The following is a 144179-nucleotide window of genomic DNA, read 5'->3' on the forward strand; positions in this document are numbered from 1 at the left end:
AGACAGCGAGTAAACTTAGATGAATCTGCGTGCACGGCAGTCAGTGTGTGCGGGAGAGAAAAAAAAGCTTGAGTGTCTATCTTTTTACACGAGGATCGTTCGATATCAATACCAGCATTGGTATCGATATTAGGATCGATCTGCCCACCTCTAATGCTGGACTGACTGCTAGATGCCAAGCTGATGTTGCAGATGTTTTAAATTCCTGTTTTCTGTTACTTCAGCTCTCTAAAAAAATGGTAAAATCCATTCCCTTTTTCATGATGGCATTCTACATCTTCTAAACCAGTGTGAAGTTTTTTTTTTGTGTGTGTGTGTGTGTGTGTGTGTGTGTGTGTGTGTGTGTGTGTGTGTGTGTGTGTGTGTGTGTGTGTGTGTGTGTGTGTGTGTGTATCTGTAGCCAATTTTCATGTTGCAGCGATGGTCCATTTGCACGTCACTCTCTCATTGTTGTATGTTTATCATCTGGAAAGTATTTCTTCGTTTTCCAGCTGCAGGCTAAATGAAAGGACGCAAGCACTGACTTTGGTGGTTACTGAAGGCCTCTTTACTCCTCCCAGTCTGAAACAAGAGGAAAGAGGGAGGGAATAAAGGTCAAAATAGGAAACGAAGGGGGAGAGAAAAGAAGTGTGTACATTCACACAGGAACCATCAGGAAAACTCCACGTGAAAGGAAGAAAGAGCCAGTTCGAAACCCAGAAAGATAAAAGTTAAATTTAGAGTTCAGACTTTTCCTGGCTGCCCATCAAGGAAACAAAGGCCAGCTGTGAGAGAAAGAGAGAGAGAGCGAGAGAGAAAGAGGACTTTTTGAATTTTAAATCTTCTGCTTCACTGCTAAGCACACATAAGAAAAATCTTCCTTTATTTATTCCGAGAAGGCACAACTGAAGTAAGTACGTGTTTTTTCCTTACATTATAAATAAGTACTGTGTTAATAAGTGTAGTATTAAACATAATAACGTGCGGGAAAGTGACAGAATGGCGCGAGAGCTTTTCAGATTAAGATCTCTCACATACACACACGTGGCATCAACTTTTAGGGTGGACTTCATCCGCACAAAAACCCCATTACACGTGTGAGGAAGATGGAAAAAATGCGTTCCATCCTGTGCGCGCACACACACACACATACACACAGAGTATAAGCAACCCCTTAAAAGAACAAAAGACCCCGAGTGGAGTCAAAGAGGCGGGCTGATTTCGGAAGTGACCGTTCAAACCCCGAATTCTGACGTCAGGTTTTACAAAATTAACTCAACATACACTTAGCTGCGTGTGAAAAGAAAGAAAGAACAAATAAGATAAACTCGAACATGAGTTTTCTGACTTTTTTTTTTTTGAGTCGTCGGCTAATGTAAAGTAATATAAAACGATGCATTCACTGACACCTCGGAAAGTCAGTGCTTTGTCCAGTTTCAAGAAAATTCAAGAAGACCTCAACAAAAAGGAATTTTCTTATATTTTCTTTCTGTTTTGTTCATTTTTGTGTTACTCAACACTCTTAGAAATGAAACATACACTCTTAGGCATAAGAGTGTATAAAAAATGTTGAATTTAATTGATAAAGTTAAGGTAACTTTTTCCACATAACATTGTTAATTAAGTGCAAAACATTGCATTGACATTAATTAAATTAAATGAAACATTATTACTTAAATCCCAATATTGCTTTGCACTTAATTGACAAAGTTATGTGGAAAACATTACCTTAACTTTATCAATTAAATTCAACATTTTATTTCTTAGAGTGAATGAATAGAGTACAAAAAAGGGAAATATTATGCTTTATTTTCAGAAATTCTAAATTCAGCAATAAAATTCTACAATTGAGTTTATAATTATGTAAAATTATGTAAATCGTCACATTTAAGTACCAACTCAGGAGAAAGTGGCATTTATGTTCGATAAATCATTCAAATTGTCAATCATTCATTTAGATTCAGCTTTATTTTCATTGCACACACAGCAGGTACACTAAAAAATGAGTCATTGGATGAACTCAATTTAATTATGTGTAGGCTTTCCATCACTCTATCACTCCCCTTCGGTCTCCAACAGGTGTGAGAGTGTACTGAATTGTTTAAAACAATTGTACAAGTTGTGCGACCAGTTAACAGATACATGGGTCTCATAATCGGTCTTGATAAACTCTCACATCTCAACTCACTCTCAACTTGATCCTGGTTGCAATAGACATTCACTTGACTCTATACAATTATAGACTTTTTTATTTCGGTGTACCCGTGATTATGCGGACCTGGTCAGGATGGGGTTCACCAAGGCCAAGTTGAACCCCATCCTGACCAGGTCCGCATAATCACGTGTACACCAAAATAAAAAAGTCTATAACTGCTTTATTATATGGTAAACAAGAAAACTGGGAGTTTGTCAAACATACTAAAACTGAAAAATCAATCTCAAGTTTCAACTCTTTATTATTACTGTCATACTGCACCAACTGACATCCCATCGATCGACTGGAGATGCCTGTTAAGTCCGTGACGAAGAGTCATCAGGCTTGTTTTCTTATAAAGTTCGCCATTCACCTGTCTAGCTTCCGCGCAAAATTGACCGAGTATTCTGTCAAGCATCCATCTGTCATAAGTTTCAAAGTTTGGCGCATGTTCCTTTTCAGTGACGTACTTGCGAAGCAAGTTGGCTGCTGACTGTATATTTCTGCCGGTGTTCTTCGCATCTTCGCACCCAACATGCAAGTGTCAAGGTGGCTTAAGGAAAGAAGCTGCCCCTTGGTAGGCTGTGTTAAAAAAAAAAATCCCCACTGACCTTGAGAGCATCACACACAGAACATAGACTGGAGCAGAGAAAACAGGAGTACAGATATGGGCTTCTGTGACATAAGAGAGGGAAGCCTAAAACGAGCCCTTTCTGGCCTCTTTTCTTTTCAAAGGGGAATTTCCATAAGCAGAAAATTTGACTTTGACTGCTTCAAAGTTCCAAAACCATCAGTTTTGGAACTTTGAAGCAGTACAACACAAAAATCCAACCACATTGATGGGACCCTTTAATGTGAGAAATGCAACCCTTTAATGGTTGTCTTGTGTTATCTTAACTCACTTATTTACTGTTTGTTTGTTTGTTGTTTTATTCTTTACTTTTGTGTCAGGGTCTGCTGCATTCATTATAGGCTCTGGGACTATTTTTGAGGTCACTTTTGTACGCAGATATTACCATTCCCACCGTTTCAGACTTCACGTGAATGCAGTTGCGGCACAGAGGTGCCTTTAGGTGGCCGCCATACGGTGCCGGTAACCGGACCTGGGCTGAGGTCATGCCTATGGAGAGACAGCTGCTTGCTGTCCAGGCACCACTTGGGGTGTCTTTCTGGACTCGTCGAGGAACAGAGACTCCTGTGGCGTGCGGCTTGTTTTCTTACAAAGATGTAAGCGTAAAGACTCTCTGTCGGGGCGCTTTATGTACTGCTGAGGTCGATAAACACAGACGGATACATTCAGAGAGATCTCTGTGGAGATAAGAGAAGAAGCAGGAAGCATCAACAGAAATACTTAAAGATGAACAGGTGATGAGTTAAAGAAGTCAAGATGGAAACAGCAGTGGTCCCCCCCCCCACACACACACATATATAACGAAATCCAAAATGTGCTGTATTTCCTCTTAAAACTTCAAAGCATCACTTCACCAGACCTCTTCGCAACATTGCATCAGTCTGTGTTCAGGTATTTCAGGAAGTTGCTTCCTTATATGGTGCTGCTCCCAGACTCCATGGCCACTCCTCCTACTCGCACGCCACAGTGTAGTGAGAACAGCTCACAACTACCCCCTAACTCTGGAAGGAGCTGCTCCTTTCTGTGTGAACACATTTTTTCCTCCCGCCACTCTTTGTTGTATTCTGAGGAGTCACGACATCCAGCGGCCTCCTCCTTTAACCCGCCTTCTACCTGTCTGTCCCGTGTCGGCTGAGGTTCAGTGCAGCTGAGATTTGGTGGGAAACCCAGTAGGAAGGCTGCGATATGAGCTGAGCAGGAGGACGACACAGCAGACCAGAGTTGCATGATTTGTGTGTTTTGCATCATTCCACGTGGCCTGAGCACAAGTAGACACAATGGAGTAACTGACGCCATGTCTGTTACTCCATCTTGTTAGTTATGTTCTCTCTGATTCCAGTTGCCACGTGCCGTTTTACTCTTCTGAAATGTTTGACAAAGACATCTGCTGGTCCGATAACTTTGGAAAGAATGGGTGTGTAAAGTACTAATGGACTACAGTACATGTAACTATCAACAGTTTTTATCACTGAAGAATAAAGTCATTTATTAAGGAGCAGCTGCCTTCTTAGCTTAGTTAGTAAAGCGGCTTTATGTTCCAAAGCTCACAGGTTCCAGTCCCGCATTTTGACAGAGAATACTAGGTGTTTGAATTGGTCACTGTAATAGGAGGCAGACAAGAAATGAATAAACTAATTTAAAAAAAGCAACAACACCGATCATTCACTTTCATAATAAGGCTATTCTACGAGGTCTATTAGAAAAGTATCCGACCTTTTTATTTTTTTCAAAAACTATATGGATTTGAATCGTGTGCTTGCATCAGACAAGCTTGAGCCTTCGTGCGCATGCGTGAGTTTTTTCACGCCTGTCGGTTGCGTCATTCGCCTGTGGGCAGGCTTTGAGTGAGTACTGGTCCACCCCCCTCGTCGGATTTTTATTGTTTAGGAATGGCGGAGCGACTGCCGCTTTGTTCCATGAAAAGTTTTTCAGAAACTCTGCCAGACAGCCAGATAGAAACCATTTGGAAGATTCAGATGGCTTTTGGTGAAGATTCTATCGGTATCACACGGATTAAGGACCATTAAAACTGGATTAAAAACGGCCCACAGCAGCGGAGGGCGCACCGCGCCCCGAGCGGCCATCGACAGGCTGGAACGAGCAGATCACTTCCAAATTTAAGGCTCTGTTGATGCAGGACGTTTTGTGACTAGCAGAGAAGTTTCTGAAGAGGTCGGGATCAGCACTTTATCGGCACATTCCACTGTTAAAGGAGATTTTGTAGTGAAAGACGTGCAAACAGATTCGCGTGTCGGGACGCAGCCGCTCATGGTGCGGGACAAACAACACCTCCGTGTTGGAAGTCTCACAGGACAAGTTGGAACATGCCCAGCTGTTAAACAATTTCTCAGATACTCACTCGACTGAAAAGCCACCAACACGGAGGTGGAGGAGCAGCGGCTCGACTCCGAGATCCTCCCAAGTGACCGAGCTCCTCACCCTATCTCTAAGGGGGCACCCAGCCACCCTGCAGAGGAAACTCATCTCGGCTGCTTGTACTCGCAGTCTCGTTCTTTTGGTCATGAGCCAAATCTCATGACCATAGGTGAGGGTCGGAACATAGATCGATCGGTAAATCGAGAGCTTTGCCCCCCTGCTCAGCTCTCTCTTCACCACGACGGTCTGAAACAGCGACCGCATCACTGCAGACGCTGCACCGATCCGTTTGTCGATCTCACGCTCCATCCGTCCCTAACTCGTGAACAAGACCCCAAGATACTTAAACTCCTCCACTTGAGGCAGGGACAGTTCACCGACCTGAAGAGGGCAAGGCACCTTTTTCCGGTCGAGAACCATGACCTCGGATTTGGAGGTGCTGATTTTCATCCCGGATGCTTCACACTCGGCTGCAAACCACCCCAGTGCACGCTGAAGGTCCTGATTTGACGAAGCCAACAGAACCACATTGTCCGCAAACAGCAGAGATGAGATTCTTTGGTTCCCAAACCAGACTCCCTCTACACCCTGGCTGCACCTAGAAATTCTGTTCATAAAGATAATGAACAGAACTAGTTCTGTTCATTATTTAGCATGCAGTTTTGGTGCTATATGTTTTGTGCTATTGCACATCACCACATGCTCACACTAGCGGCGATGGCGCTAAGCTTAGAAACAAATAGCAGCCTGACACAGTGCCCAGACTTGCTGGGTAATGGACAGGAAGGCGGGATGCGCCAAGGGGGCTCGAGCGACTCAGGGGGGGTCCTGAGAAGGCAGTGCTTAATGGAGGCAGAGTCATTCAGGCGGGGTTGGCCTCGCTGCAGCTTGGGGCTTCCCGGGGCCACTGGAGCACAGCAGGCTCCATCAGATAACACCTGGGTGAGACTGGGCATCTGGGTCTGGCTACCAAGCTTTGGCGGATACCGTTAGGACTGGGAAGGGCGTAAGTCCCTTTTCTTGTGTTATAAATTAATAAAATATCAAATGTTGTTGTTGTCGTCCATTCGCCTGCTCCAGTTTTGCTCAGGGTCACCACAGCGGATACAGCCAGATCCGCATTGGTATTTGGCACAAGTTTTACACCCCTTCCAGATGCAACTCCAGTGTCACCTAGAGAAACACACACAGCAGCTGGTGTTCTGTAGCGGTCTCCCATCCAAGTACTAACCAGATCCTACACTGCTTAGCTTCTGAGATCTGATGGGACCAGGCTTAGACAGAGCAGACCGACTGCTAATAAAATATCAAATGATAAGGATCTGTTTTAGTAGTTATACTCAACAAAAATATAAATGCAACACTTTTGGTTTTGCTCCCATTTTGTATGAGATGAACTCAAAGATCTAAAACTTTTTCCACATACACAATATCACCATTTCCCTCAAATATTGTTCACAAACCAGTCTAAATCTGTGATAGTGAGCACTTCTCCTTTGCTGAGATAATCCATCCCACCTCACAGGTGTGCCATATCAAGATGCTGATTAGACACCATGATTAGTGCACAGGTGTGCCTTAGACTGCCCACAATAAAAGGCCACTCTGAAAGGTGCAGTTTTATCGCACAGCACAATGCCACAGATGTCGCAAGATTTGAGGGAGCGTGCAATTGGCATGCTGACAGCAGGAATGTTAATCAGAGCTGTTGCTCGTGTATTGAATGTTCATTACGATAAGCCGTCTCCAAAGGTGTTTCAGAGAATTTGGCAGTACATCCAACCAGCCTCACAACCGCAGACAACGTGTAACCACACCAGCCCAGGACCTCCACATCCAGCATGTTCACCTCCAAGATCGTCTGAGACCAGCCACTCGGACAGCTGCTGAAACAATCGGTTTGCATAACCAAAGAATTTCTGCACAAAGTGTCAGAAACCGTCTCAGGGAAGCTCATCTGCATGCTCGTCGTCCTCATCGGGGTCTCGACCTGACTCCAGTTCATCGTCGCAACTTCGCACAGCCATTGAAGAGGAGTGGACCAACATTTCACACGCCACAATTGACAACCTGATCAACTCTATGCGAAGGAGATGTGTTGCACTGCATGAGGCAAATTGTGGTCACACCAGATACTGACTGGTATCCCCCCCACCCCCAATAAAACAAAACTGCACCTTTCAGAGTGGCCTTTTATTGTGGGCAGTCTAAGGCACACCTGTGCACTAATCATGGTGTCTAATCAGCATCTTGATATGGCACACCTGTGAGGTGGGATCGATTATCTCAGCAAAGGAGAAGTGCTCACTATCACAGATTTAGACTGGTTTGTGAACAATATTTGAGGGAAATGGTGATATTGTGTATGTGGAAAATGTTTTAGGTCTTTGAGTTCATCTCATACAAAATGGGAGCAAAACCAAAAGTGTTGCGTTTATATTTTTGTTGAGTATATATAAAATAAATAATGAATGTTTTTTCATTTGTCGATGGAAAGGATATTTCATAGAGTGAAAGATGGAATGTTCCATTCAACGAGGCAAAGCCGAGACCTGGAGAATGTGTGAATTAACCAGCCCAGTGAACCAACATTTCTGGAGAATGTGTGAATTAACCAACCCAGTGAACCAACATTTCTGGAGAATGTGTGAAGTTTTGGTTCACTTGGTGCAATTTTGAGAAATGTTGGTTTCTTAGAATGCAAAAGATGGAGAACCACGCCCTACTTTTTCTAGATCAGTCTCAAAGCTTCTCAGTTGGCCCTCATACATTTGACATTTTTCATCATCAAAGCTTAACATTTTAATCTCTACCGTATATTCAATCTTCAGGCCTTGTTACTGACATTAGCGTGTGTTTGCTTTATGGTTTTCATTATATGCGGTTTAAGTTGCAAAGAAATCCCTGGTATTTGAACTCTCTCTTCAGCACAAATGGAATTTGCTGAGGTGTTGCTATTCACATTACATACACTCCCCTTAAGAATGTATGCATGTTCGTGTGCACATGCTTAGACAGATCTGTCCCAGGGAATCAGGGCACTCACACTCAATTCACCTAAGGCAATGGCCACTGGCCAGGTTATTCTTTCCTCAGAGAGGAGAGTCATGTATTATTTTAGGAAAGCAAATTTATCCATTCAGATGATTCAAGTGGCCATTTCATGACCCTCACAAATGATTCCTCAATTGTCCATGCCCCAAAACACTGTCATCTCAAAGGACAAAAAAAGTAACTGACTGCATCAAAATTCAAGGATTCAAAAGAATTTTATTGTCATATGCACAAAGGAACATGTTCCCTGCACAATGAAATGTGTTTACTGCATTTAACCCATCCTAATTGCCAGTTAGGAGCAGAAGTCGCCTTTGGGCACCCGGGGACCAGCTCCAGATGTATGTCCTGCCTTAGGTCAACAGCAGAGCTGAGCAAACCATAATGACGACAAACGACACACACAAACAACATAAGCCGGCCCGGTACATGAACACATATAAAAAGCACACACAAGGTAAGACTTGGGAAAGAAAAAAAAAAAGAAAAAAAGATTAATATGTACTCAAAAATTACGAGTTAGATGAACGTAAATCTTTAAAGTTAATGTTACATATATATTGATTACATCTAAAGTAAACCACTTAACTCAAAACTTAAACTGAGCTTTGTCAAAATAGTTAAGCTGAATTAACTTGAATATTTTAAGTTGATTAAAGTTAGTTAAAATAGGAGTTAAATTAATCAGTAATTTTAATTTAGCTGTGATCAAAATATATATGTAACACTAATTTCAAATGTTTACGTTCAATGCGTTTTTTTTTTTAGTACATAAACTTAGAAAACTGATGTAATTAGCTTCTATCGACTTTTTGTTAAGTTACATTAAGTGTTAAACTCATACATTTATGTTGCCCAGTTCCTTAGGTACAGTAGGTGGGTGCTGGTTATGAGGGTGCCATGACAGTGCTCACCAACGTGATTGTTACCCGTTCACTGTAGTTTTAGTGAGAGGCTACTGAGGTATATAGAGTAAAATGGATATAATGGATTCATTGTTGTGGTTGGAACCGCTAAGGCACAGGGAGTGGACCCCAGAAAGCAGGCAGCAGGACACAAAGGGGGGTTAGGTGCAAAAACCCAAGGTGTTTATTTCTCCAGGTGACAATGATATACTAGTGTCAACAACAATTCCAAGTGACAAAATCCAAAAACAAACAAACAAGGTGATAAACAAAAAACAACTGTCAAAACCTGACAGTGAGACGAACACTTACAACTTGATGAAAACACAGGTGCAGGATGACACAGCATGGTTCAGGAGTGACATACAGAAAGCAATCAACCGGCATTGAGGAACCGAACTGGTGTGGCTTAAATACCAAACCTCACTAATGAGTGGCAGGTGAAGCACTTCAAGAGTAGGACAAACACAACACGTGAAGGCAGAATTAATACAACATGACTAAGGGTGAGTAGAAAATAATCAAGCATTGACAAAAATCCATAGAGGGAGTGACAAAAGTAAACAAATGATCTGAGTGTAAACTAATAAACGCAACTGCGGAAAAACCCGAGAAACAAAAAAAACACACGAGGGAGACCAGATCTAGAATCTAACAGAAAAACCTCACAAGTGTAAAACAGACCCTGGGACATATACGAGGTCTGTTAGAAAAGTATCCGACCTTTTTATTTTTTGCAAAAACCTGATGGATTTGAATCACATGTGCTTGCATGAGCCAACCTAGAACCTTCGTGCACATGCGTGAATTTTTTCATGCCTGTCGATTGCGTCATTTGCTGGCAAGCAGCCTTTGTGTGAGGTGGTGTGTTGTGCTCTCGGCGGATTTTCATTGCAAGGAAAATGGCGGAACGACTGGAGCAGTGCTACTGTATCAAATTTTGCCAGAGACTGGGCGACAGCCAGGTGGAAACCATTCGGAAGATTCAGACGGCTTTCGGTGACGATGCTTTGGGCATCACACAGATTAAGGAGCGGTACAACCGGTTTAAAGAAGGCCGCACAGCGGTGGAGAGCGAGCCACGCTCCGGTCGGCCATCAACATGCTAAAATGACCAGATCATTTCCAAAGTGAACGCTGTGGTGATGCGGGACCGTCATGTGAGTGTCCGAGAAATTCCAGAAGAGGTGGACATCAGCACTTTTTTGGCACATTCCACTGTGACAGAAGATTTGGCCATGAAAAGAGTGGCAGTGAAATTCGTGCTGAAGCTGCTGATGGCAGAGCAAAAGCACCTCCGTGTTGAAGTCTCGCAGGACATGCTGGACTCCGAAAAATGATGCCCACCTCTTCCACCATTCAGAAGATTCAGACGGCTTTTGGTGGCTTTTCAGTCATGTGACTATGCGAGAAATTGACAACACATGTCCTCACACAAAGGCTGCTTGCCAGCAAATGACGCAATCGACAGGTGTGAAAAAATTCACGCATGCGCACGGAGGTTCAAGGTTGGCTCATGCAAGCACACATGATTCAAATCCATCAGGTTTTTGCAAAAAATAAAAAGGTCGGATACTTTTCTAACAGACCTTGTACAAAGAATACGTGGTCAAACAAACAATAAGGGAAACAACCACTCTCGGGACGGGACTCTCTGGCACCGGTGAGCTGTCAGACACCGTGCACAGCTGTCAGGTGGAACCATGGCAACTGCACGCGGCCCAACGACCAGAAGGACGAGACAGGGGGGTACAAAGAGAATCGCACCCATTCACGCACATGCATGCGCGCACACACACGCACAGGCCATGGGGGAACCAACACGAACACCCACATGCACCACACACACAGGACTGAAGCATGTAGAGAACAGACGAGACCCACGCGCACAAGTCTCAATTATGACCACCAATTGTTTGTAAGCTGACTTGAGACTTGACTTGGGACTTGCTGATTCAGGACTTGAGAGTGACTTGATGGTGACTTCATCCCACCTCTGGTAGGCAGACTCACAAACTCGACTTTTGCTTTTGTGAATGCAAATATCTGGTTTCTACAATGACAGTTTAGTCAAGTTTTACTGAATTTACGTTTTTGTTGACACAGACAACACGTCTCTAACAAGATTGGCTAAGGGCATCTCCTGGGGTTTTTCTTTTGAGGTCAGCATGAGAAAAAAGTCCCAATAATAAGCATGGATACATGACACATTCAAAGAGAGCTGACATTCGCCAAACATGTAATTCAAGAATGCCTAATCAATTATAGAGTGTTTCAGTAATATTACAGACTGAATCGGGACCAACAACAAAAAAAGAAAGAGCCTATTAAAAACCCAGACACTTGACGCTGCACTTTTTCTTTGTTTTTGATTTTTTTGTTTGTTTGTTTTGTTTTGTTTTGTTTGTTTGCCTTTGGCACAGGTCGCTGTTGCCAAAATTGTTGGACCTCCTTACAAAGCAGAAATCATGTGAACTCAACAAGCACAGGGTGTGGAACACATTCTTTTCATATTTCTCAGCTATTGGTACGCCTGTGTGATCCTTCACATTAAATGTCATGACAAATCAAATTTTATCCTCCATTTTTTTCTTGGCAGAGAAATGTACTCACAAGCCAGATCTGACCAACATGCTGGGAGTTTGTGTCCGATGTGTCTGTAAATGACGCTAACATCATTAGCAACCAAATTAGGTTATTTAAGGATATCAGACTGATAGTTACCCCATCTGTATCTACTTTGTATTAACTATGTATGTCCATAAAAAAGGTTATTTGCCAATGTAGCGAAACGCATTGAAATGATTTTGCTACGTGGCATGTCTCTTAGCATTTTGCTATATGGCTAATGGTAGCACTAGCCTAGCCTGTGTGAGACCTTCCTGCAAACTCTACCTCTTTTTAAATCAAGTGACAGAATAGCAGATCTGTTTCTGCTTTGCAGATAAGTGAGTGTTTGCTTTTAATTGAGTCCCCTCTTGGTTTTGAGGCCTGGATTCTGTACGTTGGTCAGTCGTGTCACAGCACCCTGACTTTAGAGGTGGTCATGACTGACCTGAGCCTGCTGGCATTAGCGTCACTGTAGCACAGGTTATACTATTGTCCTGGTTTTAGTTTACACTTGTTTGCTGCTTAACTCAATTTTGACTCATTCATCCAGTGTTAAATGGACTCTCGACAGTGGATTTTTTTTTTATCACTTTGAGACTTTATATAGCTCCACAGATTTTAGAGTTAAATTGGTACCATCCAAAGAGTTAAACAGTCAACACTCTGCCAGAATCCGGATTTTAATTCCTAACAGTGAATTTTTTAACACTGTTGAAATCATTTTGACACTGTTCTGGGCACTGACTACAGAAATATCAGACAGACACCTGAACCTCCATATGAACTCGTGACTTGTGGTTATGACGTAACGTCACTTTAAAAAGAAAAAAAACTTTTCTTACAAGAGGTCCTTTTTTCTCATTGTTCACACAATTCGTAGTCTGGAAAACAGACCCATAATTCACTTTGTAAATAAATTTGTTTTGCAAAACGTTGTGGTCCCCTTCCCATTCATTCCTGATTCATCTTGGCTGAGAACGCCGGCCAATTGCAGCCGTTTATCTCGTATGAGGTGGGCTTTATGCGATGGTTTATTGATGGGTGCCGAAGGGCTACTGTGTGGTACCCGCTGATATGGTGCAGTTATTTGAAACAGCTCTCGTTTCTCTTCTAAACGACCTGGACAAAATATATAAAAAACAGCAAACGGGTCTAAAAGCCATCCTCTGTAAGAAAGATGTGTTTGCCTGTTGCCCAACTGCATGTTTGTTGCTTGGCACTCGTCTGGTGGGTTGCCGTTCTGCCAACACCACATGCTTCGTTGATCTGATTGGTTGTACATGTACCCAATAGCATCCAGAGGCAGTTGTGTCTGCGTCCGATGGTATTGCCCCCTGGAAATTAAATGTGAATGGAGGAGTGACTGTGCCATGCTGCTCAAATCATGGACACAGTTGACACAACACCTTTAGAGAGTTGATTCAACACTGATAAATTTGGAGAAATAACTCCAACGTGGCTCAGCAGAGTGCATTTGAATCAACTGTGAAAGGTTTCTACATGAAATGTTGACAATCTTGCAATACTCCCTACAATCAAACATTTGTGTGGGGGGGGTGGGGGGGGGTGAGCTTAATAGAGTTCACCCCGTCTGTCTGTTTGTCTTCAGAGTCTTTTTAAATGCACCTCTTCATCCGTAAACAAGTTTTATAGATTTCATTGAAACACCATGCAGTGATAGCACACCATAGCAAAATGTGCAGCAAAATTGTTCTAGTCCTACATCTTCAAGCCAGGGGATGCAGTTTTTGAAATGTGACCAAGGGGAGGTGATGGTCTAGTGCATAGGTGTCAAACTGATTCCAAAAAGGGCCAAGAGGGTGCAGGTTTGATATTCATCAGTGAAATCACCTGCTGGAGTTGGTGGCTACAAAGAAAACCTGCATCCTCTTGGCCCTTTCTGGAATCAGTTTGACACCTATGGTCTAGTGGTTAAGTGTTGGGCTTGAGACCAGAGGATCTTCGGTTCAAACCCAGCCTGACCGGAAAATCACTAAGGGCCCTTGGGCAAAGTCCTTAATCCCCAGGTGGAACAATACCAGAGAAAAGTACCAGGCCATTGGAGTGCTCTGAATTGTATTTTTGGTCAAAATCAAGGGAAAAGTAGCTGATCTGCTGTTGGAACAGCGGGCTCCCATCTGAGGACAAATTGGGTGAGGTGTCAGATGCCTTAACTGTGATTTAGAAAGCAATGGTCACATGTGCTCATTAGGAAATCAGGAAGGAGAGGACACCATGAGGTCTCTCCAGTGAACTGAGCAGAAGAATGCTGGCTGTTCATTTAGTTGGAGCAAAGAGCAAATGTTCATATCTCTTTTCAACTCACATTTTTTAATTAAACAACACCTTTATTTGTATGTGAGCCTTTTCTTTTAATATGCAGGATCTTTTTGTCTGTATAATTCTTTCATGTTTTGCTCTGAATTAACCTGTTGTGGCCCCATTTTCTGCCCCTTGCCAGATAGCGATGGCACCCTCTCTGCTCCAGGCCTACAGGAGGCGCTGGTGGATGGCAGTGACAGCTGTGATTGAGAACCTGTTGTGCTCAGCTGTGCTCTTGGGCTGGGGATCCCTGCTCATCATGCTGAAAAGACAAGGGTTTTACTCCCACTTGTGCTCAGGTATGTAATGTGGAGAGAAGTGGGGTAGACATTAATGGCTTCGTGGTGGGTTTTTTGGGTTGGGGGGTGCTACAAAACCCCACATTTTCCTGGCCCTGTCAACGTAGACATCTATTGCTTATTCCATATCCCGGATTACAAGTTGCCACTGACCTGCTTGCCTGGTTCAGGTATTGTTTACTCTGTTTCCAGCTTGTCTTTATTTGTTGCCCAATTAAAGGACTGAAGGCAATTTTTTTTTGTTTTTTTTTACCAAATGTTTGCTCCTGATGGAATCAGGCTGCTGATAAGCATGGAGCTAGGAGAATATAAAATATACATTTAAAATACAGCAAAGGTTCCCTGTTCTTGAAGAGCCCCTGGCCTGCAAGTTTTCCACATCTACCTACTCAAGTCACACCCGATTTTTTAAAAGCGGTGTCTTCCAGCTCTTGATTGGCTGAGCACACCTGATAGAGTTAATTACCTGGAAGTGGAACAGGGAGAGTTAGAAAACATGCAGGATACCAGTCCTCCAGGAACAGGATTGGGCCCAGCTGCTTTAAGGCAATGCCAGAGTGGAAACAGCAGCAAAAGACCTCAGATATTTTAAAAGTTACAAGTATTTAATTTTTAGCAGCCGGTCTGCTCTGTGTCAGCCTGATCCCGTCAGATCTCAGAAGCTAAGCAGTGTACGACATGGTTAGTACTTGGATGGGAGACCTCTTTGGAACACCAGCAGCTGTGTGTGTTTCTCCAGGTAAAACTGGAGTTGCGTCAGGAAGGTCATCCGGCGTAAAACTTGTGCCAATTACCAATGCGGATCTGGCTGTATCCACTGTGGCAACCCCGAACAATGACGGGATCAGCCGAATAAACAACAACAAGTATTTAATTTTTATTTTTTCAAAAAAGTGCAAATATGGAAGTTTCCACATTTGCATTGTGGCTGAGTGTTGAAGTGTCCCTAAGCAAGACCCCTTGAGGCACATTGGACCAGCACATTAATACAACATGAAAGTTGTGTAGAATGTAGAGGAAGATGAAGAAGGAGGACCAGTGGGATCTTGGGACAGGACCATGAAACCATTACTGGCCCTCTTGCACATAGGACCAACCCCATTAATGGCTACCCCTATATGAGACAAGCTCACTGCATTTTTAGTTTTTACTGCACATGTTCTTACTTCTCGCCTCACACGCCGTCCTACAGAGAATGATTCGGTGGTTGTTTCTTTGGGCAACACCTCGAGTGGAGAGGTGGAGGAGTGGCTCACCTGTGTGGACCAAGAGGAGATGCTAAATCTGGGCTTCACCATTGGCTCTTTCCTTCTCAGCGCCACCACTCTACCGCTGGGTATCCTGATGGACAAATATGGACCACGTCCAATTCGACTAGTGGGCAGGTACTTGGCATAAAAACTATTATTCGTAGAGTACTGTACCTGTCTGACAGTCTGTTTAGTCCTGTGTTCATTGAGCTTTCGCTTTATATTCTGTAAGTATTTTGTTCACATGTCCTCATCAGTCTGAGCTGATATTTTCAGTTCCATAAGTATTGGGTCAATGACACAACTTGTGTGATTTTTTTTTCCCGCTGTATGTCACCACCGTGGAGTTGAAATTAAATAATTAAGATGTGCTTTAAGTGTAGACTTTCAGCTTTAATTCAAGGAGTTTTCAAAAATATAATGTTCAGTAACTCTGGTCTTTTTTATACACAGTACCTCAACGTTCAGAGCATATATGTAATTGGACAAACCAAATATAAGGATTATTATACCCCTGGTATGAAATACAGGGCAATATAGCGATCAGCATGTCCGTCCATCCATCCGTCTATCCGTCCCTTTTTGCTTGTTACCACGATATCTCAAGAGCCAGTTCACCAATTTCATTTATATTTACAGTGGGGCCAAAAGCTATTTAGTCAGTCCCTGATTGTGCACGTTCTCCTACTTAGAAAGATGAGAGGTCTATAATTTTCATCATAGGTACACTTCAACTATGAGAAACAAAATGAGGGAAAAAAAATCCAGGAAAGCACATTGTAGGATTTTTAAAGAATTTATTTGTGAATTGTGGTGTTATAAGTATTTGGTCAATAACAAAAGTTAAACTCAGTACTTTGTAACATAGTCTTTGTTGGCAATGACAGAGGTCAAACGTTTCCTGTAGGTCTTCACCAAGTTTGCACACACTGTAGCTGGTATTTTGGCCCATTCCTCTATGCAGATCTCCTCTAGAGCAGTGATGTTTTTGGGCTGTCGCTGGGCAACATGGACTTTCAACTCCCTCAACAAATTTTCTATGGGGTTGAGGTCTGGAGACTGGCTCGGCCACTCCAGGACCTTGAAATGCTTTTTACGGAGCCACTCCTTTGTTGCCCAAGCGGTGTGTTTAGGATCATTGTCATGCTGGAAGACCCAGCCACATTGCATCTTCAATGCTCTCACTGATGGAAGGAGGTTTTGGCTTAAAATCTCACGATATGGCCACGTTCATTCTTTCCTTAACACAGATCACTCGTCCTATCCCCTTTGCAGAAAAACAACTTGAAATCTTGCTTGTTTGTGGGTGACCAAATACTTATTTTCCACTACAATTTACAAATAAATTCTTTAAAAATCCTACAATGTGATTTCCTGGATTTTTTTTTTTTTCATTTTGTCTCTCACAGTTGAAGTGTACCTATGATGAAAATTACAGACATCTCTCATCTTTCTAAGTAGGGTAACTTGCACAATAAGGGGCTGACTAAATACTTTTTTGCCCCACTGCAGCATAAGGGTGTACTTGGGTGAATCCCCACACTTTTTATTCCTGATTTGTGGGGACCAGGGGGATGTGTCACCTCACGATGACTCTTGTTCTTAATTGCTGGATGGGTCCATGAAAATTTCCAAATGACAAAATATATCTTAGACTTTGTTTACATTAGTCATCAAGAAATACAGTAAAATCAGTATGCTACTGTATTGTAAATCTGTCTGGAGTGGGCAGTAATGTTCCTCACTAGGCTCCTGTACTCCTCTCTGTCATCCCTGATGCAGCCAACAATGGCTGTGTCATCTGCAAATGTCTGGATGTGACACAGCTCAGAGTTGTAGCAGAGGTCTGAGGTGTACAAGGTGAAGAGAAGAGGGGCCAGTACCATGCCCTGTGGTGCTCCTGTGCTGCTGATCACAGTGTCAGCCTGACATACTGCAGCCTGTCGGTGAGGTAGCTGGAGATCCAAGTGACCATGCAGGATCCACTTGCATCCTGTTCAGTATGTCCTGAAGCACAAGGGGCTGGATGGTTTTGAAGGTGCTTGAGAAGTCCAGGAAGAGAATCCTCACTGTGCCACTTTGCATATCCAGGTGCAAGTGGACTCGGTGTAGCAGGTAGAGGATGGCATCCTCCACACCAACACTTGCCCGATATGCAAACTGCAAACAGTCCTGGGCCTGTTGCACCTGGGGTTTGAGGAAGTTGAGGAAGAGCCGCTCCAGTGTCTTCATCAGTTGTGAAGTGAGTGTCACTGGTCGGACGTCATTCAGCTTGCTGGGCCGGTTGTTCTTAGGAACTGGAACGATGCATGAAGTCTTCCAGAGGCTGTGCACTCTTCCTAGCTGCAGGCTAAGGTTGAAGATACGTTGTAGCGGTCCTCCCAGCTCAATTACGCAGGTAGTTGGGGACACACTTTGTCTGGACCTGCCACTTTCTTAGGATGAAGCTTCCTCAGCTGTTCTCTGACCTGGTCCACAGTGATGTATGGAGGAGGTTGCATTGGGGGGGGGTGATGTTTTGGGGGAGGTGTGCTGAGGGGAGACGGAGAGGTGGCTGCAGTGAGGGAGAGGGTGGGGCCATTTACTGGTTGAACCGGTTGAAGAAGTCATTAAGTTCATTCGCCCTCTCTGTTGCCCCCCTCCGACTCTGGTCTGTGTGTTATGTTAAAGCACAGTGGTTTTTGCACTGTACATTTTGTCTTCTGGGTGCCTGCATCTTGGAGTTTCACTTTGAATCTGCCTTCAAAATGTAACAAGATGTGAAATTTCAGCTACACTTTGCCAGAAGGCACATGGGAAAATTGAGCCGAAATCTGATGCGTTTTATTGTTTTAAAATCGTTCTTTGCTCCACTCCAACATGAAGCTGTGACTGGTTGTTCATTAGGTGAACATTGCACTGTTGACATTTTCTTGCGCAGTCACTCTTGAGAAATGCCTAATCTAGACAGATTTACCATACATCACCGTACTGATTGCATTTCTTTATGAGTGATGCAAGTGAAGCACAAGACATATGCAGTGAGGTCAGGTATCCATCCCATGACTTATCACAAGGAAACTGGCTGTACAATTGATGATTTGCATAAAAAAGAAAAACCTTCTTACATGTAGCTTGTCCAGCTGCTTATGCGTGCCGAAAATGGAGACACTGTGTATAAAAATGGCCAGAATTACTAAATTGCTAATGCAATATTTTTGTTTAAAAGAGAAAGAAAAGCTGAAAGTGCATGATAGAAGAACATCTTGATGGCTTCACATCAACCCCACTGTGGTGATGTGCAGAAGTACAATTCTAAAAATGGTCATTGTCCAAATACTTATGGGCCCCACCTGTGGCATTAAAGTGTAAAATCTAACTAGCTTCATGCGGCAAGTGTTGTCTTGTCAGGAGATCTGAGTCAGATCCATTTACATGAAGACTGCAGGTAAAATCTTACTGCTCAGCAACATGAGAAAAAAAAGTTGAATGTTTACATTCCCACAGAGGGAGGAGGGAGCTTTTGTGTGCCATTCAGTGAAAATGAATGAATGTAGGCGAGGCGCTCGTGTTCATTGGTATGGGCGTGTACATATTATAGTAAATTGTGAAATTCCTTGCTGGGCGCGGTATTGTTTTTATTTTTCTGTCAAATCACAAGGCAGCTAAAATTTCTGATGCAACTTTGTGAGCACTTTGAGAAAAGAGAAGCTTTTTGTTTGATACTGAAAATACAGAGATAATAACTTATCTAAACATGCACATGCTTGAGTGTTTCGGCCAAGTCATCACACAACCAGTAACTACCGCCGCTGTGACATTTTACCAACTGCCTTTTGAGTTAAACTTGCTTATGCATGAGACGAATGTTTGACTAAATGTGCAGGTTATGTTGAGCAATATTTGAATTGTACGTTGAGTCAATAGTCTTTTTTTTTCATGCCAGTTCTTAGTCACAGCCACTCAGTGGTTCTTATGGTAACAAAACCCTTTAGGTGTTTCAGTACTGCTCCTCTGCTCCTCCAAACACAAATTAAACATTTTGTCTCCCATTTTTATGCAGCAGCTGCAGTAACATTTCCAAATTAAGACATCATTAACAAAAGCAGAAAACGTGTCTTGCAAATTGGAAGATTTAAAAATAACATAAATATAACCTGCAGCACATGCAAGAATTTAATTGGATAATGTATTTGTTGCAAAGTTGCAGAAAGCATGCAAACACAAATGCTTTGCAAAGCTTCACAATGCAATAGAAGTACATCACGTGGCTTCACTCTTTGGCTGTGTTTCAGTTCAGGGGCTGCGTTCTACGAAGATCTGGCCTTCCAACACCACAGAGGCTGATCCAGCCGTTCTGAAATGACGCAGTCTAACCCATGGAGCATTTTGCGATTGTGTGATTATGTTATCTCTGCCCCAGCCTGCGTTAATGAGCAACCTTGATGGCTGCACATGGCAAACTAGCATAGTGAGTGTAACCAGTTAGTAATCATTTTCAATATTTATTTATACTTTGCTTATTAAAATTACTTTTTATAATTATACATATGGAGCACAAAATTGTCCTTTTGCGTTATAAAATGTATTTTTTAAATTATTTTTATTTACCAACCATTTTGTGTTCAGGGAAAAAACAAAGGTGAGTTGACTAAAGGGATTGTTTGGGCTGCAAAGGAGAAGGATACACATGTTGTGTCCTTTATTTTTGGGAGAAAGAAGGCAGCATTTGTTTGTGTTTCCAAGGAGCCTTCAGAGTGAAACAGCCGAGTTGCACCACGAGGAAGCACGCAGTCCAACAATGTAGTCTTTGAAGGATGTAGCCCCTGACTTGGGACACAGCAGTTATTGCTGCCTGGTTGGCAGAGTTAAGTTTATTTTATTGATGAGTTTACTTTTAAGCTACCTATACTTTCATGTTTTATTTGTAATGTGCTGAACAGTAGAAGTCAGTGAAAATCCTCCGGTTATTACTGTTATTACTCTCATTCTGGAACGTTGCAAAGTTTTTTTGAATACTTCATGTTAATTTGCATCAGACATGTTATGAAATTGTTGAGTTGTTACATGTGCTGTAGGTAATATTTGTGTTCTTTGTCTTTGAAACCTTTTCAACTCAAATTAATTAATTAATGCACCTGCCTGTTGTTGAATTGATGCAGGTGTGACTTGTATTTGTGTTTTCTGCATTTATTAATTACTGTTGTCTTAGGGTGGTGTCCCATTGTGGATTTTTGATACCTGATTGTATAACCTTTTGTTGGGGGTGGGGGTTGAGATTGGCAGCAATGTTCATCGGTAGTAAGCTTTAAACATACTTAAAAAAATTGTGAGGTTGGGATAAATCATGATCCGCACAACATAAATATACACACACACACTCATCTTCAACCGCTTTTCCATGATTCAGTCGCGGGAACGCCAGAGCCTATCCCAGCAGTCATAGGGCGTGAGGCGGGGTACATCTTGGACAGGTTGCCAGTCTGTTCCAGGGCCACATATAGACAAAAAAACAGTCATTTTGATTGGTGCAGATCATCAGAACCCCTGTGGAAAAGGAGGTGAAGGTGGGTAAGTGGGTACAATATGAAGTAATCGGGACCCATCACTGGCCCCGCTTACATGCACGCAAAAATCCGGTCGCTATCTGATTGGCTGTTGTTTGATTATTAAGTGGTCATGTAAACTGTAAATTCTGATACGCTTTATCCGACAATGACTTATTTGATTCTGAGAAATCAGATTAACACACCTAGATTTCTCTTAGATACTTCTTCGGATTCTTCGGTGCATGTAAACCATTAATGTGATACATTTCGTTCTTTTACATTTCTGCACGTGTAACAGCAGTTGCCGCTCACATTTCCACCGGTGCAGCAGGATGACCTGCTTTCTCGTCACACCTCGTAACATCTTTCAGATTACAAAGTTCTGAGAGTCTGATGTGTGTCCAATTTATTTATGTTTTTTTACAGGTTTCACAAGTATGCTTCAACGTCTCTGTGTGTTGTCTTAGAGTTCTAAAGAGCAAATTTCTTGGTGATGCAGACAAATATCAGCTGTGCCCACCACTGCTGATTATTATGATCATGTAAACATGCTCATTCTATGAATCCTCCTCCACAACATGTAACTTATGAAAAGCAGGTTGTGCTCTTCAACACAAGACAGTTTTGAGATGTTAACACAAATAATTTAGCTTTGTGGAAAACTGCGTGAAGAGCACTGGAGTAGCATTTAGTGCATGCACAGAAACCATCGTGTAATTTAGCAGTATTGAATTACACACCTATATACATGGATGTAAAATAGCATAGTACCTTCAGCACATAATGACAATATGCAAGAGTTAATCAAGCTTTCCATTTTTTGTTTTTTCTTTGCAGTTCATGTTTCGGTCTGTCCTGTGTTATAATGGCGGCATCTGCCTATGACCCCGGCAGTAAGTACAAACACAGAGAGGTTAACAAACATACCACTCACAAAATCTAAGGATTCTGTGAAGCTTGAATATTTGTGCAGCCAGTCCAGGCTTTCCCACACGTCTTCATTTACATTCAATCTAACAGATTTCATTTCTTTTCGACCATGTTTTCTCATTATCACAGTACCACAATGCTGTGACGGGTGGAGTTGTTTACTGGTGTATTTACCTTTTTGGGGTTGTTATGAGTGTCACATTGGTATATCTGAACCCTGTGTGCTGTAAAACCTTTATTACTCCCCAACACAGGGTCATTATCCACTTAATGGAAAGTTGTTCACTTTCAGAAGTGTGCAGAAAGTATGAAAGCTGTGAAAAGTTTCTGTTAAACTGAACAGGGAAGGTCTCTTGTGAAATTCACCTTTGCAACATAAAGAATTTAACAGAATGTTTCAGTTGCAGTTAGCAGAACAAAGACGTGCAGATTGTGAAAAGGTCACAACAGGTGGAATAAGTCATTGCTTCAGGCTGTTTTCTTTCTTTTTCTTTTTTTTTACCATTTAAAATCTAAAATAAGATTCCAAACACTCTCCAAATGATTTTCTCAATATTTCTACTTCCACTGCTGTCACTCCCTTGTTAATCAAAGCCATCAGGTCTGGCAACATCACTTCATTACAATCCATCAGTCCATCACCACATGGACTCTTAAATATAGCATAAATTTTGGTTTGATATTGTTTATATTCTCTGCAGGTCTGTCAGCGCTCATCTTCTTAGCTCTCTCTTTCAATGGCTTTGGAGGCATCTGCCTGACCTTCACCTCCATCACAGTAAGTCCAACAACCAGCAGCCACATTCAGTTTGTCAGGAAAATCTGGGTTATGAGCTTCAACACACGTGGTATGTTTGTTATGTTTGTAGATGTCTGGATGACATGGTGATTATTGGTACACACATGTATGTTCAGTCTCCAAACTAAAGACGAGCTCAGATTCACACGTTCTTGGTCCACTGCTTGGTAACATTTTCAGTAACATCCCAGCAAAGTCCTCGAGAGCCTACAAATGAACAGTCCTACAACAGTGTGATGTGCTGCTATCACTTTAATTCATGATATAGGCAACATTCATTTGCTAGTTGGGATGTTCACACCTGGGGGATGGCGTTTTTCTGCTGGTGTTGAGACCGATGCTGGATTCACTATGATATGAGTTCCTGACCATCTCTGACTTGTCATCAGCGTAGCTTCAAGCTTCCATTTTCTGCTTACAGCATATTTAGAGTGGTCTAAAATATGATCAGGATACCCAGTAGAAATTTTACATTAAAATGTTTTTTTTATTTGCAATATCTCACCCAAAATCAATTGACAATGGGGACACCTCCAATAGATAGATACATTATTGTCATTCTCAAAAGTCCACTCCAATATTAGTGATAAAAGTCACACAAAATGTAATAAATAGCCAATAAATTAATTAAATAGCCATAAAAGTAAGAAAAACTCAGTCAGATAAAATGAATAAATGTAATGGTTATTTTGTACTTGTCCTTGAGAGAATGTATTCAAGTGTCAGAGGAGGCTACCATGTTTGTTTTGTCCATGTGTTGAGGGGGTCATGAGTTTGACGTTCAGCAGTATGTCCATAGCTCTTGGGTAAAAACGGCTCTTCATTCAGTTTGTTGTTGCTCACATGCTTCTGGCAGTGTGTCCAAAGTGTGGTAATTAGAAAAAATCAACATGTCAATGATAGAAATGTGTCATGAGCTTAATGCTCGCGTCAGAGTGGGCAAAACTTCACAACAGAGGTCAGCGGCTTTCCACTGGCGGCGTGTAAAGGCATTGCCACCGAGGTGTGGATAACATAGGGGGATGTAAGGTTCGACTAAATTCAGATGAAGCTGATTCATGGTGGCACAACACAACATGCCTGCTCAACTGATGATGATGATGACGACCATGACGCACAACTGATAAGAAGTCTATAAGTAAAGCCCGTGTGACATTGTGACAGAGAGAGCAAACTGATTAGTTGCATATTACAATTTTTTTTGTCTGGTGGCAAAATCAAGTAATCCATTGGTCTCCTGTGGCGTTGGGGCTCTGAGAATCAACAACTCAGTGGCGCCTTCTGATCAGAAGAATCTGCCGGGTACTCTGAGGTCCAGATAAAAAAAGCACACAGCCACACAGTTTTTTTTCTTCAGTCTGACCTCGAACAGCTGTGTCAGGAACTGTCCTCTCTCCACTCATGCAGAATTCACACCCCACACAGGAGCTTTGGCCAATCAGAAGCCCAATCTGAAGCATCGGACAGCTGTAGGATATAAACACGAGTATCGTAAAAGTAAATAACAACTAGAGGACAAAACAGTAAACAAATGTGCAGACGGGAAAGCTCTCCGCTTGATGTTGGCTTGAACTTTTGAGCACGCATAAAACCTTTTGACGGACTGGGTGGAGATTGGCTGATAAAGAACTCATTTTGTGGATGGGAAAGGGCTTTTGTCAGACCAAAATGAACACAAACAGAAATCCAAAATTCGTACTAGCTCCTTATACGTTTCCTTGATCCGTCACAGTGTGACACAGCCTTGAGCCATATGCCTGTTTTACACCAGAGGCATTGTGTGTTCTTCATGGCTGCATCGCTGAACATCAGCAGGTCATGTGCACAAACACATTTACACAACAGCATTTCTGTTCTACAGCGAGCCTGCTCTTTCTGCATTGTATGTTTTTGATAGTGACTATCCACTAGTTATTTAGTGGTATTATGTCAGTATGAAGACCTACAGATCATTTCACTTCACTGTTTGTGTTGAGAAACACTGACAAATACTGACCTCACACATGGTACACGACATGCCGAAATTATACCGACTTACTGCAGTCACTGCTCCAGCTGTAACCTGTTAACCTGAATGAAAGCTTAAGAAACTCTGCAGCCGTCATGCACACACAACACAAATGGTGAGAAATAAGCCTTATTCCACCAAGATGACAGTTGGCATATAAATGCACAGATTCTAAGCATGGGATTTTAAGACAAATATTTAGGTTTATAGTTGTTCAGGTTTTTTTCTTTCCAATCAAATTAATTATAACATTCTCATCGGTTTCATCTTGTGAGACAAAAAAGACAAATAATATGAAATCTTTAAAAATATAAAAGTAGTCACCTGTTTGTTACTACTACATACTCAGAAAACATGGGGACAGCACTCTAATCCAACAGAGACTAATTTAGGCATGAGTAGTTTTATATTCATATTTCTTCACACATATGCACTCAAAATTTACATGGTGTACTCTAAAAAAAAAAATAAAACAGTGAACATCAGAGTAAAAAGGGGGAAGTGGAGTAATATAATTTTACAGATGAATGTCATATATATGGTGGATTCACACGAGATAAGAATTCTTGGTATAAATGGCTACTCAATAAATGGATAGAATACACGACCATCACCCCTAAGAAAGAATGTGTGGCTGTATTATTTAATCTGCATCCTGCAGAAGATGCACAGTGAGAGAATGCACAAAGCTCAAGTGCTGACATGAACATGACCACGTAGAGCCTGTAGCCAGATTATGTGTAAAAAGATTCAGAAATATATTTATGTTCTATACCCGCTTATTGCAATTAAGGTTCATGGGGGTCTGGAGCTGATCCCAGCAGTCACTGGGTGAGAGGTATGGCACACACTGAACAGGCCGCCAGTGTATCACAGGGCTGACACTTACAGTCAGACAAACTCATTCACACCTAACTTTAGTTTAAATTTCCAATTCCAAGTAACCTGCATGTCTTTGAAAGTGGGAGGAAGCCAGATCACCCAGAGAGAACCCACGTAAACATGGTAAGAACATGCAAACTCCATACAGAAAGGACCGGGTTGGAAGCAAACCTGAGACTTTTTAGCTGTGAAGCAACAGTGCTAACCACTAAGCCACCATGCTGCCCGTGTGAACAGAGTGATAAAGAAATTCTACATAGATAAAACCCAAGTGTGAATGTCAAACCTCTGCTGTTGCTGGCCTGATTGTCTTCCAGATATCTCTTTGAGCACCGCCATACTTGATATAAACAGTGGAAAACTCCTTTTTTATTTTAATTTAACCAGCTTAGTCCCATTGAGATCGAGATCTCTTTTGCAAGGTTGACCTGGGCAATTATAAAGTTTCCAATTCACCTAAGCTACATGTCTTTAAGTGTGGGAGGAACCTGGAGCACCCAAAGAAAACCCACGCAAACACTGGGAGAACATGCAAACTCTACACAGAAAGGCCAAAGGTGGGAATCAATCCCATGACCTTCTTGCTGTGAGGCAACCGTGCTAACCACTAATCCATATGATAGCCTTTTCCAAAGGATATCACGGAATATTTACTGACGTGTGTAATCACACAGGAATAGTATCATATGTGGTAAATTCTACGATTTATTGTATAGGATGTAAAAGTCAAAGGATTCTTTGCTGACACAGGAGCACAAAATCCATTAAAAACAATGAAATGGCACATTTGTTTGGGACTGAAATCATTGAGAAACTCAGGTGGTAACGGCATTACCACACCTCACCATTTCAAACTAATCCTGACTGAATAGGGCTTAAGAGTAACAATGAGTGTAAATGTCAATACATATGTGAAGTTTTGCAAAATTACAACCCCCAGCCAGTATGGACAGAAGCATTTTGGGTATTATTCAGAGTTTGGCCTCAGTTTTTTTTCTGTCAGCACATCAATGCACTGTTGTTGTCGATATTTCCAAAATTTAAATGTTTCTACTGTTGCTGAATAGATACGTGGAGACGGAGCTGCTGCAGCACTGTGTCCTTGGAACAATTGAGTAGAACACTTTTGGTAATTAATCAACATTGCTGTGTCCTCTGTTTGTCAGCTGAGGAAAAGGTCCGTGCTGTGACTGATTGTGAGCATTTGCGTCAGCCATGTGTTTATCTGTGTGATGTGTCACCTGGTCAAGTGCATTTTATTGCTGTCACATACCGGCTGTCCTGGCAGGTATTTGGGTTTACTCTTTGTGTTGGTACAGTGTGTCCTCATAGCTGCACCACACATGACTTTTCCCACACAAGGGGAAAAATCTATTTGTGTTTCCACCAATAACGGGCTGTGGTTCGTCACACACCCACCCCACAGCTCTGCCCACGTACCCCCCTACAAACCACTGCGGACCAGTCTCTTTCCTATTCATTTATGGTGACCTTCTGTCCATTTCCTTACTCGCTGTTTCTCTGTTGTGCCCAACAGTCTGCATAAATTTCCACTCATGTATGTGTGCACGCTCATGCTCACACAAGACATGAGCATGCAACACAACACAAGATACCTTAAGGATGGGCAGAGTGTCCTCTGTGACTTCTCTCCTGTCCACCGCATCTTGAGTGCAGCTTAAAGACTGTTAGCTGTGCATGTGTGTCTCACTGTAGCCTGCTGACAGTCCAAAATAAAAGGCTGTTTGACAGGAAGACAAACATTAAAAAGGCAGATTGTTCCAGATGAGATGTGATCCCTCAAAATGGAGCTGAAACGTGTAATAGTCATGTGGCTTCATGCCACATGACTATTACACATATTCCTACACAATTTAAGAATCTGAGGCAAACGTCTTGTCATCACTGAATATGTGAGATTGCAGTTAGAAGTGACTGATAGTGAGTGATGCCCAAATGAAGTCTCGTGGAGCATTTGGTGTTTTTTTCTGAGCCCACTAGATGGCAGTGTCTATCCAAAAAAAGTGAAAAGTTCAATGCCTTTTAGTCTTATTAAAACATTTATTTATTTTCTTCATGTGAAAACCCTTCCAGACAGGACAGGCAGTGGCGTAATGTCATAAGATGTGTGTGTATGCACAATGCCTTTCTGGTGGATTTGATGAACGCTACACAGATGTTCAGTAGTCGGTTGAGTTGGGCACCTGCCATTAACCCCCAAGGCTCACTTTTCATTCAAGGTCACGGGGGGGGGGGGGGGGGGGGGGGGGGCGGTCTGAGTGCATTTTGTAGCATCTGTGGCACTTGTTTACTTTGTTAAGACCTAAACTCGATTGCTATTTTTTGCACAATATTAACTAGTGTAGTAACATTGACCTCCACGCTCTATCTGGCGACTCTTCCCGAAACAATATTTCAGTTACTGTGGAAAATTAATCATTGATTTTTGTAATTATTAATTTTTTTTTTTTTTTTGTAATTTTGGGAAGGCACATTACGGCTGAGTTGTTGAAGATTTTTCAGTGCAATGAATTGTGAAAAAAGTCATTTGCCTCCACTGTTTTTGGATTACGTCAAGGACGCATAAATTAAACATTCTAATAGAAATAAAACCATCTGCGTGTCAGTGTATGTGGTTGTTTTAGGCGGCTCTTTTGTCATGTGAAAGTCAAATGACACTGTAAACATTCATAAATGTTCTGGCGTGTCAGTGAGCTGGCATGCACAATAAGACTGGCATGAAACAGCCACACCTAATTGACTCGTGTTAATAATTTCATCAGTTCTTTAGTTACTGCAATGTGTCAGTAATAAGAAAACTGCAAAGAAACCCGTAAACTATAAAAATCAATCAAGTAACATTCCTTATTAGACTGTATTGAAGGTCATGAACTTTTCCTGGTTTTTTGTGTGCACATTTCTGCGTGTACAGTAATAGGGTGATTCTTAGACTACGGGCACTTATTATGTCCTTTGATCATATTGTATGAAAAACAGAAAAAAAGGGGAAATTTCACACTTTTATAGTTATCTTTACAATGAAAGTGTTTTAAGAAATTTGTTCTAGTAGTCTATGATGACTTTTTCACCTTTTTTCAGCATCATTATATGCAAATATTGCAGTTTTGTGCTTGTCCCACACCCAGACTTTGATCTTCAATGATAAAAATGAATCAATCAATCAATCAATTTTTTTTATATAGCGCCAAATCACAACAAACAGTTGCCCCAAGGCGCTTTATATTGTAAGGCAAGGCCATACAATAATTATGTAAAACCCCAACGGTCAAAACGACCCCCTGTGAGCAAGCACTTGGCTACAGTGGGAAGGAAAAACTCCCTTTTAACAGGAAGAAACCTCCAGCAGAACCAGGCTCAGGGAGGGGCAGTCTTCTGCTGGGACTGGTTGGGGCTGAGGGAGAGAACCAGGAAAAAGACATGCTGTGGAGGGGAGCAGAGATCGATCACTAATGATTAAATGCAGAGTGGTGCATACAGAGCAAAAAGAGAAAGAAACAGTGCATCATGGGAACCCCCAGCAGTCTACGTCTATAGCAGCATAACTAAGGGATGGTTCAGGGTCACCTGATCCAGCCCTAACTATAAGCTTTAGCAAAAAGGAAAGTTTTAAGCCTAATCTTAAAAGTAGAGAGGGTGTCTGTCTCCCTGATCTGAATTGGGAGCTGGTTCCACAGGAGAGGAGCCTGAAAGCTGAAGGCTCTGCCTCCCATTCTACTCTTACAAACCCTAGGAACTACAAGTAAGCCTGCAGTCTGAGAGCGAAGCGCTCTATTGGGGTGATATGGTACTACGAGGTCCCTAAGATAAGATGGGACCTGATTATTCAAGACCTTATAAGTAAGAAGAAGAATTTTAAATTCTGTTCTAGAATTAACAGGAAGCCAATGAAGAGAGGCCAATATGGGTGAGATATGCTCTCTCCTTCTAGTCCCCGTCAGTACTTTAGCTGCAGCATTTTGAATTAACTGAAGGCTTTTTAGGGAACTTTTAGGACAACCTGATAATAATGAATTACAATAGTCCAGCCTAGAGGAAATAAATGCATGAATTAGTTTTTCAGCATCACTCTGAGACAAGACCTTTCTGATTTTAGAGATATTGCGTAAATGCAAAAAAGCAGTCCTACATATTTGTTTAATATGCGCTTTGAATGACATATCCTGATCAAAAATGACTCCAAGATTTCTCACAGTATTACTAGAGGTCAGGGTAATGCCATCCAGAGTAAGGATCTGGTTAGACACCATGTTTCTAAGATTTGTGGGGCCAAGTACAATAACTTCAGTTTTATCTGAGTTTAAAAGCAGGAAATTAGAGGTCATCCATGTCTTTATGTCTGTAAGACAATCCTGCAGTTTAGCTAATTGGTGTGTGTCCTCTGGCTTCATGGATAGATAAAGCTGGGTATCATCTGCGTAACAATGAAAATTTAAGCAATACCGTGTAATAATACTGCCTAAGGGAAGCATGTATAAAGTAAATAAAATTGGTCCTAGCACAGAACCTTGTGGAACTCCATAATTAACTTTAGTCTGTGAAGAAGATTCCCCATTTACATGAACAAATTGTAATCTATTAGACAAATATGATTCAAACCACCGCAGCGCAGTGCCTTTAATACCTATGGCATGGTATTAAAATGGTAAAAAAAACGTTTTTTTCTAATGTTTTAAAATATCTCTGAATAAAATATCAGTAAAATAATCAAAACATAATTGGGGTATTCAATGTCATACAATTGTTGTGATTTTTTTAAACAAAATGTAGTTGTCCCACACTATTGCCGTAATTTCCACCACAACACTGTAATGTCCCTTTAAACAGTTTGTATGAAAGATTGTTTGGGTAGTTTCTATGGAGATAAACAGTGACATCAGAGCACATGTATATAGCGCCAAATCACAACAAACAGTTGCCCCAAGGCGCTTTATATTGTAAGGCAATGGTGTGGTGGAAATTTAATTTACAAGGCCAATAGTGCCCGTAGTTAAAGAATCACCCATTTATTGATGATGTAATGACAGCCATCTCCCCAGTGCCTTTACCTGACATGCAGCCCCATATCATCAATAACTGTGGAAATTTACATGTTCTCTTCAGGCAGTCATCTTTATCAATCTCATTGGAACGGCACCAAACAAAAGTTCCAGCATCATCACCTTGCCCAATGCAGATTCGAGATTCATCACTGAATATGACTTTCATCCAGTCATCCACAGTCCACGATTGCTTTTCCTTAGCCCATTGTAACCTTGCTTTTTTTCTGTTTAAGTGTTAATGATGGCTTTCCTTTAGCTTTTCTGTATGTAAATCCCATTTCCTTTAGGCGGTTTCTTACAGTTCGGTCACAGACGTTGACTCCAGTTTCCTCCCATTCGTTCCTCATTTGTTTTGTTGTGCATTTTCGATTTTTGAGACATATTGCTTTAAGTTTTCTGTCTTGACGCTTTGATGTCTTCCTTGATCTACCAGTATGTTTGCCTTTAACAACCTTCCCATGTTGTTTGTATTTGGTCCAGAGTTTAGACACAGCTGACTGTGAACAACCAACATCTTTTGCAACATTGTGTAATGATTTACCCTCTTTTAAGAGTTTGATAATCCTCTCCTTTGTTTCAATTGACATCTCTCGTGTTGGAGCCATGATTCATGTCAGTCCACTTGGTGCAACAGCTCTCCAAGGTGTGATCACTCCTTTTTAGATGCAGACTAATGAGCAGATCTGATTTGATGCAGGTGTTAGTTTTGGGGATGAAAATTTACAGGGTGATTCCATAATTTATTCCTCACAATTGAGTGAGTCCATATTTTTTTCCCTCTTCTTGGTCTAAAAAAGTAACCGTTACTGACTGCCACAATTTTTTTTCCTGATTTCTTATAGTGTTTCTTAAAGCCAGAAAGTTGCCATTTGAAATGACTTTAGTTTTTTGTCATGTCTGTGATCTGCTTTTTTTTCTACAAAATTAAACAACTGAATGAACATCCTCCGAGGCCGGTGATTCCATAATTTTTGCCGGTGATTCCATAATTTTCACACCTTGGAGAGCTGTTGCACCAAGTGGACTGACATGAATCATGGCTCCAACACGAGAGATGTCAGTTGAAACAAAGGAGAAGATTATCAAACTCTTAAAAGAGGGTAAATTCCATAATTTTTGCCAGGGGTTGTATATATATGTGTGTGTGTGTGTGTGTGTGTGTGTGTATATATATATATATATATATATATATATATATATATATATATATATATATATATATATATACTCAACAAAAATATAAACGCAACACTTTTGGTTTTGCTCCCAGTTTGTATGAGATGAACTCAAAGATCTAAAACTTTTTCCACATACACAATATCACCATTTCCCTCAAATATTGTTCACAAACCAGTCTAAATCTGTGATAGTGAGCACTTCTCCTTTGCTGAGATAATCCATCCCACCTCACAGGTGTGCCATATCAAGATGCTGATTAGACACCATGATTAGTGCACAGGTGTGCCTTAGACTGTCCACAATAAAAGGCCACTCTGAAAGGTGCAGTTTTGTTTTGTTGGGGGGGGATACCAGTCAGTATCTGGTGTGACCACCATTTGCCTCATGCAGTGCAACACATCTCCTTCGCATAGAGTTGATCAGGTTGTCAATTGTGGCCTGTGGAATGTTGGTCCACTCCTCTTCAATGGCTGTGCCAAGTTGCTGGATATTGGCAGGAACTGGTACACGCTGTCGTATACACCGGTCCAGAGCATCCCAAACATGCTCAATGGGTGACATGTCCGGTGAGTATGCTGGCCATGCAAGAACAGGGACATTTTCAGCTTCCAAGAATTGTGTACAGATCCTTGCAACATGGGGCCGTGCATTATCCTGCTGCAACATGAGGTGATGTTCTTGGATGTATGGCACAACAATGGGCCTCAGGATCTCGTCACGGTATCTCTGTGCATTCAAAATGCCATCAATAAAACGCACCTGTGTTCTTCGTCCATAACAGATGCCTGCCCATACCATAACCCCACCGCCACCATGGGCCACTCGATCCACAACACTGACATCAGAAAACCGTTCACCCACACGACGCCACACACGCTGTCTGCCATCTGCCCTGGACAGTGTGAACCGGGATTCATCCGTGAAGAGAACACCTCTCCAACGTGCCAAACGCCAGCGAATGTGAGCATTTGCCCACTCAAGTCGGTTACGACGACGAACTGGAGTCAGGTCGAGACCCCGATGAGGACGACGAGCATGCAGATGAGCTTCTCTGAGACGGTTTCTGACAGTTTGTGCAGAAATTCTTTGGTTATGCAAACCGATTGTTTCAGCAGCTGTCCGAGTGGCTGGTCTCAGACGATCTTGGAGGTGAACATGCTGGATGTGGAGGTCCTGGGCTGGTGTGGTTACACGTGGTCTGCGGTTGTGAGGCTGGTTGGATGTACTGCCAAATTCTCTGACACGCCTTTGGAGACGGCTTATGGTAGAGAAATGAACATTCAATACACGAGCAACAGCTCTGGTTGATATTCCTGCTGTCAGCATGCCAATTGCACCCTCCCTCAAATCTTGCGACATCTGTGGCATTGTGCTGTGTGATAAAACTGCACCTTTCAGAGTGGCCTTTTATTGTGGGCAGTCTAAGGCACACCTGTGCACTAATCAATGGTGTCTAATCAGCATCTTGATATGGCACACCTGTGAGGTGGGATGGATTATCTCAGCAAAGGACAAGTGCTCACTATCACAGATTTAGACTGGTTTGTGAACAATATTTGAGGGAAATGCTGATATTGTGTATGTGTAAAAAGATCTTTGAGTTCATCTCATACAAAATGGGAGCAAAACCAAAAGTGTTGCGTTTATATTTTGTTGTATATATATATATATATATATATATATATATATATATATATATATATATATATATATACACACACACGTATACGAGGTCTGTCCATAAAGTATCGTACCTTTTTTTTTTTTTTTTTTTAACTATATGGATTTGATTCATATGTTTTCACATCAGACAAGCTTGAACCCTTGTGCGCATGCGTGAGTTTTTCCACGCCTGTCGGTGACGTCATTCGCCTGTGAGCACGCCTTGTGGAAGGAGTGGTCCCGCCCCGTCGTCGGATTTTCATTGTCTGGAAATGGCGGAATGATTTGGGGTTTTTTTCCATCAGAGTTTTTTCAGAAGCTGTTAGAGACTGGCACCTGGAAACCATTCGAAAAATTTATCTGGCTTTCAGTGAAAATTTTACGGGCTTCACAGAGAATAAGGTCTGTTAGTACAGCTTTATGGACCCCTTTAAGGATGCTCAGCGCACCGTGCTCCAAGCTGCGACGACACAGCACAAGCCACTGGACCATTTCCGAGCTGATGGCTCTGTGGATACGAGACCGTCGTGTGCTCTTTCTCTGGTTATCACAAGAGCTGGACATCAGCCATTTTCTGGCAGATTTCACTTTTAACAAGAGATTTTGTCATGGAAAGCCGCGCGGAGGCTTCGTGCGTCACGACCGATTCACTTTGGAAGTGAGACAAAGGAACACCTCCGTTTCGGCGTGTCAGAGGACAAGTTTGGACATGTCCAGCTCTCCACAATTTCACTGATACTTACTGGACTGGTAAGCATTGAAAGCTGAGATAGACATGCCTAGTTGCTCACTGCATTGTAGAGGATCCATGCCTAGGCCTTATCCAAGCCTGTGGATTAGTTGGCATAATGTGTAGCCAACATAACTCACCTCACCTTAGTGTTGATTACTAGGTTCATGTAAGGACACTGCTGCCTTACAGTAGTCAAGCTGGTGTCAGGATATCCTGTTCATGTTGAAATAACAGCTCTGATGCATGTTTACTGTAGATAATATTGGTCTGTCCAAATTTACATCTCACTCATTTGGACTTGGCATTAATGGAAAGATAACAGGCCACAACTGTTAAGTGTTGCACATGTGGAATTTGCCTTCCATCAGTGTTTGCTGAGCGTAGCGGCCTGTTTGGTTAGTGAGCTTATTGTCAATTGCCAATTATTGTCAGAACTCGCTGCTGGAAATTAGTGACCGGAAGAAAGAAACTAGATAGCGACATTCTAGCGAGTGGAAAGAACGCCACTATAGAAATACTGTATCAATGGGGAAAGTCGCCATTCTATTCTGTATTGTAAACCTTTTTGTAGAATGGCCCAAGCAGTGGGTCATCCCTTTGGGTCTGGTCTGCTTGCGGTTTCTTCCTCAATATCATCAGAGGGAGTTTTTCCTTACCACTGTCGCCTGTGTACTTGCTCTGGGGGTTGGTAAGGTTAGATCTTACTTGTGTGAAGCACCTTGAAGCAGCTTTGTTGTGATTTGGTGCTACATAAACTAAATAAATTGAAACTGAAGTACATTCTGGCTCATTATAGCAACCTGGGTCTGCCCTTAGATATGTTCATGGTAAAAAAAAGAAGTGACTTTTGATTAATTTCTAATAGTAACCATGTCACCATTTAGCTACTATAAACTTGGGAGTTACAAGCCTTCAAACCCAAATCCCCAATGCCCATCTATTTGCATTGGGCAAAAAATTTGAACTTGCACCGTGACCTTGACCATTGTGCCCTGATCCTCAAACCCTAATGCATTCATGCTTGGGAAGAACTAACTAATTGTGTTAAAAATTTCTGAGTTTGTTTTTGTGAAATAGACACTCTCCAAGGAAGAGGTTCTTCAGGAGCTGAAGGAGTGAAGTCTTACAGTTAGCTCTTGGTTGCTTCATGCAACTTTACTCCAGTGTGTGTGTGTGTGTGTGTGTGTGTGTGTGTGTGTGTGTGTGTGTGTGTGTGTGTGAGTGATAAAGAAGAGAGAGGTGATGAGGAGAAGCTGCAGCTTTGTGATTCTTGCTGAAAACTCTGCTGCAGTTGTGCTTCGGTCAGATCAGTGTCTCCGTCGTTGTCCACTATTTGTTTCGTCTCCCCCCATATTCCACTTCTCTAAACTCCAGCACTCATTAGGCTGTGTTTTGGCCCCCCACCCCCACCCCCATAAAACTTTAATTAAACTCGAGGTCAGTCAGCACCCTTATGAGCGAGCACACCGGGAGTCGAGATTAAACTGATTATCCGTGACAAGCGAGCACTACCCAAAATCCCATTTGTGCACGTCACTGTGACACCAGTTGACCTTCATGTGCCTTCGGAAATTCACGTGATCTGTCCACCCCACTGGACATTTAATGGAACTGCCAGGACACGGCAGTGAGAATCGCGCCTGCTGCTCACACATGCACGCTCATTCGTCACACACGTTGTGACAAATTTGACATACTCAGGTTTCTGTTGCAACGCAAACAGCTACAATGGCAGTAAGGGGCACAAACTCCCAAAATCACCACAGACAGCATGCAAGCTGCAGGTCAGAGGGGTCGTGACCTTGGAATCAGTGAAGCAGTTTTTCCATATCTTAGAGTCTGTAGCACAAAATCTCCTGTTTACATGCCGTCCCTGTTTCAGTCCTCAAGGTGACCCACGCTCCCCTCCAAACATTTGGCCTGCTAGTCTCCACCCACCCACACATTATTTTCACTGGCATGTGCACACAAAGTCACACACACCTTCACAGCTTGTTCTGTACAGAGGAGTCAAAAAAGCAGCTCTAAGAATGTCAACATGAAATAATGTTCCTGGAAATCAGAACTGAGAAGTTATTTCAGTGTTACATGAGGAGGGAAGCGTGCACCACATGCCAACCTGTTTTGTTGTCAGAGCGCTCCATATGGAGCGAGGTCAAACGTTTCAAAAAGACTCCATGTAGGTTCAAAATAACCGAAGCAAAAGCCCTGAGAATCAACCGGTGATAAACTTGGGTTTTATGACACTCTACAGTGGTGAATTTTATTATCATTATTTGTTCAAAGGGTGTACGAAATGGGCAAAAGTTTGTGCTCTTCCAATGGTCAGTTGTGTCAAGAGCCAAAAGACCACACAAAGAAACAAAACAAAAACAACAGCACTGGTGTTGCTGAAAGTTTTAGTCACACCAGTGCAGGAAGATTTGAATATTTTCTTTCTTTAAACGGAAGGGGTACCAACAATTCCACATGTGTATTGTTTTGTATTTTTTTTTTTATTTGAATGAATTTGGATTTCCATGAATTCACAAATCAATTGTCTGTTTCATGCTATGTCTGTAACACAGGATTGGGGTTATTGAATTTCAGTTAACATTTTTTAAAATTTCATCTCATCTCATCTTCAGTTGCTTATCTGGGATCGGGTCGTGGGGGCAACAGCTCCAGCAGGGGACCCCAACTTCCCTTTTCCCTTCCCACCGCTGACTGGGAGATACTGAGGTGTTTCCAGGCTATTGTGGCGATATAATCCCTCCACCTAGTCCTGGGTCTTCCCCGGGGTCTCCTCCTAGCTGGATGTGCCTGGAACACCTTCATAGGGAGGCACCTAGGGGCCATCCTTACCAGATGTCCGAACCACCTCAGCTGGCTCCTCTCAACACAAAGAAGCTCTGAGCTCCTCATGGGTGACCAAACTTCTCACCTTATCTCTAAGGGAGACAACTGGCCACCCTCCTAAGGAAGCCCATTTCAGCCACTTGTACCCGCGATCTAGAGCTTTTGGTCATGACCCAACCCTCATGACCATAGGTGTGAGTAGGAACGAAGACTGACCATTAGATCGAGAGCTTTGCCTCTTGCCTCAGCTCCCTTTTCGTCACAACAGTACAGTAAAGCGATTCTCCGGCCAATCTCGCGCTCCATTGCCCCCTCACTCGTGAACAAGACCGTGAAGTACTTGAACTCCTTCACTTGGAGCAAGACCGCATTCCCTACCCAGAGTAGGCAATCCATCCGTTTCCTGCTGAGAACCATGGCCTCAGATTTAGAGGTGCTGATCCTCATCCCAGCCACTTCACACTCAGCTGCGAACCGATCCAGTGAGAGTTAGAGGTCACAGGCCGATGACACAAACAGGACCACATCATCTGCAAAAAAGCAGTGATGAGACCCTGAGCCCACCAAACTTAAGACCCCTCTCCCCCTGATCACGTCTCGAGATCCTTTCCCTTGAATATCACAAACAGGACTGGTGACAAGGCACAGCCCTAGTGGAGGCCAAACCCGAACACAGCTCTCGCTTTGTGAGTACAGAGACTGGATGGCCCTGAGAAGGGACCCCCCTCACTCCATACTCCTGCAGCACCTCCCATAGTATCTCCCAGGGTATCAGATCATACGCCTTCTCCAACTCCACAAAACACATGTAGACCGGATGGGCATACTCCCAGGCACCCTCCAGGATCCATGTGAGAGTGAAGAGCTGGTCAGTTGTTCCACGACCAGGACAGAACCCGCATTGTTCCTCTTTAATCAAAGGTTCAACTGTTGGTGGAACCCTCCTTTCCAGCACCCTGGAGTAGACTTTACCAGGGAGGCTGAGTCATGTGATGCCCCTGTAATTGGCACACACTCTCTGGTCCCCTTTGTAAATATGGGGACCCACCACCCAGTTTGCCACTCCTTAGGCACTGTCCCAGGACCATCAATGCAATCTTGAAGAGACGTCTCATCCATGGCTCTTATCAGGCTCCGGGGCCTTGCCCTGACCTGCGGAGTTGTTTGACTTCCGTCAAGGAAATTGATGATAATCCCTCCATCAGCTTCCAGCTCTGCCCCTACTATAAAGGGTGCTCCAGTCTGATGCAGGAGTTCCTCAAAGTCTTTCTTCAAGCACCCAATTAACTCCTAAGTTGAGGTCAACAGAGTCCCATCCTTACTGTAGACAGCTTAGATGGTTACCCGTTTCCTTTCCTGAGGTGCCTCACAGTCAGCCAGAAGTACCTTGGTGCTGACTGAAAGTCCCTTTCTTCAGTTGGACGTGCTTCCTTGACCACCCAGTGTCCACCATGGTGTTTGAGGGTTGATGCCCCTTGAGGCACGTAAGACCTTCAGGCCACAGCTCCCTGCTTGCGCTTCAGCAATGGAAGCTTGAACATTGCCCATTCTGGTTCAATGCCCCAACCTCCGTAGGATGCCAAGAAAACCTCCACCGGAAGTGTGAGTTGAAGAACTGTCAGACAGTGGGATCCTCCAGAAGTCCTAGTTCACCTGCATTATCCGTTTGGGCTTACCAGGTCTGTCCAAAGTCCTCCCCCAACCCCTCGAAGGTGCAGGGGAGGCGACCCTCTCGTCTACCGGTGTAAATTCCAACGTTGCAGCGCTCAGGCGGGGGCTCGTGAGTATCCTCACACCTGACCGGCGCCTCACACCCTGGGCAATTTCAGAGAACAATAAGATCCAACCACTATTAAGGAGAGTGGTTCCGGAGCCGAGGCTGTGTGTGGAGGCGAGGCTCACCAGATCTAACTGGTAGCGCTCCACCTCCTGCACAAGCTCTGGCTCCTTCCCCCACAACGAGGTGACATTCCAAACCCTCAGAGCTAGCCTCTGCTGCCCAGGTCTGCTCGTCGAGGCTCTCGACTTTCACTGTCACCCATGGGACAGCGTACCTGACTCCAGGAGTTCCCCCTGCAGGTGGTGAGCCCACGGGATGGAGATGGAAAGTCCACATTGCTTTTTCGGGCTGTGCCCTACCGGGCTCTGTGGCCACCAGGCGCTCGCTGACGGGCCCTCTGTGCAGGCCTGGTTCCAGACGGGGGCTCGGGCTTCTTTCGGGCCAGGTCACATTTCCTCTGCCTCTTTCTGTCATAGTGTCTTGTGAAGCATTCTTAGTCTGGCCCCTCGCCTGAGACCAATTTGCCATGGGAGGCCCTACCAGGAGCACAAAGGCTCCAGACAGCACAGCTCTCAGGTTCACAGGGACACACAAACCTCTCCAACATGATAAGGTGATGGTTCCCGGAGAAGTTTTTTTTTTTTTCTTGTTTCTCAAAACAAGAAAATGGAAATGGATCATTTTGCATTTAAACAGTTATTCCTAAGCTTTGGAAAATGTTTAGAAAACCGAAGCATGCACCCTGTAAAAGGCAATGAATGAGGAGATAGATAGATAGAAATCAGTTAATAACTCAAAAACAAAAAAATACTCTCATCTTTTAACTCACCATATTAAAACAGCATATCATGAGGATAAAGCTACTAAAATTTAGTGAACTTTTAAGCACCGTATCAATCCAGAAAGCAAATTTGTTTTGCTTATGTAATGTCCTGCATCTCAATGATCTTGAATTTGTTTAAAAAATGTGAATTGATGCCCAAACTGCAGCTGCAACTTTGTTTTTTTTGTTGTTGTTGTTGTCTGCCATTCTGACATGAGGGTGGCGTGCAGTTGTGGAACTTTCACAGCACAGGAAAGTGAGAAACAGAACAGACGTTGTTCTGTGAAATGTGACGCAGTTCAGTTATCAGTGACAGAATAAACCTGTTACACATACCACACACTTAAAACCTGACATGTGATTAGAATCATGACTGACCAATTTTGATTCTGGAAACCTGCACAGTGGATCATTGTCAGCTGAGCTGTGTGAGCTGTGATACCACCCATCGTCGCATATATGCTACAATCTCTGACTCAAATATGCAACTTACCAAATTGACCTGTATGCCTGTTGTCGCAAATTTGCAACATACCATCATTATTATAACATTATAACATAAAGTCATTACCAGAATACCCAATATTACTATCTAGTTTTTGTTCAAAAGTGAAATTAATAATCTCAACATTATTTACCATCTACTTAAAGGCAAAAACACACACAAAACATTTTTTTATATACAGCTATATAAATTCAGGTGTTAAGGGGTTAAAACAGTTGACCTTACATGCGCTGCCCACGCCGACCAATGACTTAGGGCATGCACGGCAGCACACTGGGACCAACAAGCCCAAATCATTAAAACCCCAATCACAATGACAAAGTCTGGTCATGTGAGTAACGAGAGTTTAGACTGTGGTTAATGAATGAATGTGGCGTCCGGATTTAACCGGGGTCATGACTTTGATCTCCATTCTCATGACACATAAACTAATATTTTTTTAATGAGTCTGACTTGCTTTGTGTGTGTGTGTGTGTGTGTGTGTGTGTGTGTGTGTGTGTGTGTGTGTGTGTGTGTGTGTGTGTGTGTGTGTGCGTGTGTGCGTGTGTGGTGTGTGTGTGCATGTGGACCCTGCACTGTGCTTCCATATAGCTGCTGCCTGCCCTCTATTGTTCAGAGTGCTGTACTGCACCTGTACAAAACTGCAGTTTGACTTTTTCTCTCTATTTTTTTCTAATCTCTCTTTTCCTGTGTCGTTGCAGCTCCCAAACATGTTCGGTGCTCTGAGCTCCACCATTATGTCACTGATGATAGGATCCTACGCCTCGTCTGCCGTCACCTTCCCCGGAGTCAAAGTAAGCCACGCAATTCTGAGAAGACCAATAAAAAGGGACATTCAGACATGAACATCATCCATCCATTTTCTTCTGCTTATCCTTGGTCGGGTCGCGGGGGCAGCAGCTCAAGCAAAGCTGCCCAGACTTCCCGATCCCCACACACCTCCCCCAGCTCCTCCGGGGGAACCCCGAGGCGTTCCCAAGCCAGCTGAGAGACGTAGTCCCTCCAGCGTGATCTGGGTCTTCCCCGGGGCCTCCTCCCAATGGGACGTGCCCGGAACACCTCTCCAGCAAGGCATCCAGGGGGCATCCGGAAAAGATGCCCAAGCCACCTCAGCTGGCTCCTTTCGACGTGGAGTAGTGGCTCAACTCCGAGCTCCTCACGAGTGACTGAGCTCCTCACCCTATCTCTAAGGGAGTGCCCAGCCACCCTGCGGAGGAAACTCATCTCGGCCGCTTGTACTCGCGATCTTGTTCTTTCGGTCATGAGCCAAATCTCATGACCATAGGTGAGGGTCGGAACGTAGATCGATCGGTAAATCGAGAGCTTTGCCCCCCTACTCAGCTCTCTCTTCATCATGACTGTCCGAAACAGCAACCGCATCACTGCAGACGCTGCACCGATCCATTTGTCGATCTCACGCTCCATCCGTCCCTCACTCGTGAACAAGACCCCGAGATACTTAAACTCCTCCACCTGAAGCAAGGACACTCCACCAACCTGAAGAGGGCAAAGCACCTTTTTCCGGTCGAGAACCATGGCCTCGGATTTGGAGGTGCTGATTTTCATCCCGGACGCTTCACACTCGGCTAAAAACCGCCCCAGTGCACGCTGAAGGTCCTGATTTGACGAAGCCAACAGAACCACATCATCTGCAAACAGCAGAGATGAGATTCTGTGGTTCCCAAACCAGACCCCCTCTACACCCTGGCTGCGCCTAGAAATTCTGTCCATAAAGGTAATGAACAGAACCGGTGACAAAGGGCAGCCCTGGCGGAGGCCAACGTGCACTGGAAACAGGTTTGACTCCTGCTGCAGTTGTACAGGGACTGGATAGCCCTTAGCAAAGGACCCCGGACCCCGTACTCCCTGAGCACCTCCCACAGGGCGCCTCGAGGGACACGGTCAAACGCCTTGCCCAGATCCACAAAGCACATGTGGACTGGTTGGGCGAACTGGTTGGACATGAACATCACTTTCTGCTAATGAATTCTTGGTGGCTCATTAATAACAGTGAGATGTTGTTCTGCGTGGCCTTGGCATTTGATAATAGTGCAGCAGATAATTGAAACAATCCTTCAAATGGTGATGCAAGCACCAAACATAGAGATCCCAAAAAGGCTATAGTTTGGAATATCTATGACTGAATGTTATGGGGTGAAAATGGAAAGAATGGTGACAAATGTCAATTTCAGTTTGTACAGGGGTCAAACGTTCCTCCAATTTTGGTAAAAAATGATGCAAATTATTGGTTGAGCTAATAGGATCAATAGATGGAATAGTTTTGACTGTATTGAGTGTTTGGACTGCAAAGTCAAGGTCCATTGGATTCTCTGACGTGACATATGTTACCCCGTAACGTGATACCTAAACATAAATAAGTATGACATGCCGATTGAAAATTCAAGTGGACATTTTTTCAAAAGAGTAATATCTAAGGAGTATCTGTGCCAAACTTGGTGCTTTCATCACCATTTGAAGGATTCCTCTGTAAATATTCTGTTTTCTGCTGCACTATAAGCTATGTCCAAAACTGAAGCACCTTATCTTTGACTAACACACAGACCTTCTCCCATGTTTAATCCTAACCCGCCCCAAAATCTTAAACAGTTATGAGGTCACCCAACATCAAAGGTCATGTGACCAACAGAAAGGTCATGTATGACTTCATATTAGTGTTTATTAGTAACCATAGATTTGTCTTTATGTCCCTTCTAAATGTCCCCTATAATCTTTAAGAGTGTTCACTTTGGCCTGTGACTTTGACTTTAACTGACTTTAAATGAAATCATTTGATGGCCGACCATCAAATTTTAAAGCAGCCAAGCTCAAACTTAAAAACCCCACAGGAGGCCCATCAAAACCTTAAATCACAGTTTGAATCGACACATGAGACTAAGATGAAATATTTTCTCATCTGTTTAATCTTGGTTTTATTGCTTCTGCTTGTAATTTTAAAATAATCAGAAATATTTTTGGGTAATTTTAAACTTTAAAATTAAAGACCTTTTTAATTTACTTATTTTTAATGACATCTACCATCATGGTCCACCAGTGGATTGCAGCCCACATTTTGGGAATCGGTACATTAAATCAGGTTTGAGCCAAATTGGATCAAACCTCTTTATTTTGTTTGCACACAGACAGACAGTAATACCACACTAATGCCGCGCACACAGTCTAAAAAACTATAGTGTGCCTTAAAATTAAACATCTGCTCTTCTGTGTCCCTCTCAGCTCATCTACGATGCAGGCGTGTCCTTCCAGGTGATCATGTGGGCGTGGGCAGGACTTGCAGCATTCGTCTTCTGCAACTGTGCCATTAACTGGCCATCGCAAGGGTTTCCCACACCTGATGAGGTGGACTACAGGTCAGCGTGGCTGCCACAGCGTCACTTCATCACTTTGCAATGACATGAACCCCCCCAAAAAATAAAAGGATTTGCTGCTGATGCTGATTAGAATCTCTCTCCTTTCCTGCATGGCCATCATGTCTGTGGTGTAAACAGTAAGATCTTCATGGCGGATGAGCTGCCTGAAGTAGAAGAGAAGCTGGAGGAAGAGAAGCTGATGCAGACGAACGGCGACGTAAAGCACTGCACCGACAAACTGCTCACAGGGTCCAAGGCTGCACCCAGTAAGTCAACGAAGCAAATCCACACATCAGCACTTCGACTGGGATGGCCTTCATTTGTCAGCCAAAAAACAGAAATGTCCATAAAACGTTCATAAACACAGTAGTAGCAAAGGCACAGTGGATCAGCAGGAACTCTTGGAAAACCTGTTGCACATCTCAAGCCCCGGTCACACGGTACTAACAGAGGACAGCGAAGCCAAAACGAAACAAGAAATCTGGACTTATGTTGACTTTCGGAGTCATCGTTTAACCGTCGGCCAGCTTCATTCCTGTTGCTGGCGCTTCGTCAGAAATTTCAAAAAATGGGAACGAATCCCGACGACAACTTCAATTCATCCGTATTCCGTTTTGCTTTCTGTCTTGATGGTTCCTCATCATTTGTGCATTTCTGTACCGTCTGCATTCTGTTTGATTGTCGTCCAACTTCGTCCAACCTCCCAAGTCTGATGTCTTGCACGAATGTTGACAATATCTGAATGGATCAATAAGTAAAGATCCGACGAGCTGAACGTGACTAGCTTTTGTCAGTATCATAAAAAAGCAATTTAAACAAAGCAGAGCAGAGCGATGTTTGTAGGTCTGCAAAGTTTTCTGTAAAATAAGCTTTTGATGCTGATAGGTAGTATATAAATACAAGACAAACAATGATTACCAGATAAATGATTATGTTCAGTTTTAAAATAATATTTTTCAGCAGCATCACCAGGACTTTTTTAACTGTTATAATGGCGTGTTTAATCACTACATGTACAAAGGGGGCAGGCCTTTATGCCAGCCAGCACTAACCCACTGAGCAAACATTGATAAGCTCACCATTGACAAGTGATGCTTTTGTGCAAGAGGCTTTCACAAAGTACAGTTCAGTGATTTTGACCCCAAAATCAATAGGCTTCTTGGGGTCACCATGCCCAACAATCTGGTGGCAATCAGGCAATTAGGAAAGAAATTAACTGCGCTCATGAGATTTTTGAAAAGTAATGCTCTAGGTGAACTTGACCTTTGACCCCAAAATGAATAGGCTTCTTGGGGTCACTATGCCCAATGCACAAAGTTGGGTGACAGTTGGGGCAGTACAACTGAAGTAATCTTGCTTACACTACAAATGTCGCTGGCTGACTGACATCCACACCGCTGGCTGCATTGTGGTATTAAAAATAAATCGATGAAAGTCAGAGAGAAACCTCTCCTCCTCCTCTTTCAGATGGCATTCCCTTCCGTCGTTCTGTGTTCTCTCCCATCTTCCTGTGGAGTCTGATTACAATGGGAATGTCCCAGTTAAGGATCATCTTCTTTATGGGAGCAATGAACAAAATGCTGGAGTTCATGGTCACCCACGGTGACCCGCACCGTGAGTCTCGACCCTCAGCTGAAGCGCCAAACATCACACTGTGTTGATTTGTGCTCATACATGTTTTTTTTTTCTTTCTTTTCAGCTTCTGAGGATGTGGTGATTGAGGCAGAACAAAAAGGTGAGCAGCACCGTGGATTTTAATCAGCAGTGCGTCACGTGTTACAATACGTGCTGTGTTTTTGTTGCTGTCCCTCATTTCATTTTATGTTCTCCCTCAGTGAGTTTCTACTCGTCCATCTTCGGTACGCTGCAGCTGCTGTGCCTGGTTACCTGTCCTCTGATTGGCTACATTATGGACTGGAAGATGAAGGAGTGTGAGGAGAAGTGCAGCTCACCCAACACCGAGCAGACGTATGTTCAGAAAGTCACACTTACAGTCCCAAGCTGAGGCTTCTGGAGTCTGTGTTGTGGACCTGCAACGGTGTAACAAACACAGGTGTAAACATCACGTCTGCATGTGTCCCAGCAGGCAGAACAACGGATCCAAGAGAGACCGTAAAATCCAAAAGCTGACCAACGCCATGAGGGCCTTCATCCTCACCAACATGCTGCTGCTTGCTTTTGGAGTCTGCTGCCTCATAGACAACCTGCCTCTACAGGTAGCAAGTGAAAACACAAAGGGCCCTATCTTGACCACCTATAGCAATCTAGGCTCATTGCACAGGAGCATTTGCGGGCACATCCAAAGAGCAGTGTGCGTTTGTAACTGCCGCATTCCTGTTTAGATGGCGAATTTAAAAGGATCTGAAGATGAGAGACCATCTTGTTGCTCCCAAGGAGGAAGAAAACCACAAAAATATGCATAAAAACTGTAAAAAAAAACAAACAAAAAAACACCTTATGTTTATACTTTCATAATTTTTTGCTTTTATTTCAATTTTGTTGTAGTTTGATGTACTAATGCAAAGTTTCACTGTGTGGCGTGGTTTTTGCACTGTATCAGTAGCAAAAAAAAAAAAACCTGCACACAGCTTTAGATCAGCTTTTCTGTTAGTTTATGGCACAATCACAACAGAAACACACACTGCACCTGATCGCAGTTCATTACAAGACAAACACACACATAAGCTCACAGTTAAACCGAAATACATTTGGTAGCTAAGCGGTGTGTGAGTGTTGGATGTGAAAATGACCATCATAATCCAACTGTGCCGTCACATAATTAATGCGCTGCTTTGTTTTTTCTCTGTTACCTGTCAGATCTTGACCTTTGTCCTCCACACCATGGTCCGAGGCTTCATCCATTCCTGCTGCGGAGGCCTTTATGCTGCTGTGTGAGTGTGCACAAACATCAACACAATCTGGATGATTTACACAAAACACACAGAATCTTGTCATGTGAAACAGGCACGTGGCTGCAACATCAGGCAGTATTTATGGTGGTGAAAACAGCTCCATCACTCCCCACAGCACCAGCACACAAAGAAGCACAACAGCGGTTTTCTCTGTGAAGAGCACAGATCATGTTGTTGTTTCTCGTTTCTGGGGGTCATTCTCACTTTTGTTTCAAAGCCTTTGGTAACCCGCACTGTCTCCTACTCACAGCTATCCGTCGAACCACTTCGGCACCCTGACAGGCCTGCAGTCCATGATCAGCGCTGTGGTGGCACTCCTGCAGCAGCCTCTCTTCATCGCCATGGTCGGACACCTGCATGGAGATGCCTACTGGGTGAGGATGTTAAACCGGTTCAGCATAAGTGGCAGAGACGGAGCTGGACAAAGTTACAGCGTCAGTCATGTCAAAGTTTAGCCACAAAAGCAGGCCGAGTGCTCCACTCCTGAGCTGGTTTGGGTCCGTCTGGGCCAGGCTCTCTTCCGTTTCCTGTCAGACAAACCCCCACCTTCCACAAGGCTAAATACCAACTCCTAAATAGAATAAATGCTCATGGGAATGTAGTCAGCTGACGCTGCATCACAGCTGTGTCATCACCCCACAGACAGCATTAAGCAACGCCCCCTCTGCAGACACATAGCTGTGCATGCACACTCTAGACACACACACACACACAAGGGTGATTTTTGTTTGTGCTGTTCACCCAAAGCATTTCCTTGCACACGTGGGATTTCACAAAAACCCAGATCATGTGTGCATCCAATCAAAATACAGCAACTTAAAGGACAAGTCGCATGTTACTTAACGTGCCGTTCAGCAACACAGCATCAAAGTATTTGTGATTAAGTCTATCCGCACACACATGGTCAGGATCAGTGGTCGCTGACGTATTTTACTGCTAATTAAACATCTCACTTGGCGAGTCAGCATGTGCATTTCTGGAAAATGCTTTACTCTGCATTTCTTGACAGGTGACGTCAGGCCAAGCAAACAGAAACTGCACAACAGACGGACTGAAACAAATGTTGCAACATCAGATCATGACCATTCATACGAAAGTGACGGTTCGGTATGACGTCAGATCAGTGGACCTGTGAGCAGATGCTTGCACGTCGGGAATACGTTATTTTCAGGATATGTACTTTGTACCAGCTTGCATGAAAGTTGCATGAGCACTGAACTGCGCAATGCCTAGTTTTGTGCTCCATGCAGAGAAGAGATGACACACTCCATCCCTGACTCTCCATTTATTTATTGTTTAGCATGACTGCATCAAAATAAGGTTATCACTTTAAAAACAAGTCAACATGACCTGACATCAAACTTATGTAAACTTTCAATTAATCTGCGACTCCGTTCTTAATGTTAGCAGGAGTTTGTCTACATTCCACCCAAAATCACGCTGGGATGTTTACTCAGTGACGTAAATACTGTCGGAAAAATGAGTACTTTGTTTTTGGCAGTCTCCGTAGCTCTTTTGATTGGCCTATGCTTACAGGCTGTACACAGAAGTGCACAAATTAATACAGGTACATTATCACATGGCGTCTAACAGGGCAGCGCAGTCTCGTTTGAACCCCTGCCTGATATCACAGGAGTTGACGACTTCTAGGGACAACCTGCCAGCATCACTTCACACAGAAAGATGGTGTACTGTTTTGTTTTTGGCTACGATCACTGAACTAGATGCGAAAAGTGCAGGTTTTTTTGGTTCCCAGTGGAGAAGGGAAGACAAGTGGGAGAAGTTATGTATATTTTAGCAAGATTTAATATGCAACATGTCCTTTAATGTCCCATCTGTTGTCTCTCAGATCAACCTGGGCCTGCTGATCTTCTCGTTGACCGGCTTTTTGTTGCCGGGCTACCTGTTCTACCATCGGAGATGTCTGCTACAGGAAAAGGAGAGCAGAGTCAAGTGTACAACTCATCAGGAGATGCAGGCGCTCAACCACATGGAGTCCAACGGCTACAAACCCCTCAGCAACATCAGCCCCGTGGAGGCGTAGAGCGCCGTCACAGAACTGAGTACTGTCGCAAGATTTGGATTTGTTTTTCTCCGTCAAGTCAATATGATCACTAAAAATAGTTTTGCTGGGACAAAATCATGCTTACCACAGACCTCATCACACATAGGATGACACGTGTTTTGTTGCGCTGTGGTGGGATTTCCAGAGGTGCTGCACCATCACAATTTGTTGACATTTTATTTATTTTGATTTCAAATTAGCATGAAAGCCATAGATTTCAGTCACAAGTACACCAAAGACATGAACATAGATCCTGTATGGCCTTCGTGGGAGATTGTGACTATCACAGTACTTGAAATACTATAACAGTCCTGCTAACACCAAAGAACTCTAGTTATTAGCTGTATGTCCTTATTGTTTCGAAAGGACGCAGAGAGAAGTTTAACTTACTGTGCTGTTGCTGCTAAATTAAAATGATAAATTTCTATCGAAACTCATTCTATGAAACACACAAACACTATTACAGAAGCTTCTGAAAATATAAATTAGACTTAAAGATAGTGTGGATTTGGTGCCATCTAGTGGTAAGGCTGCAGATTGTATTATGCCATCCCCACAAGTTTGTTTCCCTTCAAATATTTGCTTCTTTAGCAACAGGGATTCCTGCTCCCTTGTATTTTCTTGTGATATGCATCCATCATTTCACAAAAATGAGGGTTCTCAAACTTGTTTGCCTGCAGTAGTGACGAACGGGTGTGTCGGGGGCGAACACTGAATCCTCTTTTCCTCCATGAGGGCTTGTTCTAAAGCAAACATTGATTTATTGTTGCAAGTACTTGCACAGTAATGAACAGTTGGTTATGAATACTACGTATATTCCATTTCCGCTAATATCCTTAATTTCTACAACCTGTACCTTTAAAGGTCTTCACAAAGATGTTTGTGGGCCATTTTCAGAGCTCAACTCTGATCATCCATTTGTTTTAATCCACTTTTATTATTGTGCCCCCACAGCCGCGTTCTCAGACACAGATTGGATGTTTAGAGAGACTGTAACTACCTCCTCGGTTTCCTTTTTTTATATGTCTCTGACACCGACAGATTCCTGCAGCTGTGCACCGACTACCTCTGCCGAGGAAATGAGTTTGTTTTTTAAAAACAGAACGGCTGTTTGTGTCAGGATAATCCAAACTCAAACGAACCAGTTACTGGTAACTCAGTGTTAACTGTGTTTGTAAAGGAGGTGTTTCCAATTTGTGTGGAGCGCAAAAAAACAAAAAGCTTTAATTATCAAATGTTTTTGTCTTTATATCAAATGTAAAGGAAGCATTAACCAGAGGGTCACAACTGCAATTTTATCTGGGTCCAGGTAATGTTCTCAATTTGGTAATTATTGGCCTGTATCAGACATATGAACTCTGAGTGCTGCTCTATTTTTTTCCACCAGAGTAGGAAATATAAAACTGTCAAATATGCATCATAAGAAACTTGATCAGTGCTGGAAATTCTTGTGCTTCTTTGATCTGTAGCATGAAGTCTTCCATCCTGCATTTCTATAAATTTTACATACAACTCTTACTATTGAAAGAAATATTGAATGGGCAAAATGACTGATTTTAACATAGTTATTCAACACTTTGTACTATATGCACAGAAATTAACGTGCAGATAAAATATGTATGAGTTTTTATATTTGCGCTGCAATAGCATCGAAAAGGGAAACCAATTTTTCCTCTGTTGCTGTTATTTTGTAGTATATGTTTTATGAATGCAGTTATAATTTACTGTCTGTTCTGCTTGTCATGAATTCTTTAATACTAAAATAACAGCCAAATTGTTTTTGTAAATAGAACTGAGGTGTATTGCTTATATATATATATACACACATGCACACATTTCATTCTTTGCTTTATTATGTGTGGGACTATGCAGTGTTCATACACAAAATGAACTATAGGTAGTTTTTTGTGGTGATTGCTGTTACACTGAGCATATGGGTGTACTGTCTTACAGCCTGCTGCATATACTCCCCCTCCCCCCAATTCTTCCCAAATGAAGATGCAGACTACAATAATGTATGAATTTATTTCTTCACTTTGCAAGTTAATTTTAAAGATGGGCTTCCAACTTTTAGTGTCAACAGTGTACTTTTACACAGTGCATTTTTATGTCAGCTGCTTTGTTGCTTTTAGCACTTTTTTTTTTTAGTCTTGCATTAAGTTTTGTGTTTTCTCTGAACTCTGTGTACCCCCCCCTTTCATTCCAAGTGTTTTTTAGGCTGTAGTTGGTGGTTCCGTTAAGTAAAAATCATCTTTTTGTACCCATTTCATTGTATATTTTGTTTCCGTTAATAGCAGGAGGTGGTAATGGTAGAAAATATATATATATATATATATATATAATTTTTTTTTCCCCCCAAATATGCTTACATCCACTTCAGAGATTGTGCATTGTGTAATTTGGGAGATATTTCATATAGGAAGCGGGTGTCTACCATGACAAAAAACCACCCCATGCAAAAAAGAAAACTGCAATATATACTGTAATTTTAACATCTTTCGAAATATTAGAATGTAATTGTTTTGACTTCATGATTAGTTTTGATGAACCTTGCATTGAACACAACATTCAAGTTTATGATATATAATGCTCCTGACTTGGTAGTACTTGTTTTAGAGAAGTCACAAAAGCTACATAAGTACTGATATTATTAGTGATCATGCAATTACACATGTAATTTCAAGTCACAGCATGACAAGTTGTAGTAAATCAAGTGTCATGGCCAAGCCAAAAACAAGATCTCAGGCTAAAGAATTTGATAAAACCCTCGACAATGGTTTATGTTTTTAAAGTTTTTGAAGAGCATGGCCTCCTCCTAAGTTCTGTTATTCACACAGTGTTACTGAAGTAAAACCTTTGTGAAAGAATTGTGTTTAGAAAGTTTTTGAAGAGCATGGACAAACTTTACACATAGCGGAATAGCCAGATAATTGAAAATAGACCATACTGTTACATTAAAGGGGTGGGGGGTTATTTTCAAGATATAGGATTAATTTGGATGCCAAAATGCTGGTATTAATATTGTGAATCATTTCCCAAGTGGATGTATTGAAATTCTGACTTGTGATTTTACCACCTCCTGCTACTGTTAAGTAAAAATTAATGACTGTCAGTTTTGGCTTTTTGTACCCATTTTATTGTATAGTTTTTTGTTTGTTTTTTCCATTTCCTCCTCGACTACATTATTTTGCAGCTTGCATCGGCTTCACAAATAACTTGGGCCTCTGCTGCTCTCCAAGTTGCCTTAAATAAGCGTAAAATAACTTGAGTGCTGATTCACATGAGTCTGGCTCCTTTTTGCATCCTTCATATGGTCATGAACTTCACCAAAGCAGTAAGTCAACACTGTTTTGTCTTATCTGCTTACTCTTGGAATTTAAGTGCAGGTTTTGTTGGGGTTTTGATTTCCCCACTTAAAAATCATCACAAACAGGTTGTGCATTTGATAAATAAACATATGAGTTGGATTTTGTCTCAGGCATATTTTTCTCATTGGCGTTACAGGTCTCTTTCAGCAACAACATGGCACAATGTCATTAAATGATGGTAAGTCTAAAATGAAACTACAAAAAAGTCATAACAAAAAAAAATTTAATATGAATTTGGCACGATGGTCAAGGAATATAACAAGAAAAAGGGACTTAAGTACAGTATTTGCTCAGTCACTGTGAAACCACAAAGATCAATAGTGACATTTTGCCTTTTACACACTGATCTGTAATACTTCCACTGTGTCGCTGCACCTTTCGCACATCACACAGTCACGTGAATCACTTCAGCTTTCAAAATGATGTGTGCTCAGTAACACAATTATACTCAACATACACACATCTCTTACAAAACACACATGCAGGCAGGCATGCGCACAGTGGACTGCAGTCTATCTGAGGCTGTTGCTGTTGGGTTGCGAGCCTGTCAGGCCGGGGTGGTCGGGACTGTGGCGGTTCTGGAAGGAAGGAATCAACAAAACATCTCAATATACATTTGCATGGAACTTAACACATTTTCATCAAAGAGCTGTTGAGGCAGTGTAGCTTCAGAGACACACTGCACATCAGGCAAACACAGGCACATCAGAAGCAACAGGATCTGCAATTTCTTCATTAACCACTATCAAAGCCATTTAAAGATGTCAATCATGAGTCACAGTTGTGTGGATTAAAGTCACTAAGTGGGACTCGTTGCGGGCAAGAAACGAGAATCGTCCTCCATTCTTGTTTTGTGTGACTAACCGCACAGCTCCAAATGCTAAAGCTGGATAGATTTCAGTTGGAATTAATAACTTCAAAACAAATTGCTGTTTTAAATCAAATGACACCTCCTTCCAAAAGCTGTACAGACAACAAACTACAACTGACCTAAACTGTTATGTTTTTTTTTTTCCCTCCCAAAATGAGACGTCCTCTGTTCTTTATGAATTACATTCTGACATGCAGCACAGCCGGCTGAACTCAGCTCAGAGGTATGGAGTTACAGTAGTGTTCAGAATAATAGTAGTGCTATGTGACTAAAAAGATTAATCCAGGTTTTGAGTATGGGAAACAAGGTACCAGTAGATTCAGTAGATTCTCACAAATCCAACAAGACCAAGCATTCATGATATGCACACTCTTAAGGCTATGAAATTGGGCTATTAGTAAAAAAAAGTAGAAAAGGGGGTGTTCACAATAATAATAGCATCTGCTGTTGATGCTACAAACTCAAAACTATTATGTTCAAACTGCTTTTTTAGCAATCCTGTGAATCACTAAACTAGTATTTAGTTATATAACCAGTTTTTCATGATTTCTTCACATCTGTGAGGCATTAATTTTGTTGGTTTGGAACCAAGATTTTGCTCGTTTACTGGTGTGCTTGGGGTCACTGTCTTGTTGAAACACCCATTTCAAGGGCATGTCCTCTTCAGCATAAGGCAACATGACCTCTTCAAGTATTTTGACATATCCAAACTGATCCATGATACCTGGTATGCGATATATAGGCCCAACACCATAGTAGGAGAAACATGCCCATATTATGATGCTTGCACCACCATGCTTCAAAGTCTTCACTGTGAACTGTGGCTCGAATTCAGAGTTTGGGGGTCGTCTCACAAACTGTCTGCAGCCCTTGGACCCAAAAACAACAATTTTACAAATTTACCAGTTTTGTCCATTTTAAAGCATTGGAGATCATTGTAGATGAACAGCCTATAATTTTTTACACCTGCGTATAAGTTTTCCCCTCTCCAATCAACTTTTTAATCAAACTACACTGTTCTTCCGAACAATGTCTTGAATGTCCCATTTTCCTCAGGCTTTCAAAGAGAAAAGCATGTTCAACAGGTGCTGGCTTCATCCTTAAATAGGGGACACCTGATTCACACCTGTTTGTTCCACAAAATTGACAAACTCACTGACTGAATGCCACACTACTATTATTGTGAACACCCCCTTTTTTACTTTTTTTTTTACTAATAGCCCAATTTCATAGCCTTAAGAGTGTGCATATCATGAATGCTTGGTCTTGTCGGATTTGTGAGAATCTACTGAATCTACTGGTACCTTGTTTCCCATGTAACAATAAGAAATATACTCAAAACCTGGATTAATCTTTTTAGTCACATGGCACTACTATTATTCTGAACACTGCTGTACATTTGTCTCATTAATATCTGAAAGGAAATGCTTTTGACAAAAACTACAGATTTGTGTATTCCTATTTCTGTCCACAGATCTAGGATCCATCATGTACAGATTTTATATACGTCCAGAGATCAAGGATCCAGTGACCAATTTTATATTTACTTTAAGACTCAATAAAATGTTCTTGACATAGAAAACCCGTAAAGCTACATAGAAAATTCCCAAGAGGTATTGAGAAGGGAATCGATAAGGAATCAGACTGATAATGGCATTGATAGATAAAATCTACCCATCCCTAGTCGAGGTGCATTTGAAAACGTTAGACAGCATTCAGAGAGCAGTCAGGCAGTCGTACAGTCAGCCCGAATATAGAGCAGATGCACTCAACTGTTGAGGTGCGTTCCACGTGGAAAAATACTGACCAACGGTCAAAGTGCAATCTGACCGCATTCTAAATATTTGTACAATGCATTCTCATCACGTTCTAGGGGCAGTTAGAAATGATCCGCCATGTCGATTCCTGGCTGAATGTTGCAACTGTGCCTGAACGCACCACGAGTGCACCTCAAGTGCTGCTGGAATATATTTCTTCGACTCACAATTGGACCTCACTCGTACAGCATTGTAAATGCATTTGTCATATTCTCACTGCATTCTGACAGCTGTCTAGGCGATCCTAATGTCTTCCACCTACATTTGTACTGCTTTCGAGGCTAATGCGCACAGATCATTCAGGGTGGGTCGAAGCGGAGTCTGAGTATTCGGTCAGCTCTCTTCTTATTCCCTCCCAGATGTGGCACGAGTTTTTTTGTTTTTTTTTGGCATACCACCAGATTCGACTTGATTTGTGCTCCTTCTTGTTAAGTGTGATGGGGCCTTAACCAAAATTACCTGCCAAATATTTTTTGTTTTGCTTAAAACAGAGGGTTTTTTTTTTTTCCTTCTTTTCACTTTTGTGTTGCTACTTTTATTTAAATCTTTCTGCTGGTGGATACAAACATCACAGGATCCTGAGTTTTTGCTACCTTTTTCTTTTTCTTGTCTTTCTTCTTCTTCTTGCGATCAGGATCATCATCCCTCTTCTTCTTCTTCTTTTTAGGGTCAGAATCTGATGGAGTTTCTGTGATGGCAAAAGAAATCGGATCATTGGTGTGGAGAAAACAAAATAAGAAGTCTCATGCCTCCCATTGTGAGCATCTACACTGAGTGTGGTACCTTGTGGTAATGGATCCTGTGGCCGATGGTGTTTGTGCTTATGTTTGCTTTTCTTCTTCGGAGGCTGAATGTGCATTAATCTGTACTGTTCTGGAAGCTGAGACAGAAACACATATGCAAAAGGTTAAATTCAAGCATTAAATCTGTAGATAGAGAAAACAAATTGGAGCTCAAACTATCAGTGTGCTCTGTTGTTACCGGTCCTGAGTGCAGTCTGAAGCCCGTGAGCAGCGCACCAGTCAGAGGGCTGAACGAGTTCCCACAAACAGGAGGTTTATCAATCAACGAGCGAAGGGAGCTGCCGTCCTGAGTGCCGGGACAATCGATCATACCTGGAATGCAGAGGACATGTGATGGTAAAGAATAACACAAAGAGGGAGATAATGAATAAAACACAGTGATTGACGTTTTCCAGGTAGTCTGGGAATTTACTTCCGCGATAAACATTTCCGTGTTATTTTGGTTTTCCTGCCCTGCGTTGGATTTAGTCTGTGGGCTGATGTCATGATGTTAATATTTGTAAAATCATTTGAAAGCATCTCTGAGACCGGACTCTATCCATCTCTATCTTAATTTCACTTCCAGGTAGCAACTGAAGAGTTACTGGAGGAACTGATCTGCCATTTCCATGGTAGGCCTTTGATACACCATCAAGATGGTTTGTCATTTTGAATCTCAAAAACATCACAGATCACTTTTGCTGGGGGGTTGTTCAGGCTACACACATACACACACCAGCCAATGCTTCCATATTTAATGTGGCCACCACAGCTGTCATCTTTAATTTGCATTTTATGCATCAAGTCAAAATCAGCCATTCCAACTTCACACACACCTTTGTGTGAAACCTGACAGCATCATCATCCCACTACACCACATAGTACAACCCCTCGGAGGATGTTCATTCAGTTGTTTAGTTTTGTAGAAAAAAAGAAGATCACAGACATGACACAAAACTAAAGTCATTTCAAATGGCAACGTTCTGGCTTTAAGAAACACTATAAGAAATCAGGAAAAAAAATTGTGGCAGTCAGTAACGGTTACTTTTTTAGACCAAGCAGAGGGAAAAAATATGGAATCACTCAATTCTGAGGAAAAAATTATGGAATCATGAAAAACAAAAGAACGCTCCAACACATCACTAGTATTTTTGTTGCACCACCTCTGGCTTTTATAACAGCTTGCAGTCTCTGAGGCATGGACTTAATGAGTGACAAACAATACTTTTCATCAATCTGGCTCCAACTTTCTCTGATTGCTGTTGCCAGATCAGCTTTGTAGGTTGGAGCCTTGTCATGGACCACTTTCTTCAACTTCCACCAAAAATTTTCAATTGGATTAAGATCCGGACTATTTGCAGGCCATGACATTGACCCTATGTGTCTTTTTGCAAGGAATGTTTTCACAGTTTTTGCTCTATGGCAAGATGCATTATCATCTTGAAAAATGATTTCATTATCCCCAAACATCCTTACAATTGATGGGATAAGAAAAGTGTCCAAAATATCAACGTAAACTTGTGCATTTATTGATGATGTAATGACAGCCATCTCCCCAGTGCCTTTACCTGACATGCAGCCCCATATCGTCAATGACTGTAGAAATTTACATGTTCTCTTCAGGCAGTCATCTTTATAAATTTCATTGGAACGGCACCAAACAAAAGTTCCAGCATCATCACCTTGCCCAATGCAGATTCGAGATTCATCACTGAATATGACTTTCATCCAGTCATCCACAGCCCACGACTGCTTTTCCTTAGCCCATTGTAACCTTGCTTTTTTCTGTTTAAGTGTTAATGATGGCTTTCCTTTAGCTTTTCTGTATGTAAATCCCATTTCCTTTAGGCGGTTTCTTACAGTTCAGTCACAGACGTTGACTCCAGTTTCCTCCCATTTGTTCATTTGTTTTATTGTGCATTTGCGATTTTTGAGACATATTGCTTTAAGTTTTCTGTTTTGACGCTTTGATGTCTTCCTTGATCTACCAGTATGTTTGCCTTTAACAACCTTCCCATGTTTGTATTTGGTCCAGAGTTTAGACACAGCTGACTGTGAACAACCAACATCTTTTACAACATTGCGTAATGATTTACCCTCTTTTAAGAGTTTGATAATCCTCTCCTTTGTTTCAATTGACATCTCTCGTGTTGGAGCCATGATTCATGTTAGTCCACTTGGTGCAACAGCTCTCCAAGGTGTGATCACTCCTTTTTAGATGCAGAATAACGAGCAGATCTGATTTGATGCAGGTGTTAGTTTTGGGGATGAAAATTTACATGGTGATTCCATAATTTATTCCTCAGAATTGAGTGAGTCCATATTTTTTTCCCTATGCTTGGTCTAAAAAAGTAACAGTTACTGACTGCCACAATTATTTTTCCTGATTTCTTATAGTGTTTCTTAAAGCCAGAAAGTTGCCATTTGAAATTACTTTAGTTTTGTGTCATGTCTGTGATCTGCTTTTTTTTCTACAAAATTAAACAACTGAATGAACATCCTCCGAGGCCGGTGATTCCATAATTATTGCCAGGGGTTGTATATGACATGCTTTAAACCTATTCAAGGCAGAGGTCAACAACACCGGTCAAATGTATCAACACAGTTCAAGAAGCATCAGACATTTTCTTCCATCTTCAAACATGCCACTTTTACCAGAACATTGAGCATCATGTGTCAAATTTTCCTCACTCAGGTGCGCAGCTAAAAAAAATGCCTAGTATTGCGGTGTCCGTAACGGGTCCTTTTAAAGCTTCTCACACACACACACCTACCTTCAAATAAAGGAGGGTTGAGGGATACTTTTTGCCAAAGTCAGGCTTTTTAAAAATTTTCATTTCATCCACTCTTTTCAGGTTTCAAGTCCTGCAAAACCTCAGAGAGGTCGCTGCGCTACGAGATTTCAGTAACATTGAGAACTGCATTGAGACGCTCTGATCAGGCTGCACTTTAACCGTTGCACATGGACAACACCATTAACATCGCAACATAAAACTATTTTTTATATTGTGCCTAAAACTCTCACGAATATATTCTCTGAGTTTATAGACGTTGTTATTGCATTTATTTTATGTAAATATGCGAGAATCACAGGCTCGCTGTTATTTTCAATGGGAGCTGCTGTGAGCTACACTCTCTTCCTGATCATGTCGTTCTGGGAGAAAGTGAAGTTTGCTCTCGAACGTCTTATTGTTCTTTACAGCACTGTTTGTCCTTTTTGTTCCAGACTAATATATATACTATGTCTGAAATTCGATTTGCTTTTGTTAAATTCCATGCAGATTAAATGTAGCAGACATGGTTATAATTGTTTTAGTAAGTTTTCAGGGCATCATGCATGCAGTCTCTTATTAACGTGACGAAAAGCATAAAAAAAAAATTACATTTTTGTAGTAAATATTCATTTACAATTATCATGTGGATTCTCTATGTTGTTTTGACTGCAGCGTCTCTCTGGCATGCAAGGGATTATGGGATACATGAAAACCCTGAATTTGCAATTGTCAAGCGATCCTTCATTAGCATCAACAAATGCACCGAAAAGTAAACATTATACCTTAGTAAGGAAAAAGTACCTCGGAAACTCTTAAGACAAACGTTGTTACCCTTTCAAACTTGTGACCATGTTTGTGTGTAGTGTTCCAATCGGGTACAAACCTGGTAACTCTGGCAGAAAGTTGCTGAGTTTCTCCTTCACCTTCTTGCCACAGAATTTGTTGTAAGAGTGTTCCAGATTGTAGTGAGTGATGAGGTTAGTGTTGCCTGTTAACTCGTTTCCCACTAAAAAAAAAATAAATAAAAAATAAGTTTCAGAGCAATATTTTTGTTAGCCAGCATGGCACAATTACAACAAACCAAATTCGAATAAAAAAATACAAGATTAGCCAAGGCTACCATGGCTAATTGTAGCTAGCCGTTAGCATTGTTTACAAGCTCTTTGACGAGTCCTACTAATATATTATATTGTACACACGCCTGTTGGCTTTGGCAATTCTTCCATATTTATTGTAGCCAAAACAGCTGTCATCTTGAATTTACATTTTATGGCTAACTATAGCTAGCTAGCCGTTAGCATTGCTTACAAACTCTTTGACAACTCCTAGCTTACAACGATCTACGATTAAGGCTTTAAAGTCACAGACACGTTACACGAAACACACAGCTGGCATTACCCGGCAATTCTCGCAATAAATAGAAAGGTTCATTCATGGCTCCAGGTTTCCGCAGAGCAGGCCCTTCATCCCCGAGCTGCGGTGGCATCTGACCCGCCATCGTAACTTGATTTTGCGGCAGAGGCGGCGGAGGTTTCCCTGGTCCGAAACCCAGCGACGAAGAACCAGGCGGTCCCTGAGCTTCATTTTGCCCAAAGAGCGATGAAAACATTTCCGTCATATTTAAGTCGTCGAATGAAGATTAAATAGTTTTCTCCGTTATAATCAAACAAACACCTTCCGACTACACCGCTAACTAGTGATGTTAAGCATTGAGCTTTGTGAAGCAGCGTTTCGAGCACGCCCCCATCACGTGACCACTGCGAGCGAGGCTTTGTGACGTCACACCACGTGTCGAGCTTCGCGGGAAAGTCGAATAATCTGGGCGTGTCAATACGAGCCGCCAAGTATTTAAATGAGATCTGAATCGCGGCACAAACTGTGGGTTTGTGAGAGGAGGAGACTGCTAGCGACAGTGTTATTGCCAATTACTACGTGACAGGGACAGCATTAGTTTATATTTAGGTCTAGTTTAGAGTTCATTTAGTATAGTTAGCTAAATACACATAGGACCTAACCACACACAACAGGCATCCATTCATATACATTTATCCACACAGTACATCAACACAAGTTATAGGTTAGACTATATATTCATAGGTAGATCAGAGACTGAGCTGAGTGACTGAAGAGCTGTGATTTTGGCGAGCGGGTCTTCTCCAAAGCTGGAGAGGTGGTGAGGCAGAAGAGGAGCCGATTAAAGCCCAGCACTGTTGAAATGATTCTTTTTTTGAATAAAAATTGTTGATAGTTGCACAATCACCATCTCCTATCCCCTCTATTCTAATTTACAAATTACAGTATCATAAGCACAAGTTGCAGAAGCACATGCCTTTCTCACTTTTCCCGTCACAGTCCATCCAAATATTATTTGAGGACTGATGAATCTACATATAGTCTACAATAAAGGCTTTCATAACCAGTATGTGTGCATCTGTAGGGACTATTTATTACATTAAGAAAGACACAATAATGAAGATGACATTTTTTATTAGTATTTTTCAAGGACAAACCACATCAGTCATGAATTACTGCAAGCATTTGTCACAGCACTCGCTCAGGGTAATTCTCAAAACAATCCAGCAGATGTCACCCTTCAAACTGTATCAAACGCCTCGAAGCAGTGTGACAATTTTCAGCCAGTTGTGTTGAAGTGGCTCACTGGTTCATGAGGCCTCGAAATTGCCATCACTACCGCTAACGACTCACCCTTATGACGTCACCAAACAATCCAAACCTAAGTACGCCAAGATCAAAGGAAGGTAGGCACAACAAAAAAAGACAATTAATACACAAACTGCTCTTTTATTACATTTATTTAAAATTTAACAAACATAGCAGGCAAAATATGTACAATAAGACGACTAAACATACGTGCAAAGTACAACATGAACATTAAATTTTGAAGACATCATTTGAGAAGAGAGAAGATGCCAGCCTTTCAAAGTCTGTGACTGACGCCTGAAAATAAGACACACACATACATACATGACATTAAAAATCCAAACAAAAACAGACAGGCAAACACACACACATAATGTATACAGTATTCTACAAAAGCTTTATGCAGATTTAATGTGCCCAAATTGCATTTAAGAAACACCCGTGTTGTGTTGGAAAATGCGAATTGCAATGCGAAAATAATTACAATAAATTAAATCCTCGGATTTGTAGGTGCTGATTTTCATTCTGGATGCTTCACACTCAGCTGCAAATCGCTCCAGTGCACGCTGAAGGTCCTGATTTGAAGAGGCCAACAGAACCACATCGTCCGCAAACAGCAGAGACGAGATTCTGTGGTTCCCAAACCGGACCCCCTCTACACCCTGACTGCACCTAGAAATTCTGTCCATAAAGGTAATGAACAGAACCGGTGACAAAGGGCAGCCCTGGTGGAGGCCGACGTGCACTGGAAACAGGCTTGACTTACTACCGGCAATGCAAACCAAGCTACTGCTGCGGTCGTACAGGGACCAGATAGCCCTTAACTCAGGACCCCGGACCCTGTACTCCCGGAACACCCCCCACAGGGCACCTCGAGGGTCATGGTGAACACCTTCTCCAGATCCACAAAACACACGTGGACTGTTTGGGCAAACTCCCATGAACCCTCGAGCACCCGATGGAGGGTGTAGAGCTGGTCCATTGTGCCGTGACCAGGACGAAAACCACACTGCTCCTCCTGAATTCGAAGTTTGACTATTGGTCAAATTCTCCTCTCCAGTACTCTGGAATAGACCTTACCGGGGAGGATGAGGAGTGTGGTCCCCCTGTAGATGGAACACACCCTCTGGTCCCCCTTCTTAAACAGAGGGACCACCACCCTAGTTTGCCAATCCAGAGGCACTGTCCCCGACCGCCATGCAATGTTGCAGAAACGTGTCAACCAAGACAGTCCCACAACATCCAGAGACTTAAGGTACTCCGGACGGATTTCATCCACCCCAGGAGCCTTGCCACCAAGGAGCTTTCTGATCACCTCAGTGACTTCGGCCTGGGTGATGGACGAGTCCACTTCTGAGTCCCCAGTCTCTGCTTCCTCTTCGGAAGACGTGACGATGGGATTGAGGAGATCCTCAAGTATTCCTTCCACCGCCCGACAACATCCCCAGTCAGGGTCAACAGCTCCCCACCCGCACTGTAGACAGTGTTGGCGGAGAGCTGCTTCTGCCTCCAGAGGCGTCGGACGGTTTGCCAGAATTTCTTCAAGGCCGACCATTAGTCCTCCTCCATGACATCCCCGAACTCCTCCCAGACCTGAGTTTTTGCCTCTGAAACCGCACAGGCTGCAGCACGCTTGGCCTGCCGGTACCTGTCAGCTGCCTCAGGAGTCCCACCTGCCAACAAAGACAAGTAGGACTCCTTCTTCAGCTTGACGGCATCCCTTACTTCCGGCGTCCACCACCGGGTTCGGGGATTGCCGCCGCGACAAGCACCAGAGACCCTGTGACCACAACTGCGAGCGGTCGCATCGACAATGGAGGTGGAGAACATGGTCCACTCGGACTCCATGTCTCCAACCTCCCCCAGGATCTGGGAGAAGCTCTCCCGGAGGTGGGAGTCGAAGACCTCGCTGAGAGAGGGTTCGCCAGTCCTTCCCAGCAGACCCTCACGATACGTTTGGGCCTGCCAGGTCTGACCAGTGACCTCCCCTCCCAGCGGATCCAACTCACCACCAGGTGAGTTGGATCCGCTGGACCAACTCACCATCGGTCGACAGCTCAGCCCCTCTCTTCACCCGAGTGTCCAAGAGACGTGGCCGAAGGTCAGATGATACGACTACAAAGTCGATCATCGACCTACACATCCAGTAACTGGATTTGTTGGTTTTCATGTCATTTCATCCCACATTCATGTGGTTTCAATTTTAAACATAGACTTGTGTGATCGCCCAATATTCAGAGGTCAGTCCGTTCAACAAATGGAATGAACTGCAAGGACTGGAAATATTAAAGGATCATTAACCAAGCGAGGTTAATATTGCTGACCAGGCAGTAAAATGGAGATTACAAACCTGTCAATTATTACATATTAGAGGAAAGAGTAGAATGTAAGTTTACACTTGCTCAAGTATTCATCATCTTCATAAATGTGAAAAGCAATGTTGCCTCAGGTTTTGTCCAACTCTAGTCTCTTTTATCATGTTTTTTAGCTCTCACTCACCTTCCACTCATCAACAGCAGATAAAATGCTTTGTTCTGTCTGATCAACACACTCTCTGCCAGTCTGAACCTTCTGTGCCAAGGCAGCATTCTCTGCTTTTATGTTTTTCAGCTCCCGTCGCAGGTAGGCCTCCTGTTTTTGATAATATGGGAGAAAAAAGCTGCAAAAGTCTTCCTCAGGAACTCCACTGGGCCGCCTAAGACAAAAACATCAGATGTAAAAATACTTCAATAAATTATAATAATCAATACCATCCAAGAACTGACCCAAAAGCTGCCTTGACTCTCCCACTCTCTAAATTTTCATGATCAACAGGTTTTAGATTTTCAAATACGCTTAAATTTGATCAGCTCTTACCGGCTTCCACATAAAACTACTATCATTTGAGTAATTTATTGAGATGTGTGGAGAAAATCTCATTAACATTCAGAAACAGAAAAAGTCTATATATTAAAAGCCAAGTGGCGTCTGTGTATGTGTATGCATATGGCTGTGATCACAGAGAAACTGGGGAGAGTTGACATTTTGGGTCAAGGATGAACGCCACGAAAATGGAACGCTGATAGGATTGATATTTTTTGATAAAGTAGGGATATTATGTAACAGTGAACAATGTATATTGCTAAATTAAATTCTGGACTCTCACACCATTCCAGCAGGAGGCAGTAAATCATCTATATATTAAAAGCCAAGCGACCTGTGTACATATGTGCACACGTGTACCTTTGAACATGGAGAAACTGGGGAGAGCTGACATTTTCCGTTTGGTATGCTTATGTATTTTGGGTCAAGGATGAACACTGCCAAAATGGAAAGTTGATAAATGACAGCTGTATAGACCAAGTTATTTTTTTTCTGGACACACCCCTCATATGCAAATCTTCAGTATGAGCAGACTTATAAAGACCAATACAGTAGTTTTAATTGAAATCTTTACATGAACATATATTTCTCACAGACAAGAAAATTTAGCATAGCAAAGTCTCCTCTGTTCATGCTGTTGCAGGGCTGTGGGAGACGCTGTCTGCACTCTAAATGGACCTAATGACTTTCTAAAGACATTCTTTTGTCTATCCTCAAGTGCTATGAACAGTAAATTAAAAGGAAATATCTCAATGTTGCCAGTTGTAAAAGATGACCAACTAAATGTGCCACGTGTGAATCCCCACGGGCAACGCGCTAGTATACATTTATTTAGGCGTTGCTAATCATGTTTTTGGAAGGTAACAAGGACATTATACTATAGGAAAGAGACATTAAATCTAGACTGCCATCCACATTTCACTAAACTGGCAAAATTTAGTTTCTTCTGGATGCGTGATGCTGACATCTGTGAAATGTCTTGTAAATCACTTCAGAGGTGTTATCTGGTTACAAAAACAGCATTTTTTGTTTTACAATTGTTTATTTCTTGCTAGCTTTTACATAACATAGGAGAAACATCTTCATTTTACACATGAACCCAGTGGTTTCAGAGCATTTTCTGCAATGTTGGAGGAGGAGCTAGAGTGAGATGAGCCAGCATACATCACTGTATGTCTCTACTCTGATTTGCTGCCACTGTGTTCTTCCCATAATGCTTTGTGCAAGTCTGTGGAAGCCCCCACGTGATCTGTGAGGTCACTGTTGCTCTCAACCATTGCGGCTACCAGTAGTTCAAGGTCGTCTGTTCTTTTGAAAATTTACCCTTCAGGGGAAAGTTTTAGTTTTTTTTCTCTCTACACAATGCAAACTTTGATCATATTCATAATGTCATATTATGAATCTTCTACTTAAAGGCTAATAAATAAAATTATAGTGGCGCCAGTGAAAATTATTTTTATGCTTTAAGTCTTAAAAAGCTCAGTGGCCCTATACCTTTAAGGCCATTTACTGACCATGCAGGGTCGGGGTTGTTCGTAGCAGCGCTGTCAAGTTTGTCCAGCTCATTGAGTTTGTCCTTTAACCTGGCTTCTTCAATCAATCTGCTGATGTCCTCCTTCACTCACAGAAAGAAAGAGACAAGCATTCACATGAACAAATACATCTCATACACTAATCTGAAAATATACACAATCTGGTGCATATGTGTAAAGCCACAACTAAACATGCAGAGGACCTAATAACTGTTGATTCTTTGCATGTGTACTGTTGCAAACCTGTATTGTGTTCCTCAGTACTTCTATAAATTGCTTGTGAATGCTCTCCATCCTCTGGGGATTCTTGTTGTACAGCGGGCGAAATGTGCTTGCAAATCTGTTAAAACTGTGAGTAAAAGCAGTGTCAACCGAACGTGCACCAAAATCTGGTCAATACCAAAACTGTGAATTCTTTTTCAGTTAACTAATTTTTCTGGGCTTCATAATACGAGGTCCCATCTGACAAACACATAGGGATCAAAAATTGCATAATGCCTGGGGGGGGGCAGTACTTTGTTATGGAGTGTTATGGCCAGATGTTACATTAAAAAAACAAGCGCAATCAGAGATTTCTGGCCAATATGGATCCAGATCACCACCAAAATTCAGTGGAGTCTTCCATGTCCTAATATCTATCTGTGGTTCAAATTTGGTGAGAAGCCGTGAAGTAGTTTTGAAGTAATCCTTCAAAGCTTATGAAGTGAAATCGATAGAGAATATGGATCTGGATCCAGATCACCTCCAAAATTGAGTGGCGTCTTCCATGCCCCAATATCTATCTGTGGTGCAAATTTGGTGAAAACCCACGAAGTAGTTTGACGTAATACTTCAAAGCATATAAAAAGTGAAATCTTGATCCAGAATCTGGATTGGGATCCGGATCACCTCCAAAATTTAATGGAGTCTTCATTGCCTTGATATGTATCCGTCATGAAAATTTGGTCAGAATCTGTGAAGTAGTTTTCTATTGATTCTATAGTTCTATTGATTCTATTCTATTGATGACCTCAAGCTGGCCAACGACCTGAACGTCTTCTATTCACGCTTTAAAGACAAGGACTCACACCTCCCCACCCCCCACACAACTGGATATTCAAACACTCTGGACCTCCCCCCTCTCACGGCTGCTCTCCCCACTCCCCTGTTGCCCTCTCGGTCCAAGAGGAGGACGTGAGGAGACATCTCAAAAGACTGTGTCTCGCCTGCCACCCTGAGACACTGCGCTGATGAGCTGGCCCCAGTCTTCACGGGGATCTTCAACACCTCCCTGGAGTCATGCCATGTTCCAGTCTGTTTCAAGTCCTCAATCATAGTTCCAGTCCCCAAGAAACCACGCGTCACTGGACTTAATGACTACAGGCCTGTGGCTCTCACGTCTGTAGTCATGAAGACCTTCGAACGCCTGGTTTTATCCCACCTGAAGTCCATCACCGACCCCCTCCTGGACCCCCTGCAGTTTGCCTACAGAGCCAACAGGTCTGTAGATGACACCATAAACCTGGCTCTGCACTCCATCCTGCAGCACCTGGACTCCCCAGGAACCTACGCTAGGATCCTGTTTGTGGACTTCAGCTCTGCATTCAACACCATCCTTCCAGCTTTGCTCCAGGACAAGCTTTCTCTGCTCCACGTGCCCAACTCCACCTGCAGGTGGATCACAGACTTCCTGACGGACCGGAGTCAGTGTGTGAGGCTGGGAAAAAATGTCTCGAACACTCGGGCTCTCAGCACAGGATCTCCACAGGGCTGTGTCCTTTCCCCTCTGCTCTTCTCCCTCTACACTAACTGCTGCACCTCCAGCCACGACTCTGTAAAGCTCATCAAGTTTGCGGACGACACCACCCTCATTTTGGATGGGGATAAGTCTGCCTACAGGAGGGAGGTGGACCGGCTGGTGACCTGGTGCAGCAGCAACAACTTGGAGCTCAACACCAAGAAAACAGTGGAGATGATCGTGGACTTCAGGAAAGCCACAGCCCCCCCGCCTTCACCAACAGCCCCATCACCACTGTGGACTGTCACCGCTTCCTCGGCACCACCATCACCCAGGACCTCAAGTGGGAGTCAACCATCAGCTCCCTCATCAAGAAGGCCCAGCAGAGGATGTACTTCCTGCGGCAGCTGAAGAAGGCCAAGCTGCCTGTCCAGCTGATGGTGCAGTTCTACACGGCCATTATCGAGTCCATCCTCTGCTCCTCCATCACGGTGTGGTACGCCGGGGCCACAGCCAGGGACAGACACAGACTGCAGCGCATTGTGGCCTCTGCTGAGAAGGTGATCGGCTGTAGCCTTCCATCTCTCCACGACCTGCACGTCTCCAGGACTCTGGGCCGAGCAGGTCGGATCACAGCTGACCCTTCTCACCCTGCACACGGTCTGTTCAAACCACTCCCCTCGGGCAGGAGGCTACGGTCCATCCGGACCAGAACCTCCCGCCATAAGAACAGTTTCTTCCCCTCTGCCGTTAGACTCATGAACACCTCATAACTAAGTCACCTTAAGCTTAACTCTGTCACTTTATCATTTTATCACGGGTCACTTTAGACAATGTACTTTGGTTTTTAATTGCACTCCTCCCACTGCACTGTTTTTTCTGTTTCTCTGTTGCATACAGCCTTTCATATTTCTTTTTTTTTATATCTTATATTTTATCTTATTTTGACACATATGTTATATTTTATCTTAGCATTTTATCTCTTCTTAATGTTGCACCATTGTACCGAAGCAAATTCCTAGTCTGTGAATCCTGTTCACTGGCAACGGCAATAAACTTCTTTTGATTCTAGTTTTTACGTAACCTCCAACATTCAATGGAGTCTTCTAGGGCTGCAACAAACGATTATTTGGATCATTGATGAATCTGATGGGGTTTCGAACGATTAATCGGATTAGCGGTGAATTTTTGAAAAATGTGCCAGGGAAACAATTTTTCTCTCCTTCCATCACTTTATTTAACAACAAAACATTATTTGAAAACTTAAAATACTTGAAAATCAACAAATAGTCAAATGTCCCTTGGCTGTTGAAATATAAAATAAGAATAAAACAGTTTCTAATAAAGAACAAAAATAATGATTTCAAATGACATTCCTTTATCAAAGTGCTGAGTTGCCATAAAACAACATTGAAACATGTAGATGTTATAAAATATATGGTGAAAAAAGAGGTATTTTTGTTGCTGCAAATGAGGAATTAGCATAACCAGTTAACCATAAAACCTAAATCAAAAACTGTAGCCTGACTCATATGTGCAACATTCTCTGTATAACTTGTAAACTATGTGGTCATTTCACAATGACACATGCTAGAGACATGAGTGTGTCTTTCTCTAAAATTGTATTGTAGCATTAGTAGTTATTATTATACTATTATTAGTTATATTTTTATTGTATAGGTATTAAAGGCACTGCGCTGCAGTGGTTTGAATCATATTTATCTAAGATTACAATTTGTTCATGTAAATGAGGAATCTTCTTCACAGACTAAGGTTAATTATGGAGTTCCACAAGGTTCTGTGCTAGGACCAATTTTATTCACTTTATACATGTTTCCCTTAGGCAGTATTATTAGACAGCATGGCTTAAATTTTCATTCTTACGCAGATGATACCCAGCTTTATCTATCCATGAAGCCAGAGGACACACACCAATTAGCTAAACTGCAGGATTGTCTTACAGACATAAAGACATGGATGACCTCTAATTTCCTGCTTTTAAACTCAGATAAAACTGAAGTTATTGTACTTGGCCCCACAAATCTTAGAAACATGGTGTCTAACCAGATCCTTACTCTGGATGGCATTACCCTGACCTCTAGTAATACTGTGAGAAATCTTGGAGTCATTTTTGATCAGGATATGTCATTCAATGCACATATTAAACAAATATGTAGGACTGCTTTTTTTTTGCATTTGCGCAATATCTCTAAAATTAGAAAGGTCTTGTCTCAGAGTGATGCTGAAAAACTAATTCATGCATTTATTTCCTCTAGGCTGGACTATTGTAATTCATTATTATCAGGTTGTCTTAAAAGTTCCCTGAAAAGCCTTCAGTGAATTCAAAATGCTGCAGCTAGAGTATTGACAGGGACTAGAAGGAGAGAGCGTATCTCACCCATATTGGCCTCTCTTCATTGGCTTCCTGTTAATTCTAGCATAGAATTTAAAATTCTTCTTCTTAGTTATAAGGTTTTGAATAATCAGGTCCCATCTTATCTTAGGGACCTCATAGTACCATATCACCCCAATAGAGCGCTTCGCTCTCAGACTGCAGGCTTACTTGTAGTTCCTAGGGTTTGTAAGAGTAGAATGGGAGCCAGAGCCTTCAGCTTTCAGGCTCCTCTCCTCTGGAACCAGCTCCCAATTCAGATCAGGGAGACAGACACCCTCTCTACTTTTAAGATTAGGCTTAAAACTTTCCTTTTTTGCTAAAGCTTATAGTTAGGGCTGGATCAGGTGACCCTGAACCATCCCTTAGTTATGCTGCTATAGACTTAGACTGCTGGGGGGTTCCCATGATGTACTGAGTGTTTCTTTCTCTTTTTGCTCTGTATGCACCACTCTGCATTTAATCATTAGTGATTGATCTCTGCTCTCTTCCACAGCATGTCTTTTTCCTGGTTCTCTCCCTCAGCCCCAACCAGTCCCAGCAGAAGACTGCCCCTCCCTGAGCCTGGTTCTGCTGGAGGTTTCTTCCTGTTAAAAGGGAGTTTTTCCTTCCCACTGTCGCCAAGTGCTTGCTCACAGGGGGTCGTTTTGACCGTTGGGGTTTTTCCGTAATTATTGTATGGCCTTGCCTTACAATATAAAGCACCTTGGGGCAGCTGTTTGTTGTGATTTGGCGCTATATAAATAAAATTGATTTGATTGTTGTTGCTATTATTATTAATATAAAAATAAATTTAAAAAATATTATAATTTGTAATACATTTGACTCTTTTACGACAACAAACGCTGAGCCATTAATTATTATACAGAAAACAAATGCACAAACATGCTGAAATTCCAGCAGCTTAATACACTGAAAACGCGTTAGCATCGGCATTAGCATAAAATACATCTATCAACTGTTTCAAAAGACCGTAACAGGTCAGTTTAACATAAAAAAAGGTAAATATTCCTTACAGACATATGGTCTTTAGGGTTTTAGTGGGGGAAAATTAAGATAAAGCAAAATAAAACAAATGAAACCAACGAAGCAGCAGCTCGAAGCACTCCTTCATGGGTTCAAGATTCAAAGCAAAGCTCGGTTGATTATATGGAAGAAACGAAACATTTGCGGTAAAACAAAGTTATTTAGCAACTAATCGATGACTAAATTAGTTAACTATTTTAATAATTGATTTTAATTGATTAACTTGATTAGTTGTTTCAGTTCTAGAGTCTTCCATGGGCTAATATGTATCCGTGGTGAAAATTTGGTGAGAATCTGTGAAGTAGTTTTGACGTAATCCTTCAAAGTGTATATAAAGTGAATCTTGATCCAGAACAATCAGAACAGATACAGCAAAACCATAATTTGAGTTGAGTAATTAACTTCAGGCCTCCCAGGGCAGACAGCGCACCAACAAAACCTTTATTGTGCATCAGCAACACCTGTTGTTGATGTTACATCCTCCTACACAGGAGAGTAGGCACTAAATGCTCCACCTGGTGTATTCAGAAAAATACACTACAGGGCGCATGAAGAGGGAGGGTTTCTGTAGAATTTGCACTCTGGTAAAATTAGGAAGATTTTCACAGATTCAAAGTTCACAACTCAATAAATCTTAAGAGAAACTTTGTAGAAAAGCAAACAACACTAGTTTCTAAAGTCAGGAAGGTAGACAACAAGCTACAATGTTATTTTTATCCATATGAGCCATAATCTGAGCTGGAAAAATAACACTGATCTGAAGGAGCAGGCGGCAGAGAAACAGAAGCTTAGGGACCGTCTACAAAGCGTAAACAAGAAAAAAAGGCACCAGAAAAAAATATTCAATAAATTCATTGGATAAAGTTAAGATCAGACTCTAAATTATGGAAAAATAAGTGAAGGGGGGCAAGATCAGGTCTTATGTAACAAGGAGGAGGTATGTGCCTGTGTTACAAGGTGCTATGGGGAGAGGGGGTGTAAAAAATGGCCTATTTGTGTGTTATGTAATTTTTGAATGTCCCCCTAGTATAAGTCAGCATCAAAGACTAGATGCTCACCTATGAAGGCATCCATAATCATTCACATACTAGAAAAGTACACAAGAAGACACCAACTTTATCTGTGTATGTGTAAAAAACAAAAACGGGTAGATTCTTTTGTACCCAGTTTACCAGAGGTAGGACGAAGTCACTGTCAAGTCATTCTCAAGTCATGAATTGGCAAGTCTCAAGTCCCAAGTCTCAATTCAACTTGCATACAATTGGTGGTCATTTTGACTTGAGACTTGTGACCTGCTGATTCATGACTTGAGAGTGACTTCATCCCACCTCTGCAGTTTACCCTTTCTGTGTGTGAACCAAAATAAAGTTTACAGGCAGGTTACTTTTCTCCATAAATTGAAACCAGCTCTTAGTCCTTTCCGCACACAGAAAAGGTCAAATCAGTACAGAACAAACTTTCCATTTTTTGCACATTCACAGGGTTTTCATGTATCCCACAATCCCTTTTATCAGAGTCACTGCAGTCAAAACAACATAGATAATCCACATGATGACAATTGTAAATGAATATTATACTACAAAAATGTAATTTTTTTTTATGCTTTTCATCACGTTAATAAGACACTGTATGCATGATACCCTGAAAACTTTCTAAAATAATTATAACAAATAATCCGTGTCTGCTCTCTCTCAGTGGTGAAGAGAGAGCTGAGTAGGGGGGCAAAGCTCTCGATTTACCGATCGATCTACGTTCCGATCCTCACCTATGGTCATGAGATTTGGCTCATGACCGAAAGAACGAGATCGCGAGTACAAGCGGCCGAGATGAGTTTCCTCCGCAGGGTGGCTGGGCGCTCCCTTAGAGATAGGGTGAGGAGCTCAGTCACTCGGGAGGAGCTCGGAGTCGAGCCGCTACTCCTCCACGTCGAAAGGAGCCAGTTGAAGTGGCTCGGGCATCTTTTCCGGATGCCCCCTGGACGCCTTGCTGGAGAGGTGTTCCGGGCACGTCCCATCGGGAGGAGGCCCCGGGGAAGACTCAGGACACGCTGGAGGGACTACGTCTCTCGGCCGGCTTGGGAACGCCTTGGGGTTCCCCCGGAGAAGCTGTGTGTGGATCGGGAGGTCTGGGCGGCTTCGCTTGAGCTGCTGCCCCAGCGACCCGACTCCGGATAAAGCGGTAGAAAATGGATGAATGGAATCCGTGCCTGCTACGTTTAATCTGCGTGGAATTTAATAAACGGAAACCGAATTTCAGACATATTATTTCCCCCAGAACGACATGATCAGGAAGCGAGCGTAGCTCACAGTCAGTGAACCCTTTAAAAGCCCTCACTGACATACATTTATAAAATACAATAGGAATACGTCACCTGGCATAGCCAATGAACTTATCCAGGCTCTTCTGTATCGCCTTTTCGAACAGTTTGATTCTACTCCACCGAACTTCGTTTTCCTCACACGGCTTATTACCTGCTCCGCCTGAGGAACAAAGGTCTCCTGCAGCATCGCTCACCACACTTTGAGTGGATTCTTTGTCACATGTGCCGTCTGGAGCCTCTTCTGTTTTCTCCATGTTAGCTTCCCTCCGTTAGCAGCGTCTGTTGTGCTTTTGCACAACCCGCCAATTCTACGGTGCGCCGTCTGGTCCAAAACACTCCGAGCGCCTTCGGTTCGCGCAGGCGCAGTAGCTCGCGCACGGTCAGCTGTCGCTGCTCCTCTCGGCTGTCAGCATGGGTTTAATCACAGGGCTCATTTCTTTCCTCTACCATCTGCCACAAATTTATAAATGGCTGCTGAAGCCGTATTATATCGCCTCCTTCTTCATGACAGTCGCTTTTGTCGTCGTGCGGAAGGCTCCCGGTGTTTGTGAGCACCTGGCGACCCAGCGTGAGGACCGCAACTCCTGCGACTTCGACTGGGTGAGCGGCGCACGGCTCCACCGCTGACGCCACACCTGCCACTCAGGGAAAATAAATAAATAAACAATGGTGTTTATTTTCTGTTTTTGTCAGAGAGAACTAGAGATTTTCATGTTTCTCGCTGCGATAGTGATGATGAAGAACAGGAGAGCCAGTAAGTAAAACGTTATCCACGCGTGACCAAATGTGGAGCTGGTCCGAAGGAGAGGTGCTGCCCACCAGAAGTTCCCAAAGCAGTGGCGGCGCCAGGAAATTTTTGTCGGGGGGGCTGAGGGGAGCTGGGGTAAAAGTTGGAGGGGCTCCACAAAATGTCATCGAAATGAACAATATATAGTAAATTGCTTTATAAATACCAAGGTATATGTTTTAGTCACCCGTGCTCCTCTAAAATGTGGTATCAATGCACACACATCACTTAGAATGATTGCAAGTTCAGTAAACTTGCACATAGGTATACAAACTGAATTCATTGAAATGGTGCTAAAGACACTGCATGGAATCAACCTTACACAAATCATCTATATCAAAGATTTATTGCCAATTCACATTATTGGCAGAATTATTGGGGGGCTGACAGGAGCTTGGCTCATTATTGGGGGGCTTAAGCTCCCCCAAGCCCCCCCTTGGCACCGCCACTGTCTCAAAGACCTTATATGAGAAATGAACCCTTATTATTAATATGTATATGTCGCGGACATGAACGAGCGAAGCTCTTCAGCATCTCACCATCATTTAGGTCCTTCAGACTTTTTTTCAGTAAATGCTTCTGAGGAGCATATGCATGGCTAAAAATCTTCTGCTTCAACCCCCCCCCCCCCCCCCCAACGCTTTGCCACTTTAAGCATGTTTTTTTTTATGTTGATGTAACTTCAGATTCTAACTTTTCAAGCTACTTCACAGTAGGGCTGCACAATATGGCCAAATTAGCTGAACTTTCAGGTACTTTTTTGAAGAAAAACCTCCTCTTACACCACTCCATGAGGAAGCTGTATTTTATATTTTTAATTAAATTTATACCAAGTTGTAGAGATTTACTATCAGTTTGAGCTTAAGGAAGATAATTTTAGACATTAGAAAATGGCTGTTTACTCACCAACGTAACTAGGAGTCTGTGGTTCAGAAGATGTGTTCAAATTCAAAACTGGCTCAAACTAGAGGTGGGCAGATCAATCCGATAATATCAACACCAACGCTGGTATTGATATTGAACGATCCTCGTGTAAAAAGATCGATGCTCAAGCTTTTTTTCTCTCCCGCACGCACTGACTGCTGCGCACACAGATTCATCACAGTCTACTGTCTGTAAGAGCAGCGCTGCGCTCTGTCACACAACATGGAGCAGCGCACCCTTGTATTGTGGTTTGTCTGCCCTCTACCTCAAGAGATTTTAAGTTGTGTTGAGTGATATTTTTAAAAAACAAAAATATTGATTGTGATAAAGTATTTTGTTGTCACGTACATTGTTTGGCGAAATTCTATCCTAGGTCTTTTGGATCCTTTGGCTCTATGAAGCTTAAATATGAAAAAGTATCTGTATTGGCGATACTAAGCCTGTATTTACTTGGTATTGGATCAATACCAAAATTCCCAGTATCGCCCACCTCCAGCTCAAACATTTTTTTCTTCTTCTACCACGGTGCTTAGAACTTTTTTGTAGAACACAGCACCAACTACTGTACAGGAGGGACCTAGCAGTCAATATGTGTCACCAATTTCAAAATGACTATTTTCAACCACGTGTGGTGCTGTGACATGTCAATCATCTGGGTGGCAGCTGGGGTGTCCAATCAGATTTCAGGGAAGTCCAGCGCAATTCAGCTACACCCATGCCAGGAAGTGTTCAACAGTTGACATTTCCTGTTTCACTGTAGACTCAAAATTTAGCACTTCCTGTTTCAGTCTCAACCTCCCACTGAATTCCCGCAAGATCTTGTTTATTGTCAAACTAGGAAGTGTTCGACAAAAAGTTACACAGAAGCCTTACAGAGGATTAAATACAGCAGCAAAAAAACAAAAACAGATTAAAACCAGACGGGAATTATTTAAAAAAAAAAAAACGACTTTCCAAAGTTAAACCCAACTGACATTTTCACTGTGAACTCTAAATTTGGTACTTCCTGTTTTAGTCTCAAACCTCCCACTGGATTCCTGTGAGATCCCATGAGATCGCCTTTCTTGTCAATCCAAGAAGTGGTCAACATTTGACATTTCCTGTTTCACTGTGGGCTCAAAATTTGGCACTTCCTGTTTCAGTCAACTTCCCACTGAATTCCCACAAGATTCCACGAGATCCTGTCTGCTGTCAATCCAGGAAGTGTTTGACATTTGACATTTCCTGTTTCACCGGGCTCAAAATTTGGCACTTCCTGTTTGGGACTACCTGTACCATGAGCACGCTTCACGCCAAAGAGGACTGTTGCCTGAACACCTGCTTGTATTCTTTCACAAATAGAGAAATTAACACATGGAATAGTTTACCTGAGGATGCTGTATCAGTTGGGAGCATATCAGTTGGCTGGCAAAGGACACTCTAATTTAAACAAATAGACACAGGATTTTGTTAGAAATTGCAAGAGACCACCTGAAATAAACAATAGTTTTCCACCTAAAATTAGACTTTTTTTAAGTTTAAGTTTGTTTTTTTTACATATGCTTATATTTTCGGTATTTATATTGCATGCTATTAGTACTTCCTGCTAGTTTGAACAGTCCTCCTCATCCTAAGCATTTCATTGCACTGTTGACTCTGTTAACCTGCATATGATCAATAAATTATCTTGTATCTTGTAAGTTGACAATTGGTCAAAAGTTTAAGGTAATATTAACAATAATATCACACCAACCATATGAAAAACAATGACCCGATAGTTATAGACCTGATAGTACACATTTGGTCCAATTGTGTAATACTTCACTCTGATTCACAAAACATCACAGAACTGAATCAACAAGTCAACCTGAAACCTGGTGAGAACTAATATTTAGAAAGTGCTTTACTGAAAAGGTGACTTTGTTGTGTCAACATTACAACAACCTTCATCTGACCTTGTATCAACAATGTTTGTTCCCTCTTACACCTTCATGGTTCCTGATCTTTCCTCTGTCTCTCAGTAACCCTGGAGCAGCACATAGGCAACCTGTTCATGTTTAGCAAAGTGGCCAACGCCGTCCTCTTCTTCAGGCTTGACATTCGGTTTGGGATCCTGTACCTTATTCTGTGTGCTGGTAAGTGGCCTCATCCATGTCACGGCAAATATTCCCCCCTGCCATTCTTTTCTGAATCCTTTATGTGGCATCTGGAATGTATTCACAGCACTTCACGTTTTCCACATTTTATGTTATGTTACAGCCTTATTCCAAAATGGAGTAAATTAATTTTTCCCCTCAAAATTCTACTCAACACCCTATCACTTTTTTTTTTTTTTTTTTTTTGCAAATTTATTAAAAATTAAAACCTAAGAATAACTTGTGCATAAGTATTCACACCCTTTGCTCAATACTTTGTTGGTGCACCTTTGGCAGTAATTACAGCCTCAAGTCTTCTTGAATATGATGCCACAAGCTTGATGCACTTATCTTTGGGCAGTTTTGTCCATTCCTTTTTGCAGCACCTCTCAAGTTCCATCAGATTGGATGGGGAGCGTCGGTGTACAGCCATTTTCAGATCTCTCCAGAGATGTTCGGTCAGATTCAGGTCTGTGCTCTGGCTGGACCACTCAAGGACATTCGCAGAGTTGTCCTGAAGCCACTCCTTTGGTATCTTGGCTGTGTTTAGGGTCATTGTCCTGCTGAAAGATGAACCTTCACCCCAGTCTGAGGTCAAGTGCGCTCTGGAGCAGGGTTTCATCCAGGATGTCTCTGTACATTGGTGCATTCATCTTTCCCTCAATCCTGACAAGTCTCCCAGTTCCTGCAGCTGAAAAACATTCCCACAGCATGATGCTGCCACCACGTTTTACTGTAGGGATGGTGCCTGGTTTCCTCCAAACATGATGCCTGGCATTCACAACAAAGAGCTCAATCATTGTCTCATCAGAATTTTATTTCTCATGGTCAGAGTCCTTCGGGTGCCTTTTGGCAAACTCCAGGTGGGCTGCCATGTGCCTTTTACTAAGGAGTGGCTTCCATCTGGCCACTCTACCATACAGGCCAGTTTGGTGGATTGCTACAGAGATGGTTGTCCTTCTGGAAGGTTCTCCTCTCTCCACAGAGGAATCTGGAGCTCTGACAGTGACCATTTGGCTATTGGTCACCTCCCTGACTAAGGTCCTTCTCCCCCGATTGCTCAGATTAGACGGGCAGCCAACTCTAGGAAGAGTCCTGGTCAGATCCAAACTTCTTCCTTTTACGGATGATGGAGGCCACTGTGCTCATTGGGACCTTTAAAGCAGCAGAAATGTTTCCCTTCCCCAGATTTGTGCCTCAAGACAATTCCTTTGACTTCATGCTTGGTTTGTGCTCTGACATGCACTGTCAACTGTGGGATCTTATATGGAGACAGGTGTCTTTACAAATCATGTCCAATCAACTGAATTTACCCCAGGTGGACTACAATTAAGCTGTAGAATCATGTGAAGGATAATCAGTGGAAACAGGATGCACCAGAGCTCAATTTTGATCTTCACAGCAACAGCTGTGTTTGTGTATATCAAAGGAGTGGCTTCAGGACAACTCTGCAAATGTCCTTGAGTGGCCCAGCAATGGACAGAGACATCCTGGATGAAAACCTGCTCCAGAGCACTGTTGACCTCAGACTGGGGCGACAGTTAGTCTTTCAGCAAGACAATGACCCTAAGCACACGGCCAAGATATCAAAGGAGTGGCTTCAGGACAACTATGTGAATGTCCTTTAGTGGCCCAGCCAGAGCCCAGACCTGAATCCGATTGATCATCTCTGGAGAGATCTGAAAATGGCTGTGCATCGATGCTCCCCATCCAACCGGATGGAGCTTGAAAGGTGCTGCAAAGAGGAATGGGCAAAACTGCCCAAAGATAGGTGCACCAAGCTTGGGGCATGATATTCAAGAATACTTGAAGGGTAATTGCTGCCAAAGATGCATCAACAAAGAACTGAGCAAAGGGTGTGAATACTTATGTACACGTGATTTCTTAGGGTTTTTTTTTTTTTGCCTTTTTTTTAATAAATTTGGAAAATAAAAAAAATAAAAAACTATTATGGGGTGTTGTGAGTAGAATTTTGAGGGGAAAAATTAATTTACTCCATTTTGGAATAAGGCTGTAACATAAAATGTGGAAAAAGCGAAGCGCTGTGAATACTTTCTGGACGCACCGTATGATTACTGAGAAAAGTTGTGACATGTTCAGTACTTATCATACTTATCTTACCAGCTATATCTTCATGTGTCTCCATTTTTCTGGAATGAAATGTTAACTTGTTGCCTATAGCCCACCGGGTGCCATTGTAACAGGAAAATAAATGTTATTTACTTCACCTGTCAGTAGGCACAGTGTTATGGCTGTTTAATATGTTCACATGCAAAAAAAAAAAAGAAAAAAGAAAAAAAAATCCAAAAACAAAGCTGCATAATTATTCCCCTTTAAACAGTTTTTTTTTCGGGGGGTGGGGGGGTTTAGTCCATAGTCACCTAATGCAGAATTTTTTTTGTCGACAGAAAATAAAAATGTAAATGATTTTGCCATGTTTTCCATTCATCAGGTATCTCTCGAATATTTAATCTCACCATTTATTCTGTGTATTTTTCCCAGCATTTGTCATGACCTGTAAGCCACCTGTCTATATGGGCCCAGAGTACATCAAATACTTCAGTGCTGAGACCATTGATGTGAGTCCAACTGGAGGCGTACTTTCTTATGAATCCTGTATAACTTTTGAAGACTTTGTGTGTGGCTGAGTTTCACTGACTTTTGATACATTCAATAACATCAGAACAATGTAAGTATGAGGACTCACTTTCAAGCTTGTTGGAAGCTAGTATTTAAAAATGCATGCTTTTACTCTATTTATATACCACAAAAATGATATGGTGTAAGATTACTTATTTTCTTTTTACTCCCACTTCTAGCAGAAACATATGTTGGCATATAGGCAGTAAATATTGTAATATTGTCACAAAAAATGAGTGACATTAATTGACGTGTAACACCAGCTACTGCCATCTCATGAGTCTGTAGGAGGAGCTACAGCGCGACGGTCGTGTTAGCTGGATCGTTGAATTTTATGCCAACTGGTCCTCTGATTGCCAGTCCTTTGCTCCAGTCTTTGCCGACCTTTCCGTCAAGTAAGAGATTATTTCTTAGTCTATGTAAATATCTGGCATTCATACAGTGCATTCACACCCATTTCCAGTTACTTATATACATGTGATTTCTTAGTTTTTTTATTTTTAATAAATTTGCAAAAAAAGAAAAAAAAACCCTCACCCATTTTTCATGTTGTAATTATGGGATGCTGCGAGTAGAATTTTGAGGGAAGAAATTTATTTACTCTATTTTGGATTAAGGCTGTAACATAAAATGTGGAAGAAGTGAAGCGCTGTGAATACTTTCTGATGCACAGTAAATGCAGTCCATTTACTTTCTTGCAATGCAATTTTTTTTAATTTTTTTTAATCCCTTGACCAGACTCTTATTTCTGGATGTGTGTGTCTCAGGTCAAAACATTTCACCTAGTTTCATGAATTCATCAATATAACTTGAAGCATGTTTGGACAAGCAGGTTGTTCTGAAGGTTTATTCACACCCCCGCCAAAAAAATTTGCATAACAGCAGCTGACAGGTTCTGACAGGGTAAAGATGTTGGATGAGGTCAGACAACAGAAGGCCACAGACTTTTGTAATTGTCTCAAAGAAATTCTTCTTTCTCTCTAAAAGTGACAAATGTAAACAACAGTATCTAGATTTTGTTGCTGTTATTGCAATGTTTTTTTGTGGTGTAAAAAGTATATTTTCAGTCTTCTAGCCTCACCAGATTGCTCATTGTCAGCAGGAATATTTGAATTTATTGCTGGGGATTTTATTGTTGTTCTTATGTTTCCTTACTCCCTGTACAAGGAACAGTTGAAGCTGTCTTTGAATTCAGCGTGGTAGCAGTCAGGAGAAAAGTTCACTTTGACATGGGAACTGGAGCAGGGAGGCGTGCACCAGGGAGAATTTCAAATAATTATAATCTACATTATTTATTCTACTGTAGTCTATCACAAACTCATTTTTGAAAACTTACTAAAGCCAGCAAAAATATTTCCCAGTTGCAAGTGTTTGTGACTATTACATCAAATCTGTTTAAATTTTTTAGGATAAACCACATGAAATGCCCTCTTACATGAACTCCATGGTTTCTGAAAGGCTAAACTTTTGTCTTGTCCACGTGCTCCGTGCGTTGCAGGTACAGTGGTCCCGGTCTCAGGTTCGGGAAGGTGGACATAGGACGTTACGGAGAAGTTTCACAGCGGTCAGTAATTTTCTCTGCAATTTTCATCAAAAACTATCATAGAATATTGTTTGTGTCCATAAAACATCTGACAGATTCTTCAAGCACATTCATTAACTGTCAAATGCTGTCTGGTTTGCCTCAATAGCTACAGAATTAGCACATCCCCTCTCACTAAGCAGCTGCCCTCACTGCTGCTTTTCCAAGGAGGGCGTGAAATTGCGAGACGTCCTATGGTGGACAGTAAAGGGAGAGCTGTATCTTGGGCTTTCAGTGAGGTATGCTTAATTTGTCCAGATTAAACACTTAATAGAATCTGTTTGTTGCAACAAGCTAATTCCCTGATTAGCAGGGCAGTCTAAGCAGGTCCCCGAACGTCTGTAACCCTCTCTATTAAAACAACTACATATTTAGCTCTGAAATTTAAGGTGAATCCATTTTGGGCTGTGATGGCATCAAATGCAGAAAGACAGTCTAGTTGCTTGTGAAGCCGTATTGCTAATGCAGGGTCATAGACGATACAGTAACTTGTATGTCACCTCTCCCCCTCATTTACAGGAGAACATTATTCGAGAGTTCAATCTAAATGAGCTCTTTGAGAAATCCAAGAAGCTCAGCAAGAGCAGTCGTGGCTTGAAGGGAGAGCAAAGCAGCTCCCAGCCAGAGGAGGGCAGCTCTGAGCTGCAACCTGAAACCAACCACTCAGATCAATTCACAGAGACCATGAAAGACCAGTGACATGGAGGAGGAGCTGCAGTAGTTTGGTTTTCCTTTCACTATGCCTTACATTTGCGTTCAACAGGTATTTACCCCAAAAAGGGAAACTGGACCACACATCAGCAGTCTGTCTGAAATCAGTTATATACAACAAATGATTGACAGATGTTTGAAAAACTAAGTTATTTCACAAAAAAGGTATTTCCTAATGTCTATTTAAATACTACACTGAAACAGTTTTTTTTATAATAAAATTTGACACAATGTTTTTCTTTGGTTTGACCTTTTTATTTTGAAATCTGAAAAAAATTCTGTAAGGCCATTTTGGATTTTTTTCCTTAATGAAATCAGTACAGATATTTGTGAAACTTGCTCCATTCAGCACAGCGAACAATTGGGACATTTAATTCTCATGTACAAGTACACTTACAGCTTCAAATTGTTCAATGGCCAGCATCACTGTCATGAGCAGGAAGTAATAACGAGTTCTTACTAAACGTACACCTGCCGCGGGCACCACTGATGCCTTTTTGATGATTACCAATATTCTCACAATTACATTAATGAAGCATTCAGCACAACAAAAAATGGCAAGCACACCAAATACAGACTGGGGGAACCTCTAAAGTTGAAACAAGTCAATTGCATTGGGCACTGATGATATTCATTGGTGTGCTATGCACTTTTTATTGTATTTTTTTTACCCTAACGTGCACTACATTCAGCCATCTTTAACAATCTATTCTTGAAATTGCTGTGGAGATTTGGGGTAATCCCCAATCCTTATAACACACGCATACACACCTCCCTTTCTCTGAACAGTTTCTTTCGCAACATGGCTGTGAATGTCAACTATACCTTTAAAGACATATTTATATATGTATATATATTTTAAAAAGTGTGCCTATGAAATTCTTTAAGTAATTCATTAGAATTAACAAAAAATATAACCGTCTCAAGGCAAAAACCAATCTGTTTGTAAACCACTCTCTAATTAAATATATGTTTAGTGGTATGATACAGCATCTGAACTTTCATTTGTGAGTATTTCTCAAAAAATATCCATCTGCTTGTTCTCGAAATTAAGCCTGACCATATTTTAATGGAGTGACTGGTACAGACTGCTTTGATATGTCCAGAACTACAAGGTTGTGTTGTCTGCTGGAAATAAATAAGCCCTTCTGTTGCTGCCCCCCACCCCCCTTGTTTTTTCTTTTTTGGCTGGCCATCCGTTAAAGGTGCTGCTAGCTTCTAGACTGACAAAATATAAAAGAAAAACGAAATAATCAAAATGATATCCAATGAGCTTAAAGCTATGAACAGATTTTGCATAATGTCGAGCTTAAGCATTAAAAGCGTTCATTCCACAAAGATGCTTGTGTTGTAACCATGTTTTTTTTTTTAATTCTTTGTGGCTTTCACACTTTAGCTCAATTCTTCCACCACCTCCCACACCCGAAGAGTCATCACTCTCCCTGGACGCTGATCCCAGTGAGAGCTTGAGAGTGGCTGATGCAGCCATCAATTATAAACAAGCAACTGACTTGGAATAAGTTCCATGAAAAATATACACAGTACATCTGCCACCCTTACCCAAGGTCACCTACAATACCTGACAGTTTGACCAAATCTGTAAGATCTTATACATTTATATAAAACAATATTTAAAAAAATGTTTATAAAAGTAAAATGATACTGTGTCTGTGACAGTTCCCCATTCTCTTAACTGATACAGTCTCTATGGTACAAGCAGAAGAGTGACATTTCTCCACTGATCAACAGTCCTGGAACGTTTGAAGCATCACGCCCACTGGATAAAATGCCGTCCATTCTTTAACCGCTGGACACCACTGTCAATACCGTGTGTGCTCATATACCAAAGTCAAACAGCAAACCATTACGCACACTATAAACATTTCTGTACCCGGCTGTTGTCGGCCTATGGCTTCCAAAAGTAGGTAAATGGAGATAAAAAAAAAAAATGATCCTGTGAAACAGTGAACCAGTGTCCCCAGTTAGTCTTTGAGACTTAAAAGGCTGGCAGAAGAATGACCAATTGAATCATGATGATAAAGTGAGTACCAGACAGTCCTGTTCCAACGGTTTGGTGCAGCAGAGGAGTCATCAGAGAAGTCATCGTCCAGGAGCACAGAGACATGAATGATTACCAGCTTAGGAGACAAGTGGAAGTCCTCCAGTGATTTCATCATTAACTTTCCCAGTCAAAGTCCATGAAGGTTGTCTGACACACTCAAACAGATATCTCATAAGTGGTCCCTCCAACACCTGTCACCTTCTTCACACCGCCCCCTGGTTTGGATGTACTGTTATTGGCGAAGATGGGGCGAGCGTTGGATCTGAGTGGGCAGCCACCAGGAAGGTAGATAAAAGGATAGGGACAGAAGACAAAGGGACATGGAGGTGAGTGGTACTGTTTACAAACAAAATCAACAACAACAAAAAACCTAATCACCAAATGTTTCTCCACCATGGAGCTTGTAAGGCATTTGTAAACTCTAAAGGTTTCCAGGACAGAGGTGAACAGTTGCATGCATAGGCAGGCTTTTACAGCTAAACACCAGCTGGCATGCTTTTAACACTTAAACCACACCACAAAGTCAGCAGAGTAAAACAGTAATCAAGCAAATTCAACAAAAGCATCCAAATGTTAAAGACTACAAAGCAAAGACTGACAAAAAAAAAAGCTGTTAGAAGGAAAAATGAAGACTCACACAAATCAGGAAGAGGAGGATTAACAGGAAAAGAAGAAGGAGCAGGCTGACGGACCTGGAGACCGATCACTACTCACTGTGGAGCCTGTTGCCCTCCTCCAGCTTCTCCCCCTCCCAGCACAGTACCAACCCCTGTGGCTCGAAGCTTGTGCTGGGACCCTGCCTCCCCGGTCAAAGTTTGGAATTTCCCGAGCGAGAGGCCACGAGGTGGCGGGGAGACAGGGGGCTCTGGTAAATGAGCCCTGGGGGAACAGGATGATGAGGAAAGGGCACGAGGGGCTCGGGAAGAAGAGTCCTGCTTTTGCTGGAACAAGTGATGAGTCTCAGGAAGCCCAGGGGGGGAGGAAGGTGGACTGACCGCACGCAGGTATGCCCTATGGGGGGAGGAGAAAGTGGTAGAGCCCTGAAGCAGCTTCCCCTCCCTCTGCTGAGCGATTTGAGCTGAGAGGAAGGGTGACGTGTAGCCCTGCAGGGGGGCAGTGGGCGAGAGCGCCTCAGGCTGACCTCTCAGAGGCAATGCCGTCCCTGAGGGAAACGGAACGCGAGGCTTCTGTGGCGACAGCTCATGAGTGGCTGACTCAAAGTCTGGGCTCTCAGATGGCGTCAACAGACTGTCGTAAGACAGGCTGCCGTTTTGAGGGGTCTGATTGGCTAGGCTTTTGTAACTGGTGTCTGTTGTGCCTTCTGATTGAAGCGTGGCCAGCGGGTTATGTGCTGTGTGCGCAGAGCGCATGCTGGAGGAGTGGGACCCACCAGTGGACAGAACCAGGGAGGAGGGGTAGGAGGTATAGGAGCGCCCAGATAGGGAATATCCCGACATGCCCCCCGAGAGTAAACCAGCAGTCCCACCAGGGCCTCCAGGGCCCTCACCCCTCTCCCCTCCCCCTCTGCGCACCCCTACACCTCCCCCCACCATGGTAGCCCCATCCAGGCTGCTGGGCTCGGAGCGGTAGCTATGCTGTCGGCTGGACTGGAGAATGGAGGGTGATGGAGAGTCAAGGCTCTCTCCGCGGATCATCTGAGGAGAGCAGGAACAGACAAAAAGCAGAGGAGGCGTAGACAGAGAGGTGAATGGGAGAGGTGCGACAAAAACAGACAAGAGCGAAGAGAAGAAAACGGAAAAGCACCTTGTTACCTCAGAAATACAAACCAGAGATAAACTTTCAACAGAATGGAACCAACACAAAACTGGTGAGGAAAAAGTGGATGCTTGATCAGTGCTCTACATCATCATTGCACTATTGGATTGGAAACACTGACTGGCTTCAACAAGCACTGACACTGGATGTCGAAGACTGTCTATTAAAAAGAACAAAAAGAAGGAAGGAAACAAAAGGAAATTTGTGCAAAAACAGACATGAAACATTGCAGTCAATGTAGTCTCAGGGGAAAGGAAAGTTTCACTCAAGCACACCAAAGACAGCCAAAGAGATGCACAAACATATAACACCAGCTGAGACTTACTGATCAACCGATGGCCACTGAATGATCAATTTCAAGTAAGAACAAAAGAGGGGCACGATATTAACCACAAAGAAATTAAGAGTTGGAAGGCATAAGTGATACTCTGCAAAACATTCAAGGGAACATAAAACTAACCAATTTCAAGTTATCCCCAAGTTTTGTTTTTTTTTTTTATTGCATGTGTTAGTGGGGAAAAAACCCCATGTAAAAATCAACATCTCCAGAGGGTGTGTCAATATTAAAAAGAAACTAATATATTTACATGCCCCAGTTTACTGCTGTGATCATTTTGAATGGTCCAATCACGTAAAACATGAGTCTGAATCCCTATTCAGAGAGGAATAGTTTAACATGGAGAGATAGGGTAAGACAATTATTGTTTTTTAGTCATTTTTATCCAGTTCAAATGCACATTTTCAGTAATTTTTACTGACTGCACTTTCCCGTGATGGTAAAGATTCCTGAGCCTTTAACCTTCTGTAAAACGATCTGTAGAAATGGCCTCAGAATACATTAATCCTAACCAAATAAGATCAGTAATACTTTCGGGAAAAGGAGTTTTCTGCTGTTCATCTCAAGTGTGGAAGTGTTTTAAGAGGCATTCTGAATACTATCATAGTGCCAGCAGCAGAAATTTTAGATTCATGCTTGAGTTTTTCTTTATATAGGATTTCTATATTAATCTATTCACATATCACAGCTACAAAGTCATATGGTCAGGGCCTCACCTCTACATTCCTTCAATGTGTGTCTTTGGACCAACTGCTCTGCTTATGGGGCAGAGTGCACTGTTAATAGGCTGCGAGCCTCTGCATGCACATTAAAAATTAAGCCACAAAGTCAGAGGGATAGGACACGCATGATTTGTATGGTAAGTGCTGGGCCCACCAGCTTTGTGGCAGGTGGGCCCAACATGGTCTGTGCCCATTTGGCAATGAACACAGACCTCTCCATACAGCCACCACAGAGAAAAATAAAATTTAAGTCAACAGATAAGACAGAAGCTGGATGATAGAAAGTGAAAATAGAAATAACTCCAATATAGTAATTTACTTCCTTTCTTTTAATTAAGGGTGACGGCGGTGCATCAGGCAGTTATTGAGCGGTCACTCCCATCTCCGTCATTTATGCTAAGCTGTCTTCCTGTGAGAAAAAAAATCAGACAGAAATACTACGGATGTCCTGTGGTGAAGTTACATTTCTCCACCTCCTCATATAAATTTCATCCCATCTGAATAGGACTAAATCTACGCTAAACTGAAAAATGTCGATGACGTTAAAACCCATCCTCAGTCACAGATTCAATTTTGGGAAAATATACTCAACAAAAATATAAACGCAACACTTTTGATTTTGAACTCAAAGATCTAAAACTTTTTCCACATACACAATATCACCATTTCCCTCAAATATTGTTCACAAACCAGTCTAAATCTGTGATAGTGAGCACTTCTCCTTTGCTGAGATAATCCATCCCACCTCACAGGTGTGCCATATCAAGATGCTGATTAGACACCATGATTAGTGCACAGGTGTGCCTTAGACTGCCCACAATAAAAGGCCACTCTGAAAGGTGCAGTTTTATCACACAGCACAATGCCACAGATGTCGCAAGATTTGAGGGAGCGTGCAATTGGCATGCTGACAGCAGGAATGTCAACCAGAGCTGTTGCTCGTGTATTGAATGTTCATGTCTCTACCATAAGCCATCTCCAAAGGCGTTTCAGACAATTTGGCAGTACATCCAACCAGCCTCACAACCGCAGACCACGTGTAACCACACCAGCCCAGGACCTCCACATCCAGCATGTTCACCTCCAAGATTGTCTGAGACCAGCCACTCGGACAGCTGCTGAAACAATCGGTTTGCATAACCAAAGAATTTCTGCACAAACTGTCAGAAACCGTCTCAGGGAAGCTCATCTGCATGCTCATCGTCCTCATCGGGGTCTCGACCTGACTCCAGTTCATCGTCGTAACCGACTTGAGTGGGCAAATGCTCACATTCGCTGGCGTTTGGCACGTTGGAGAGGTGTTCTCTTCAACTCTATGCGAAGGAGATGTGTTGCACTGCATGAGGCAAATGGTGGTCACACCAGATACTGACTGGTATCCCCCCCCCAATAAAACAAAACTGCACCTTTCAGAGTGGCCTTTTATTGTGGACAGTCTAAGGCACACCTGTGCACTAATCATGGTGTCTAATCAGCATCTTGGTATGGCACATCTGTGAGGTGGGATGGATTATCTCAGCAAAGGAGAAGTGCTCACTATCACAGATTTAGACTGGTTTGTGAACAATATTTGAGGGAAATGGTGATATTGTGTAAGTGGAATAAGTTTTAGATTGTTGAGTTCATCTCATACAAAATGGGAGCAAAACCAAAAGTGATGCGTTTATATTTTTGTTGAGTGTATGTATCCGCAAAAAATGTAAACAGAAATCAGGCAAATCTCTTCTGTCAGCTGACAGATTCACAAAGGTTCAGAAAGATTCACAAAGCTTTTAGAGAGTGTCCAATTCATCTGTCAATTGTTTTTTTCCCCTGCAAATTTATATATATATATATATATATATATATATATATATATATATATATAAAAACAACAACAGCGACTAAGAAATCACATGTACGTAAGTATTCACAGCCTTTGCCATGAAGCTCAAAATTGAGCTCAGGTGCATCATGTTTCCACTGATCATGCTTGTCATGACTCTACAGCTGGATTGGACTCCACTTGTGGTGAATTCAGTTGATTGGTCATGATTTTGAAAGGCGCACATCTGTCTACATATAAAGCCCAGCCAGAGCCCAGACCTGAATCTAATTGAACATCTCTGAAGTGATCTGAAAATGGCTGTGCACCGACACTCCCCATATAACCTGATGGAGCTTGAGAGGTGCTGCAAAGAGGAATGGGCAAAACTGCCCAAAGATAGGTGCACCAAGCTTGTGGCATCATATTCAAGGAGATTTGAGGCTGTAATTGCTGCCAAAGGTGCAACAACAAAGTACTGAGCAAAGGGTATGAATACCTATGTACATGTGATTTCTTCGTTTTTAATAAAGTCCCCCCCAAAAAACTCACATTCACCCCGATGTCAGGGTGCTGCCATACAAGGCGCTCACTACACACCGGGAGCAATAGGGGATTAAAGGCCTTGCCCAAGGGCCCTTAGTGATTTTCCAGTCAGGCGGGGATTTGAACCCATGATCTTCTGGTCTCAAGCCCTATTGTAATTCATTATTATCAGGTTGTCCTAAAAGTTCCCTGAAAAGCCTTCAGTTAATTCAAAATGCTGCAGCTAGAGTACTGACGGGGACTAGAAGGAGAGAGCATATCTCACCCATATTGGCCTCTCTTCATTGGCTTCCTGTTAATTCTAGAATAGAATTTAAAATTCTTCTTCTTACTTATAAGGTTTTGAATAATCAGGTCCCATCTTATCTTAGGGACCTCATAGTACCATATCACCCCAATAGAGCGCTTCGCTCTCAGACTGCAGGCTTACTTGTAGTTCCTAGGGTTTGTAAGAGTAGAATGGGAGGCAGAGCCTTCAGCTTTCAGGCTCCTCTCCTGTGGAACCAGCTCCCAGTTCGGATCAGGGAGACAGACACCCTCTCTACTTTTAAGATTAGGCTTAAAACTTTCCTTTTTGCTAAAGCTTATAGTTAGGGCTGGATCAGGTGACCCTGAACCATCCCTTAGTTATGCTGCTATAGACTTAGACTGTTTCTTTCTCTTTTTGCTCTGTATGCACCGCTCTGCATTTAATCATTAGTGATTGATCTCTGCTCCCCTCCACAGCATGTCTTTTTCCTGGTTCTCTCCCTCAGCCCCAACCAGTCCCAGCAGAAGAATGCCCCTCCCTGAGCCTGGTTCTGCTGGAGGTTTCTTCCTGTTAAAAGGGAGTTTTTTCCTTCCCACTGTCGCCAAGTGCTTGCTCACAGGGGGTCGTTTTGACCTTTGGGGTTTTTACGTAATTATTGTATGGCCTTGCCTTACAATATAAAGCGCCTTGGGGCAACTGTTTGTTGTGATTTGGTGCTATATAAATAAAATTGAATTGAATTGAATGACAGCCAATCACAGTAGAGCTGTACCTTAACGTCAGTGGTTGGTCTCTCCAAGATCGCTTCGTTTGCATGTTTATATACATGTTTCACGTATATTATGTAAAAGCTAGCGAGAAATAAAAACTGAAAATGCAGTTTTTGTAACCTCATAATACCTCTGGAGTCATTTACAAGACAATTTGCAGGCGTTAGCGTGCACGCTAACTTTCACTAACTCAAAGCTAACTTCCTATGGTTAAATTTGTCTCATTAATACCTACAAATGCACAGAGGGTGATCTACAAATATTCCTTGATTTGCACAATCTACAAATATTCCTTGATTTGCACAACTTCCACTCTTAAAACGTAAATATTGTTCATGATTGATTGATTGAGGGCAGGGGTGGTGGCCAAGTGGTTAATGCGTTTGGTTTTAGTTCGGAAGGTTCTGGGTTCAAATCCCACCCCTGCCACATTTCTCCATGTAATGTGGAGTTGCGTCAGGAAGGGCATCCGGCGTAAAACCTGTGCCAAATCAACATGCAGATCCACCTTGGATTTGCTGTGGCGACCCCGAGTGCAAACAAGGGAGCAGCCGAAGGGACTTACTATTGATTGATTGAGGGGCTTTATTGAACATGTACAAACTGTAAGTAAAACAATAGCATCTCAATAACTAAACAACTGCCAATTATAAAGAACACAATGCGCATAAGGCCGAGGATAATTTAGCATTGCATTATTTATTTTAAGTTTGATAATTACAGTCCATAGGTTGAAAAACAGATATCTCAAAGTATTGGAATATTTAATTTCAAATTTGTGTAAAGTACCATGAATCTATGGGGTATTGTCAAGAGGAAGAAGAGAAACACCAGACCCAACAATGCAGATGAGCTCAAGGGTCCTATCAAAGCCACCGGGGCATCCACAAAGACCCCAGCAATGCCACACCGCACTGATGCAATAATTCATGCAAAAGGAGCCACAACAAAGTACTGAGTGCATAACTGAACGTACTTTGCAGAAGTTCAACATTTCTGTATTATAAATCCTTTTTTAAATGACCTTATGAAATATTCTAATATTCCAAGACACATATTTTCTACTTTTTACAGCTGTACACATAATTATCAATGTGCAGGGATGGTGTCCAAGCGGTTAGCGAGCCTGTTTCCCAAACACCACTTTTGCCTATTCTCCATGTAATGTCGAGTTGTGTTAGGAAGGGCATCCGGCGTAAAACGTGTCAATTCAGCATGCAAATCAACCTTGGATTTGCTACAGCGACCTTGAGTTAACAACAAGGGACAAGCCGAAGGGACTTACTTACTAGGCCTAATTACACACATTATCAAAATTGAAAATAAAACAACACTTGAAACATTTTAGTTTATATGTAATGAGTCTAGAATATATAAAATTTTTACTTTCTGAAATACTGAACAAAAAGTACTGAGCTTTTTCACGGTATTCAAATTTTTTCAGATGCAAATGTTGTGTCTTTGTGTTGTGTCAATTCATGTATTTATGGTTTAAGTGAAAAAAATCTGCATCATCTCCTTAGTGTTTCAGAATTTAATAGAGCAACGCCACAGAAAGTGAGACTGTACTGTGAAGTTTTAGGGTAACTTTTCAGTCCAGCACAACAATTCAGCCTCTCAGTATTTATTTATTTTTTTGGGATCTTGATGCAATCCTGAAAACTGGACCCTGCTGTCTGAATAATCCCCCTTCTCCCTTATTTAAGCAGACATTTCTTATATCCTGGCAGGTAAAAAAAAAGAAAAAGAAAAGAAAAAGAAGAAACAAGAGTGCTCTGAGAGCACAATATCACTCACTGGAAAATGCTGCTCTGGTACAAGTGCTACATTCTGATAACATTTCAAGATATGTGATAGTTGATTTCAGAATGCAGATACCAACACAAGAAACTGGTAGTGTCTAGATTTGTAAATTAAGGGTCATAACTCTGCCAAACTCTGTCAATCTTGTACAATATTACAATATGCATATTACCAACCTATAACAAGGAATTGTATCAAGTTTCCTAAAATTCTTACTAAAAATGTGAGAGGAGTTTATTTCAGAATGTAGGCACCCACTGATGAAACTGACAAGAGTCCAGATTTGTTAATCAAGGGCCATCACTCTGGTAAATCAGGCCCAACTTGAACGATGTGATAATATGCATATTACCAGCCTATAACGAGGACTTGTACTGGGTTTCATGAAATTCCTCCTACAAATGTGAGAAGAGTTGATTTCAGAAAGCTTATACCCTTTTTGGGAAGGAGGGATGGACAGGAATTGCCACATTATCCGCCTTCGTGCCTTTGGCCAGCGGGAGATTAAAAACAAAACCAGGATGGGACAAGTTTTCTTTCTTGCTCATTTAGTCATTAAAATATAATGCAGTAACTTGACTGGACTATTCTGGTATATCTCATTTTGGATTCGAGTAAAACAGAAACTCTACAAGTGGAAATATAAAATCTCAGCTATTGCTGGGTAACGTTTGTGGCAAATGAAACAAGTTCATTGTGGGATCAAGGCTAAAATGTTTGTTTAATAGCCAGTTATACTGTGACCTCTGTGAATTCACATGCACCTTGTTAGGATGTGCGACGCCAGTGTGATTCCTTCCTGGACTGCTGTAGGTCGGTCGATACTTGTACATTGATGGAGTGGGAGGAGCTTCAGTCAACAAGCCGCTCTCTAATGGGTAAGAAACCAAAACTCACATTTGAATGATGCATGTGTGTGGAGAGAAAATAAACAGTCAGCTACGTACAGATGTAAAATCCTTAAAACACCTGGTCTGCTTGACAGTGCTCAACAATCAAACCAGGTGAAATCTACATCTTGTGTTCAATAGTGCGCATTTCTCACCCTCCGTGTCAGCACGAGGAAAGCCAGGGTAGCGAAGTTCCAGTTTAGGGGGAGGTGGAGGCTCTGCATCTGCTGACTGGCTCTCCATCTGATCTAAACTGCTCTTTGACTGATGTGAGACACACAGAGAAGGAATGCATACAGTTTCACAGTGCTGCATTGCCTCTAATGTGGCTGTGATTTCTGTTGATCTTTTTCAGAGCAAAAAACAATCCAGTCTGTTTTTTCAAAATTCCAAGTGATACACTTGTGCTCTTTTCTTGTAGAAATCATATTTGGCTAAACATATTGTGCAAACTCTGACATGCTTCTTAAACCAATATTATCAACAATAATGGATCAGGACTAAAACCTCAAGACACAAAAACAGCTTCTTTCCGTCCGCAGCTAGACTTATGCCAGACACCCCCACTTACCATGCCCCCCTCCCCCCCAAAAAGCGCAGACTGAAAGGTACTATACATCTATGTGCCTGCACAGCCCCATTCCACTATATTTGACAGTAAACATAGTTTTGCCCATTTGTTTCTTTCTGTTTGACTCCTTTACTTCTTCCAGAAGTATTTTTTTTCCTTTTCTTTTATTGTTGTTTATGGACAAATGACACCAGATCAAATTCCTTGTATGCCAGAACTTACTTGGCAATAAATTTTGACATGAAAATATGGCTCTCACATTTTTGAAAATTGCACTAATCATGTCAGCATTTAAAAAAAAAACAAAAAAACCCTTTCATTATTCTTGTTTTCCTCAGAACATGTTAACCCCTTCCACCACAAAATCCATCACTAATGAGAAGTGTAGATAACAATATCCTCTATAAAATATTCACATAAATATAGTTACATATATTAACATTCACGGTAACTGAACAACATGCTCATATGACATTCCATGAATCAGTGACTGTGCGTGCCCAGATACACCATGACATACTCTGATGCTGTGTCGGTCATTCTGGATGCCGTTGTCCAGGACTTTGGCTTCGAGTTGTGACTCGGTGAGAGGCGGCCTAAGAAACGGTGGCTGTACTTCCATTGCCTGCGGTCTCCGCCACCGGCCCATGTATCTGAACCAGATACACACATGCATTTTCTAACTGGTTCTGATAAGTATGACCAATAATATTTAAAATATTTTTTTTCAAAACCACAAGTGACACACATAAGGCTTGTTATGTTCATTAGACTGAACACACAAAACTGAGAACAATAAAATGACTGGAGCGTAATGGAAATGAGGGTGATGAAAAACTATATTATGAAGCAGAATCTAGATGGGGGCATTAACAGAGGAGTGTAGTGAGAGGAAGGCTCACCTAGGTGCCTGTGAGCTACACAGCACACGTGTAATATTCCTCCAGCAGCCGTTGGTGAAAGGGTTAACGCCACCCCGAAACTTCCCTGTCACCTAGGAGGAAGAGAACAGAAAAATTGACAATAACAATGACAAGGTACTTTTTCCAGCTCACTATAATATTTAAAAGCAACAGAGGAACAGTCTTACAATTCAGTTTTTGATGTGATGTACACAAACTGAAAGGCAATGCTTGAACATTTTAGATATACTACCATGGTTAAAACCATCCCGGCAAAAACACAAAATGTCTAAAATAGGAAAACATTTTTCTAAAAATACATAATCACACAAGAATACTTACATATCTTAACAAAACTGTGACAACCAAGGTAATGTACAACAGCACAGTTAGACCCATATGTATGGGATATATGGGAACTCTATACTTTTCCGATATGTGGCAAAGACATAATATGACAAAATATTATTGCTGAAAATGTATTAAAATGTCCAAAAGTGTAGTGTGTAAAGGTACAACGACACGACCATGTCTTTAATTCACGCACTAGCACGCCCATCGTTTGCGACGATCCCACCTGCTGTGATCCCAGCTGGACGCTGTTCTTTGTTCAACTGCCCCCTGCCACGCACTCTGCGCTGGACGCTGTGTATATAAAATAATTATTTTGTGGCGGATTAATCATTTTCTCTGCAAATTGGCCAGTGAAAACGACTCTAATCACTCCCTGAATCACAGGAGGCTTCAGCTGGTGCCGTTGGTGCGCGCGCGGGCCTAACAAGCTGGATAAAGCATTTTCAGCTGTCTAAAAAGATATTTGTCATGTTTACATTGTTATGGCTTGGTAAAACAGTTGTGTTCTTTCCTTCTTGTGTGCAGCTGTTAACGTATGTTTATGAGAGATTTAACTTCTTGTTATATTTGTTCAGACGAGCTGTGCTCTGATGCGATCCGCTGACGTCACCACTCACTCTGTTCACTTCTTTACTCCACTTGACGAGCTGCACATCATGTTAGTGCTTAGATCATGCCACGTAGCACTACATTTGTGCGCGAAAGATTTTTTTGAACATTTAAAAATTCTCTGTGTGCAATAGCACACACCGGTGCCCCTCTCACGTTCAGTCTGCACCTGTTAAAGACGAGTTTACTCTCCAGCACAACACAGGTCATGCTTGTGCAAGAATCAAAGAAATGCTCGAGTCAATGCACCTTTAGTTTGTCACACCTACTCCACAAGAGGTGTCAAAAGCGATCTCTTTCACTGTATTCAGGGAGGCTACTTTAAAAGGTGTGAAAACTAAAACTGGCTCTGACTGACACCTACTTTAAAAGAGATGTGATCCCTTGATGTAGGTATACGCATGGGCTAGAGTTGACAACAAAAACCACTTGGTTATGCATAACAGACACCAGCTGTTATCATCATTGAGGATTACAATTTTCAGTTTGTGCGTTCTCAGAAACCATAGTTGCAGAAAATCAGATTGGAATGTTTGTAATTGTGATTGCATTACTTCATATATGTATTAGATTAGATAGAACTTCATTAAAACCCTTGGGAAGACTCCCTCTGGGAAATTGAGAATATCATATCATATATATATATATATATATATATATATATATATATATATATATATACACACACATACATACATACACACACACACACACATCATTCTAAAACAAGTGTTACCAATTTTTGCCAGATTTAGATGGACAATTCTGGCTAAAACTGATTTTAGAAAGGTTTTTGCCAGCATAGTGATAAAAACAAGTTTTAGACCATGCAAAACACAACCCTGCCAAAAAAATATGTACCTGTTCATTTGTGGTCCTTCCGCGGGCCACCAGTACAATGTGGAACCCAGTTAGACCAGCTACTGGGACAAAGAACAGACCAGCTACACACATCACAGCCATACTGAGATGACATGGTCAAGAAGCATACAACAACAAAAACTAAACTAAAACAGCAGGATAAACACAATATTTGTAAAAAAAAAAAAAAAAAAAAAAAAATCTCAAAAGAATAACAGGCAAGCTGATCTTCAGGTTCTACATTCTGTGTCCTGCATTTTTTCTGACTGCAGTGTGCCAAACTCCTAAGTGAAGGATACGTAACAGCAGAATGTGGGGTGTCCAGCTGTTGGCGGTGGTGCAGTACATAAACCAAGCCAAAGCCAAACACATTCACAATGTGGGTGGTGAGCGACAGCAGGAAGAGGAAGAAATAGCGATAATTTCTCCGTCCAATGCAGTTGTTCACCCAAGGACAATGGTGGTCAAAATCCTAAAAAGGTTAAAAGGACAAGATCCAAACAGCAGTGAACAATTGTGGGATATTGTTGTTAATGTTAATGCATTAACGAATATAATCAAGTCCACACAATTTTTCTTGCCCGTTCTCATAACACAGCTTAAAGCTAAGGTCACATTAGCTACAAGCGATGGCAAGCAACAGAGGCAAAGCAACAACTTGCCATTTATTTTCAGAGCGGGCATTTTGCAGTGGCAAGAGACAACAGTCACTATGCCACCAGCTAGGCAAGCCAAAATAGACCTGAAGTTTATTTTATGCAAATACAGGGTGACCCAAAAAAAAAAAAAAAACAAAAAAAAAAAAACTCAGAGAAACTGTAATAAATTCTACAAAGGTCGACTGAAACTGCAGTCTGTGTACAATCATTCCCCAAAGTTTTAGTCATGTTCTTTCAAAATTATGCTCCAAATAGTATGATTTGTTGGCGAAATAGGCCTCCAGGAAAAATGTCTTTTCCTTGGTTGACCAAGACATGTTGGGGAAGACCATTGTTCCAATCATCTGGATCTTTGTAAGATTTATTAGTTTTTATGGGTTCTGGGATTTTTTTATTCACCCTGTACTAAGCGACGTGACATAGCGCCTGCCAAACTCAGTAAATAGGCAGCGTTACATCGGCTGGTTGTTGAACAAATTTGTCCAAGATAGCAGAAGACACTTCAAAACAACTGCGTTTCTGTATAAATCTGTCATCTGTTTCTCATATACTGTGTAAAAGGTAGCGAGAAATGAACACCTCTAAATGTAAAAATGCTATTTTTAACGAGATAACACATCTGTAGTAGGCATGTGAATCTCATCACTGACAACGATTCGATACGCACCTTGATACACTACCAACAATATGATACATATGGCGATAAACGACCACACGACGCGATTCACCCCATTCCCAATTTGATGCAATTTGATATTTATTTGATGGCAATTCAATTCCTCACAATGTGATACAATGTGATTTGATGTGATACAATTAGGGATGGGTATCGATAGTGGTGGCCAAGTGGTTAAAGCGCTTGGTTTCAGTGCAGAAGGTTCCGGGTTCAAATCCCACCCCTGCCACACTTCTCCATGTAATGTGGAGTTGCGTCAGGAAGGGCATCTGGCGTAAAACCTGTGCCAATTCAACATGGCAGATCCACCTTGGATTTGCTGTGGCGACCCTGAGTGCAAAACAAGGGAGAAGCCGAAGGGACGTATTATTATTATTGATATTTTATCGATAGATGCCATTATCGATTACGCTTATCGATCCAATTCTTTATCGACTCCCTTATCAATACCTCTTGTGAATTTTCTGTGTACTAAGAGTAGGCTTTACAGGTTTTCTACATCAACAACATTTTATTAAAGTAAATAAATATGAAATTGGTCACTGGATCCTTGATCTCTGGACATAAATAAAAACCAATAGTCTGTACATGGTTACTGGATCCTTGATGTACATGGTGGATCCTAGATTTCTGGACATAAATGGAAATAAAATCTGTAGTTTTTGTCAAAAGAATTTCCTTTCAGATATTGACACAAATTAACCCCATAGACTCTGAGCAGATATCTTACAGCTGGCTGCGCTGCACATCAGGATGTAATTCAAAAAAAAAGAAAAAAAAGAAAAGGAGGACATCTCGTTTTGGGGGGAAAAACCCCGGTTTGGTCGGTTGTAGTTCTATTATTTGTATTATAACATTTGGAAAGAGGTGTCATTTGATTTAAAAGGGTGATTCGCTCTGAAGTTCTTAATTCCGGTCGAAATCTTTGGAACTGCACACTTAGTCCCACAAAACAGAGGATATTATTATTATTATTATTTCCTTTACCCGATGGGCAACTTCAGTTTACACACCAGCTGGTGCTCACACCAGTGGACTTGTCGCATCTGAAAACCAGCAAAGCAGAGAACCAGTGAACAGCGGGTCGAAGCGCTGCTTCAAGCAGACCCGCTGCAGTCTGCAATCAACGTAGAGAAATAATCATTTTCTCGGTAAGTTAATTTTTTATTTCTTTATTAAAACCACCCAAACTGGGGAAAATAACATCTACGCAAACAAGAATAAAATGCAACAATAAAAAACTACAACAATTAAAAGAACTGAGTAAATTGCTGAGTAAACTCAGCAGACCAAGGTTTTACAAAATTATCATGAAATAAAAAATATCTTCAAGAATCAGTGATGCCATTATGCTGAAATTCAATAGATAATTTCCTAAATTTATAAAAACAATCCAATGGCTTATAACCCTGCGACATAAATTTATCTAGTAGTGTGTTCTTAATGATCTCACCGTTTAAAATATGTGAAAGGAATCTAGACTGGATTTGTTACAGAGGATATCTAATAGACAAGGTGCTATAACATCAACCACTGTAGGAATTTGTAATGTGTTTAGCAAATGTGAATGATGGCCCGTTTACTTAGACCCATAACATTTTTAACTGTGCTACCCTAGGCAGATTTTAATAAAGCAATGTCAGACCTACATAGAGGGATGTAGTAGCATACAACTGTGGGACAACAAACACTTTCCCATAGATATGATTTTACAGAAGTATGTAGGCCTGGGTATTGAAATCCAACTGATGCCAACTTATACATACTCCTTTTGATAAACACCCTCAAAAACAACGGCCGCTCAGGTGTCCCGAACAGTCTGTGGTGCATTCATTGTGCCTCGGACAAAAATTGATGCAAGCAGGCAGTGAGCGATGCAACACGATTCAACCCGTCAATTGAATAGATGTACACTGAATGAATCATTGCGCACGTTTGATACCGATTTGTATCGATTAATCTCCACATGCCTAGTCTGTAGTGATTTATAAGACATCTTACGGCGATGTAGCATGCATGCCATAGGAATGCCCATTAAGCTACAAAGCAAACTGTGTGCTGATGTCATTTGTAGCTAATGTGACCGTAGAATAGCAGAGGATGCAACCACAGTAGGTGGAGCACTCAAGTCTCACAAAACAAAGCATGGCCATAACAAGTACAAGTAGACATTTTTTAAATTCCATATTTATTTTGTGTTGAAGTTTGGGCTAGAACCTAGTAGACTCAGAGAAAGCAGTTGGTGGCTACATAATTTTTCCCATCCAGATATAACAGTACAAGCAATATTATGATTTTTCATGTTTCTGTATATATTCTTTTCATTTATTTAAAAATATATAGAGAGATTTTTTTAATCCAATTTATCTTCTCTGTTTTTATAGCCTTAAAAAATGAAAGTGAAAGCTATGGATGTGAAAGGAAGGGCGTGCTATCTGAAAAGCACATCATGCAGTTACACAGTTAAGATGTGGGTAAATAATTTTAACTCATACTTCAGTAACTCCTTAATATACAATATATCAACGTTCAGATGGCTAACCCATAGGCTCCGATCACAGTCCCCTTTAATTTTATTAAAAATGAACACAACTTCTTAATCTTTGCGTAGTTCTTTGTCACAAAACTAGATAGCAAGCAGGAGCCAAGTCACAAATTCTTTTTTTTTTTCATATGAAGTTAAAGCACCAATTAAGGGTAGCATAAGCTACATTTACCTCCACACAGTTGTCGCAGACTGAGCAGTGTGAACAGCGCGGTGGCCGGTAGAAGCGGCAGGTTGAGCACCATTTCATGCGCACCTGGATGCCTTTGATCTCCACAGTCTTATAAAGAGGAGCACGGAAATCATCCTCTTTATCCTCATCCTCCTCCGCTAAATACAGAAACACACATACCAAAAAAATTGTACTTTCATCAAGATCAGCTCATTCTTCTTCCCTATGCTGTCTTAATTTTAGGTAAACATTTTAAGTTCATGGGTCCTGGATGGCAGCCACCCAGGCAGACAACTGGTCCATCCACACTTCTCGAAAGCAACCATCTATCTACTGTGGCCAGGTGAAATGTGGCTGTCCCCATGACCTTTTCCAACTACTAGAATCGACAACATTCGGGTACCTATGTGCTGGTCCATGCACAGAGAAACGCACCACATGACCAAAATGCTGAAGCAGACACTCCCTCACAGTGCTAGTCAACTTTCTTTTTTATTTTTTTTTATTATAAATTGATGTTTCTTTTATCAACTACTGTCTTATTGTATTCATAAAGTATGGTTAATATATTCTTGTGCGCTTACCTCTGGGGAAGACTCCTGGGTCCATGAACGTGGCCATACAAAAGTTGGCAAGGGTGAAGAGAAAGATCACAGTAATGTAGATGGGAATGACAGACGATAAATACTCTGACAACCATGGACACCTGGAATAACAAAAAAAAAAGCCACCTTTGCATCTTGGGAGGTTTTAATGGTAGGTTTTTTTCCCCCCTACCAATTTAGTAAAGCATTACTAGCAGCATCAGCTGTTTCCACAAGAACCATAGCAAACAACATCTGCGTGTTATCTGAATGCATGTTTAAAAGATTAACACATCAGAAGACACTTACGTGAAGCAGAAGAAGAGGGTGGTTGATCCAACAAGGAAAGTTGTGGCTGCAGCAACAGGCACATAACGGTTGGGACGAAATGCGCGGGGAGGAGCAGAAGCTGGGCCACCCGCTCCTCCCCCAACCCCCCCACCACTGAAGCCCGGCATCAGAGTGCGAGATGGAAGGAAGACAGAGAGGTAGAAATCTACACTCTACCTACTGCAAATGTGCTGTCCAAGTCAAAAAGGTGAATATGGCCTTTGTTTGAGAGGAGAGTCCATGGCAGCAGTCTGAAAAAGAAAAATCAATTCTACACAAAGCAGCAACTGCCGTAGATCAGAGAATGGTGGATTCTCTTTGTATATACTGTTTATCTCACAATGCTCATATAGTCACTGAAAAAAATATATGTATCTATAAACTTTTTAAATACAGCTCTACTTTCATGTGTACAGATTGGTGTAAATATCTGATCACTTGTGCATAATTTTAATAGAAGCCCTAAAGTAAAATGATGCAAGAACACTATGATACAAAAATAAGTGATTGTGTGAAATTTGTAAATATTTCAACATGGCTTTAATGTAAATATTTGGTGCAAAAATTAAACTAAACTTAAACTACTATGTGGCACCAGTGCAACTTTTACATAATTTGCAAATCTGCAAAAGTACAGATGCAAATGGCTAAAATCATTTCAAACTAAAGTTTCTTTTACTTTTCAAACTCTGTGTGTGTCAGTTCAGAATAAAGGTCTCTGACAAAATGACCATTAAATGAAAAAAAGAGAAAAAAAAGAGGTAGTGGCTAGATAACTATCAAGACCAGAAGCACTAGAGTTGAACAGGAAAAGGATTGAAGACAGCGGCAGCAGATAGATGACTTCTATGATTGTCCCAAGAGGGCTTGTTTAGGCACTGGGTGCAAGAGACTTAGGATTGCAACAAGAACTGTTCCAGCGTTTCAAATACAGTCAGCAGGGGAGAACACCGAAACAAACAAAAATCACAAAATCACTTTTACACCAGTGGCTAAAAGCAGCTCATGAAACAAAATTCCTGCCAGAATTTACTTTAAAAAAATGTTGCCGCTACACAAGAAGTATTAAGGCTAACCTTTTGCACAAAAAGTTTAGTTAGCCAAGTAAATCTCCCCTATAATGTTGTGATCCCCTGCTTCAGTCTTTACATCAATATGGGTACAGAATCAGCTCATTCCAAAAATAAGTCCCATGTATGTCACCAATGTGTCACCACACTTGGCCAGGCCAGGATGCAGACACCTCTTCCACCTCCAAATTCTCTGCAGATAGAGCTCCTTTCCCATTCTGCATCTCTCAAGCAAAGCCACGCACAGTGCTGTCAAGTAAAACACACATGTCCTTTGTTGTCCTCTTGGTTATCGTTCCTGCAGTTTCTGTAGATCAAATGTAGAATGTCCCTAGAACGAAAACAAAACACAACAGTTAGGTTGAAAAAATTAAATAAAATAAAAAATGGCATAACACTGACAAAACAAAAACATTTATGATTAATGGTCAGACTAAAAATTAAATTCTTCATGAGTTAATAAATACAAGCGAATGTTTCACAACCATCAGGCTGTCTGTCATAAAAAGTTTGTTATTCTGTATATAATAAAGTAGGTTGCCAGCAAGTCTCACTGACATATTTATGTCTTTTTAGCTTTAAAAATTAAATAAGGATACAAGGGTTATCTGAAATGTATACATACATATTAGAACTGGAGGTCTTGGTGAAATTCTATTGTACCTGCATTAATGGTAAATGTCCGCCATGTGGCAGTATTACTTCTTTTCAATAACCTCGAGTATTCCAAGTGGTTAATGCGCTTGGTTTCAGTTCAGAAGGTTCCGGGTTCAAATCCCACCCCTGCCACATCTCTCCATGTAACGTGGAGTTGCGTCAGGAAGGGCATCCGGCGTAAAACCTGTGCCAATTCAACATGCAGATCCACCTTGGATTTGCTGTGGCGACCCCGAGTGCAAACAAGGGAGCAGCTGAAGGGACTTACTTTTACATTGGCTGCTGCCAGATGACAAACCTGTTGCGTATAGTAGTAGAGGTCCCAATCAAGGTAATTTTTTTTTTTTATTGTGTGTGTTTCTCTGATTAGAGTAATTTAATACTGAGTATCTGCTAATACAGAGTCTCAGTCTGATGCCTTTATTTTCCTAGATCATATACTTGCACAAAGCACTGGAAGAACATTTAAGTAAATCCAATGTATATACTTGATCATTTAACAGCTTTGCAATCCATATACAAGTACTTACATGTTTGATAATTAGAAAAATTTGTTTGTTTGATTTTTAAAAGCTAAAGAGAGACAATAGACTGTTGTTACACTGTTTGATGCATGTGCACTAAGTACGCCGCAAGTCGCTCATGTAGAACGCTGTGGGGTGCAGCGCCTTTTAATGAGGACATGCAGGCTCCATGTAAATACAGAGAAATGACTGAATCTATGGATCACACTGCAACAAATGTCCATAACTTGCCCAAAAAAAGGTGGAAAACGTCCCTTAAATGTGTCCCAGATGTGACAATCAGAACGATAAGATGATATTTAATAGAGACAGCTGTAATCCTGTACACACTGTGTGCACATTCAATCATCCAATATTACAACAATAAAAATAGCTTGTGTGAAACAATAATGTCTTAACTGAAACGTGCTTTGCACAAATGACAGCTGTGTTTGGGAGAAAAGAAAGAAAAAGCGGACTTTTCAATGTTCTGAGGAAGATTGCAGATCATTATAAAAATGCAACGTTCCACTCATTCATCAAAAACATTCAAGCATACTGCTCGCTACAGTCATCATGAGAAAAAAAACAAAAAAAAAAAAAACAACTCAAGCATTGATGCTTTGGTGATGCAATGTGACTCACAAACCATTGAAAAACCCCCCAGCAGTCTAAGTCTATAGCAGCATAACTAAGGGATGGTTCAGGGTCACCTGATCCAGCCCTAACTATAAGCTTTTTCAAATAGGAAAGTTTTAAGCTTAATCTTAAAAGTAGAGAGGGTGTCTGTCTCCCTAATCCAAATTGGGAGCTGGTTCCAGAAAAGAGGAGCCTGAAAGCTGAAGGCTCTGCCTCCCATTCTACTCTTACAAACCCTAGGAACTACAAGTAAGCCTGCAGTCTGAGAGCGAAGTGCTCTATTGGGGTGATATGGTACTATGAGGTCCCTAAGATAAGATGGGACCTGATTATTCAAAACCTTATAAGTAAGAAGAAGAATTTTAAATTCTATTCTGGAATTAACAGGGAGCCAATGAAGAGAAGCCAATATGGGTGAGATATGCTCTCTCCTTCTAGTCCCTGTCAGTACTCTAGCTGCAGCATTTTGAATTAACTGAAGGCTTTTCAGGGAACTTTTAGGACAACCTGATAATAATGAATTACAACAGTCCAGCCTAGAAGAAATAAATGCATGAATTAGCTTTTCAGCATCACTCTGAGACAAGACCTTTCTAATTTTAGAGATATTGCGCAAATGCAAAAAAGCAGTCCTACATATTTGCTTAATATGTGCATTGAAGGACATATCCTGATCAAAAATGACTCCAAGATTTCTCACAGTATTACTGGAGGTCAGAGTAATGCCATCCAGAGTAAGGATATGGTTAGACACCATGTTTCTAAGATTTGTGGGGCCAAGTACAATAACTTCAGTTTTATCTGAATTTAAAAGCAGGAAATTAGAGGTCATCTATGTCTTTATGCCTGAAAGGCATAAAGACAAATCACAACAGAGTTGCCTCAAAGTGCTTCACACAGGTAAGGTTTAACCTTACCAACCCCCAGAGCAACAGTGGTAAGGAAAAACTCCCTCTGAGGAAGAAACCTCAATCAGACCAGACTCAAAGGGGTGACCCTCTGCTTGGGCCATGCTACAAACATAAATTACAGAACAATTCACGGACGAATATACAAGAAATGCTATTGGCGCACAGGACAGGAGGATCGCCAACACGAGTACAACTCCCATCTCTGGATGGAGCTGCACCTTAAACAGAGAGAAAAAACAGAATCAGGCATCAGAAAGACAAAAAAAAAAGATACTGTACAATTTTCCAGCATTAAACAACAAGAAAAACAGAGAAATACTAAGGTGATTGCCGGCCACTAGCCCTAAACATCACTAAAAGACCCAGAATTTAGGTAAAGTTGAGGCCACAGTCCGCTCCAATTAGTAATAAATGAATTAAAAGAGTAAAAAGCATAAAACAAAAGTGTACCAGTATGCTAGCCATATGAAAGGGAAAATAAGTGCATCTTAAGTCTGGACTTGAAAATCTCCACAGAATCTGACTGTTTTATTGACGCAGGGAGATCATTCCACAGAACAGGGGCACGATAAGAGAAAGCTCTGTGACCTGCAGACTTCTTATTCACCTTAGGGACACAAAGTAGTCCTGCACCCTGAGAACGTAAAGCCCGGGCCGGTACGTAAGGTTTGATTAGGTCAGCTAGGTAGGGAGGTGCCAGTCCATGAATAATTTTATAGGTTAGTAGCAGAACCTTAAAATCTGATCTCACTGGGACAGGAAGCCAGTGAAGGGATGCCAAAATGGGTGTAAAGTGGTCGAACTTTCTGCTTCGTGTCAAAAGTCTGGCTGCAGCATTTTGAACCAATTGGAGACCCCTAATGCTAGACTGTGGTAAACCAGAAAATAGAACATTGCAGTAGTCCAATCTAGAAGAGATAAATGCATGGATCAGGGTCTCAGCATCAGCCATAGACAGGATGGGAGGAATCTTCGCTATATTTTGCAGGTGGAAGAAAGCAGTCCTAGTAATATTTCTAATGTGGAGGCCAAAGGACAATGAGGGATCAAAAATTACCCCAAGGTTCCTCACTTTGTCAGTGTGATGTATGACACACGAGCCGAGGCTGAGCGTTAACTGGTCAAATTGATGCCGATGTCTCACTGGACCAAGAACCATCATTTCAGTCTTATCAGAGTTTAAAAGTAGGAAGTTTCTAGACATCCAACTTCTCACTGCTGCAAGGCAATCCTCTAAGGATTTCATGTGAACGAGATTACCAGCAGTTATAGGCATGTATAACTGAGTATCATCTGCATAGCAGTGAAAGGTAATCCCAAAATGCCGCAATATGTGCCCAAGGGGTGCTATATAAAGGGAGAAAAGCAGGGGGCCTAAGACAGACCCCTGTGGAACCCCAAATTTCATGTCACTAAGGTTAGAGGTAGTGTTACTGTACAAAACACAGTGAGAACGACTGGTCAAGTATGACGTCAGCCATGCAAGGGCACTCCCAGTAATCCCAAAATGATTTTCCAGCCTATCAAGTAGAATATGATGATCCACTGTATCAAATGTAGCACTGAGATCTAACAGTAACAGAACCGTAGTGGTGTCCGAATCCACTGTAAGCAGAAGATCATTCACCACTTTAGTGAGAGCCGTCTCTGTGGAATGATATTTTCTAAAAGCAGACTGCAGTGGCTCAAAGAGATTATTCTCAGTAAGATTGTCTACAAGCTGCCGTGACACCACTTTTTCCAGAATTTTAGAGAAAAATTATAGATTTGATATCGGCCGATAGTTTGTCAATACCCTAGGGTCAAGATTAGGTTTCTTAAGTAATGGTTTAATCACTGCAGACTTGAAACATTTAGGAACAGATCCAGAAGCTAAAGAAAGATTAATCATTTCCAGCACAATCGGCCCAAGAGTGGACCACAGTTTTGTTGGTATAGGATCAAATAAACAGGTTGTGCTTTTTGTTGATATTACGAGTTTTGTCAGTATGCCTAATGAATGGTAAATGGTAAATGGACTGCATTTATATAGCGCTTTTCCATCTGCATCAGACGCTCAAAGCGCTTTACAATTATGCCTCACATTCACCTTCATAGTGAGATACTATCAAATTCTGTAAATCTAGGTAATACCTCAGTAGTGGCGCCCACCTCAATAGCTGGGTGTAGTGGCTGGGTTAAGGCATGCCAGGATATGTTTAACCTGAGGTCTTCTATTTTCTTCACAAAGTAATCGAGGAAATGTTGTGCTGTAAAAGGAGAGCGAACTACAGGTGGTTGTCCATGCATTAGTGTTGCCACCGTGACGAACAAGAACTTTGAGTTATGCTTGTTTTTGTTGATCAAATTAGAGTAGTAAGTCTGCTTTGTAGCCAGTAATGCATGCTTATAGTTTAAGATAGCATCACGCCACGCAAGATGAAATACTTCTAATTTTGAACGACGCAATTTCCGTTCTAGAACTCTTGCTTTATGTTTGAGGTCATGCAGATAATCACTGAACCAAGGTGACTGTGATTTGGGGGAGCGCGGTTTTAACACAGGTGGTGAAATCATGTCGAGTGTAGTTTTGAGCACTGAGTTTAAACTATCCACAAGTCTGTCTACTGACTGGGTATATGTCAAATGTGAAGCTAAGACATCAAGCAGTTTAGCTTCGAGTTCAGTCTTAGTTGAGGAGTTGATGCATCGCCGTGATGATATATAAGGTTGTTGTTCCACTAAACACGGCAGTGAAACTGTAAACTTAATAAATGAGTGATCAGACACCACTGATGTAAGAGGCATGATGTCAATATTCGTGACAGCAATACCACGTGTGAGAACCAGATCCACTGTATTTCCACTAATGTGCGTTGAATCCCGAATGCATTGCCGAAATCCTAATGCATCTACAATTTCCATAAATGATTTGCAGAGGGGATCAGAAGGCTTATTTATATGAATGTTAAAGTCACCAACGATCAGAATGTTATCTACACTAGTTGACAAGTTAGAGATGAACGCACCAAATTCATCTAATATTACCAATATAGTAATGGGTATTAAGTTTGGAAAGCAAATCCCTGTATGATTTTTATGGACACGACTACGGAAGCAGGCCACAGTCTCAACTTGTTGAAATTCCCTCCCTGGCAAATAAACTGCACTATCACCATAGTGGATTTTCTGCACTAAATTCTCCGCTAAGCTAATGGATTCCAAACCCACATTTGTCATAAGCCTTGCAGGGTCTCTAATCACCTGCTCCGTGGCCTGCTATAGATTCCTAATGTTACCCTCCCTGTAGAGCACTATCTATGTTCGCAGACAAGATGGCGGAGCCTTCCCCAGTAGGGTGGAGGCCGTCCGGCATCAGTAAGCCACGGCGGCCCCAGAACAAAGGCCAGTTATCAATAAAGCTAAAGCCTTGCTGTCTACAAAACTGCGCCAGCCACCTATTTAATGATGTCAGCCTGCTAAACGCCTCATCAGTACCATGGGAGGGGACCAGAGACTATTAATTGATGCCGACATCTTTCTGGCAAGGTTACAAGTGCTCTCTATGTCCATTTTTGTGACCTCTGAGTACTTCATCCTGATATCATTGGTGCCAACGTGAAAAACTATGTGACTATATCTCATGTCATGTTCCTTCGTCTGTCTTCCCTTCTGCAGCGTCAGCACCCTAAGATGAGATGCAATGTCGGGAGCTCTGGCCTCAGGAATACATTTAACGTCAGCCGGTGTCTGTAACCTAACTTTGCGGGTGATAGAGTCCCCTATCACTAAAGTCCGGTGTTTCGGCCTGGAGACAGGAGTGGAAGTCACTTGTGGGCTCAGAGAATTCACATCTGACAAATCCAAGGGGGAGAACCGATTCACAGTTCACACTGGCGAGTGTGATCAGGGTGCCACAACCGGGCACCAAGCCCTACGGGGCTTCCTCCACCTAGCCACAGTCCGAAAGCTGTCCTCCACAGCCGGCGTTTCTAAGCTGATGCTAATGGGTTCGCTAGCCGGCCCAACACTAACCCTCATCTGGAGTGCCCGTAAGATCTAACTCCACTGAGCTAAGAAGCTGCTCTAACTTACGGACATGGCTCTCTAAGAGAGCCACCCTATCTTCCAACATCACGCAGGATTTACGGAGGGTGTAAAGTAGAATTAGTAGTGTACTTTGTGCACTAAGAAATTCAAGAATGTAGCCAAGCAAACTCGAGCTAACCAATAATGGATAAGCTAACCACTCCTAAGGCTCACACAGACACAAATAATTGTATTAAAATTCACAGCAGTTACACTGAAAAACTAACAGAAGTATTAAACAGGTAAAAAAGCAGCAGCTATAAAATACACTAAACAGTTAATTAACTAACAGGAGCGTAAAAAAATAAAATGAAAAAATGATGACAAGGTATGAAATAGCTAACGCAAGCTAACCACTAGCGAAAATGCTAGCCGCTTCTAAGATTTTACACAGGAGTAAAATAATTACTTAAAATTCACAGCAGTTCGACTGAAAAATGAACAGAAGTATTAAACGGGTAAAAAAGAATAGCTATAAAAAGTAACGACGGAGAGGGGAGGGGTCGACCTAGCTAGCGAATGCTAACCGCTAGCGAATGCTAAATGCTAGCGATTCACAACAGGACTGTTGTTAAATAACATTCAGAGTACATACAATTAATAACCAGAAGAGTGCTAAACAGAAATAAAATGTGAAGTTCAGAGTGGCGTCACAGCAACAAACAATCTGTCAGAAGCAAGTTGCCAGATCTGTCCCCATTGATCCTAGAATTGAAAAGGGTCTACTGATTACTGTATATTCCGGAGTACAAGTCAGGATTGCTTTTTCAATGGTTTGAGATGACCTGTGACTTAATGGTCCGATGTGATTCCGTACATTTTCATGACAGTGAAAATGAGAAACACAACATTAAACTGCCTTTTTATTAGTTTAAATTAATGAGAGAGATAAAGGGAGAAAGAGAGAGAGAGATAAACAGAAGTTCATAATGGGGCTCAATTACTTTCAGCATGCATTTAAAACAGCAGTTTTCCCAAACAGCAGAGTCTGCGCTGTGTTAACTGGCTCAAATCGTCTGAACCTCACGTGATAATCCTTTGTCATTTACTGAATGATGAACCGGAACAGTCCCAAACAACAGACTCAATGCTGTATACAGAGATTCAAATAAAAACCAGTCTCTTGTCTGATCACAAACAGGAGTTGTCCAAAACACAGGCTAATATATTAGCAGAGGCTACCTTCTTCTTCTCCTTTGAAGAATGTTGTGTAGAGCAGGAGGATGACGAAGGCAAATAACATTCTTTGTTTAACTGCACTGCACGTTTACCTCAAATGATCATCCTGTCAGTGGCTTAAAGCAGTTTACTCACATTTTGCACTTGCTGAAAACTGTTCAGCAGTTTGTTTGTAAACATTTGATTGTACTGCATTCACACCAATATGATAATCTGTTCAGCATGGGCGCAATTTGGTGGGGGATAGGGGGGACATGTCCCCCCCACCTTATCAACCAGGGGGGACAGAATATGGTGTGTCCCCCCACCTTCTGACATATATGTGTGCACTGAAGCCTCTACTGGTGGTTGGCTCTCACTGCGGTATTGTATCACTTCCTGTTCCGCACAGCGGTGTTTTGCTGTATCTGTTAGCTGTTTAATCTGCGCAGTTAGATTGATCTAGTTAACTAGATAACAATTTGTTTCACAGTGTAATCTTCACGTGCCTTAACTAAAGCACTCCCTCTGCTGAATCACCTCTAAATTATTTACACATTATTCACTTTGTGTGTTTTTAGGAATCCGCTAGCTTAGAGCAGCTACTAGCTCTTAGCCGGTTTAGCATGGCAGCTTTTCCTGTCTCTCCCGCACTTTTCTGCTCTGGGTGTGAAATGTTTAGTTATTCCTCGGCCTCCTTTCGCAGTAATGGTACTTGTAATAAGTGTAGCTTATTCGTAGCTTTGGAGGCCAGGCTGGGCGAATTGGAGACTCGGCTCCGCACCTTGGAAAATCCTACAGCTAGCCAGGCCCCTGTAGTCGGTGCAGACCAAGGTAGCTTAGCCACCATTAGTTCCCCTCCAGCAGATCCCGAGCAGCCGGGAAAGCAGGCCGACTGGGTGACTGTGAGGAGGAAGCGTAGTCCTAAACAGAAGCCCCGTGTACACCGCCAACCAGTTCACATCTCTAACCGTTTTTCCCCACTCGGCGACACACCCGCCGAGGAACAAACTCTGGTTATTGGCGACTCTGTTTTGAGAAATGTGAAGTTAGCGACACCAGCAACCATAGTCAATTGTCTTCCGGGGGCCAGAGCAGGCGACATTGAAGGAAATTTGAAGCTGCTGGCTAAAGCTAAGTGTAAATTTGGTAAGATTGTAATTCACGTCGGCAGTAATGATACCCGGTTACGCTGATCGGAGGTCACTAAAATTAATATTGAATCGGTGTGTAACTTTGCAAAAACAATGTCGGACTCTGTAGTTTTCTCTGGGCCCCTCCCCAATCATCCCGGGAGTGACATGTTTAGCCGCATGTTCTCCCTGAATTGCTGGCTGTCTGAGTGGTGTCCAAAAAATGAGGTGGGCTTCATAGATAATTGGCAAAGCTTCTGGGGAAAACCTGGTCTTGTTAGGAGAGACGGCATCCATCCCACTTTGGATGGAGCAGCTCTCATTTCTAGAAATCTGGCCAATTTTCTTAAATCCTCCAAACCGTGACTATCCAGGGTTGGGACCAGGAAGCAGAGTTGTAGTCTTACACACCTCTCTGCAGCTTCTCTCCCCCTGCTGAGACGGTGCCTGATCCCAGACCACCAATAACCAGCAAAAATCTATTTAAGCATAAAAATTCAAAAAGAAAAAATAATATAGCACCTTCAACTGCACCACAGACTAAAACAGTTAAATGTGGTCTATTAAACATTAGATCTCTCTTCTAAGTCCCTGTTAGTAAATGATATAATAATTGATCAACATATTGATTTATTCTGCCTTACAGAAACCTGGTTACAGCAGGATGAATATGTTAGTTTAAATGAGTCAACACCCCTGAGTCACACTAACTGCCAGAACGCTCGTAGCACGGGCCGAGGCGGAGGATTAGCAGCAATCTTCCACTCCAGCTTATTAATTAATCAAAAACCCAGACAGAGCTTTAATTCATTTGAAAGCTTGACTCTTAGTCTTGTCGATCCAAATTGGAAGTCCCAAAAACCAGTTTTATTTGTTGTTATCTATCGTCCACCTGGCCGTTACTGTGAGTTTCTCTGTGAATTTTCGGACCTTTTGTCTGACTTAGTGTTTAGCTCAGATAAGATAATTATGATGGTGGGCGATTTTAACATCCACACAGATGCTGAGAATGACAGCCTCAACACTGCATTTAATCTATTGTTAGACTCGATTGGCTTTGCTCAAAATGTAAATGAGTCCACCCACCACTTTAATCATACCTTAGATCTTGTTCTGACTTATGGTATGGAAATTGAAGACTTAACAGTATTCCCTGAAAACCCCCTTCTGTCTGATCATTTCTTAATAACATTTACTCTGATGGACTACCCAGCAGTGGGGAATAAGTTTCATTACAGTAGAAGTCTTTCAGAAAGCGCTGTAACTAGGTTTAAGGATATGATTCCTTCTTTATGTTCTCCAATGCCACATACAATGACAGGGCAGAGTAGCTACCTAAACTCTGTGAGTGAGATAGATTATCTCGTCAATAGTTTTATATCCTCATTGAGGACAACTTTGGATGCTGTAGCGCCTCTGAAAAAGAGAGCTTTAAATCAGAAGTGCCTGACTCCGTGGTATAACTCACAAACTCGCAGCTTAAAGCAGATAACCCATAAGTTGGAGAGGAAATGGCGTCTCACTAATTTAGAAGATCTTCACTTAGCCTGGAAAAAGAGTCTGTTGCTCTATAAAAAAGCCCTCCGTAAAGCTAGGACATTTTACTACTCATCACTAATTGAAGAAAATAAGAACCCCAGGTTTCTTTTTAGCACTGTAGCCAGGCTGACAAAGAGTCAGAGCTCTATTGAGCCGAGTATTCCTTTAACTTTAACTAGTAATGACTTCATGACTTTCTTTGCTAATAAAATTTTAACTATTAGAGAAAAAATTACTCATAACAATCCCAAAGACATATCGCTCTCTTTGGCTGCTTTCAGTGATGCCAGTATTTGGTTAGACTCTTTCTCTCCGATTGTTCTGTCTGAGTTATTTTCATTAGTTACTTCCTCCAAACCATCAACATGTCTATTAGACCCCATTCCTACCAGGCTGCTCAAGGAAGCCCTACCATTAATTAATGCTTCGATCTTAAATATGATCAATCTATCTTTATTAGTTGGCTATGTAGCACAGGCTTTTAAGGTGGCAGCAATTAAACCATTACTTAAAAAGCCATCACTTGACCCAGCTATTTTAGCTAATTATAGGCCAATCTCCAACCTTCCTTTTCTCTCAAAAATTCTTGAAAGGGAAGTTGTAAAACAGCTAACTGATCATCTGCAGAGGAATGGTCTATTTGAAGAGTTTCAGTCAGGGTTTAGAATTCATCATAGTACAGAAACAGCATTAGTGAAGGTTACAAATGATGTTCTTATGGCCTCAGACAGTGGACTCATCTCTGTGCTTGTTCTGTTAGACCTCAGTGCTGCTTTTGATACTGTTGACCATAAAATTTTATTACAGAGATTAGAGCACGCCATAGGTATTAAAGACACTACACTGCGGTGGTTTGAATCATATTTATCTAATAGCTTACAATTTGTTCATGTAAATGGGGAATCTTCTTCACAGACTAAGGTTAATTATGGAGTTCCACAAGGTTCTGTGCTAGGACCAATTTTATTCACTTTATACATGCTTCCCTTAGGCAGTATTATTAGACAGCATTGCTTACATTTTCATTGTTACGCAGATGATACCCAGCTTTATCTATCCATGAAGCCAGAGGACACACACCAATTAGCTAAACTGCAGGATTGTCTTACAGACAAAGACATGGATGACCTCTAATTTCCTGCTTTTAAACTCAGATAAAACTGAAGTTATTGTACTTGGCCCCACAAATCTTAGAAACATGGTGACTAACCAGATCCTTACTCTGGATGGCATTACCCTGACCTCTAGTAATACTGTGAGAAATCTTGGAGTCATTTTTGATCAGGATATGTCATTCAATGCGCATATTAAACAAATATGTAGGACTGCTTTTTTGCATTTACGCAATATCTCTAAAATTAGAAAGGTCTTGTCTCAGAGTGATGCTGAAAAACTAATTCATGCATTTATTTCCTCTAGGCTGGACTATTGTAATTCATTATTATCAGGTTGTCCTAAAAGTTCCCTGAAAAGCCTTCAGTTAATTCAAAATGCTGCAGCTAGAGTACTGACAGGGACTAGAAGGAGAGAGCATATCTCAACCATATTGGCCTCTCTTCATTGGCTTCCTGTTAATTCTAGAATAGAATTTAAAATTCTTCTTCTTACTTATAAGGTTTTGAATAATCAGGTCCAATCTTATCTTAGGGACCTCATAGTTGTTGTGTGGGCCGCTGAAGAGGAGGTACTGCTGGCCCACCACCAGACGGTGCCCTGCCTGAAGTGCGGGCTTCAGGCACAAGAGGGCGCAGCCGCCTCACAGGAGCAGTTGGGAGTGACAGCTGTCACTTATCACCACCCCATTACCAGCTGTCACTCATCACCACCACTTCACCACCCACAATAAAAACCAGGCAGCAACTCCACCTCCCTGCCGAGATATCGTCTACCCATCAGGTAAACACTCAGCCTTTGAACACGAATCGTTCAGCTAAACGTAAGACAGTCACGCACCCACCATCATCTGTCTGTTCTTCCTGCCAGCAGTACCAAGTCTGACAGCTGAAGACGGTGGCCACCTGAGGACTCAGGACTTGGCGGCTCCGGTGTGCTTCAGATCCGCTGGCAGTGGAAATCGTGTGGGATCCGGCTCTTCTCTGGACAGACGTCTTCTATCCTCGAGCCTGCCTGCACGTCACCTTTGTATATTTGGCTGTATTCCAAAATCTGCAATTGTCTGTATTTCATTGTGCACATTTCACAACAGTAAAGTGTTATACTTTTGGCTCATCCATTGTCCGTTCATTTATGCCCCCTGTTGTGGGTCCGTGTCACTACACTTTCCCAACAATAGTACCATATCACCCCAATAGAGCGCTTCGCTCTCAGACTGCAGGCTTACTTGTAGTTCCTAGGGTTTGTAAGAGTAGAATGGGAGGCAGAGCCTTCAGCTTTCAGGCTCCTCTCCTCTGGAACCAGCTCCCAATTCGGATCAGGGAGACAGACACCCTCTCTACTTTTAAGATTAGGCTTAAAACTTTCCTTTTTGCTAAAGCTTATAGTTAAGGCTGGATCAGGTGACCCTGAGTTATGTTGCTATAGACTTAGACTGCTGGGGGGGTTGCTGGGGAAACTGAGTGTTTCTTTCTCTTTTTGCTCTGTATGCACCACTCTGCATTTAATCATTAGTGATTGATCTCTGCTCCCCTCCACAGCATGTCTTTTTCCTGGTTCTCTCCCTCAGCCCCAACCAGTCCCAGCAGAAGACTGCCCCTCCCTGAGCCTGGTTCTGCTGGAGGTTTCTTCCTGTTAAAAGGGAGTTTTTCCTTCCCACTGTCGCCAAGTGCTTGCTCACAGGGGGTCGTTTTGACCGTTGGGGTTTTTCCGTAATTATTGTGTGGCTTTGCCTTACAATATAAAGCGCCTTGGGGCAAATGTTTGTTGTGATTTGGCGCTATATAAATAAAATTGATTTGATTTGATTTGAAACATGCTATGTCAGTCTTATGTGCAAAACCATGTCAGAATAGTATCTTTGTTTCTGCAAGTTTGTATTTTTAGCAGCATTGACTTGTTTACAACACCTGTTTCTTGTTTGTCACATTCGGAATTTTCTGGGACTGCATTTGCCCAGATTTGAAAACAAAAATAGTTGCCTCTAGGAACTAGTGTCTACACATAAGTATTGATGGACCATATGCTAATTTACTAAATTCTGAAAGTTAGAAAAGGAAATCAGAAAAGTTGTCTGGGACCTCAAAAAGCCCATCTGAAATTATTGCTTGATTTTCAAAAATCAATAATCAATAAGTGAAATGGTGTCCGCGTTATGGTCTTCTCAAAACATTAAAATTACTGTTCTGGATGCTCAGAATGCATCTGAGCTTATCTAGAAACCGTTGGCTTCTGGGGGCCTAAAGCGGCCCCCACACCTGCGAGCCTCACACTTTGTCCCCGCAATTTTTAGTTCTAAATTGCGCCCTTGCTGTTCAGTGGCTTAAAAGAAGGATTTACTCATGTTTTGTTCCTAGTACAGTGAGATCAATTAGCTCATGAGCTGTGGTCCTTAACACCGTGTGTACCTTAATGTGGAAGCTGAATTAATTTTGCTTCTAGCTGCATGAAGCGGTAAATGTGAATTATAAGTTTTTTTGTTGCTGTTGTTGTTTTTGGACAAGTGCGACTTATACTCTGGTCCAATGTATACAGTAATTACAATTAATTGTGATACTGATATAGACTGGAGGCCTGTCCAGAGTGCTCCTGTCTATCGACCGCTGGGACATGCTTCACCAACCCCTGTGACCCTTAACTGGAATAAGTGGGTTCAGAAAATGGATGGAACTGTTTAGGTTTTCTTTCTTTTTACTCTGGAGTGTTTTGAATTTTTTTTTAGGGGGGGGGGTACTTGTGGTTTCATCAAATTTGATGGTATTCCTTTCTAGACAGTCTAGAATACAAATGGAAAAGCTTTTTTTTTTTTGTGCTCCTGTGGCTGGTAAGTTGTTTGGATAATTCTGTATTCACCGCCAAAGCTCTGGAATGGGCCTTTGGGGGGGGGGGGGGGGGGTTACCAGGTTATTTCTTGGTAATTTCCTCTTGGAAATATGAAAAGAAAAAAAAAATCAATTAATCAAACTTGGTAGACAACCAACATCATCTTGAGGTGAAAAACAACTGTCACGCAGACCTCGATCACTGACAGTCTGACACACCATCGAGTGATCTGCCTCATATCTGGACGAAACAAGTCCGTGTGGTGTAAACACGTTGAAAACGGATCAGGAATAACAGTGTAATCTGATAGTTTGGACACACCCCTCTCTCCAACAATTCTCGTCGATCCGAACACAGAACTGATGACGAGATGTGTGTGTTAATCATCTCATCTGCCCTCCCCCCGACTATAATGGTTGTTAATCCTAAAATCTCTGTGGCGATCCTGTCATGTCACTAAAGCGCCGACTATCAAGAATATTTAACCCACTTTCTCTTCACGGAAACTAGAGTATATGGTGGCCATCCTTTCATCCCTGAAGACATTAGCAAACAATATTTTAAAATACATCAATCCGAAAAGGCCAGTGTAGTTCTAAATGCTCACAGCACAAGAAACCACTCCAAAATGAATGTTTCCGGTGCTTTAGAGTTGTGTTAACTTTTAAAAGTGGTGTTACTGCTCTACAAACGACTAAAACTAGAAAAAACCCGTGACTCAGTAAGCAGTTCGTTTTTAGCTAAGCTCGAAAGTTTGTTTTGCGGCGCTCCTTCACCACAGCCAAAGCACTTAGCTAACGCTAGCATGCAAGCTTCGCACTCGCGGAATGATGTTTAACTACCGGCAAAGAAAGGGCAATTCTTTCCAGTAAACAGTTATTACAAAGAGCAAGTGAAGCATAGACGACGTACCTAATGTCGAACATGCGTGTCTCGGTCTAAGTTGTGCGGGAGCGCTTTCGTTCCTGCTTAAGATAGCGGCTAACAAACTAGCAAGGCCAACAACTGATTCCCGGAAGTGCTCCGTCGGCGATCGTTCCTCAGGTGGAGATGAACAGCCAATCAGACACAGAGGAGGTATGGCCTTGTGACAACAAGGCTCGGGGCAAAACTTTTAAAAACATTATACAAAAAGGTAAAGTTGGAGTTCACCACGTAACCTCCCAAATGTGACGTTTATTCAGGCAATTTGGATGGCGTTTTAGGGCCACATAGAATTTGTTTGTTTTTTTTAGACTTCGAGAATAAACTCGTAATTTTACGAGAATAAACTAATATTACGAGAATAAATTCGTAATTTTAAGACTTCGATAATAAAGTCGTAATATTACGAGAATAAAGTCGTAATTTTACGAGAAAAAATTCGTAATATTATGAGAATAAAGTCGTAATTTTACGAGAATAAAGTCGCAATCTTACGAGAATAAAGTCATAATTTTACGAGAAAAAAGTCATATTATGAGAATAAAGTCATAATTTTACGAGAATAAAGTCGTAATATTACGAGAATAAATTCATAATTTTTACGAGAATAAAGTCATAATATTACGAGAATAAAGTCATAATATAATATATTACGCCTTTTTTTTCTCGTAATATTATGACTTTATTCTCGTAATATTACTTTTTTCTCGTAATATTACGACTTTATTCTCGAAGTCCAAAAAAAAAAAAAATTCAATGTGGCCCTAAACTCCGTCGTAAGCAATAAATGAATTGTAAGTAAAATTCTTTAATCTATGGTACGGGCGACATGGTGGTTTAGTGGTTAGCACTGTTACCTGCCTCACAGCAAGAAGGTCATGGGATCAATTCCCAACTGTGGCCAGAGTTTCCATGTTCTCCCCATGTTTGTGTGGGCTATCTCCTGAAGAAAGTGGTTGACAGTTCTTTATCAGTTTTTCTGACCAATTTTCTGTGTGGAAAAAGGTGGACATACACAGGTTTTCAGTATGAATGCAGTTGTTTTCCTTGTTGACAGAAATCTGTGGTATTTTTGTAGATATTAAATTATTGGCACAGCGGTGTTCTGCTGTATCTGTTAGAACTGAGCTGTTTGAGTTCTTTGAATTAACAGTCTTTTTCAAGACTTTTTTACTTTTTTTACTTTTTTACTTTTTTTTTTACTTTTTCACCGTGCTCCAACGCCTAAAGAAGACCTCTAACGGTCGAAACATCGCGACGGAGCACTTTTATCAGCTAACTTTCATCAGCGTTGGCAAGCTAACTAGCTTGCTAACGCTTTCGTTTTTATTTTATTTTTTAGCACTGTTGTCGTGCTGCTCCACAGCCTGTCCAGTGGATTTTTATTTTATTTTAGCACTGTTGTCGTGCGTTACCTGTGCTGCTCCACAGCCTGTCCAGTGGATTTTTATTTTATTTTAGCACTGTTGTCGTGCGTTACCTGTGCTGCTCCACAGCCTGTCCAGTGGATTTTTATTTTATTTTAGCACTGTTGTCGTGTGTTACCTGTGCTGCTCCACAGCCTGTCCAGTGGATTTTTATTTTATTTTTTAGCACTGTTGTCGTGCGTTACCTGTGCTGCTCCACAGCCTGTCCAGTGGATTTTTATTTTATTTTTACCACTGTTGTCGTGCGTTACCTGTGCTGCTCCACAGCCTGTCCAGTGGATTTTTATTTTATTTTAGCACCGTTGTCGTGTGTTACCTGTGCTGCTCCACAGCCTGTCCAGTGGATTTTTATTTTATTTTTTGCCACTGTTGTCGTGTGTTACCTGTGCTGCTCCACAGCCTGTCCAGTGGATTTTTATTTTATTTTTTACCACTGTTGTCGTGCGTTACCTGTGCTGCTCCGCAGTCTGTCTAGTGGATTTTTATTTTATTTTTTACCACCGTTGTCGTGCGTTACCTGTGCTGCTCCGCAGCCTGTCCAGTGGATTTTTATTTTATTTTTTACCACTGTTGTCGTGCGTTACCTGTGCTGCTCCGCAGTCTGTCTAGTGGATTTTTATTTTATTTTTTACCACCGTTGTCGTGCGTTACCTGTGCTGCTCCACAGCCTGTCTAGTGGATTTTTATTTTATTTTTTACCACTGTTGTCGTGCGTTACCTGTGCTGCTCCACAGCCTGTCTAGTGGATTTTTATTTTATTTTTTGCCGCCGTTGTCGTGCGTTACCTGTGCTGCTCCACAGCCTGTCTAGTGGATTTTTATTTTGTTTTTTGCCACCGTTGTCGTGCGTTGCCTGTGCTGCTCCGCAGCCTGTCTAGTGGATTTTTATTTTATTTTTTGCCGCCGTTGTCGTGCGTTACCTGTGCTGCTCCACAGCCTGTCTAGTGGATTTTTATTTTATTTTTTACCACTGTTGTCGTGCGTTACCTGTGCTGTTCCACGGCCTGTCTAGTGGATTTTTATTTTATTTTTTTTACCACCGTTGTCGTGCGTTACCTGTGCTGCTCCGCAGCCTGTCTAGTGGATTTTTATTTTATTTTCTACCACTGTTGTCGTGCGTTACCTGTGCTGCTCCACAGCCTGTCTAGTGGATTTTTATTTTATTTTTGCACCGTTGTCGTGCGTTCGCTGTTGCCGTGCGTTACTTGTGCTGCTTCATGGCCTGTCTGGTGCCTTAACTAAAGCACTCCTTCTGCTGAATCACCTCTAAATTATTTACACATTATTCACTTTGCGTGTTTTTAGGAATCCACTAGGTTGCGTAGCTACTAGCTTTTAGCTGATTTAGCATGGCGGCTTCTCCTGTCTCTCCCGCACTTTTCTGCTCTGGTTGTGAAATGTTTAGTTGTTCCTCGGCCTCCTTTAGCAGTAACGGTACTTGTAATAAGTGCAGCTTATTCGTAGCTTTGGAGGCCAGGCTGGGCGAATTGGAGACTCGGCTCCGCACCGTGGAAAATTCTACAGCTAACCAGGCCCCTGTAGTCGGTGCGGACCAAGGTGGCTTAGCCACCGTTAGTTCCCCCCTGGCGGATCCCGGGCAGTCGGGAAAGCAGGCTGACTGGGTGACTGTGAGGAGGAAGCGTAGCCCTAAACAGAAGCCCCGTGTACACCGTCAACCCGTGCACATCTCTAACCGTTTTTCCCCACTCGACGATACACTCGCCGAGGATCAAACTCTGGTTATTGGCGACTCTGTTTTGAGAAATGTGAAGTTAGCGACACCAGCAACCATTGTCAATTGTCTTCCGGGGGCCAGAGCAGGCGACATTGAAGGAAATTTGAAATTGCTGGCTAAGGCTAAGCGTAAATTTGGTAAGATTGTAATTCACGTCGGCAGTAATGACACTCGGTTACGCCAATCGGAGGTCACTAAAATTAACATTAAATCGGTGTGTAACTTTGCAAAAACAATGTCGGACTCTGTTGTTTTCTCTGGGCCCCTCCCCAATCAGACCGGGAGTGACATGTTTAGCCGCATGTTCTCCTTGAATTGCTGGCTGTCTGAGTGGTGTCCAAAAAATGAGGTGGGCTTCATTGATAATTGGCAAAGCTTCTGGGGAAAACCTGGTCTTGTTAGGAGAGACGGCATCCATCCCACTTTAGATGGAGCAGCTCTCATTTCTAGAAATCTGGCCAATTTTCTTGGATCCTCCAAACTGTGACTGTCTAGCGTTGGGACCAGGAGGCAGAGCTGTGGTCTTATACACCTCTCTGCAGCTTCTCTCCCCCTGCCATCCCCTCATTACCCCATCCCCGTAGAGACGGTGCCTGCTTCCAGACCACCAATAACCAGCAAAAATCTATTTAAGCAAAAAAATTCAAAAAGAAAAAATAATATAGCACCTTCAACTGCACCACAGACTAAAACAGTTAAATGTGGTCTATTAAACATTAGGTCTCTCTCTTCTAAGTCCCTGTTGGTAAATGATATAATAATTGATCAACGTATTGATTTATTCTGCCTAACAGAAACCTGGTTACAGCAGGATGAATATGTTAGTTTAAATGAGTCAACACCCCCGAGTCACACTAACTGTCAGAATGCTCGTAGCACGGGCCGGGGCGGAGGATTAGCAGCAATCTTCCATTCCAACTTATTAATTAATCAAAAACCTAGACAGAGCTTTAATTCATTTGAAAGCTTGTCTCTTAGTCTTTTCCATCCAAATTGGAAGTCCCAAAAACCAGTTTTATTTGTTATTATCTATCGTCCACCTGGTCGTTACTGTGAGTTTCTCTGTGAATTTTCAGACCTTCTGTCTGACTTAGTGCTTAGCTCAGATAAGATACTTATAGTGGGCGATTTTAACATCCACACAGATGCTGAGAATGACAGCCTCAACACTGCATTTAATCTATTATTAGACTCTATTGGCTTTGCTCAAAAAGTAAATGAGTCCACCCACCACTTTAATCATATCTTAGATCTTGTTTTGACTTATGGTATGGAAATAGAACACTTAACAGTATTCCCTGAAAACTCCCTTCTGTCTGATCATTTTTTAATAACATTTACATTTACCCTGATGGACTACCCTGCAGTGGGGAATAAGTTTCATTACACTAGAAGTCTTTCAGAAAGCGCTGTAACTAGGTTTAAGGATATGATTCCTTCTTTATGTTCTCTATTGTCATATACCAACACAGAGCAGAGTAGCTACCTAAACTCTGTAAGGGAGTTAGAGTATCTCGTCAATAGTTTTACATCCTCATTGAAGACAACTTTGGATGCTGTAGCTCCTCTGAAAAAGAGAGCTTTAAATCAGAAGTGTCTGACTCCGTGGTATAACTCACAAACTCGTAGCTTAAAGCAGATAACCCGTAAGTTGGAGAGGAAATGGCGTCTCACTAATTTAGAAGATCTTCACTTAGCCTGGAAAAAGAGTTTGTTGCTCTATAAAAAAGCCCTCCGTAAAGCTAGGACATCTTTCTACTCATCACTAATTGAAGAAAATAAGAACAACCCCAGGTTTCTTTTCAGCACTGTAGCCAGGCTGACAAAGAGTCAGAGCTCTATTGAGCTGAGTATTCCATTAACTTTAACTAGTAATGACTTCATGACTTTCTTTGCTAACAAAATTTTGACTATTAGAGAAAAAATTACTCATAACCATCCCAAAGATGTATCGTTATCTTTGGCTGCTTTCAGTGATGCCGGTATTTGGTTAGACTCTTTCTCTCCGATTGTTCTGTCTGAGTTATTTTCATTAGTTACTTCATCCAAACCATCAACATGTTTATTAGACCCCATTCCTGCCAGGCTGCTCAAGGAAGTCCTACCATTATTTAATGCTTCAATCTTAAATATGATCAACTTAATTAACTTAATTATAGGCCAATCTCCAACCTTCCTTTTCTCTCAAAGATTCTTGAGAGGGTAGTTGTAAAACAGCTAACTGATCACCTGCAGAGGAATGGTCTATTTGAAGAGGTTCAGTCAGGTTTTAGAATTCATCATAGTACAGAAACAGCATTAGTGAAGGTTACAAATGATCTTGTTATGGCTTCGGACAGTGGACTTATCTCTGTGCTTGTTCTGTTGGACCTCAGTGCTGCTTTTGATACTGTTGACCATAAAATTTTATTACAGAGATTAGAGCATGTCATAGGTATTAAAGGCACTGCGCTGCGGTGGTTTGAATCATATTTGTCTAATAGATTACAGTTTGTTCATGTAAATGGGGAATCTTCTTCACAGACTAAAGTTAATTATGGAGTTCCACAAGGTTCTGTGCTAGGACCAATTTTATTCACTTTATACATGCTTCCCTTAGGCAGTATTATTAGACGGTATTGCTTAAATTTTCATTGTTACGCAGATGATACCCAGCTTTATCTATCCATGAAGCCAGAGGACACACACCAATTAGCTAAACTGCAGGATTGTCTTACAGACATAAAGACATGGATGACCTCTAATTTCCTGCTTTTAAACTCAGATAAAACTGAAGTTATTGTACTTGGCCCCACAAATCTTAGAAGCATGGTGTCTAACCAGATCTTTACTCTGGATGGCATTTCCCTGACCTCTAGTAATACTGTGAGAAATCTTGGAGTCATTTTTGATCAGGATATGTCATTCAAAGCGCATATTAAACAAATATGTAGGACTGCCTTTTTGCATTTGCGCAATATCTCTAAAATCAGAAAGGTCTTGTCTCAGAGTGATGCTGAAAAACTAATTCATGCATTTATTTCCTCTAGGCTGGACTATTGTAATTCTTTATTATCAGGTTGTCCTAAAAGTTCAATAAAAAGCCTTCAGTTAATTCAAAATGCTGCAGCTAGAGTACTGACGGGGACTAGCAGGAGAGAGCATATCTCACCCGTGTTGGCCTCTCTTCATTGGCTTCCTGTTAATTCTAGAATAGAATTTAAAATTCTTCTTCTTACTTATAAGGTTTTGAATAATCAGGTCCCATCTTATCTTAGGGACCTCGTAGTACCATATCACCCTAATAGAGTGCTTCGCTCTCAGACTGCAGGCTTACTTGTAGTTCCTAGGGTTTGTAAGAGTAGAATGGGAGGCAGAGCCTTCAGCTTTCAGGCTCCTCTCCTGTGGAACCAGCTCCCAATTCAGATCAGGGAGACAGATACCCTCTCTACTTTTAAGATTAGGCTTAAAACTTTCCTTTTCGCTGGGGCTTATAGTTAGGGCTGGATCGGGTGACCCTGGACTATCCCTTGGTTATGCTGCTTTAGACGTAGACTGTGGGGGGGTTCCCATGATGCACTGTTTCTTTCTCTTTTTGCTCTGTATGCATCACTCCGCATTTAATCATTGGTGATCGATCTCTGCCCCCCTCCACAGCATGTCTTTTTCCTGGTTCTTTCCCTCAGCCCCAACCAGTCTCAGCAGAAGACTGCCCCTCCCTGAGCCTGGTTCTGCTGGAGGTTTCTTCCTGTTGAGAGGGAGTTTTTCCTTCCCACTGTTGCCAAGTGCTTGCTCACAGGGGGTCGTTTTGACCGTTGGGGTTTTTCATAATTATTGTATGGCCTTGCCTTACAATATAAAGCGCCTTGGGGCAACTGTTTGTTGTGATTTGGCGCTATATAAAAAAAAAGTTGATTGATTGATTGATTAATCAATTTAGAGAATAATACTTTTCTTTTATCATTAAGTAATATTTTAAGCATTTATCTGTAGGAATGTTAAATGTTTCGTCATTGCAGTTTTTTAAGTATAAAAATGTAGTCTTTCAAATTTTTGTACAATAATGGTGTTGGGGAGGTACGGTGGATTAGGGGTTAGCACTGTTGCCACAGTAAAAAGGTTGTGGGCCTGCTTCCCACCTAATCCATTCTGTAGGTTCATTCTTAAGAAAAGCCACAGCTTGATGCTCAAATTATTCTCTCGTTGTCATCCACAGCAACAACCAAAAAATAACTCCACAGGATCCTCTGAATTCAGTTAAATAAGTGCAGTGAATTAAATATCACTCACTGTAAATATTGTAAATAGTCCTTAGTATTTAACAGAGTAACCATAAACAGCCAGGAACTTAAATTATTATCCAAATATTGATTAACTAAAATTGTATTTAGGCTCCTATACATTTTGTGTGGAGTTTGCATGTTCTCCCCATGTTTGGGTGGGTTCCCTTTTGGTGCTTGGGCTTCCTCCCACATCCAAAGACATGCAGGTTAGTTGAACCGGTGACTGAAATGGACCATAGATGTGAATGTGTTTGCCTTGTGATACACTGGCAGCCTGTGTAGGGTGTTCCCCACCTTGTGCCCAATAACTGCAAGGACAAGCTCCGGCCCCCTGTAACTCTAGGGGTATAAAGGGGCTGGAGCCTAAGGGGGAAAAGGAAAATGAACAATTAATGATGTTGGGTTTTTTCAGCTCCTCGAAGATTTTAACTTGTCACCTTGGTCTTTGAGACAATAAACGTTAGACATTAGAAATTGATTGATCTCTTGGGAAGACTCTCTGAAACTGAGGTTCTAGTAGCATTGTATAGCAGCACACAAGGTAAGAAGCACACCAAATGTCAAACGTGAAAATAAAAAATGTAAATAGTTTGCAATATAAATGGCAGATATACTGATCAATACTGGTTTACTGTGTTGTATGGCTGGGGGGCCTGGCTGCCTTTTTGTTTCTGTCTTTTGTTTTTCCTTCCAGGTGGCTTGCATTTGGGACTGAGTGGCTGTGTTGCTGAGGTTATCAGGACCTCACCCTGATCACCTGCGGCTCGTCAGGACTCACAGCTGTGGTGCATCTATATGGATTGGAACATGTATACAGTGTGTATTTGCCAGAGACTCGACCTTGTGACCAGACGGGTGAGATCGTCGTCTCGGGAGCCATCTCATCATCAGTGGATGCAGAGAACGTCCAGGGTTTGATGCACGGTCTGTGAAAGAGGAGGGGGTGAGGTCTCACGCTCGTCAGCACACTTCCTGAAGTACGTTAGATTTTGTGACTAACGTTTATACAGTCAGTAAATGTGGTGTCCCTCACACCTTATTATATTGAGCTGTACGTTAGTCATGTATCGGCTTCCACTGCAGTGGAGTTTTGTGAACTGGATGTTCCATGCCTGCAGGTTGGGAAGCTGATTAGTAATTAAGCCAGGAAGTGTTTGCTGTTTATGTACACCTTTGAGTGGTCTCTCTGTGTGTAGAGTGTGGACTCACATAATGGTTCCTTCTTTCACAGACTCGGTTTGTTGCGGCCACCTGGGGGGTGTCGGCGGGGTCCTTGGGTCCGAACGGCTTCTGGCTCCGGACCGTTAGCGCTGCTGGGAGCGCACCGTATCACCACCATGCCAGACCGCACACTCTTTTGTTGTTTTGTAGCACATCACTGTTATGTATTAAATTCAGTTAGCCTTTGTACCGTGCTCTGCTTATTTCATACTGGGTCCTTCAAACGCTGGTCGGTTCTCCGAGCTGCGTCCGACACATAACATACTGGCTACTACTGTTTCTCTCATTCCTTTGTCTTTCTGTTACTCTTTCTCCCCCTGAGTGAGGAGTTGTGCAGTCTGATGACCTGAGAGACAAAGGATATTACGGACAACTCAAAAATGACTGGATGAATTCCCTTCAAACACTGTGGGAATATTCCTTTGATAGAAACCAAGAGGGGATTAGTAGATATATCAAAAACCAAGGAAAACATGGTTTGAAATCTACCTTTTTTGGTGTACCTCAGCAACCAAGAAGCCTAGATGGATCACATTTAATGGGAATATTATTTGGGTCAATATCTAGAGGTGAAATTTTGTAGTAGTTAGTCAAAGGTCAAGGAAAACATGATCGAAAAAGCTTTTTTTTTTCTCATCAACCAAGGAGCCTAGACAAATGATCTTTCATTCATTGTCATTTTCTGGTGGTAGTCAGGGTCCATTTTGGTAGCAGTAAACCAAGAAGCTTATGTCACACTTCCCTAGCCTCAGCCAAGTCCTCTAACTGTTCCCAGGGAATCCCGAGGCATTCCTAAATTATCTGGGAAATGTAATCCATCCTGGGTCTTTCCCTGGAGCCCCCTACCAGTTGAACATGCGTGGAAGACTTTCCTCCAAGTGAGCTAATTCCTCCTATGCCAGATATTCAAGCTTCTCACCCTCTCCCGGAGTGTATAAGCCCAGATACCTGATGGAGGAATCTCTTTTCAGTTGGTTGTATCTGCGACATTGTTCTTTCAGTCATTACCCAAAGTTCAGGACCATAAGTGAGGATCAGAGCTTAAATTGACTGGTAAATTGAGAGTCTCACCTTCTGGCTCAGCTCTTTCTTCAACACAGTGGTCTGGTACAGCATTGGCAAACCATCACACACAAAAGACAGATGATCTAATGCACATAAAGATCAGCAAAACATTTATGACTGACTGATATGAATGATTTCAAAATTAAGTCACCCAGAAGTTATATGAAGATGAAAACATCTTTAAACTTACATTCATACTGCAGTTTGGAGAGTGCGTGTCTTATCTTTCATATTTAAATAAACATATATATCTATAAACATTTTGCAGTCTACAGAAAAAAAAAAATCACCAATTGTTAAAATAATCCACAATGAAAATAACCCTTTGCTGTAGCCTTATTGTCATGATAAAAATAAAACTGAATCAATCAATCAATCAAATATACTTTTTGTTCCCTGCAGTGAATTTTTGCTTGGGCATAAGTGCCACAACAACTGCGGAGCAGAAAAATGACAGACAACACAAAAAAGAGCTAGATCAAAACCTTAGAAATTTGCCTTGCATCAGTGAGAAGCTGGAGCAATTTCCTACTTTTAAACTTTGATAAGACTGAAATGATGGTTCTTGGTCCAGTGAGACATCGGCATCAATTTGACCAGTTAACGCTTAGCCTAGGCTCATGTGTCATACATCACACACTGACAAAGTGAGGAACCTTGAGGTAATTTTTGGTCCTACGTTGTCCTTTGGGATCCACATTAGAGACATTACGAGGACTGCTTTCTTCCACCTGCTAAATAAAGCGAAGTTTCGTCCCATCCTGTCTATGGCTGATGCTGAGACCCTGATTCATGCATTTGTTTCTTCTAGGCTGGACTACTGCGACCCTGATTCATGCATTTGTTTCTTATAGACTGGACTACTGCGACCCTGATTCATGCATTTGTTTCTTCTAGACTGGACTACTGCAATATTCTATTTTCTGCTTTACCGCAGTCCAGCATTAGGGGTCTCCAGTTGGTTCAAAATGCTGCTGCCAGACTTTGACAGGAAGCAAAAGTTTGACCACATTACACCCATTTTGGTGTCTCTTCACTGGCTTCCTGTCCCTGTGAGATCAGATTTTAAGGTTCTGCTACTAGTCTATAAAATTGTTCACAGACTGGCACCTCCCTACTTAGCTGACTTAATTAAACCCTACGTACCGGCCCGGGCTCTGCGTTCTCAGGATGCAGGAAAACTTAGTGTCCCTAGGGTTAATAAAAAAATCTGCGGGTCACAGAGAGTGGAATGATCTCCCTGCATCAATAAAACAGTCAGTTTCTGTAAGACTTTCAAGTCCAGACTTAAGACGCACTTATTTTCCCTTTCATATGGCTGGCATACTGGCATAGTATATTACTATGCTTATTACTCTTTTAAATTCATTTTATTAGGAAACGGAGCGTGCCGTGGCCTCAACTTTATCTAAATTCTGGGTCTTTTAGTGAAGCTTAGGACTTAGTATTTCTTCTGTTTTTCTTGTTGCTTAATGCTGACAAATTATACTGTATTTGTTGTTTTTCCGATGGCCGATTCTGTTTTTCTGATTCTCTCTGTTTGAGGTGCGGCTCCACCCATAGATGGGTGTGGTGTCTACTTCTGTAACCCTCCTGTCCCGCACAGTAAAATCACCAGTGTAAAACTAACACTGACAGTGTTAAATTTACACTGTCAGTGTTAGTTTTACAGTGTTAGTTAAATTAACACTGACAGTGAACATATGGTCCCACTCTGACCAGAGTAGGAACATATGATATGATACGATACGATACGATATGATACACTTTATTGTCCCTTCCGGGAAATTTGTCTTGGACTCCAAGAGCTGCACAAGTAAAAAGTAAAACTGCCATGACATAATTACATGACTCATACATATTACATAACTTAATACACACATCAATCATACATATTGCACATCCCTAATACACATATTCAAATTGCACATACCCGTATTACACAGCAGTCTCACATAAATAATTCATGCATATTGCACATATCCCTAAAAACACATACCCCTATTGCACAGCCATCTCCCACATATGGTTAAGGAAAATACTAACAGTGAATAAATAACACTAAAATAACAATGCCACCATGTCATTAATGCACAATCCTACTACCTATCCCAGGAACCATATTTAAGACTCTAACTGATGTGGGCACAAATGAGTTTTTAAAGCAATTCAATTTGCACTGAGGGACTCTGTATCGCCTACCAGATGGTAGGAGTTCATACTCAGGGTAGAGGATGTGGAAAGGATCTGACAAAGCTTGCTGCGCTTGTTTGAGAACAGACTGTTCTTACATGGACTGCAGGGAAGAGTTTCCCGTCCTGGTCCCACTCAGTGTTAATTTAACACTGGTGATTTTACTGTGTGTTACAGCAAAATTTCCTATATATTCGTTTTGTAAATTGTGTCTGTAGCATGGCCCAAGCAGAGGATAATGGGCACAGCGGTCTTGAACCAGGAACCTTCTGTTTTGTAAGCAAGGACACTGACCACTTGGCCAAATATGCTATAAATAATAAACAGTTCAATTATCACACCTTGAAGACAATAGATTGGAATTATTTCCTTTGCGGACATCTTTCTTCACATGGGGTGCTATTGTTGTGTGAAGCTTCATTGCAATCCATAAAACTGTTTAGCAAATGTTCTGCTGCTTCACTACTTAAAACTTTATGTTACAATGACACAAAGTCACTTTTCAAAAAGGACACATAAAATGTAGGCTTGCTTCCCACTTGTCTTCTTCAAACTTAAGATGGTAATTCATTAATCCTTTCAAAGTTACTATGCTAGTCCACTCTAATATGAAGCTGTGACTTGAAGCATCAGGCAAAAATTGTCAAATGCACATTTAGTTCGATCCACGCCACTGAACCTCACAGTTCCTTTGGAGTCACCATCGGTGTCTTCCCTGGTATCCTTTATGTATGGTCAGTTTTGGAGCATGATCTGCTGCAAACAAATTTATATATTTTCATACAGTGCATGTTTTGTTTTTTTGGATTTTTTTTTTAAAGAAAATACCTTTAAGGTGTGAAGTTATGATTATTCAGCAGTAGTGTGGTTGGTCAGAACTAACCCAAATCAGGTGAACCATTCAGAAGAATGAAGTCATTTGAGAACGGAACAAATTTGTTTTTTCTGTAAAACCCTTTAAAAAAAAAATCTAATTCAGCATAATTTATCATGAAATTACTGAAACCGTGCATGATTTTTCTCTGGAAGGCTGGTGGACACTAAGAATGGTGGGGTTTTGACAGATAAAGCTACAAATATGAGTGCCACACTCTTAAATCTACAGACTTATGAACATTTAAAAAATAATTGGAATAAAAGTATTTTAAATATTATGCTCTTTCATTTCAGCATTAAAACAAGTCTGTACACAATGATATAAATTACCTAAAAATGTTTAAGTATAAATAGAGTGCATATATATGAAAGCAGGGGTGGTGACCAAGTGGTTAATGTGCTTGGTTTCAGTTCAGAAGGTTCCGGGTTCAAATCCCACCCCTGCCCCATTTCTCCATGTAATGTGGAGTTGCGTCAGGAAGGGCATCCGGCGTAAAACTTGTGCCAATTCAACATGCAGATCCACCTTGGATTTGCTGTGGCGACCCCAAGTGCAAACAAGGGAGCAGCCGAAGGGACTGACTAGAGTGCATATATATGAACCCCCTTTAATATACTGTAACTATCACTTTACAGCCAGTTTTCTCAACAAATCAAGGGATGGATACAATGACATTTCCAAATCACTGGATATTTCTAGGAAGTTCATTTACCTATGATTAAATAGGAAAAACACTGCATGGTAAATCTGTCTGAGGCTCAGAAACAGGGTGAGTGTGCAAGAAGATGAGTGAGAGAAGCCACCAAGACTGTTTTATATAGTAAGTCCCTTTGGCTGCTCCCTTGTTTGCACACAGGGTCACCACAGCAGATCCGAGATGGATCTGCATGTTGAAATGGCACGTTTCACGCTGGATGCCCTTCATGACGGAACTCCACATTACATGGAGAAATGTGGCAGAGGTGGGGTTTGAACCAGGAACCTTCGGTACTGAAACCAAGCGAACTAAACAATGGGGCTGCTTTATATATTATCATTTTATTATTATTACAAAAGAGGGAATTCATCAATAGGTTAAAAAAAATCAAGTGATACTGCTTCAAAATGTTGTCATATAGAGCATGTAATTTTTTTGAACTAACTTGATTTTGAATCTTTAAAAAAAATAGTTTTCCCAACACGTATGAAATATCATCAGGAGATGATAAATCATCAATTGAGATCATCCAAGTACATGCTTATGCTAAATATGAATGAAACTGTTCAACTGCTTCTTGAGACATCACGCTAAAAAGGGTGGCAATGACAATATCCTGAATATCTCGCTGTGACTTTAAAATTGACCCCTGGCGACAAAAAAAAAAATAATAATAATAATAATAATAAAAAAGCACATACAAATACACAATTACAAGAGACTAGCGTGTTGCCTGTGGGGATCCACGGGCTCTAAATTGGGTAGTGTTTCTATAATAGGGAGCTGACATTTTTCAAGGGTGGTAATAAATTCTGCCAAGTTAATACAATGATTTGGAATGGCGTGTCAGTCCAGAATGTAATTATCAATGTCCATTGTTCTCTGTTGTTACGTAATATCCATAATTTCACCAAAAATGTTTGTCATATCAACATTCCATTTTGGCAGCATTCATCCTTGACTAAAAATACATAAGCATACCAAACAGCAAACGTCAGTTATCCCCAGTTTCTCAGAGTTCGAAGGTACACACATGCACGTATACACTACACAGAGGCCACTTGACTTTTAATATGTAGATGTGTAAATCAAGATGTGTCTCAGGTAGGCACACAAATGTGTTTATTTTGAATTACTGGCTTACTTGACTTTTATAATTTAGGGACTAATCTGCATGAAGACAATAATGGCTACTGCAATGTGACATCATCCAAATCTTGACCTCTGATTGACCCTGCCAAGGCAATTCTGGAATCTGTGTGTGCCACAACTGGTCCAAATTGGGTTGAAAATTAAATTCCTTGACCTTTGCTAAAATGAATTTGTTAAACACCAATTTCAAAGTCAGTCTTCATGGACATATTGTGTTTTAGGCCAAAATACGTGATTCCATTGATTAGCCTTTTGCAAGTTAGACCTCACCGGGTCAATTCTAGAACCACCTCCATGTGTGTGCCATATCTGGTGGACAATAGATTTAAAATAAATAACAACAAAACAATGTAAGTTTGACCTTTTACCCTGACCTTGACCTTTAACAAAACAAACCTTTTAAGGTTGATTCTGGTGTTAACTGTCATCAGCAAATGAAGCTTGGAGGTGTAGTGGAACAGAAAGATAAACCAAAAGCTTTACCTTTGACCTTTTTCATAACAAGTCCCTTTAGGGTAATTCCGGGGTCAACCTACACACACAGCAAGTTTGTTGGAAACTGGCAAAAGCACCTCAGAGTAGTAGGAAAACAAGCAAAAAGAAAAATGTTTCTCAAATTGAAATAAGGTTTATTTTACAGCACTTTCAAAGATATAAACAGCATGTTTCATATTCTAAAATACAGCAAAAGACGACTCCAAACTTTTAAAACATAGTAACTAAAAATGAATAGTAAAATATGAACTGCATAAAAATTAAATTAAAACATTATGAAACCATAAGAAGTTATTTTAATGTATTAAAAAAATCCTATTAAAAATCATTTGTTCTGCCAGATAATCATACAAAGTCGTTTCAGTGTTGGACTACTTCACAACGAAGACCCAAACTATAAAATGGAACATCACTGTAAACCTGATAAGTTAAAAGAAACAGAAAATGATTACCATAACCATTTAAATTTCATTAACTCAAGTGAATTTTATTGTATTGTAACCTGAGTGATTTGTATTAAACTATCTTATGACCTGATAATTAGGTAAGTCTAATACTCATTGCTGAACTTTGGGGATGCACTAGTTGAGCTTCAAGGCCGCGTTGGTTCATGCAGCACATATCTTGAGTCGTGACATGTGGCCAGTTCATGTCCTAATCAGGGTGTACTGTTCTTGGTAGGTGAGGAGAGGGCATCGGGTGCTATTCAAACCAACCAAGACTTGAACAATCAATCTACTGTACAGGTCAGTGCTCTAGTCCCGGAGATAACACACACCTCCATGGTTTTTGATCATCGATGTTTTTGTTTTGTTTTTAAACAGTCAGGCCTCCTTTTTCATGCTAACCCTCCACAGTTTTGATCAGATGACTACCAGGAATAAAGTGAGGGTTTTTTTTTTCTTCTTTTCTTACATGTATTGCTCAGGGATACTTTCAGTTCCAGAACCAGAGAGGAATCAGTCAACCAATTTTTCAGTTTGTGGGCAACTTGCTCTCCCACGTGATCCAAAGTCACCAAAGGGTCTATCATTTTTGCACCAATGTTTTATTTAGTTAGATACTTATGATTTAGGTTTTCATTTTATGTAAATCTTCATTTTCCCCTTTATTTTACTCATATCTTATTCTGGACGGTGATCACATTTTCTGTCAGTTTATTTTATAGATTACTGAGCAGTATCAGAGTGTATGATATCCCAAATTAAAAAAACAAACATCAGGTAGTATTGTGTGGAATGAAGACACTTTTGCCCATCACAGTTCATGTGGGAGAGCCGGTTTCGTTCAGGAAGAGGTCAATGGATCGATTCCTAACCAGTTATCTACAACAATGTCCTCATACAAGACAGTAAATCCAAAATTGCTCATGGCCTCAAAAATTGTGTGCATGAATACGCACCTGGCTGTAAAAACATTTTTAATTGAATACCTTGGTGGTGGCTCAGTGATTAAAGTACTGACCTGTGCGGAAGGTTACTAGTACACGTCCTGGCTGGGACTGGCACCTGATGCCACCCTCTTGCCTACCAAGCAGTAATACAGCACCTGATTCATAGTTTGGAAGATATAAGGCAGCAAAAAAAGGAACTGGCCATGCTACCTTGGCATGCTGTGACCCAGCATGTGTGCTACTGTAACCAGCATGCTTGTTTACATTTCACTAACTCACATAATAATAAGCAGAGATATTTCAGGTCGAGGAATGTTACGAACAAAAGGAAAACAAGTCAAGCTATTCAGTTCAATATATTAGACAGAATTAATAGAACACAAATAAACCAATTTTATTTTAACTAATGTAGCTACTGATGCTTGCATCATTTGAGTTAATTAAACTTAAACAGTTTAAGTCAATCGGTTTTGTCAAACAGTCAGGTTTTACAGCATTTACCCTCCTTTTGTTTTGCATTTCCTGGTCAAACAGATCCGTTTATTTATCGACTCCATCTTCAAGTGTCACTCACTTCATGTCCATAAAGCGAATGTCCATGATAAGGAGTGTGTGTCTGGGCAGAGGTCTGGGTGCCGGAGACAAGACTTTCATCACTTGTACTTGAGTGTCCACATGTGTCACCACAATGAAGCCGCACACAGGGCTCTCCACTATTTCCTTTCTGGCACCGTCTTCTCCATCCTCTGCACTGCTTATGCTGAGCACGTGATACGTGAGGTCTCTCCCCGGTGTCACAGGCACCAGCTTCAGCTGTGTATCGTCCTGAGACATTCCCAGCGGCAGGCACGAGTCGGGGATGGATGGTGCGCCAATTTTGTAGATGCGGACGTCGGAGAAACGCAGTTCAAAAGAAAAGGGAAAGAAAGATGACCCACGGAAGCCGTAGAAATACTCACGAATCTTATCATCCCGAGATTCCCGACGGCACTCCTTGGATCGCTCCACCACCCCCCCACTCTTAGGTAAGAGGACGACTCTGACAAAGTGTGGAAGGTCTCGTTTGAGTTCATTGTACAGTCTCTCATGGTCCAGCACAAGAACCACGTCCACCTCAAAGGCGGAGGCACAGTGGACCAAAGCTTGGTACCCAGAACCCTTCACCCAGCCGCAGGTGTTGATGATGCAGCCTCCCACGCTGGCTTTCCTGTTCACCTCGCAGCGCTGTGAAAACACCTCAGCCAGGCAGGTTGTCAACTACACAGTGAGACAATGCAACAAAATGAGGAAACAAAGTACACAGAGAGAAATTTATGGCAAGTTTATGTATTAAAAATAAAATAATAAAAAAAATGAACAGCTTTGGAAGTTTCAAAATTTTTTCCCTCCTCACTTTATTGTAAAGTTTGATGTTCGTTCCTGGGGTGGTGGAACCAAAGTGGTATACCAAAGGAGCCTGGACTGAAAAACCTTCTTCTACATCTGCTGGACGTTCAATGCACAGAGCCGACACTGTCCCCGGCAGAGACACCTGGAAAAGACCAAAGGTTCTTTTTATATTTCCCTTGGATATTCAATGGAATATTCTTGGCATTATTTTATGAAATTTCTTATGTGAAACATTTACTTTATGAAGTAACTTTAATGCCTACCAGTGAGTTCCAATTCTAACTCCTGCTCAGTCACACTAGTTTTCCTTTTCAGTGTCACTGATTCATTCTCAGCATGACGTGTCAGCACCATTTATACCATAATGCAGCTTGGTATACTATAATATAGTCTCTCTTATGAATTGACATACATTTATCTCTAATGCCAATTAAAAATAGCCTCATCACAACTTGGAAATCCTCAAAATGATGCTCAAACTATTTTAACATTTTAGTTCTTCCAATTCAAATACAAATCACCACTATCATTAAAGACTGCACTCACCAAATCACTGTATCATTTTGTGGTTCTTGATTTTGCTAATTAAGGTAACAGATTGAAAATAAAGACTAATTTATGCTATTCCATCTCTACAGCTTCGTAGCCATTCAGAGCCCTCTGTGTCGCTGCAAACCCTCTCCGAGCCCCTCGCCACAGCCTGATGTGCACCTACCAAAAATTGAAACTACAGGTCAAAATGACAGAGACTACACCAGTTGTGATTTGTCACTTTTCTGGTTTCACTCTTTCATCTCCTGTCATATTTAGAAGTTTTTGCAGTGCGCACACCGATTACATTTCAATCATGAATCCAACAGAGGAATGTTTAGCAGAAGTAGTCTGTAAATATTGACCAACTTTACAGCAAAGAGTCCAAAAACTACAAAGACACTCAAATGACCAGAAATTCATGGAGGGAAATTACACATAACATTGGTTTGGAGGCTGATGATGGTATAAAGAAGTGGAGGCCGTTGAGGGACAAATTAGTCCAGAACAAGGGAAAAAAAAAAAAAAAGACCAGCAGCAGTGGCAGTGCAAGCAGGAAGAAAGCCCCTGCCTTGTTCTTCACATTGCGCCCCCTACCATTCCAGCGGTAAACTGCATTGTGACAACAACCAACACAATGGAGAACTTCAAAAGGGCCAAGCCCACATCGAAGTGACTGCATGGCCACGGAGTTAAGGAGTTGTAGGAGCATAAATCAGGCTGTCATTTGTAAAACTAGGTCAGGTTGACTTCTTCAGGTCAGGATGAGGAACAAGCTCTGCAATTATGCATGCACACTAATGACAGAATAATGTAGTCTGTATCAATGGCCTTCATACAAGAATATTTTCAGAAATGTCTCTTAAATTTCTCGTACCTTTTCAGTACAGTGGGCTTGTGTCAATGTGCCACACCAGATTCAACAAATGCTGTAAATTACGTGTAAACCACTAGAATTCTGCCTCTATGTAAAGCAATGCATATTCATGAGAAGGCTGAAATAGTATAAATAACACCCCAAAATACAAAGCAAGGCTACAAGCTCTGCCCATACACGCCAGATCTCCAATCAGGACCCTGAGAGCAGCAACATGGGAGTGAGCTTTGCATATGATGAGGGACTAATAAAGGAAATTTTATCTTATATCTTTATCTTAGATTAATATTGTTAACACAGATTAATAAATTTAGGATTACAGTGCTGTGAAAAAGTGTTTTCCCCCTTGACCCTTTACATGTTAGATTCTTATTAGGACATCAAAAAACAAAAGAAAAATTCAGGCCTTGTATATTAGAATTTACAAAATCATGGTCTTTAAACTCACAGAGAAAGTAAATCTCTACAGTTTGATATAAATTAATTAAAAATCTAAAATATAATATAAAATATAAAAATACAGTAATATACAGTTTTCTTCGGACAAGTCAGGATAGATACGTGAACCTTCCCAAGACACTGACTATGTCTTGGACATAGTTGGACATGGATCATTTTGGCTTTTAGAGTTTTAATTAATTTATATCAAACTGTAGAGATTTACTTTCACGGTGAGTTTAAAGAGCACAATTTTGGAAATTATAATATACAAGGCCCGAATTTTTGTTTTGTTTTTTGATGTCCTGATAAAAATCTAACATGTAAAGAGTCAAGGGGGCAAACACTTTTCACAGCACTGTACACCCCAGAATTACCCTAAAGGGCCTTGTTATGAAAAGGTCAAAGGTAAAGCTTTAGGTTTGAGACCCGAAGATCCTTGGTTCAAATCCCAGGCAAACCAGAAAAATCTTTAAGGGCCCTTGGGCAAGGTCCTTGAATCCCTCAGCTGCTCCTGGTGTGCAGTTGAGTGCCTTGCATGGCAACACCATGACATCGGTGTGAGAATGGGTGAATGGCAGGTATCATTGTAAAGCACTTTTTGCAGCATATTACATTTCATATTATACAAGTAAATGGGATAAACACAATTAAGACATGTCATTTATGCAGGATTAGCTGCTTAAAAGTAATGAAATATTCAATCAATTGCTGAAAAACACAGGTTAAAATGATATCAGATTATTTGCACACACTGTTGCAGATCTGGACTGCTCATTAGCGGGTACTTAACCCTTACAAAAGGCACATGCTAAAACATATAGTCTACAAAAAAAAAAAAAGGTCATGGAAGCAAAACGGTGAGTTTATTTGAACTTTAACAACTTTGAACTATCGGTATTTAACAATATGGTACTCACATTATTTTTTATTATGGTTCTGTCACAAATCCATCAAAGTCTTCATCTTCTGTGTCTGAACTGAACAGCTGGTCTTCTAGCTGTGGCCACCTCGTTTTGTTTCTGAGGAAACTCCGTTTGGTCTTTTTAACTTGGCGCAGTTCATTTTCTTGTTTCCTCTTGCAGCTGCTCTATTCCCATGAACAACCGCGTAACTGATAGCCTGCAGTTTGAATTGTGCCTCGTAAGCATGTCTCTTCGCTGGTGCCATTTTCGGGGGTCCTCAGACAAACAAATGTTTTGCAGGATACCTGTAGTATACGGTAACTACCGGAGGAGTGGCGGAGGTAAGTGTACGTACCACGGACTCTTCTCTGATTGGTTTATCGCTGGCAGCGTACGTACTCTACGCTACCAGCGCACGTACTTTATGTATTACGTAATGTTCTCCGATTGGTTTATCGCTGCCAGGGTACGTACTCTACGCTGCTAGCGTACGTACTTTACGTATTACGTCCTTGTGTCAGCGGAAAATGGTCTGATATTCCGACGGTCAAAGACAACAGCAATCGTTTTTACAGATTTTGGAATTCAGTGCGCACATAAGGCCCACCAGATTATAGAGTGCACGGCCGATTTTTGTGAAAATTTAAGGCTTTTAGGTGCGCCTTATGGTGCGGAAAATACGGTATACTAATGAAAAAGCTTTGAATGTTGGAAAATGAATGATGAACAATGGGGTGAATGATGGACGCTCTCTTAAACCGAGCAAATCTGTTAGTACAAGTGGTTTTTGTAATAGGCTGTGTTGTGATAAAGTCACTAAATCTTACCCCACTCTGTCCAACATCCAGTTCCACCAGTGTAGGCCTCCTGCCAACTCTGACAGCATAACTCAGTAGCAATCGGCACACTGTTGACTTTCCAACATCTGTAGGACCCACCACCATCACCTGAAGATGAGAAACAATTCAATGTCCACACAAAAATGCATTTGTATTGTATTCTGACATGTTCCAAGAGCTTTTACAAACAGAAGAGGTACTCGTACATACTGCAACACCCGCAACTTACATGCTTGACACAGATTCTTGCAAATGAATGCTTTGTGATTCAGTGATACCCAATGTCTTTTTCTGTACCTTGTGTGGCCCTGTCATTTGATAAATTCTATCCAAAACTGCCCTTTTTAACCTTGACTAACACAGAACCTTCCCAACATTAATCCATATATACTCCAACCTGCTTGAGCTAAACCCTTATGAGTTTGACCTTGCAAGGACACCGAGGTCAAGACTCATGTGACCAATCGAAAGATATGACTTCATATTAACTTTGTAATATAACCACAGGTATATCTTCAACTGCTTCCTTGAAATAGCCATTCAATATACGAGGCCTGTTAGAAAAGTATCCGACCTTTTTTATTTTTTTCAAAAACCTGAAAAATGATCTGGTCATTTCAGCATGTTGATGGCCGACCGGAGCGTGGCTCACACTCCACCGTTGTGCGGCCGTCTTTAAACCGGTTGTACCGCTCCTTAATCTGTGTGATGCCCATAGGATCGTCACCAAAAGCCGTCTGAATAATCCGAATGGTTTCCACCTGGCTGTTGCCCAGTTTCTGGCAAAATTTGATGCAGTCGCGCTGCTCCAGTCGTTCCGCCATTTCCTTGCAAAGAAAAAACGAGAGACTCCACCCATCCTCACACAAAGGCTGCTTACCAGCAAATGACGCAATTGACAGGCGTGAAAAAATTCACACATGTGCATGAAGGTTCAAGGTTGGCTCATGCAAGCACATGTGATTCAAATCCATCAGGTTTTTGAAAAAAATAAAAAGGTCAGATACTTTTCTAACAGACCTCGTATCCCCTATATATCAGCATTTTGTGAAACATTTCCCTTTGGCTGGTGACCTTTACTTCTAACTGAATTTTCTTAAAACCATATCACAAGTGACTGTATTTTGTTTTTATATACACTAGAAGCAGCTCTTTCCTGCTTTGAGTTGATCACCTTAAAAGTTGGATTAGCTGATCTTTAAGTCTGCGAAGATGCAGTGCATCCAGAAAGTATTCACAGCGCTTCACTTTTTACACATTTTATTATATTACAGCCTTATTCCAAAATGGATGAAATTATTTTTCCTCAAAATTCTACACACAATATCCCATAATAATGTGAAAAAAGTTTGCTTGGTGGTGCTTTTTACAAGGCACCACCCTACAGTGAAGCATGGTGGTGGCAGCATCATACTGTGGGGATGTTTTCAGTGGCAAGGAACTGGGAGACTAGTCAGGATTGAGGGAAAGATGAATGCAGCAATGTTCAGAGACATCTTGGATGAAAACCTGCTCCAGACTGCTCTTGACCTCAGACTGGGGCGACAGACCATCTTTCAGCAGGACAATGACCCTAAGCACACAGTCGAGATATCAAAGGAGTGGCTTCAGGACAACTCTGTGAATGTCCTTGAGTGGCCCAACCAGAGCCCAGACCTGAATCTGATTGAATATTTCTGGAGAGATCTGAAAATGGCTGTGCACTGACGCTCCCCATCCAACCCAATGGAGCTTAAGAAGTGCTGCAAAAAGGAATGGGCAAAACTGTCCAAGATAGGTGCACCAAGCTTGTGGCATCATATTCAAGAAGATTTGAGGCTGTAATTGCTGCCAAAAATGCATCAACAAAGTACTGAGCAAAGGGTGTGAATACTTACTTATGTGATTTTAGTTATTCATGTTTAATACATTTGCAAAAATCCCCCCCCCCCCCCCCAACAAAAAACGTTTTGTCATTATGGGGTGTTGTGAGTAGAATTTTGTTGGACTGATAAGAAATTAACGACACTACCAACACATAAGTGTCATATAAGTGTCAAACAGTTACCAAATATTTAACTGGTATGATAAACACAAAATTCACCGCAATGTCATTCAATACAGGTTAAACAGCAGGCTATCAATAGGTGAGGAATGTGACTACTTCCCTGGGATAAATCCCAACTCTTTATGACAAACGAAGCAGGTTTGTTAGCGTACAAAAGGTGTGTCCCTCCCTTACACGGGCCTGACGGCTGAAAGTCTCCTCCGAAAGACTAGGCAACTGGAACAAAATACCTTACCCAAAGGTATAATTGTTGTGAATGGGACTCGAACAGGTACCAACTTAAAATCTAATAAAAAGATTAATCTCTTTAAGAAAACTTATAATGCGTGAATGTGAAACATCTCTAAACAATGTCTTAAGCTCAGGAATGTCATAAAAATTCACCCGAATGTGAACAAAATCAACAGTCAAGCAGGACATGTTTCACTGTAAACATGCAATTACACGGTAAACAATAAGGCGGGGCGCCCGCTGCAAGTAAATATGCAGAATTTTGTTGGAAGAAATTAATTTATTCCTCTTTGGAAAAAGGCTGTAACATAGCAAAATGTGATAAAAGTTAAGTGCTGTGAATACTTTCCGAATGCACCGTATTGCTATTCAATGAAATCTGTTTTGTAATGTGCATTTTCATGGATGAAATAATTTAACCTTTTATGAAACATTGGTCTTTTTTTGAGCAACTTCCATCTAAATGACGTTCCCAAAAGTAATTTTTAGTGACCAAAAATACTACTATATAGGAAAATTAGTTGGCTTCAAATTTACACATCGTCATGTTCATGATGATAAAAACAATCGTATTATAGATTTTTTCCAAATAGCTCTTTTAGGAACAAAAGACACCAACTCCTTGTATTAATTTTTGCATTTATGTAACGCTTTTCCATCTGCATCAGATGCTCAAAGCACTTTACAAATAATGCCTCACATTCAATGAGTTCCTTCTGCTTCTCCCTTTTTTCACTTAGGGTCACCACAGCAGATCTGAGATGGACCTGCATGTTTATTGGGTGCAAGTTTTAAAGCAGATGTCCTTCCTGATGTAACTCTACATTAGGTGGAGAATGGGCACGGGTGGTCGTGAATGGGGACCCTTCTGCTCTGGAAACAAGCGCACTAACGGCTTCATGCTGTAAACTATACGCAAGGGAAAAGTATGCTTGCTGCCATGGCTATACAAAAATCTGACAGTGCCATCAACCCAGCAATCAAATCCTCTGCTTGACTATTGAATTACAGTGAAGGACTTTACAATTTAAAGGCCGTCCCAAGTGATGTCATCAGGAAGAATCGAAGCTATGTTGTAGCATGGATGCAATCTTGTAGGAAGTAAGCTTTCATTAGATACTCATACTTTGCCATTTTGTTGAAATACAGGGCATTCCTTCCATCCTCTCTCCAAACCATCCCCCTTCCCAAAAAGGAGATAACACAAACCCACTCTTGGTCCTCTCTCATTGTCACGTTCTGCTTGTTTTCTCATCTGTTCCAGTGCAGCATGTGTGTTCAGGTAGAGCAGCATAGGGGTATCCTTGGAGATGTATACTACCTGTTGTGGTGAGGAAAAGATATTATATTTGACTCTCTGCTTCATAAATTGTCAAACATACTGATCCACACCCTTTCCCATTCAACTGATTTGGAAAAGGCATCCACACTTTTGACCTGTACTGTATAGTCATTTAAATTCTTTTAAATGAATGAAATAAATAAATAAATAAATAAAAAAAATAAATAAAAATAAAAAATAAATAAATTTACAGAGCTGATGAAAAGTACTGCCTTGGACTCATGTTTTTATTTTTATGAATATCATTCAAGATTAAATATTCAAACTTCAAATAAGTAAAGCAAAAGATGCTCTGCAATCTGACAGAGAACACAAACCTCCACAAGATTGGAAATCGGTAAAAGCACAAAATTCAGAATATTTAAGAGTGTAAGGATTCATTGTGTGTGTTGGGGAAAGACATGAAGCACAGATCATCCAGGCCAGGATTCAAACCTGGGGATGCTAAAGAGAAAGCATCTTTTTAAGAAATATAACCCCTCAACAACTCATAAATCATAACTACTCATATTTTGTACTAGTCAACATACAATCATATTCACAAATGCTTTATTCATTTATTTAAATTCTTATGCCACAAAACAAAAATATGTCAAAGTCCAAGGGATGATAATACTTTCTGAAAAACACTACAGACACATACCAGATGGACAGAGATGGCATGGCAATATTTACCTCTGGTTTTCCATATAGGTTTATGCTGCAGCCATGCCAAGTGAAAACAGCTATCTTAGAGCCTGGTCCAAATGTGTACTTCTTGTTACGGTTGAGCTCTGAGCCAAAGACCTCCGCCATTCCTGTGAGTAGCTCCATTTCAACTTGCTCTGCTCCTTCACCTGCCTCCACTTCAAACCGAAGTTCTGTCTCCTTCTCCAGGTCATGCCTGGTGCCAGTTTTTCCAGGTAATGCAGCTTCCTCACCCAGCTTCTCTGCAACAGTTGCTGCCATGACTGACATGAATATTGGTTAGCTGTGAAGGCATGATAAGAAAACATTACATGCATATAATATGCTAAGGTATACAATATTGTCTAAATACTGCAGTTCCCACCCTGGGGTCTGAGCCCCATTTATGGAGGCGCCAAAGATCACAGAGGGTGCCCAGGGATTTTTCCCCTCTGAGGTCATCAAAAAAGTTCACTACTTAAAAAAGTTATAAAAACACATTTGCTTGACAGTGAAATCATAAAGATCATTTTATTGTAAGAATCAAAGCAAAAGGGGAAAAAATCAATCACTTTGCTCTTTCAGCAGGCTCAGCCTTTCTTAGGTACAAATAGGGGGCTTTGAAGAAAAAAGGTTGGGAACTACTGCATTGTGGGATGTAACTATACTGCTGGTAAAGTATTTGCTTTGAGGAATTCCATTACAAAGCCGTGAGTTTGCTTCATGAGAGCTTACAAATGACATTAGGAGGAAGTGCATTGCACAAGGTTTGAAATTATAGCTCAAATCAATAGAAAATGGGAACTCAGAATTTTCTAGGAAAAAAAAAACACAATTAAGCCTAATTTATTAATTTTTACAATAAAACCTCTCCACTGTCTCATGAAGGAAAACCAAGTACAACATTCTAACAAATGTTGGTATTGACAACTGACAACAGATCTGCATTGAGTGTTTTCTGTCCAGCAGATATCCAGTGTTAAAAATTTAGTGTTAATCTCAAGGTTTGAAATTGTAGTTCAAGTCAATGGGAAAACAACTTTTCTAGGAAAAATACATAGCCAA

At 41.5% G+C, this 144179-nt stretch overlaps 6 protein-coding genes across 11 annotated transcripts in view; 2 read left to right on the top strand and 4 right to left on the bottom strand.

The window, feature by feature from the left end:
* The first annotated feature begins 587 nt into the window (after positions 1-587).
* slc43a1a (solute carrier family 43 member 1a) lies at positions 588-50342 on the top strand. 3 transcript variants are annotated; one of them, XM_034181671.1, is made up of 15 exons: positions 588-893; positions 14211-14370; positions 15563-15755; positions 21986-22041; positions 22780-22856; positions 41049-41141; positions 43582-43715; positions 43854-43981; positions 45183-45329; positions 45415-45450; positions 45551-45683; positions 45799-45931; positions 46533-46606; positions 46878-47001; positions 48477-50342. In XM_034181671.1, the coding sequence occupies exons 2-15, from the start codon at positions 14217-14219 to the stop codon at positions 48669-48671; spliced, it is 1677 nt and encodes a 558-aa protein (XP_034037562.1). In that variant the 5' UTR covers positions 588-893; positions 14211-14216; the 3' UTR covers positions 48672-50342. The 3 variants fall into 3 exon arrangements, with proteins under 3 accessions (XP_034037562.1, XP_034037561.1, XP_034037563.1); XM_034181670.1 differs by having other exon boundaries at positions 589-889; XM_034181672.1 differs by having other exon boundaries at positions 590-889; positions 45802-45931.
* A 1924-nt stretch (positions 50343-52266) lies between these two features.
* med19a (mediator complex subunit 19a) lies at positions 52267-60017 on the bottom strand. Its single transcript, XM_034182022.1, has 6 exons — positions 59703-60017; positions 59188-59310; positions 55730-55863; positions 55532-55628; positions 55342-55436; positions 52267-52638 (listed from the first exon to the last, which is right to left on the bottom strand). Exons 1-6 carry the CDS (start codon positions 59920-59922, stop codon positions 52573-52575), a joined length of 735 nt encoding a protein of 244 aa, XP_034037913.1. The 5' UTR covers positions 59923-60017; the 3' UTR covers positions 52267-52572.
* Positions 60018-61099: 1082 nt separating this feature from the next.
* On the bottom strand, positions 61100-73099 carry si:dkey-6i22.5 (polyamine-modulated factor 1). The gene is made up of 5 exons (XM_034181036.1): positions 72866-73099; positions 65603-65708; positions 65342-65442; positions 63465-63660; positions 61100-61262 (listed from the first exon to the last, which is right to left on the bottom strand). The coding sequence occupies exons 1-5, from the start codon at positions 73066-73068 to the stop codon at positions 61197-61199; spliced, it is 672 nt and encodes a 223-aa protein (XP_034036927.1). The 5' UTR covers positions 73069-73099; the 3' UTR covers positions 61100-61196.
* Positions 73100-73122: 23 nt separating this feature from the next.
* tmx2a (thioredoxin-related transmembrane protein 2a) lies at positions 73123-82116 on the top strand. The gene is made up of 8 exons (XM_034181035.1): positions 73123-73414; positions 73508-73568; positions 76526-76639; positions 79142-79218; positions 79568-79674; positions 80778-80843; positions 80971-81100; positions 81381-82116. The coding sequence occupies exons 1-8, from the start codon at positions 73226-73228 to the stop codon at positions 81558-81560; spliced, it is 924 nt and encodes a 307-aa protein (XP_034036926.1). The 5' UTR covers positions 73123-73225; the 3' UTR covers positions 81561-82116.
* An 86-nt stretch (positions 82117-82202) lies between these two features.
* On the bottom strand, positions 82203-117451 carry zdhhc5b (zinc finger DHHC-type palmitoyltransferase 5b). Of its 3 annotated transcripts, none has more exons than XR_004563426.1 (12): positions 117322-117451; positions 100775-102196; positions 100466-100587; positions 99882-100039; positions 96129-96301; positions 95830-95932; positions 94006-94097; positions 93624-93756; positions 92688-92796; positions 92401-92513; positions 84272-85289; positions 82203-83896 (listed from the first exon to the last, which is right to left on the bottom strand). XR_004563426.1 is itself a non-coding variant. In XM_034181033.1 (12 exons), the coding sequence occupies exons 2-12, from the start codon at positions 100921-100923 to the stop codon at positions 83791-83793; spliced, it is 2193 nt and encodes a 730-aa protein (XP_034036924.1). In that variant the 5' UTR covers positions 100924-102196; positions 117322-117451; the 3' UTR covers positions 82203-83790. The 3 variants fall into 3 exon arrangements, 2 of the variants coding, with proteins under 2 accessions (XP_034036924.1, XP_034036923.1); XM_034181033.1 differs by having other exon boundaries at positions 84349-85289; positions 92407-92513; XM_034181032.1 differs by having other exon boundaries at positions 84349-85289.
* Positions 117452-133296: 15845 nt separating this feature from the next.
* clp1 (cleavage factor polyribonucleotide kinase subunit 1) overlaps positions 133297-144179 on the bottom strand; it is a 15054-nt gene continuing 4171 nt past the window's right edge. For both annotated transcript variants that reach the window (XM_034181646.1, XM_034181647.1), the window contains exons 2-6: positions 143124-143418; positions 142320-142427; positions 138817-138936; positions 135243-135380; positions 133297-135106 (exon numbers count right to left, since the gene is read on the bottom strand). In XM_034181646.1, the coding sequence (XP_034037537.1) occupies positions 134420-135106; positions 135243-135380; positions 138817-138936; positions 142320-142427; positions 143124-143405 (1335 nt within the window). In that variant the 5' untranslated portion in view covers positions 143406-143418 and the 3' untranslated portion in view covers positions 133297-134419. The remainder of the gene's footprint in view (positions 135107-135242; positions 135381-138816; positions 138937-142319; positions 142428-143123; positions 143419-144179) is intronic.

The sequence above is a fragment of the Thalassophryne amazonica genome, chromosome 11, assembly GCF_902500255.1.
Source record: "Thalassophryne amazonica chromosome 11, fThaAma1.1, whole genome shotgun sequence".
Classification (NCBI taxonomy): Eukaryota; Metazoa; Chordata; class Actinopteri; order Batrachoidiformes; family Batrachoididae; genus Thalassophryne; species Thalassophryne amazonica.

What these genes read in the sequence shown, in the direction of transcription:
- si:dkey-6i22.5 (XM_034181036.1), bottom strand. Translation starts at nt 73,068, where the DNA reads ATGGAGAAAACAGAAGAGGCTCCAGACGGCACATGTGACAAAGAATCC. An exon ending in AAGTTCATTGGCTATGCCAG is followed by an intron (nt 65,709 to 72,865) that starts GTGACGTATTCC and finishes TTTTACTCACAG; the next exon opens with TTTTAACAGATTTGCAAGCA. An exon ending in CTGCTGTTGATGAGTGGAAG is followed by an intron (nt 61,263 to 63,464) that starts GTGAGTGAGAGC and finishes TCTTATTTTCAG; the next exon opens with GCGTCAGTCACAGACTTTGA.
- zdhhc5b (XM_034181032.1), bottom strand. Translation starts at nt 100,923, where the DNA reads ATGCCGGGCTTCAGTGGTGGGGGGGTTGGGGGAGGAGCGGGTGGCCCA. An exon ending in ACCCCACATTCTGCTGTTAC is followed by an intron (nt 95,933 to 96,128) that starts GTATCCTTCACT and finishes ATGTCATCTCAG; the next exon opens with TATGGCTGTGATGTGTGTAG. An exon ending in TCCTCGTGCTGACACGGAGG is followed by an intron (nt 92,514 to 92,687) that starts GTGAGAAATGCG and finishes CTTACCCATTAG; the next exon opens with AGAGCGGCTTGTTGACTGAA.
- tmx2a (XM_034181035.1), top strand. Translation starts at nt 73,226, where the DNA reads ATGGGTTTAATCACAGGGCTCATTTCTTTCCTCTACCATCTGCCACAA. An exon ending in GTACCTTATTCTGTGTGCTG is followed by an intron (nt 76,640 to 79,141) that starts GTAAGTGGCCTC and finishes TATTTTTCCCAG; the next exon opens with CATTTGTCATGACCTGTAAG. An exon ending in TATCTTGGGCTTTCAGTGAG is followed by an intron (nt 81,101 to 81,380) that starts GTATGCTTAATT and finishes CCTCATTTACAG; the next exon opens with GAGAACATTATTCGAGAGTT.
- med19a (XM_034182022.1), bottom strand. Translation starts at nt 59,922, where the DNA reads ATGACGGAAATGTTTTCATCGCTCTTTGGGCAAAATGAAGCTCAGGGA. An exon ending in TCAGACTGCACTCAGGACCG is followed by an intron (nt 55,629 to 55,729) that starts GTAACAACAGAG and finishes TTTCTGTCTCAG; the next exon opens with CTTCCAGAACAGTACAGATT. An exon ending in ACAGGATCCATTACCACAAG is followed by an intron (nt 55,437 to 55,531) that starts GTACCACACTCA and finishes TTGCCATCACAG; the next exon opens with AAACTCCATCAGATTCTGAC.
- slc43a1a (XM_034181671.1), top strand. Translation starts at nt 14,217, where the DNA reads ATGGCACCCTCTCTGCTCCAGGCCTACAGGAGGCGCTGGTGGATGGCA. An exon ending in TTACTCCCACTTGTGCTCAG is followed by an intron (nt 14,371 to 15,562) that starts GTATGTAATGTG and finishes GCCGTCCTACAG; the next exon opens with AGAATGATTCGGTGGTTGTT. An exon ending in TCACCTTCCCCGGAGTCAAA is followed by an intron (nt 41,142 to 43,581) that starts GTAAGCCACGCA and finishes TGTCCCTCTCAG; the next exon opens with CTCATCTACGATGCAGGCGT.